Source organism: Stigmatopora argus, chromosome 1 (assembly GCF_051989625.1).
Source record: "Stigmatopora argus isolate UIUO_Sarg chromosome 1, RoL_Sarg_1.0, whole genome shotgun sequence".
NCBI lineage: Eukaryota > Metazoa > Chordata > Actinopteri > Syngnathiformes > Syngnathidae > Stigmatopora > Stigmatopora argus.
Genome location: NC_135387.1, coordinates 7591818 through 7735996, shown reverse-complemented (window position 1 = coordinate 7735996; position 144179 = coordinate 7591818). Strand labels below are relative to the sequence as shown.

The 144179-nt window shown below is 39.9% G+C and overlaps 5 protein-coding genes across 17 annotated transcripts in view; 4 read left to right on the top strand and 1 right to left on the bottom strand.

Annotated features, from left to right (window-relative positions):
- Positions 1–1618: 1618 nt before the first annotated feature.
- LOC144072869 (Ig-like V-type domain-containing protein FAM187A) lies at positions 1619–9897 on the top strand. Of its 3 annotated transcripts, none has more exons than XM_077598253.1 (8): positions 1619–1896; positions 2426–2618; positions 4027–4304; positions 4603–4947; positions 5790–6031; positions 6562–6793; positions 7081–7148; positions 7243–9896. In XM_077598253.1, the coding sequence occupies exons 2-6, from the start codon at positions 2445–2447 to the stop codon at positions 6780–6782; spliced, it is 1260 nt and encodes a 419-aa protein (XP_077454379.1). In that variant the 5' UTR covers positions 1619–1896; positions 2426–2444; the 3' UTR covers positions 6783–6793; positions 7081–7148; positions 7243–9896. The 3 variants fall into 3 exon arrangements, with proteins under 3 accessions (XP_077454379.1, XP_077454370.1, XP_077454363.1); XM_077598244.1 differs by having other exon boundaries at positions 2423–2618; XM_077598237.1 differs by lacking the exon at positions 1619–1896 and adding an exon at positions 2034–2141 and having other exon boundaries at positions 2423–2618; positions 7243–9897.
- Positions 9898–23360: 13463 nt separating this feature from the next.
- Positions 23361–45101, top strand: rgs19 (regulator of G protein signaling 19). 7 transcript variants are annotated; one of them, XR_013299836.1, is made up of 6 exons: positions 23361–23586; positions 39840–39997; positions 40857–40952; positions 42229–42463; positions 44129–44367; positions 44440–45101. XR_013299836.1 is itself a non-coding variant. In XM_077597698.1 (6 exons), exons 2-6 carry the CDS (start codon positions 32334–32336, stop codon positions 44315–44317), a joined length of 693 nt encoding a protein of 230 aa, XP_077453824.1. In that variant the 5' UTR covers positions 23361–23586; positions 32249–32333; the 3' UTR covers positions 44318–45101. The 7 variants fall into 7 exon arrangements, 6 of the variants coding, with proteins under 6 accessions (XP_077453824.1, XP_077453833.1, XP_077453816.1 ...); XM_077597698.1 differs by adding an exon at positions 32249–32348 and having other exon boundaries at positions 44129–45101; XM_077597707.1 differs by adding an exon at positions 32246–32348 and having other exon boundaries at positions 40869–40952; positions 44129–45101.
- Positions 45102–51777: 6676 nt separating this feature from the next.
- Positions 51778–98007, bottom strand: LOC144077252 (transcription elongation factor A protein 2-like). 5 transcript variants are annotated; one of them, XM_077604854.1, is made up of 12 exons: positions 97877–98007; positions 86524–86645; positions 84077–84190; positions 58033–58095; positions 57655–57760; positions 56695–56779; positions 56415–56542; positions 54962–55018; positions 54222–54382; positions 53984–54130; positions 53831–53902; positions 51778–52094 (listed from the first exon to the last, which is right to left on the bottom strand). In XM_077604854.1, exons 4-12 carry the CDS (start codon positions 58051–58053, stop codon positions 52086–52088), a joined length of 786 nt encoding a protein of 261 aa, XP_077460980.1. In that variant the 5' UTR covers positions 58054–58095; positions 84077–84190; positions 86524–86645; positions 97877–98007; the 3' UTR covers positions 51778–52085. The 5 variants fall into 5 exon arrangements, with proteins under 5 accessions (XP_077460980.1, XP_077460960.1, XP_077460970.1 ...); XM_077604834.1 differs by lacking the exons at positions 84077–84190; positions 86524–86645; positions 97877–98007 and adding an exon at positions 60442–60628; XM_077604844.1 differs by lacking the exons at positions 84077–84190; positions 86524–86645; positions 97877–98007 and adding an exon at positions 60442–60628 and having other exon boundaries at positions 54222–54378; positions 54964–55018.
- sox18 (SRY-box transcription factor 18) lies at positions 89714–98350 on the top strand. The gene is made up of 2 exons (XM_077604820.1): positions 89714–90089; positions 93254–98350. The coding sequence occupies exons 1-2, from the start codon at positions 89714–89716 to the stop codon at positions 94426–94428; spliced, it is 1551 nt and encodes a 516-aa protein (XP_077460946.1). The 3' UTR covers positions 94429–98350.
- Positions 98351–125705: 27355 nt separating this feature from the next.
- LOC144078423 (XK-related protein 7-like) overlaps positions 125706–144179 on the top strand; it is a 32410-nt gene continuing 13936 nt past the window's right edge. Inside the window, exon 1 of the mRNA XM_077606473.1 lies at positions 125706–126512. Within this exon, the coding sequence (XP_077462599.1) occupies positions 125878–126512 (635 nt within the window). The 5' untranslated portion in view covers positions 125706–125877. The remainder of the gene's footprint in view (positions 126513–144179) is intronic.

The window sequence follows — 144179 nt, the reverse complement described above, 5'->3', positions numbered from 1 at the left end:
GGATTCCTCCGAAAATAGATGACCATTTCCTTTGTCTTACTGGTGTTGATGTAGAGGTGGTTTTGCCTACACCAGTCAACAAAGGCTGTGATGACGCCCCTGTACTCTAGGTCGTTCCCGTCGGTCACTCATCCAACAATAGTGGTGTCGTCAGAGAACTTCTGGAGGTGGCAGGTGTCTGTATTGTTTGAAGTCTGATGTGTAGAGGGAGAAGAGGAGTGGGGAGAGCACTGCGCCTTGTGGGGCCCCCGTGCTGCAAGCTACCACATCAGACGTACAGTCCTGGAGTCTCACATATTGTGGTCTCTCAGTGAGGAAGTCGATGATCCATGCGACTAGGTGGTTCCTTACTCCAGCCTTTTCCAGTTTCCCTCTCAGTAGGACCGGCTGAATGGTGTTGAACGCACTGGAGAGGTCAAAAGACATCATTCTCACCGTGTTTCCCGTGTTCTCCAGGTGTGAAAGAGACCTGTGCATCAGGTAGGTAGTAGCATCTTCCACACCAATGCCTGGACGATAGGCGAACTGCAGAGGGTCCAGCTCTGCATTCATCAGGGGGCTGAGGTGATTGAGGATGATTCTCTCCAATGTCTTAATCAGGTGAGAGGTTAATGCTACCGGCCTGAAGTGGTTTGGCTCCCTGGGGTTTGCAGTCTTTGGAACTGGGACCACACAGGAAGTTTTCCACAAGGTGGGGACCTTCTGCAGACTGAGGCTGAGGTTGAAAATATGCAGAATCATTTTGATCATTTTGCCAAGCTGATCCACACAGTCTCTCAGTAGTCTGGAGCTGAGGCCGTCTGGACCGGTAGCCTTCCTTGCCTCGATCTTCTTTAGGTGTTTTATCACCTGATCGACAGTAATGCAGAGACCGGTGGAAGAGGGGGAGGAAGGAGAGGAGGAGAAAGAGGGGGGGGGAGTTGCTTCTGGTCTGGGGGGGTCACATACACCTTGTGTAAACGTAACAAGACATATGACAAGTGTCTACCTTTTTATGACCAAAGATAGATGAACTTGTTCTGCTCATTAAAATCAATGCTGCCCTAGAAGGTCACCACTGTTTCCTGCAAACCCAATTTAGAAGCCATTTGTGTGCTGGGCATGTGAGAGGAGCCACATACCACGTGGGAAGACTAACAACAATGCAATTATACAAAATGCTTTGGCCACATTTACCCTCAGATGTTCAATGATGTTATCATTGAGGCTGTTCATTTGCATTCACAACAACACACTGGTTCATTCTAATGAGGGGAGGATGGCAAGGATTTTATGTGATGCTCAGAAAAGAAAAAAATCCAATACAATTTAGTGTCTTCAATTCATCTGACATCCATGTATTGGCAAAATCAGGGTAGGAAATATATCCTGTCGGAGAAAATACACATTCTCACTCCTATTTTGCTTTGTACTTATTATATCAAACATTGAATGCCATTGAATGCAAGGCTTAATATTTATTAAGTCGTTTAAATTCAAATCGGAGTGGCTTCAGAGTGGAAGTTTGGGGATTTTCCAAAACAAAATATAACACAAAAAAGCCTCTTATTTGTCTAATAACATAGAAAGAAAGAAAATTCAGCTGTTCAAATGTTGTGCACGTCGTGAAATGTGACGTCACAACGCATTCCATACTGACGTCATGACAACAACAAAGTGGGACGTGTAAACTAATTTAGTTGGACTTATCCAATATTGCTGAATTTTGTGTGTCTATCTGACGATGTCAATCAAAAAAGAGAAAAAAGAGGCGAGATTAGAATTTTACTTTTGAACAAATTAGGACATAGTGATTTCGTCATTGCGTCATGTTACTGAAAGATTCTTTCTTCAATGGGATGTTACCGCCATGAATTCAAGGAAGCACAGCACATAAAGTATATGGACAGGTTGAAGGTATGTTCTAACCTTTTCTAAAAACGGAGAAGTGTTTTCTTTGCGCCACAAAATAGGGACGTATCGCGCGGATCGTGCAGATCCAATTCATTTGTATGGACCATTAGTATGCTGCGTTCAAGTAAAATCAGAAATATGCCACTTTAACCTGACGAGCTCGAAACGTGAGCTATTACACAGTGGACTCTACTGCAGTCTACACAACAAGTATGGTTGTGTTCATGGATTTTTTTGATAATGAAAGGGTATGGGAAAAAGTCATGAAATAAATTTAAAGCTACCAAGCTCACAAGTCATGCTGCACTGTTTTCCTAGTACCGCTGAGAAATTTCCATCTAATTTCTACGACCAACAAAATATTTGAATTTTGTTCAACTGGATAATATGAGTTGAAATATTTTGCACAATTTGAAGCTAAAGGGTTTCAACAAGTAGTGCAGAGGTTGTGTCACTAATAATAATCTTGTTGGTGAACGTTGTTATATTTGAGATAAAAATCTCACTGTAAGGTATGTTCTTTCCAAAGAAGCCTCTGCCTGTACCCATGCATGATTCCCCTCTTCATCTTCCTCCTCTTCACCGAGGCTTGGAGCCACGAGGCTCCCAGGGAAAAGGAAAATGTTTTTTCAACAAAACCCTGCCCAGCTTTCCTAATTTTCTTCAACACAGCCTACCAAGCGGGAGCCACTGTGGAGTTGCCTTGCCGCTGCAAACCTGAAAAAGTGAGGCCTTTTCAACTGACCACACCATTAGCATTAATTATTATTCCCTACTCATGAAAATGTTGGTAACATCAATGTTGAATACTGTTTTGGATGTGTAGAGCTGACAATTACCTACTCATGATTGCTGGCCTGCTTTATTAGGGAGACAGCTGCTTCTCCAATGGCTTTTAAATTGAAAGATTTATTTTTAGTGGAGCCTGCAATGCATTTAAAAAAATCTGTTTTAATTTGGCTTTGCTTCTACTCATTCTTTTGTGTGTATGTGTCCACCTCACATACATTAAGAGACACTTTAAATTTCTATTTTGTTGTCATTTTGGCAGTGGCGGTCCGTGCAGTTTCTAGCGACGCCTTCAGCAAATCAATCCAACCCTCAAAAACTATTTATGGTTATAAAACCTTTACTGCAGCTACAGCTTGCGACACATAAAACATACAATTGAAATATATTTAGGAATGTAGCCATATTTTACTCACCAAAAATCCTTTTCAACTGTACACAATATCCATCCTCCTTTCTTTCTTCCTTCTTTTCTATCGCCATTGAAGCTAATGCTGAAAGTCGAGCCTGTCCTGTCGTCGTATTTCTGGCATACGTTTTTATTCGATGTTCGTTCCCGGTTGTGACAGATTTGCTTGCTTTGGAGTTGTCCGACCTTTCTTAATGATGTCCAGCTTTTTTTTCTTGAAAAGTCCGTCTTGAAAATGGCTTTAAATCAACACAACAATATATTTGCTTGTGCAGCTCGCTCCAGATACAGTTTGGTAGCTCTGGCTAATCCACTCTATCACTAGCCAATCATAGTTGGTGAAAGCGATGACGTATCCCTACGCCTGCGAGAAGGCAATGATGTATCCCTACGCCTGCAACAAGGCATTGTGGTGTTGCCAACTCGAAATCTGATTGGTTAAAGCAACAGTCTTATCAATGTTTGTTTAATGCAGCAGAGCCTGCAAAACTGATTGTGAAGGCCTTGAGGCAGATTTTTGACCCTGGCCACAAATAATGGCTGAAATGTGATTGGTTAAATGCTTTAATATGAAAACACACATCTGGAAGCAGTGCAACCAAGGGGAAAAGCAATGAAAGGAAGGTAACAGACAATTTGGAATTATTTAATATGTATTGATGGACAAAATATAATATATGATTCAGATATGTATTAGGCCAGCAGAGAAGGCCTTGAAGGCCCTGACGGCCCGCCACTGCATTTTGAGGAACATAAAAATACATTCAACTTCTTTATTTTGGTCAATTATGTTTGATTCATCATAACACTATGGAATTAAAAGAACCTATTTCATGATCAACTATCTTCAGAAAACCTTTGACAATTATGTTTGCAATGGTTGATATAACGTTTAACATAATTGTCATACAATTACCCTATTGCTTACATTTCAGATCCAGTCCGTGGTTTGGTTTTACAGGGAGCACACGTCTTTCTCCGAAGCCACCAGAGCCCTGACTGATGACAATGGAAACAAGCTGCTGGACTCCAGCCAAATTCCCCATGACGCTGACTTGCGCAGTCGTTTCTCAATTCGTCTCTTTAGCCTGATTATCTTTCAAACGTCTGTGGAAGACTCGGGTGTCTACATCTGCGGGTCGACTCAGGGCGACTACTTCTACGCCTATGATCTGGACATCCAGGAGGTGCAGGAGCTTAGCTTCACATCAAGGTTAAGGGTCATGCTGGAGATTGTCATTATCGGGCTAGTGGTGGAGTCAGTTCTTTTGCTGTTATAGTCCCTCGAAAATAGAACAATTTATACTTTATTGACCGTGAGTGAAAAAAAATAGTTTTGATAATGATGAAAATGCTCATCTCAGAACATTTTAACCAATAAGATGTCCATCTAGTCCACATTGCCTTCACATTTGTAGCTACGTTTCCATACCTATTAAGACCAGTGAGTTTTCTGTTCCAAGAATGTCAGTAGGTCAGCCTCAGTGACACTTGTTTCTTGTTTCTACCAGGCCTGCTCCTGAAAGTCAGGACAAGACTATCAAAGATGTGGAGGGACAAATATCTGGCCAGCTCTACCAAGTCTTCACCACATTCCGTCCGTGGTCACGGTGCGATCGCTGCGGCATTCTGGGCGAGCAAATCCGAGTGGGGCTCTGCTACGTCCGCTCTCGCTACCTACATGTGCGCTACAAGTGGGTCCACAAGAACGTGGTGTCCTGTGGCTCAGGGGCAGTGCCCGAGTCTTTCAGCCACCTGAAACAAAAAGGAACTGGAGCCAGGATGGAAATCAGAAACTGTAATGTAACTTGTTCAACGAAGGTGCTGGCCGCTTCGAAACCGGATAATAAACAGGGGTAAGCGCATCAGAGTATTTGAACAAATCCTCATTGTAGTGTTTCTTGAGAGCATTTTGTGTATTAGCTTCTCAGAGATTCTACAGATATAATATGTCATAATGGCAGTCGTCGTCTTATGACTGCAAAAGTTGTGAAGTATGATTCAACAGAGTGTAGCGCCAGTGTTGCGTATGACAGATGTTTGCGCTGCCGGCAGCACCAGCATCTTAAAAAGCCAATCAGGAGATGATGCAGCTTCACGTTCTAACTGCTTTCTAATGGCCCCGGTGGAGTGCTGCACTTCAGGGTTGCCAGATCACAAACCAATTGGACTCCAAACCAATCACACTGGATATATAACTCAATCAGTTCGGCGGGAGGTTCGCCCAATCTGTCAACACTGCTACACCTAGTCAAATGCTTTTCATACGACGAATAAGTGTTGCACCTCAAAACAACAAAATAACAACTTATTATTTTACATATTTTTACATTTATTTTCCATTAGCTGAGGCGTGCACAAAATCCCATTTCTGACAAGACTGCTCTTTTCTCCCTTTTAAAAAAAAAAAACAAGAGGTGCGTTTCAGATCAATTTGGAGATCACAGTCTTGCAAACAATAACCTCAATTGCAATGCAGAAATACAAATGTAAAGTACAGTATTCACAACATGGATCGACACATGACCAGATCAATTTGCGACCAATTTGTCAGTCCCGAATGTGGTTCCAAGTTGACGACTGCCTGTATTCAGTCTGGGGGAATTCTTTATAGATGGTTCATGAATTAGCAGTTTTAATTTGTGTTTGACTGCAATTTTCAATGCACACAAAATCTTCCTCTTTCTGTGTTTTTCAGTTCTGAATCCATAACAATGCAGGACATGCAAGTTTCCTACGTGAACCACCCAGCCGGGCAAATTCTTACCCTCAACTGTCCAGAGGCTCGGCCCTATATTGCGGTGGCGTGGGACAGAGGATCCAAACCTATTTATCGATCGCATATTTCTGTTGATCAAAATTCAACTTTCACATCTCCGAGGATTCATATTGATGTTGGGCATCATCTCGTCTTCACTCCTGCACAAATTCAGGACTCAGGTAGAGAAATCTTTTCACGTTTATTTTATTGTTTTACTTTCGTTTGGTCTATGGGTTGGCATAACTGCCTCAATATATCTGGAATTCAGTTTGTGAATCTTGACCTATGCCTCCATGTGTTGAGTTTACATTTATGCCCCATACAAGGCGTGTGCTTACTCTGGGTATTCTCATGCAAAATATACATGCATGGTAGGTTAACCGAAGATTCTAAATCAGGGGTCTCAAACTGGTCCTCAAAGGGTCGAAGTGGGTGCAGGTTTGCAAGAGGACACCTTTTGCAAGTGTAATCAGTTGTTTGCAGTCAGATGCTACTTATTTTAGAAGACACCTCATTGGTTGAACTATCGGCACTGGATCGGCTGGAACATAGACCAGGACCCACTGTGGCCCTTCAGTTTGAGACCCCTGTTCTAAATGATAAAGAGGTGTGAGTTTGTATGTTCGTAATGATTGGTTGCTTGTTTATATCATATGCCCGAAGATTGGCTGGCAACTAGAAGCTTTTACTTGTGTTTTTTACTTTTCAGATGTGTACTATTGCTGGCTAAAGGGGAAACGTGTAGCTGAGATACACCTGCTCGTCTACCCCCATTTTGGTCGTGGCATGCCCCCCACATCACATCCAGACTTTTCATTGGCCATAGAGATAGTTTTTAAATCATATGCTGCCATGACGGGACTGTTCTGCGTATACATCGTCGTTCGAGTTTGCATTAGACACCGGAGGAGGGGTGCCCATTTGGACTGACCCTAATGAAGGTGAAACCTTTTTTGTTTACATATTATTTGCACTAAATAAATGACTCATGTTTTGAAAGTCATTATGTAATAGTCCTGGGGGTTCAAATGGATTGGACGTCTATATAATGACAAAATGGTTCCACATTCACAGCAGGCTGATAAAAAGAGCCTTATGCTTACTCTAGAACCTCAATTTATTGGTGTCTTCTATATGGGCATGCACAGATTTAAATTCTATTTGTATACATATTGAACCTTTTCTCCTAAAAAATATACCTGGCTTATCTACCCATTCTGAACATCAGATATTTGCAGACCCCTGCCTTCAACATGGAGGTGATTAGTTCGACTGAAGAAGCAGGTGTGCAATATGGTGAGTGTTTGGGCTCCTGCCACAAGAAGTATCTTTTCAGCAACTCAATCTGACAGCCATTAGCACTCCTAAAGGACTCGTGTTGTCGATTTAGAGGCGGCAAGATGGAGAGCCTGGGGTGAAGAGAGGACCAGCTGTGGAGGAACAAGTATCGTACTCATGCTTTTTCTCTGGGTGCTCTGACATCTTAATGAGAACACATAAGAAGCTTAAATGTGTTTTTGGTCTCAAATGGAGTATTGATCTTTGCTGATGTTATTCCTCAATAGCACCTACATTTTCAAGCATTTGTAAAACAGCAAAGCGCTACACCTTTTTTTTAATTTAGATTTTTTTTATTTGACCTTTTTTTTCTACATAACTACACGTTTACTACTAAAGGCAAGTGGTCATAAGACCAAAGCTTAATATTGAACAATATATTTTCAGGTGATAATTGGCACATTAGTGAGCATGTTGAAAATCACACATCTCCCCGTGTGTAGCTTTATCTAAGAATAAAAAGAATAAACAAAGGACCAAATGTAAGCACAGTGACCAAATGGAACAACGACCCTCCCAACTTGGCCTAAGAACTCAATTAAAGAAGTTTCCCTGTGGAGCCTTCAGAGAGAATTAAGAAAATCTGCAGGGCATCTTTCTAAATGTGACCTTTTACATGCCTAATTTCACCAAGAATTCAGTTCAGGTCACTGACTTATTAATCACATTCATAAACTAAGTGTTCTAGCACCTCAGAAGCAATGACATTTGAGGGCTAGTTGGCTATCTGTACTATAAGTTATTTTACTGGTGGTTGAGTAGTATTTCCATACTAAATTTGATCACAGAGGACATTTTTATTTCCATCCTGCCTGCAGATAATTGGCTTGTTTTTGTGCATGATTCAAAACTAACATTTTCTTTGAGAAAAACAAAGCAATTTGTGTAAACATCTTTCATCACTTGTGTTGCTACCAGGGTAATGTAGTGTCTTGCATGACTGTCTTTGTACTTTGTGACAATGTGCTTGGAATTTCAGTCCTGCAATGAGTAGAGGAGTGTGTTCATTAGTAGAGGATGCTTCTGCTCTTTGAAGTAAATTTGAGTTCAATTGGCTTTTCACAAAAGCTCCAGCGCACTTCGATACTGTTGCGACTCCATCAAGCTTTGTGACTCCGACGGCACAATCTATGGCAGGGAAGAGTGTACTGGACTACTATGTTAGTGATTAGCTTTGTTTGTTTGGAGCAATGCCAAAACTAATAAAATATCATCAAATTTGAGGCAGAAGGGTATGCAGTAGGAAGTGAAGGGTTACATTCACAATATGAACACACAAAAGGCAAGTTAAATTTGAGAAACCAGATGACCTCTATTTTAGATGTTATTACCAGAGCACCAAAGGTTGCCAACTGTCCCTTGAAAGGCTGAGTCATCCTGTATTCACAAACATACTTGCATGTCCCGTGTTGAACGAATCCCCTCGACAAGCTTTAACAGAACAGATTTTACAGGCACATCTTTCTTTGATACCTTTAAATACTTCCAAACCGCAAACAGCCAATGAGGCAGGTATGTTTGCAAGACAGGATCAGCCTTGATGTCTTTCTCGCCGTGTTTTGAATACATCATCAAGAGGTTCTTCACACTATTCTTTTGGGCTTTCAACCGAAAACCGTTCCTGCATATAACATATAGCTAATTTCAGCCAAACGTGTTGGCGCCAAATTTTCAATCGCATCCGTATTTTTTGTTTTTGTTTTTGCATTATTATGGAGGAAGACAAAGGCTAGTGTGAATAACTTGTTCAACAAGTATAGTAGTAATTGATTTGTTAATGCTGTGAAAATGCACTGTGTGTGATGAAATGTCTCCCTTTTATCTGCATTACCAAACGAATGAGTCAATTTAGCAGAGTATTGATTGGACAAATGCTCTGAAACATTGTAGAACACTGTCAAGCCTCTTGAACGTGGACACACACAGAATCACAAGCAACGTGTTGGGCTTTTCAAAATAGGTCCTGATGGGCCATTGTGATTTTCCAGGAATTGCGTATATGTTACAATATGAAATGTAGACTTAATTTTAGTGTTACATAATTTAAAAAAAGTGTTTCATATTGGGATTTGCTGTTTCCTATTTATTGAGAAGTTCTCAAGTAAGTTAGCAAGCCTTATATCTTATTCGAATATCAAACAGTTTCAATGCTGCTTCATCTACTTGCCATCAACTCATCACTGCTCTCCGACATGTTGAGCTGGTGAGTGATGTCATTGGTGCAGACACTCAAACATGTCTGGCCAATGGGGAACTGCAATGTTTATGACATAAGGATTTAATCCAAATGAAAGGCTTTTTTCACTTATAAACAATAAATTTCACAATAAAAAAAATCCCTTCAAATGAAAACCAAAAAATATAATGCAATAAAAAGACATTTTTCCAAGGGAAGGTGGGGTCAATATTATATTGCGTTTTCGTTTTTTCTTTGATTGAAAAGTTTATTTTATTACCATCAACACTGTAATATTTTTCATTTTGATTTAAGCAACTTTTTCATTTATAATAATGGCAAGTCTACCGAGTTGCTTGTGTACCTATAATATTGCAAAGTTAAATGAAAAGATGTTTTACAGAAAGATCTCCAGTTATTCTTGTTCCCATCCATCTGCACTTGCAAATTCAGTGCTACCTCTACTTGTGAATGCATAAACATACAAATTATTCTAATTCTGAATTATAAGAGAAAAGCCCTGATGGGGAAAAGATACGAAAAAAATCCCAATTACGAAACATAAAACGAAAACAAACATAAAACGAAAACAAACATCCTAGGTGTTAGGGTTATTAGTCTCACATTATTATATATTTGCTTGCAATGAAGAACGCTTTGCTTCACTTAGGATTATATATTTGCTCGCTTATTAACATTAGAAAAGTCATTCTAGTACATCTGCTTGCAACCGTGTAAATGCTTGCTCCTGAGTTAGCCTAAACAACGGGAAGGTAACTCCTCTCTCCAGCTGGACTTCGCACAAGATTCTTCACACCGCTCCCTTGGAAAGATCCGGAGGACTCAATTGTTTTGACTTATGTGATGCCTGTTGTAAAATCTTATGTAATAAATAAGCAAGAGAGGCATCCATCGCGAGAATGATTCTTGGACGAAGCCGCGTCAGGATCGGTTCTCTCTTGCAAGACACCAGTTATGAGTCAGATGTCTGTTTTATTTGTGTGTGCATTTGAGAATGCCTATTGGTGAACCTATCACCAGGAAACATGAATGCAGTTCCTGTATCTGGTGTTTTTTAAATTTAAATTGTTGTGGTACAGTTGCTTTTCTATTTCCTATTCCTATCCTCCAACACCTCTCCGCTCTCCAATTGGATCAAAGAAAACGGCATCTCTGTGATGCTGGAACTGAGTTTATAGTGCCATGGGCAGATTAGAGCTAGCTTATACAAGGTAGCGGCCATCAGGTTCAACAATTCGCTGTACAGTGCTGCCATAAATAATTGCACAAGTAACCATTATTCATAGTAATAAAGAATTGTCATTTCCAAATATACATTAAGCAACTGTCCTGTAGCACATCTGACAATATCTTTAATCACAATAATTGGAAATCACTGATTTGAAAAGACCTAAATCCAATAGCATACTATTTTCAATCATTAGAAGAAATGCAAGGTTTTTACTGTTGAATGTGTCATAGCGTTTTATTACACATCTTACACTATATTGGATATGTATCCACTATTTTCCTTTACTCATGTTTAATACTTATTTATTTACTTTTTTTTAATTCACATTTAATTTTGGTCATGATTTCCTGTACTGTTTATATTGCACATACTGACTGTTAGAAAACATTTGTACTTTTATCACAATGTTTTGAATGGGCTTGTTCTTTCCGTCATAACGGACCTTAAATTCATCCATTGTTGCGTCTGAATGCTGCTGATCTTTTATCAGACAAGGTGCCCTGTTCATTATTCCCCAGAACGGACTAACTCACCTTACATAGGATATGCACACACTGACAGCGATCATCAGTGTTTATGACCAAATCCAGTGGTGTGCCGTCAGGGCCTTCAAGGCCTTCTCTGCTGGCCTAAGAAAAATCTGAATCACAGACTGATGTGAATTATATTTTGTTCATGAAATACTTATTAAATAATTCAAAATTGTCTGTTAGCTTCCTTTCATTGCTTTCCCCCCTGGTTGCACTGCTTCCAGATGTGTGTTTTCATATTGAAGCATCTAACCAATCACATTTCAGCCGTTATTTGTTGCCAAGGTCAGAAATCTGCCTCAAGGCCTTCACAATCAGTTCTGCAGGCTCTGCTGCATTAAACAAGCGTCGATAAGACTGTTGCTTTAACCAATCAGATTTCAAGTTGGCAACACCACAATGCCTTCTCGCAGGCGTAGGGATACGTCATCGCTTTTACCAACTATGATTGGCTAGTGATAGAGTGGACTAGCCAGAGCTAACAAACTATCTGGAGCGAGCTGCACAACCAAATATATTGTTGTGTTGATTTAAAGCCATTTTCAAGACAGACTATGCCAGAAATACGACAGGACAGGCTCGACTTTCAGCATTAGCTTCGATGGCGATAGAAAAGAAGGAAGAAAGAAAGGAGGATGGATATTGTGTACAGTTAAAAAGGATTTTTGGTGAGTAAAATATGGCTTTATTCCTAAATAATATTTCAATTGTGGGCCTGGTTCTCATATCTGAAAAGCTCCAGTGTTTGTATTTAATCACTAAATGCTGCTAGGATGTGGATTTTATCCCAGTTTAATTTTTGCCATTTCGCCATTGACGTCCATCGCTGTCTTTTCCCGAGGAAATCACCCCCCTGGCCTGGTTGTAATGTCTCCAAAGCTCCAGTATTTGTATTCATAAATGCTGCTTGGAAGTGGATTTGACCTAATTTTAGTGCATTTTTTGTCATTTCACGTATGGACGTATCAACGTTCATCGCTGTCTTTTTACCGGGTAAATGATACTCCGGGCCCGGTTCTGATGTCTAAAAAGCTCCAGTAATTGTATTTAATCAATAAATGCTGTTTTCGGCTGGATTTTACCCCATTTTCGGGCAATGTTTGCCCGTACGCCATTGACGTTTATCGCTGTCTTTTCACGGGAAAATCGCCCCCTGGCCTGGTTTTAATGTGTGAAAAGCTCCAGTATTTGTATTTAATCATGAAATGCTGCTAGGAAGTGGATGTTACCCCATTTTTGTGCATTGATTTATTGATTATTTTTTATGTGTCGCAGCTCTAGCTGCAGTAGAGGTTTTATAGCCATAAAATAGTTTTTGAGGGTTGGATTGATACGTTGAAGGCGCTACGAGGTTATATTCCTAAATAAAATTTCAATTGTATGAAATTCCCGGGGAAAGTCGTCCTTCGGGCCCGGTTCTGATATCTGAAAAGCTCCAGTGTTTGTATTTAAGCTCCAGTGTTTGTATTTAATCACTAAATGCTGCTAGGAAGTGGATTTTACCCCATTTTAGTGCAATGTTTGCCGGTACGCCATTGACGTTCATCGCTGTCTTTTCCCGGGGAAATCACCCCCCTGGCCCGGTTGTAATGTCTGAAAAGCTCCATTATTTGTATTTAATCAATAAATGCTGCTAGGAAGTGGATTTTACCCCATTTTTGTGCATTTATTGATTTATTATTTTTTATGTATCGCAGCTGTAGCTGCAGTAGAGGTTTTATAGCCATGAAATAGTTTTTGCTGAAGGCGTCACTAGGAAATGCACGGACCGCCACTGACCAAATCGTACAAAATTAATGAGAGGCGACTAATGTGTGTCTGGCGAGCCGAAGTCACATCCTTGGTGTTGTGGTTAAGCGTGTTGCGGTGGCAGCGTGCCAATGTCACGGTCATGTTTAAATTCAGCCCTCGTCTTGCTGCAGCAAGGTCATTTGTGCTAAGGTAGCCAGACACCACGTCTCATTTTTTAACAAAGAGCAAATAGGAATCTATAAATCTAAATGCTGCAACCTAGAGACCACTTTGTGAGGTTTACACTGTATTTATTATAGTATTGTAATGTATGTATAATAATGCTCAGTTTGGACTGTCACCAAGAGATTAGTTGATTGAAAATACAGAATGTTGACATCTCAGGTGTTCACTAACCCGATGATGTTAATTTTGTTTACAACATGAAAAAAATAAAGGAGAAAATGCTCCAAAAATGAGAAACAATACATTGGAATCAAATCAGCTAATCATCAAATCATTCTGCTTATCTGAATGTCTTAACGAGAAAAAGGCCTGCTAATCACCAGAGAAGAAGACACATTGACATTCGGGACAGCATCAATGGCAAGATGAGTGCCATGCTGACACAGCCTGACTCTAGCCATGTGCTCAGCCGGCAACCTATGATATCCCCCACTTAGGCCCTGCAAGTGGTCACCAGCAATTTTGTGTCCCCACACCCGCTGGTTTGTCCATGTAGTATGTTGGGTATCTGTAAGCACATGATTCCTCTTTGCCATCGGTGGTGGCTTGCTGCAAAGAGATTTTTTTTTAATTTTTAAAGGCAAACAAAACCACATCACACTTTTGGAGTGAATTTTTTCGAATACAATGGGGGTCAAATGTTTATAATTATTGTCCTTGCAAATGTAGTTATGGAGTCCCTGAGCAGGTCATTAGGACTGTGAAACCTATTGAAAGTGTCAAATTGCCTCATCGTTTCTTACATAGAGACAAATTGAACAATCAGGTTTGAAATTAGAAGTCGAGGAAAATAATACTATTAAACGAAAATGGTTAGGAAAGCAGAAAATGTTCAATTTTGACGTGGATTTCACCAAGAAACAGTAGGTGTTACGATCGGTGATGGAGGACCCCAAAGCAGGCAAGGGCAGCAAGTCTGGTACTTGAATCTTTATTAAAATCGTCCAAGAGATGGGCAAAGGCACAAAAGGGAGTAGCGTAGGCGAGTAGTTAGTCGTGGAAGCATACCTGTCAACCTCTGCCGATAACTGCCCTTATAAATGATTATGATTCCCCCTTACAAACCCCCCAAAAACCTTACAAACACCGTACGAGTCGTACGGTGTTTGTAAGGTTTTTACGAGTCGTACGGTGTTTGTAAGGTTTTTGGGGGGTTTGTAAGGGGGAATCATAATCATTTATAAGGGCAGTTATCGGCAGAGGTTGACAGGTATGTCAGGAAGGGAGGTCGGTAACCGTGAAGTATGTCGTGGAGTCCAGAGTGGAGGGTACAATAAGTGAGAGCGAAGTCGTTGTCCGTGGTCCGTAGTCGTGGTCGTGGGGGTGAGCGTGGTCGTGGTCGTGGGGGTGAGCGTGGTCGGAACCCTTGGAGCAAAAACAAGAGGTCATAGATTGGTCGAGGCAGGCAAGGAGACAATACAAGAGGGTACTTAACAGTGAACTGATTAAGACGATCTAGCAGCGTGGTCATGGTCTTCTTGGCTTTAAATGTTCCCCACTGGCTGATGAATCACACCTGGAAGCGTTTCAGTGATTAGGGGCTGGGCCTGTGATTTGGTGGCAGGCACAACCAGCCACCAATCTGGTCTGGGGCCTGACAGTAGGTATATGTACATCAATTTGTTTTGGTGAGTTACATTAAATGCTGGGTGTGGCAATCAACACAATTATGAATATTGCCAATGCCACAAAAATACTCTATTCCATTTCAATACAAAATGGTGGAAAATACATCAAAGGCAAGGTGACCCGGCGGATCGAGTGGTTAGCACGACGGCCTCACAGCACTGGGGTCCTGGGTTCAAATCCAGGTCGGTCCACCTATGTGGAGTTTGCATGTTCTCCCCGGGCCTGCTTGGGTTTTCTCCAGGTACTCCGGCTTCCTCCCATATTCCAAAAACATGCATGGTAGGCTGATTGGACACTCTAAATTGCCCCTAGGTATGGGTGTGAGAGTGAATGGTTGTCCATCTACTCATGTGATCCGCTGGCCACCGATTCATGGTGTCCCCTGCCCCTGGAGTGAAGTCAGCTGGGATGGGCTCCAGCACCCCCCGTGACCCTAGTGAGGATAAAGCAGTTCAGAAAATGAATGAAAAAAATCTAAGGCCAAAACTGAACAGACATAAAGTTAAACTGCCATTTAAGGCCATTTTTTCTCTCCCAGAACCTGAATTCAACTGAAGTTAATTGAATGTTTTTATTGTCATTATAGTACAATGACAATTAAAGCTTCACCATGAAGTGCACAAATAACAAACAAACAGAAAGACAAATATATTATCAATAAATGATAACACTAAATAAATAATCAATAAATAAATAAGTAGTGAACATAGTGATTGCAAGATGGCGGCGCGCACTGACGCTGCGGCTCTAAGCTCTCCAGTTCGGTGTCGTTCGTTATCTTACAGTCGCCAGGATTTACTCACTATCCGAAGGATATGCGATACATCCGATTTCTTAACACACTCTCCGGGATCTCCGTGGCTAGCCAGCCCACCAAAATCACGTCGCAGGCGGCGAAGGGATAGGAAACAGAAGCGAGGATGCCGGGGGGGGCTTGCTGCTAAGCTGAAACAACATCCACACCGAGCTCCGCTTCCAAGTATCCTTTTGACCAACGCCCGATCCATCACCCACAAAATGGATGAGTTGGAACTTCGTATTGCTACCAACAGCTTTGTTAGGAACTGTAATATTATTATCATCTCCGAAACGTGGCTACACCCGCATATCCCCGACGCGGCGGTATCGCTAGCTAGCCGAACGCTTTTTCGCAACGACCGTTCTAAAGTATTAACAGGCAAAAGCAAGGGCGGTGGACTGTGCATGTATGTACATAATGAATGGTGTTGCGACAGTAAAATTATTGACACTCACTGTTCCCCGGATTTAGAGTTATTAGCAATACGATGTAGGCCCTATTATCTTCCAAGAGAGCTTACCGTCGTCATAGCAACGGCTATCTATATACCTCCGAATGCTAACGTTAACACGGCACTCAACCTCCTGCTAGCGGCTGTTAACAAACAACAGCTTGCTCACCCCGATGGAGTTTTTATTGTCGCTGGTGATTTCAACAAGGCGTGCTTAAAGACTGTTTTACCTAAGTTTATTCAATACGTAAATTGTAAGACTAGAGGAGACAAAACTCTTGACCATGTCTATTCTAACATCAAACATGCTTATAAAGCCACTTCCCTACCCCACCTAGCTGGATCAGATCACCTCTGCCTATCTCTCACCCCCGCTTACACTCCACTCCGGAGGCAAACAACGCCACAAATAAAGACAATAAAAACTTGGCCCGACAACGCACTCTCTCAGCTGCAGGACTGCTTTTCCCGCACCAACTGGGAACTTTTTGTACACGACAACCTCCAGGACTACACGGACTCTGTTCTTTCTTACATAAAAAACTGCATCGACAACGTCACTATAGATAAACGAATACGGGTTTTTCCTAACCAAAAACCCTGGATGACCAATGAGACACAGGCACTCATCAAATGCCGTAATTCCGCCTTTAGATCAGGGGACAAGATAAAATATAGCGCTGCCAGAGCTGAGCTGAAAAGAGGCATTAAAAAGGCCAAGGCAGCATATACCAAAAAAATTGAGGAGCACTTCACAGAAAATAACCCAAAGAAGATGTGGCAAGGAATACGACATATTACCAACTACAACAACAATACTATATCTGTTAATGCAGATGCCTCACTAGCGGAGAATTTGAACCGTTTCTTTGCCCGCTTTGAGACAGGCCCGGTCTCAACACCCCCACCACCACCCTGCAGCAATACACTGACGTTCCGGGAACAGGAAGTGAGACTGGTAATGCGGTCTGTGAACACCAGGAAGGCTGCGGGCCCTGACGGAGTACCTGGGAAGGTGCTCAAAGCCTGTGCTGACCAGCTGGCTGGAGTCTTCACAAATATTTTCAATTGTTCCCTGCAACTATCCATCATTCCATCTTGTCTGAAATCTGCCACCATCATCCCTGTCCCCAAAAAGCCAACCATTGGCAGCATGAATGATTATAGGCCTGTTGCCCTCACGCCTGTGATCATGAAGTGCTTTGAAAAGTTGGTAGCCCGCCATATCAGGAATACAATCTCTCCCTCAATTGACCCTCACCAGTTTGCTTATAGGGCAAACAGGTCCACTGATGATGCTATTGCCATTGCTCTTCATACAGCACTGAGCCATCTGGAACACCCTGGGAACTACGTGAGGATGCTCTTCATTGACTACAGCTCAGCCTTCAATACCATAAAACCGGACATTCTGACTGACAAACTCTCCCACCTTGGACTATCCTCTTCAATCTGCTGCTGGATAAAGGACTTCTTGACCAACCGCCCACAGACTGTTAGACTTGGTCCCCACCTCTCTTCCTCCATTACACTAAGCACTGGCTCCCCTCAAGGCTGTGTACTGAGTCCTCTTCTGTACTCCCTGTACACCTACGACTGTGCACCCACCCACCAGTCTAACGCCATCATCAAATTCGCTGACGACACCACTGTGGTCGGACTCATCTCAGGAGGGGATGAGTCGGCTTACAGAGATGAGGTCAACAATTTGTCTTCGTGGTGCTCGGTGAACAATCTCACACTGAACACCACGAAAACTAAAGAAATAATCTTGGACTTTCGCAAACACGGCACAGATCTGGCCCCACTCCTCATAAATGGAGTATGTGTAGACAGGGTCCAGTCCTTTAAATTCCTGGGGGTCCACGTCACGGACAAGCTCTCATGGTCTACAAACACCACGGCAGTGGTGAAGAAGGCTCAGACACGACTCCATTTCCTCAGGGTGCTCAGGAAGAACAACTTGGGCTCCAATCTTCTGAGAACCTTCTATAGAACCACTGTAGAGAGCATCCTGGCGTACGGCATCACAGTGTGGTACGCTGGAAGCACGGCGGCAGACAAAAAGGCCATGCAGAAAGTGATTAACACTGCCCAGAGGATTGTCGGCTGCTCTCTGCCCTCACTTGAAGACATTGCCAGCCCGCGTTACCTCAGCAGAGCCAAGCACATCATAGGGGACCCTTACCACCCTGGTCACAATCTGTTCCAGCTGCTGCCCTCTGGCAGACGCTATAGGTCCCACAAAGCTCGGACAAATAGGCTTAAGGACAGTTTTTTCCCCACATCCATCAGACATCTAAACTCGCGCTAACATACACACATTCCCTTCTGCGGCATATGAATAGATGGTTGGTGATCTGCCTCCTACTAGCTGACTTGTAGGAAGGTAAGTGGCAGACAGTGTGCGGTAATCGAGAGGTAAGCGACCTGTATCCACAACAGCGGAATGTCAAATTACAAGTCCGTAACTTACACTTATTTAGGTCTTTTGCCGATTAAACGTAGCTTATGGAGAAGCACCATCAATTTCGTCACACGCAGTTTCTGCGTGTGATGACAAGTAGGCTTTTTGTGTTGTGGTAATGACGACATGGCCTATGTCCGATTATTATTATTATTATTATTATTATAATATGTAGTCAACAACATAAATAAAGTACGGATCTACACAAATAATAACAAAAAACTAATGAACAGATAATTCATAAATAATAATAAATAAATAATCAATAAATTAGTAATAAATGAATAAGTAGTCAACATAATAAATTAGTAGTCAACATAATAAATAAGTAGTCAACATAGATAAGTAGTAGTCAACATGTAGGTACAACAAATAGACTAAAGTGGCTAACAGGCTATGGAGTTTTAATGCAAGTACAAGATAAGTCTTGATTTAATTTTTTAATGTCCAAAAGAAAAAAAGAAAGGCATGAAGTGCTCATTTTCAGGTTATACAATGTGCTATTTGTATTGGTGTTTTTTTTTAATCTTGGCCATTGATTTAAAATTAAATTCTTGGAATTGTATTGAATTCTATGGCCTCCTTTTAATATTTTGTATAAAATAATCATGTCAGTTTGCTGTAAGGCCTTTTTGCATCAGCTTGGAGCCCGCCACTCTCCCTTCTCCGCATCACTGACCGGTAAATACGTGGCTTAAACTGCAGCCGTCTCATTTGGTGTCTTGGCATAACCTCCATTCAAAACGGATTTGCGTCTGCAGGGGCCTTCTGGTCATTTCATTTCCCCAACCGTGAAGTTAATCCTTTCGGGATCAGTGATTTCTACTTTCAGCTCCTGCAAGACTCTTCAGCTCCAAATGCCTCCTGTGTGCACATAAACCCAGGATGTCGACGTGGAAAAGATGTACAATCAAGAGGGAGAGATACACTGTTAGTTTTGTCAATAGGTTTTAAAGTACCTAACCATATAGGATCCTGAATGGCAATGACCTTAGTGAGGATACGCAGGATAGAAAGTTTATGGATGGTTTTGAAAAAGCAATTTGTGGCAAGTGTCTTTTGGTCGCAGAATGTAATAATCTTGGAAGTTATTTCAAGTATTAAAATTGACACAGCATGGTACTGAATGCTGAATGAATTGTTTGCACGCCAAATAATTGATGCCCAGGCATGCCAGCCCATTTATGAAGTAAAAAATTCAACAAGCAAGACAATATTTTCCCCAATAGGTCTGCACAGGAACCCTGGAATAAGCTAAATTGATCTGAAAATTGGGAATATTTTGGGATGATTACAATTAAGCAGTTTGTGTGATGCAATTACAACATATAAAGTCATTGCAATTCAAATATATAGGCTGTGTTCTGTATCATAACCCTAATAAAATGATAGGATAGAGATGTCCCTGATTGCTAAAGGGGTCCCATCGTCTAATTTTTAGAGGATTACAACCAGGTAAAAAAAAAGATAGGGTTTTAAAATATACGTATGCATTTTTCATTATTAACTCATTGTTACCGTTGGAGGCAAGATACATCCAATCCAGTTTGACTTGGTGGGCTGGTCATTTGATTGCTGCCAGACCAGCAGTCAAACTGGATTGGACATCTATCGCCGTCATTGACAGTGAAACATGATCACCCAATGCCAGCCTTCCCAGTTAAAATCAATTTGGAATTTATAACCGACAATGGCAATGAAAGAGTTGAGTGCTACAAACAAACAACTAAGTAATTCTGAGGCATATTGGAAAACATGGATATACGTATATACGCTTTATACTATATATTTATATTTGCACTAGTGAAACAAATGTTGGTAAAGACAGTCAAGAAAATCACAATCAAGATAGTTCAATATATGTCACATTGCATAATATGTAAATAAAATCATTGAGACCTATACTGCGGAAAATACAATTACAGGACATTTTATAGGATGTGTCCAGTGGTACCTTTACTTACGGAATTAAATGGTTAGAGAACTTGTTTCATAACTTGACTTTTTCACAAATAGAGCAGCATTTTACATTAAAAAAAATCTACCATCTAAATCCTTTGAAAATGATCAAGGTCTTCCAATGTGAATTTGAATGATGTGAGAGACACAAAACTGAGAGAAAATGATATAAAAAATATGTTTTAATGTATTAAAATGAATAACAAGCATATTATATTATAATGAATAGAACCAAAATTTTATAACATAACTTGTTTGCAACCGGCCCGGTGGAGAATGGTAAGCTCGTCGGCCCCACAGTTCTCCAGCACCCCATGTGACCCTTGTGAGGACGGTATGAAAATAAATTAATAAATGAATGATTATTTGTTTTGCAGTCGTATTTTATGTAGCACAACTAATCTGCTCCCAAAATACATTCGGTAATAACCCTTTTATATGGCTTTAATGTTGGACGGTGACTCAACTCACATGCAAAGATACAATCAGGCCATCCTCATGATAGACAATACCTAATATAAACGGTTGCATTTCTTAGATCTTTGATGACGGAGAAAACATCAAAACATAACACCGTTTACCAGTGCAGCCATTCTTTGATGACCTTGATGTCTGTCACGCCACACGCACACGGCAAATTCTGAAAAAGTAGCCAAGAAAATAAGCATACATTCTTCACGGTGAATGTACCTGTTCAATAAGTCGCAGTCTTTCTCCATTCAATTCTAGAGGAAGACACAAAGCCCGCTTCACTTCTATTCAAGCTTGTTTCCTCCACAGATGCGAGGGCAGCCAATGTGTAGTGAATAGACATGACGATCTGCAATACTTGGAATTTACTGGCTAAAATAGTAGATGTTTTTTTTCTAAAATGTCTGATGTCTATTTCGCTATTGCTGTGAAATATTGGCTTTTATTTACGTTTTGCAACAATCCCACATTTGGAAAATATTTGTTTTATTCTTAGAATAAAGAAATTTCTTTTTGCTGGGTTGCACATATTAGCGGTGATGTCTATTCGTATAATATCAATGGAATTACAAAGTTCAAATCCTTACATGTTCAGAAATGAAAGCTCACTTGATGTGGTTCTCTTGTTTTATTGATCAAACAGACAACATTTAGTTGATCAAAATGTTATTAGGGGCAATAAAAATTAAATTCATATTGCACTTCATTTCTAGACTGGTTGAGCACTATAAATTCCCTTTGGGTACGAGTGCGAACAGCTGTCCGTCTCCTCGTTCCCTGCAATTGGCAGGCCACCAATTCAGGGTCTCCTCGCCTGGTGCCCGAAGTCAGCTGGGATAGGCTCCAGCACCCCCCCACAACAGTGGTGAGGATAAGCAGTTCAGCAAAAAGAATGGACTTCATTTCTTATGAGTTTTTTCTTTGCATGTTTTTCTCTCAACACAGTTTATGCCTACTGGTATCTCATCTCACTTTCTGAACCACTTTATACTCATTAGGGTCGCGGGGGTGCTGGAGCCACTCCCAGCTGTCTCCGGGCGAGAGGCAGGAAACACCCTGAATGGGTGGCCAGCCAATCGCAGGGCACAAGGAGACAAACAACCATTCATGCTCACACTCATACCTAGGGGTATTTAGAGTGTCCAATCAGCCTACCATGCATGTTTTTGGAATGTGGGAGGAAAACGGAGTACCCGGAGGACACCCACGCAGGCCCAGGGAGAACATGCAAACTCCACACAGGTGGACTGACCTGGACTTGAACCCACGACCCCAGAGCTGTGAGATCGACGCGCTAACAACTCGAGACACCAGGCCGGCCGTCTACTGGTATATCTGCTACAATTCCAAACCAGTACTTGTTATACCAGCATTTTTATTGCTCTATTATGGCACTTACCCCAAAAGAAGCTCAATAGTGAACTCATAATTCAGGAGAGATTTGAGCCATCATGATAATTGTATTCTTTTCTCTGGTGATGTGGCTAACATTCTTAACACAAACACATAAACAATAAATCTACACGTTCATTTACATCTGATATTACAAACAACCAAGCTTCCATAAGAGCTAGTGGATTTTTTAGTTAAAAAAACTCAAATCCTTTTCAAATCTAATGATTGATCTCCACTGTGCAAATGTGATTCATCAACCTTGTGTGTCGCTTGTGCCCTCGCGTGGCGTCAAGTGGAATTGCAAATCCCATTCAACAGGTGCCTGCCTGTAAAAACAATAAAAGTGTGACGCATGTTCTTGATCTTGGCTATGATTGACGCTTGTGATCGTTTCCCCAGCCTATCGGTGATAAAACACGCATCACCCAACATGCCAAGTCACAGGATATTATTCATTCAGAACAATCGTCAAGGCATAATTAGGTTTTTGCTGCCCTTCTTCAAATCCGGCTTGATTGCAATATTTCGGTTATCAAAATGAGTCATGAAATGACGTGATGGCGCTTTCATCACACAACGAATCACTAACTCCCGTCTTTGACAGAATTGATATTTTTAAAGGATTAAGACTTGGGTGTCTACTTGTGTCCAGTGTAGTGACCACTATCCCTGAAATGCGCACCCAAACTCTTGATAAATGTAAACTCTTCACTTAAACCAATAAGAATATTTTTCTGAATGAAAACAGAAAATCCCCAGAATCTAAAATCGCAGGACTGTGACGTGCTGAGCTTTTTGTTGCATAAGAGCTCATTTGTCCAACAGGGGGTGCCAGAGTGCAATGCAGAAAGAAAACATGCGTTCGGGGGAAGTAATGTGATTAATAGGAAGTTTGCTTTCAACAATAATAACCGCAATAATAACGCGACAGTATTATTACACATGAAAGACATCATTTTAAGCATAGCACGTATAAGAAGTTGTGCAGCCTGTAGGAACATTTGCGCATGCGCAAAAATCTCTCTCCTCTCTCTCGCTCTATATTTCTCCCTCTCTCTCCCTCGGTTGGGGAAAAACCCGAGCAGGAGGAGAACCCTGTGGCGAGGAAGAGGAGAACTCCTTTCTCTTCTTCCCCCACAAAAAGGTACCGGAGACGTTTACGGAAAGATACCAAGGAAAAGGGAACGGAATTAAAGTCCACTCGTGTCACGGAAGAGAAGAAAAAGAAGGCGGATGTGCCTCCGAACGCGCCGCGGATGCCGCCCTCCGGACCTCCTCAATGCCAAGATTGTAAGTAGCCAATGTGGTCGGCTGGGAGGAGATCGAGCTGGGGGTCTCCCATCCGGGGAGGTGGGCGGCGGTTTTGTCTGAGGCACGTGGACGAAAAGAAAAGGTCGCGTCCAAATGATTCCACGCCCACTTTGGCTTCCTTGTTTCCTTCCGAGGAGAAGGGGAACCCACCTGAACTCTTTGTGTCCAGGTGTTGTCGTGTTGCGTTCACGTTACCTGCTTAGGCAGCGGAAACAATGAATGGCTCGTTAAAAGTTGTCTCGCGATAAAGTGACGGATTGGGTCACGTTTAGGCAAATGTTCCGCTCAAACTCACGTGGACGATTTTGCCTTGGGCCAAACTTTATTTGCAATCGGTGACGCTTTTGCTCTTCATCGTTGGGACGCCTTGACACGACAAGGAAGTGTACTGGACAGGTATTGCCAGTATACAAGTGAAGCATTTCTCCAAAGTTTTCAACAACTTCCACGTGAACAAAAGTACTGTTGCGCCGTTTTCAACAACGTTAAAATAAAGGAGCGGGGTAGTCCTAAATTTTAACTCACAGGATGGTATTGACATCCAATCCATTTTGTCTCTTCTAATGGACTGGACATCTGTCTCTGTCAATGACACCGAAACATGATCAATCACTGACAGCATCCCCACTTCAAATGGTTCTTCAGATGTGATATGCAAATTAATGGAAATTAAAATTCATTCATTTTCTGAACCACTCTATCCTCACTAGGGTCACGGGGGTGCTGGAGCCTATCCCAGCTAACTTCGGGACACCCTGAATTGGTGGCCAGCCAATCGCAGGGCACGAGGAGACATACAACCATTCACACTCACACATGCATAGGGGCCATTTAGAGTGTCTTACTAGCCTACCATGCATGTTCTTGGAATGTGGGAGGAAACCAGAGAAAATCCACACAGGCCCGGGAAGAACATGCACACTCCACAAAGGTGGACCAACCTAGATTCAAACCCAGGATCCCAGAACTGTGAGGCCAACGCGCTAACCACTCATCCGCTACCCCATCTAATTAAAATGGATGTTGATTTTGTTTTCCTGTAAAAGAAACATGTATTAAATATTGTGGTAAGCCAGTATAACAATGTTCAAAGTTTGGACATTAAAGGTCCAGCCACTTTGATGATTTTCTTTTAAATACATGACATCTGTTTGAAAATAAGTGGTGAAAACATGGCCACCAGCTGAGAACAAGCGAAAGATAAATCTCTTAGTTACAGGCAGAAACTCAGATTTTTGCCAGTTTTTGTGTTTAAAACACGCATTGTTGTCGTTAGCCAAAGCCCAGTGTTGTCACTGGTTTCTAGCCTACCCTTACCACTATATAAATCAGTGGGTTTTCCCTTTTAGCAAAGACCGATACCACATTTTCTTGATCCAAAAATGCACTAAATGACACAGTGACTTTATTTAAACTACTAAAAATTTAGGATATAAAAATATGACTTCATTAAAGTGCCACCAAATGGAGACCTATTTTATGCAAGAAAAAAAATAGTGCGGTATGAATCCCACTAAAGCCGTGTCCATTTTACAAAGGATAATTTTGTAGACTTCAAGTTATTTCATCTACCTCGTATCCATTACCTCATCAGTGGGTGTAAGCTGACATTTGTTTCTTTATAAAAATGGAATGTGCAGACAGACTAATGCATATTGATCATTTTTAAATGAATAAAATACTGTACCATTATGCTGAAGATTGAGAGAAACATCATGTCTTCTTCAGAATTCTATTGTGGCTCAGATGGTTCAAATATGCTCAATTGTGTTGACAGAGGAAACAGGGTAAGTGTATTAGCGTCAACGCTAGCAAGTGCCGATTGAAAGTCAGCACGGACACGCCTACAGAATCCTAGCAGTGACAGAGCAAGCCGTTTTAACGCCCTATTACATGTACTCGTTTTTTATTCATTCATTCATTCATCTTCCATACCGCCCATCTTCGAAAGGGTTGCGGGGGTTGCTGGAGCCTAACCCAACTGTCTTCAGGCGAAAGGCAGACTACTCCCTAGACTGGTCGCCAGACAGTCGTAGGCACACAGACAGATAGACAACCACTCACACTGCCACCGACTGTGAATCGAACCCAGATTGCCTCCACCAAAGTCAGGTGGAAGAACCACTGCACCATCGGGTGGCCGCTCATTTTTTTAATTCATTCAAATTCATCAGGTTTTTACTTTTGCCCAATCCAACAATGTATTATTTCTCACTTTGAGTTTACAGCACCTCTAACCCTTTTATGGTTAGGAGTTAGGTTTCAGACAGCTATACAAAGTTGACACTTAAATGCCTTTAACCCTCTATAGGGAAAGTAACTACTTTTCTTCTATGAATAAATAATTTTAAAAACTTTGATGACCTATTCTTATTATAATAAGACACTAATTTAAATGGCTACTCCTCCCTAATATCTGAGCAGATTTCAATGAAATTTCGGTAAATCAAATCAGTCAGAAAATCAAATATTTAAGGGTGCTTATTATGTCTGGTATGATGAAACGTTTCGGGATTGTCATACGTGAACATGTTTAAAACATTCATTCATTTATCTTCCATACCACCTAACCCAACAAGGGTTTTGTGGGGTGCTTGAGGCTATCCCAGCACTTGGTGCGGTACATCCCAAACTTGTTGCCGTCCAATCCCAGAGCACAATGAAATAGACAACCACTCATGCTCACAATCACACCGCCACCAATCAAACCCAGAATTCCTGCACCAAAGTCATGTGGAAGAACCACTGCACCAAATGTGAAATGTTACCGCCTGCATTGTATTTGAGCTTCTGGTTACCAATGTATTGTTACTGATAAGTTTTGAGATTACTTCAGTATTCCACTGAGACCATCAGATTTTATGCTGCATCCATAGAAACTATTACATTTTTAAAATAGAACATCCTGGCAAAAAACATTTTATTGATTTATTTTCTTCAGCAATTACTTAGTAATCTATGTACATCAAATATCTGAAATGGGATTGTGACAAATTCACCACATTACAACACATTTCTGGTGACACGTGGTCATGTAAAAACAAATAAATACATGCGCATTGACACTTTTGTCAATGGATACAACATTTCAGTATTGGCACTTAGATTTTTTTAAAATAAATTTGACGACCCTGCTCCTAATTCATCGTTAAACACATTTTTCCTAATGGCTTTAAAAAACTTTGAACTGTGCGTTCAGTCCAGTCTGGCGTACTCAACCTGTTGAAGCTATAAAATTTAGCTGTAAAGTCACAGGACTGCATCTGGTCAGATGGGGACAGTGAGAACAAACATCAAGCAGACAAGCAAAAGACAAGGAAAAAAATAACACTCGGACTGTATCTGTTTTCAGACGGAGTGGCAGACAAAAGAAAGAGGGATCAAAACAAACATTAACAAAAGACAACATTAGCGACCCAAACATCTCTTAGCCTTTGATTTAGAAGTAACAATAGAACATCTGAATGTTGAGTAGCCACCGATTCTCCTAGCAACGTATACACAGTAGTTTAGCAGCATAAATGTCAATTTAAAAAAAAACCTAAGCCTTAAAAAGATGAAGGTGAAGATTGTTGTATAACAATAATAAACGTGTTGACCTGCTTATTTCTATCCAACAGTTGTTGCTTTATTTATTTATTGTTTACATTTGACTTTTTCCATTATCTACACTGAAATTTGAGGATCATTCCTGTCTAAAAATAGCACGCCGGCCGTCTTACTTTAAAAAGAAAAACATCTTAACTAGTTAATCTGAGCTATTTTCGAAGGCTTTGAATTGGTACCTCGTGAGACAGCCTGACCACCCTCACATCAGCATTTTGAAACAAGCGAGGCTTTCTCTTTTGGGTTTAAAAGTGGTGGCAGAGATCAGAACACGGCACATTGTGAATCATCGCAAATCAAGCTGACTAACCTTGTAATAGAGCTTCACATTCTGTTTAATCAGTTTGGCCTTGCAGCTGACTATTAATATAGCAACACAATAATCATCTCTCATTGTATTCCAGTAGAATTATTTGTCTTAGCTAACTCAACTTCACATATTACGTGAACATAGGAAGCAAATGAAATACATCTTAGTCATATTTTCATAGTTGAAAACTTAAAAGAGATTGCTTCGTAGTTATGTCCTGAGTTAACAATGGAAAGCTTGTTGTAAAAATAGAAGAGCCAATGTCTGAATTTGTTGTCTCCTAATTTTGGAAAACTCAGATGCACAGACACCCCAACTCAAAGTTTATATGATGGTACTTTTCATATATTTATGTAATCGAAGCATTTCGCACAGACCAAATACTTCAGTTTACAGTACCTATTTGCAAAGTAACAAACAAAAAACTAGATAGTATAATTGTAGTTTTTGACATTATAGTAACCTTGCTGTTGGTTGATGACATGTTTATGTATAAACTTACACTAAAGTTGACAGTTTTTACCATTTCCTTTTTGGAGTAAAACAACTGCACCATAGCCTTTGTTATGGTGCACATTAGGGCAAGATACCTAAGATATTTAAATCATAGTAAGTTACAATATGCCAGTTTTAAATTTGGTAAATAGAAAAGTTTAATGTCAATGTATAAACTTAAAGCAAAACAAACTGCCTGGCCTGCTTGCTAGATAATTCCATTAAGCCCACCACAGACTCCACTTTTAAAAATATATTTATTCATTCATTCATTTTCTGTCCGCAATGGCCGTGGGGGGTGCTGGAGCCTATTCCACCTAACTATGGGCAGCAGACGGGGGTGACCCTGAATGGGTGGCCAGGCAATCGCAGAGCACAAGGTGACGGACCATTCATGCTCACACTTTTACCTAGGCAGCAATTCAGAGTGTTCAACCAGCCTACCATACATGTTTTTGGGATATGGGAGGAAACTGGAATACCTGTAAAAAACTCACACAAGCGGGAGAACATGCAAACGCTACGCAGGAAGGTCAGGACCCACTGGATATTAAACCCTGGACCTCAGAACTCTGAGGCGAACGTGCTAACCACCTGACTGCCTGTATTTATTTAGATTTTAAAAAAGAAAACTCTGCTGATTTCACTTGCCCTTAGTCTGAGCAGATATTTCAATATGAGACGTTCAGTGGCCCACTTTTAAAGGAAATGAGAGGGACAGCTGGGATTGGCGGTGAATGGATTAGCCGCCCTCTATTAGATGCACCGGCCTGCGCGTGACTGCAAAAGTAAACACCTGGTCTAGCCCTATCAGCCTAGATTCATGTTGAACTTGAAAATAGAGCTCCATGTGTTCTTCAGTCCACCAGTTTGTTTTGCTTCCCTGCTTCCTGTTGGTACACACTTCCCCTTCCTGCATCTTTCTTCATTGTACCTGCCACTCACTGCTTCCTCTTTTTTCTCAAGTTGTCCCCGTCCCTTCCTTCCCACTGTTGCTACATCTGTCTGTCTTTTTTCCACTTCACTTTTGTATTCCTTGTCTGTCCCTCCCATTCTTTTTGTGTGGTCATTTTTGCATGTGTTCGGCAGCTGTGAATAATATTTAGCAAGTTGAGGGTGGATTAACAACAGCCTTCCATTTGTGAAAAATCCTTGGTGACATTTGTAAAATTATTTTGGGGGAAGATATCATTATTTGACTCATCAAAATGTCTCCATATAGACTTGGTAAGACATTTGGAGTATAATTCTCTTTTTTGGCATAAAATCAAAACTTCAAAGTTTTGGTGATCACTACTTTTCCGTTTTTTTAATCCCATTGTGATAATTTGGGTTTGGAGCTATTAAAGTCCTATGATTTCACTCCCCAACCTTTTTATAACAAATTGTCTGACTGCAACATCCGTAATAGCGTCTGTGTGAATGAGTACTACAAATTCCCCATTGTCACAACCTTTCTGAAAAAAATTGGTTATTGGATTGGTTATTGGATAACTTTATTAATCCCGTATTCGGGAAATTTCGTTGTCACAGTAGCAAGAGGGTGAGGATGCAGGAATAGGAAAGGCATTTTAGACATAAATAGATAGGTAATAAGTAAAATGGATACATAGATGAATGAATAGCTCTATGAAACACAAGTCACATAGTCACCATGAAAATTTAGCTGAAAGATTCAATTTTGCAGTCTTCTTAGATGCACACCCAGTGCATTAATAAGTCTCTAGATGTTTTCTTCATTTCAGTAGCTGAATCTTTTTACCCAATACAGGAACAAAATTATGTCTTTGGTGTTAGTCCAAAAGACTACTTTTAACCAAAAACGCCCCAAACACACATTACGTGGTGACATAAGCAAAACCACAAACTCTGTTCAACCACTTTATTTCTTTTTTCTTAAACCTAAATGTTTACCAAGATTTGAATTTATCAGAAGGATTGGCTTAAAATGTTTTTTAGATTCCTTACGGGAAACATATAATCTATTGGGATACAAAGTATCGCAATAAAACGCCATGTCAATATTTTGTCACACCAAAACCCAAAGTGGTGGCCCTGTTTCTACCGGACTGCTTTATAAAGGTCCCCTGGGATGACAATGCCATCTATGACTGACATTTTCCTAGTGTTCCCAAATATTTCCAGTAGACATTAAAAAGGTTTTACATTTAGACCACAGGTGTCAAAGTGGTGGTCCGGGGGCCAAATCTGGCCCGCCGCATCAGTAAATCATGAATGCCGACTTTCTGTTTTAGGATCAAATTAAAATGAAGAGTATAGATGTATATTAAATTTCCTGATTTGCCCCTTTTAAATCAATAATTGTAATTTTTTAATCATTTTTTCTGTGTTTTTAGTTAAAAAAATATTTTGTAAAATCTAAAAATATATATAAAAAAAGATAAAATAAACATTGTTTTAGATCTATAAAAAACTGAATATTCAGGGCTTTTAATCCAGTTCTTTTAATCCATTTATAAAGAAAAATCTAACTATTACATCTAAAATGGTCTGGCCCAGATGAAATGGCATTGATGTTAATGCGGCCCGCGAACCAACCCGATTTTGACACCCCTGATTTAGACTGAAGAGGGACAAATTGTACCCCTAATTTCACTTCTCTTTATTTTAATTTTAAAAACATATGTATGCATGCGTTTAAAAACAAATTAGTATATGTGCATATCCATCATTTGTGTAGACATTTGGCATTTATTCTGCTTTCACTTCTGTTTCAACAGGTAAAGCAATTTGAGCTGCATTTCCTATGCATGAAATAGGCTATAGGGTTAGGGTTAAAGAAGGGTTCAAGATATAGTCATCAATGTGATTGAAAAATGCCAACCTGGGTGCTTGCTCATAATAAGCTTTGTATCCCAATACATTATAGATATGCTCCCATAATAATCCTTTGGCTACATTGTTAATCAAAAAATAATTACGTCAATAACCAAGGTGTTAAAAAAATAGCCACGGTCTCCCAATTTATGTTTCTTAATTGGGGCCAAGAATTTTTATTTCGGCGCAACCATATTTAATGCAACTTTTTTTTTATTAGTCATTCTCGATTTAATTTCACAACACTTCCCATGAATAGAGTAATTACTAGTTAACTAGATATACAGGGAAATTAGTTAACCACAAAAGTATAAAATTTAATGCCAGAGAGAAAGATGAAAAGCAAGTTAGAGATTAATATACACTGTCTCTATAATACCGGTAAGGAAAAGTTGAGTGAAATTGACAGTACTGTCCTTCCCTTATGCAAGCTAAGAAGAATTTTTTTCAAGCCCCTTGACCCCATGACATATTTTTCCAACAAAGGTTAAGGAAACAGCATAAAGGTTAAGAAAGTGGATAATCCGAAAAGGGCCATTGGCTGGTAGATGTGTAAACATCATAAAGGGGATGAATATTGAAAGCACTTTGAAGTTATTCAACACCTCTCAACAGACACTGCTGCTGGTTTTGGCGCACACTAATTATTTGTTCAAGTCGGTAAATTGTTTAACCAATTTTGGCGGCATCCTGCTCACTAACAAATACACAACCAAACAAACAAAAGCTTACCTGCTTGGCTAATACTTGACAGTACAGTAATCCCTCGAATAGCACGGTTAATGTAGACCAGACATGGCCGAAATAATCGAAAAATCGCAAAGTACGATCACCCCTATTATACCTACCTTTTTTTTCTTTTCTTCAGTGCTGAGTCCTGGTAGCAAGCGGAAGACAGGGGAGTGACTTCCGCTAGCCAGTTTCAGCGTGGATTTTCACATTTTTATGAACTTAATTTTTTTTAAAAATAATTATTAGCAGAAAAAAATCACAAAGGAGTTAATTCACGAAAAGTGCAGTCACAATAATCAAAACTGTGAGGACTGGCCATGAATGTTCATCTTCCAAAATCCAGTCAATATGGAGCGGATGTCTAGTGCTGTCAATGTCAGCGATTGAGTTAAAAGAGTACCATGTAAGGGTAGACATACAATACAGTATGAATTATACAGCATATAATGTACAGTTGGTGGATGATTATATTAACATTTGCTAAGCCCTTTTCTCTCTCTCTCTCTCTGTTTGTTGTGCATGTGTTTTGGATGAATGCCATGACCATCTTATATTCTTCTAACTTTTTTGTGTATAATTTCAAAATTCCATTTGTACTAATGCATACATATACGTACTAACATTTTTGTGTGTGCACATGGATTTGAATTCATAAAGAAGAGGTCCGAGCTCATAGGGGGGATGACATGCATGTGCCTGGGCTGCTAACATCGTTGACGTCTTGCACGCTGGCCTCCCTCTCGACATGACGGACATGCTGGTAAATATTTTTCTCTTTTAAATTGTTTGATCTTAAATTCTTACCTTTTTCCCCCCCACTTTGATGTGTCTTCTGGGTGACTACGTTGTGTTTTTAAATGGTTTTGGATTTGCCGAGTCAAAATCCAGGTTGAAATGTTGTGGCATTATGTTATGGCAATGTTGCTCATATAAAACATTTTTAAAAGGAATAATGGGCTAGAAAACACTTGATTTGTCTTGCAGTTGGTCTAAAAATGTTCTAGGTTGTGTGGCCAAATAGTCTTTCAGACCGAGCCAGGTAGCTTTGATTGTTATTTTACCCCGATATGATCAAATTCCTTGACATACGACTGCCCCGACATACGAGGAATTTGAGATACAAGTAAAATTGTGTGCAAATATTTACCTTGAGATACGGGATACATTTTGAGATACGAGCATTCGAGACAGCCGCGCCGGCTTATGATTTCAGCGCACTGTCTTTCTTGCATCTCCCTCTCTACGAGCACTGGGCGGAGTGTTGCATTTTCTCCGTGTTTTTTTGCGTTAATCAGTGCAGAATTAAGGGAGACGCAACGCTCCAGCACCCCATGCGACCCTAATGAGGATAAAGCGGTTCAGAAAAAGATGAGAGAGAGACTGTTGGAATACAATTTAAGTTATAAAAGATGTTCAGTGGTCCTGATCATGTTTAGTTCAGAAGAGAACACTCGCCACAAGGGGACCCCAGTGATCTAAGACAAGAAAAAGAAAATTGCAAACAAGAGCCCAAACGAAGAAGAAATCTCCCATTTTAGGTGAATGACTAGTTTGACAAGCGGCCTGGTGGTTAGTGTGTTGGCCTCCGTGACCGGACGTTTCGTTGAAAGACGTTTGGTCCCCGGACGGGCCGTCGATCGGATGTTTGGTCGCCGGGTTCGCTCACTGTCAAATTACGAGAGAGAGAGAGAGACAGAGAGTTTACTGTTGAAAGCGAGCAACCAGGTAATCTCTTGCTCTCAAAATTATAATCATGAGAGAGAGAGAGAGAGAGAGAGAGAGTCCTTTCTACCAAACGTCCGGTCGACGCCCCGTCCGGTCGACGCCCCGTCCGTTCGACCAAACGTCCGTTCGACCAAACGTCCGTTCGACCAAACGTCCGTTCGACCAAACGTCCGTTCGACCAAACGTCCGTTCGACCAAACGTCCGGTCGACCAAACATCCGGTCGACCAAACGTCCGGTCCACCAAACGTCCGGTCCACCAAACGTCCGGTCGACCAAACGTCCGGTCGACCAAACGTCCGGTCGACCAAACGTCCGGTCGACCAAACGTCCGGTCGACCAAACGTCCGGTCGACCAAACGTCCGGTCGACCAAACGTCCGGTCGACCAAACGTCCGGTCGACCAAACGTCCGGGGACCAAGCGTCCGGGGACCAAGCGTCCGGGGACCAAACGACTTTTGACGAAACGTCTGAGTGCCGTTGGCCTCACAGTCCTGGGATCTTGGGTTCAAGGTTGGTCTTCACTGTGTGGAGTTTGGATGTTTCCACCGGCCTTGCGTGGGTTTTCTCCGGGTACTCCGGTTTCCTCCCACATCCCAAAAATTTGCAGAGTAGGCTGGTTGAACACTCTAAATTGCCACTAGTTATGAGTCTGAGTGTGGATGGTTGTCTGTTGCCTTGTGCTCTGCAATTGGCTGGCCACCAATTCAGTGTCCCCCAACTGGTACCTATAGTGAGCTGGTATAAGCTCCAGCCCCTTCCTGTGACCCTCTGTGCCACTGCCGTGATGTAACTATTAACTCTATAATATTTTGAACAATCTTAATTCTGGGTTTACACTTTCATTTCACTAACTGTTTTTTTTCTTCTTATTCTGGAAAAAGAAAAACTGGTACGGAGGCTTTTTCTAAAATCATTTTGCTTTTCCATGTCCCCCCTCTGGTAATGACTTCCTTTGCAATCCAGCAGACGATCCTTTCGATTTATACAGTATGATTTTACTTAAGATTTTCTCTTCAAAGTACTCCCTATTAAAACTATGAATATGGAGGTGAAAATTGAGAATCAGGGGGCTGCTTATACGCAAGAAATTGTAAAATTCAGCGATTTTAAGGCAATTTTAAAGGGTGGCTTATACGTGGGGCGCCTTATATGCGAGAAAATACGCAAATAGTCTCACTTTCGGTTTGCTGAAATCAGATTAAAATAAAGAATGGACGAAATGTAAACCCACTCACTCCTTGTCTGTTCATCTATGCTTTTTGGCTCTAAATTGAAGTACAAGGCAGATTCCTTTTTATGACGGACAAGAATATTATTGATTGACATTTCCATGAAAACTGTTGGTTTCCTTTTTTGTTAGCATTTTACCAACAATGGTGAAATGGGTGGCTGAAGGCACAAGTTATGCTTTCTGGTTACACAGCTGCATAAATTAATTCCAGAATCAACTCATGTAAAAGTTTGAGATGCATACACACACTAGAACACAAATCATTGACTTTGTTAAAAAAAAAAGTAACATGTAGAGGCCAGACTTGCTTCAAATGATTTATTTTCTTATGCTCTCTTTTGGGGGCTCACAAGTATGGCACATTATGTCACTAGACAATAACCACAACATCATCAAGAATGCTCTATGATATGATTTGACATAGGCGGGGCTTATGAGTGCTTGTAATGACCACAAATAATTGGGTAAGGATGTGGTTAGAGACCATCAAGTAGTTTCTGTGGAAAATGCCTTAGGCGACAGATGGGCTTTTCCATGTTTTTTTTCCACTAATAGCTACATACATAATACATAGCTAAATATTGCATTCGTTCATTCACCGTTCATACTGCTTATCCTTTAAAGCAGGGGTGTTCCAACTTTTTTGCTCCATGAACTACTTTTCAAGGAGTTAACCTTCCACGATCTATGTTTTTTTTTTACAGGCCACCGACAAACCTTAGCAATTATTTATGTCGCATTAGACTCTGTCAACATGGGAGCGGTAGGAACAAAAGGTGAAAATCCACTCACAATTCATGCTTACTGCGGACATGTAAAAGTCATAAGAACCTAGCTAAGCAAACTGACAGAGGGGAGGGATCAAAATGTTATTGTCGTGCTTTCTACCCATAGTACCTTGGCGATCTACAGATAGTTCCTTGGCGATCTACATGCTTTAGAGAGGTTGTGGGGGTTGCTGGAGCTTCGGAAACCACTGGGGATTGAACCCTCTCAGAACTGTGAGGCAGATGTGCTAACCCTCCCTTCAAATTGTACACTATACCCCCCGAGGAAAAAAACCGACAACTTAACAATGACTTTTTTTAAAGTGTAAGACTTTTCTCAATGAAATATAAGGTATCTTCAACAAAATTTAAAAAATAAATGCGGTTTCCAATGAGATACTTTAAATGAGCGGAAAACAAGTCGAGACTTGCATGATTTCTAGACTGAGAGTACCGGCTTGGGCTGTCAAGATGCAGATATCTGATTCATCAAGTTTCACAGCAAAGTGTCACAATCAACGCCATCTTCCGCACACCTCCCACCACCCAGAATCTGTTTCCTGTCTGGCAACTCAATACGTCTTTGATTACATCCCTTCCTTCGTCGCTCAATGAAGAAATGTTGACTGTTGAAGTCTTGAAAGTTTGGCGACAACTGCGAGGAAGATATTTGTTTTTTTGGTTCCATCAGCCAACTTGAGTTATCTTCTCTTTGGTGAGCTCTTGTTCAGTGCTTGTATAGATTTTAGGCTTTAAGTTCTGACATGTCTGGAAGAGATTCATTCCTACTCTGGTTGATGGTTTACTTTTTGTATCAGTACGCATAGTGGCATAGTTCCTCTGAAAACAGGTGCACCGTCATAAATGGAAATGGACATTAGAGATTTAAAGGATGTCACTTGCTTGAATATTTTAATACAATTCAATTAGTATATTTGATGATATTTTTCCATGTTTTTTTTTTCAGAAGATGCCTTTTTGCATGTTTCTTTCTTAAACATATTCATTCATAAGGAATAATAACGAAGCAGAAACATTTCTTGTGCCAGTGCTCGGCACGCTAGGATTTTAGGTGCTATGCCTCACACTATCACGACATGTACATAAAGACATCATGGCTGCTTAAATACACATTTAAAAACCGGTTTCAAGAACACAAATACTGTATGCAAACTATATGCAGAGTCACGTTGTAGTTTTGTTTGCGTCGCTAATTGCTGGCATATATACATTAAAAGAAAATCACCATTGCAATTATTGTGTGGAAGGGAATAGTTTGGAGTCTTTTGACAGAGAAAACATTCATGACAAGCTCTTCTCAAGTGAATGTACTTTACGTCTACAATAATGGTAGTGGTTTTAGTTTTGTTTTCATTTGTGACCTAGAACATGGTATTGCTAGTAGTAAATAGTATTATTGTATATTTTTATTGAGTAAATACCACTTTGTTTTTTTAGCGTACATGTGTGTGTGTGTTCATAAGATTTTTAAAGAGAGGAATTGGGTTTTAACTGCCGATAATACAAATCTAAAACTGGGTGCAACATGTTAGGGCATGTTTTTGCACAAGTTCTTCCATCACACCTGCAGCCTGGAGGCACCAATGAAGGTTTTGTATATGGGCCAAGAAAAAAAAATGTGTACAAATAACTCAACACCAAATAATTATTTGAATTAACGTTTAAAGTGTAAAACTGGTTGTAACAGTTTTAACCATTTGTGGGACATTGCCGAATCTTGGCCCAGTGATGCATTTGAGTTTTGGCAGACTTTTCACCCCAAAACCATCCCCATTTGACAGTTTACTCACAATTAGATTTTCTTCCACTGTACCTGCCAAAGCGGGTAAACAGATCAAACAGATCACGAAAGGAGCCATCTGTGCAAGTTACTTTTCTTTGACTTTTCTGTGTAGTTTGGAGAAGCACATTACCTTGTTGTGAGCTTTGTTTTTAGCATAAGCTTTACAAGACAAAAACTGCAAAAGTGACTACTTCAAAGTCATGCCCTTTCTTGAGTGTTTACTAAACATTATATTGTACGAAACACTGTTTACGTAGTACAATATAATGTAAGCACTTGTCAGGATTGCTGCGGCAGTTTGAACAAGTGTCATTGAAATCCGTAATTCTAAAATTGTGCGGTCAAACAGAAATGACATCCCGAGTGTTGAACTGTATTTCGCCATCACCTATTGATGAACATTGTTTTTTTCATTTTCGCTAGAAATGATCACCTACGTACATTGACTTATTCAATCACAATGCAATACAAGTTTTTCAACACTATTTCCTTCCTATTTTGTCTTGATTTGGCAACAAGACAATCCCTTTCCCTCCTGTTCACTGAAACTGACACACTTGTGCACAGAACCTTGTTAACGGTGAAGTGGCAACGTTATCCACTGCTAATATATAGTATTACTTAGTTGAGTTATGAATAATTACTTAAGACCTCCCTGGATTGTTTGTATATGTTTGTGTGTTTGAGTGAATGTGTGTGTACTGCCATACATTTTTGTATAAAACTGTGAGGATGAGCTTATAAGAAATATAGGAAAAGGTGATCGACACAAACAAGCAATGAATGTTCTGTTCAAGGATATTGGTTCACTTCATCGTTTTTTTTTTAAATGAGAGCAAATAATGGAAATGTATCCATCAACCAAATTGAGTTGTGACATTAACAATACAATACAATGATTTCAAAAATATTTTAATGTACATGTTTTCAATTGAATGCACTACAAACATAAGATATTTAATGTTCAAACATAGAAACTTAATTGTTTTTTGCAAATGCCGATTCCCTATGTATTGCAGTGTTTATTTCTAACAACACTTACTAAAAAGGATTAAATAAATGCTGAAACCTTGTAGGCGGAATTCTTTCCTAATCTTGCTTGTTGATGATTAGTGTTGCATCCAGTGGCGTCATTAGGCCTATTTTAGGGTGTCTTCATCCCCCCCTAAAATATTCTCCATCAGCCCCTGATTTAAAAAAAAATGTTTTTTGGTTTTTTTTACAAAACATCCCCATAACATTTCATCTAATGGAACTATATTATTAGTCAATAATACATATTCAAATTAATTGGTAACAACTTTTAATTGCTGCGATTGGCTGGCCACCAACTCAAGGTATCCCCCACTTAGTGCCCATAGTTGGCTGGGATAGGCTCCAGCACCACCTGCATTAGGCGGTAAAGAAACAGATCCCGAGATACATCAAATTCAAGGGCTACCCTCAAGTGCACAGAAGTGCGCATTTCAGCACAGCTAGTTCAAAAAGCACAACTGATTGGAATATTCATTTAACCAGAATGCAGCTTTCTGCTTTCTATGTAGGGTGAGGCGCAAGAATGTTAAACATGATAGTTTAACATTCAAGTAGTGGTTGCATGGACTGGAAAAGGGCTTTAATTATCTTTGGCAAACATGAGAATAATTGCCCACCTCTGGGTTAAAAACAAAATCTCGAATAGTACGGAGAACAGCACGCACCAGTCATTGTAAGCATTGTAAACATAAACCTCACATAAAGTCAATGGAATTGAAACTACACCTGTGAAACCACACGGGCCGTGTCTCAAGACACAATATTAGGAAATTGTTGGGAAAAATAGGTCAGAGTCCCGATGACTCTTGCTAGAAAGGGCCCCCTTGTCTAAAAAAGCAGTCTGGAGACAATAAAATAATTTGTAATACTTAATAGAAACAAGGAAATATCAATGTCGCTATTTGTTTATGATGCTCCTAGATGCGATAGGAACTTATGTCAAGGTGTAGCTAAATAGTCTCCAACAGGTTCTGTCGGTTAGTGTGTTTAAGCAACATTGACAATGATAGAGTTGATCTGGCAAACTGTCTGCTTCAACTTTTGTGATTAGCAAGTATTTCTAATGTCATCACGCATTCAGTTTCACCACAAAACGAGAACACAGAAAAATAATCAGCGCTTTCTTCTTGGGGCAGTTGTGGTCATTTTTAAAGTTGGAAATTCAATTGTATAAACTCCACTCTAATCAAACATAAAAAATAAAAAATAACCTTGAACATTTGTGTGTCTGTGCGTGTGTTCGTTTAGTGCGATCACAGCTCAATCACATGATACATCACACTGTCTTTTTCTCACTTCCTCTTCTCAACATGTCTCTCTCTTCCTCATAATTTCCTCTCGTCTTCTGCTACTACTATATCTTTATACTTGGTCCTTCATGTTATTCATTTTTATGAGAGAATAGGCCACGATTTCAGGATTTACCTGTATGTATGTTTAAATATTGTTTTCATCCCAATATGAAGAACGGAGTTGAAAACTAATCTATCATTTTGAAATAGATTGTTCCTGCATATTTTTTGGGTGCAGCCCTACCAGTTCAAATAGATTGGATGTCGACGTGTGACAAACTCATTTAAATTCACAGCAGAAGGCTAAAAAGAGACACAAGATTGGACGTCTATCTTTGTCAATGGCATTAACAGTGTTAAAAGTCTGTGCATGACAACGTCTCTGTTTCTACAGTACACAGGTCCAATCCCGGCCGAGCGAGAGGGTGAACTGGCCATGGTGGTGGGTCTCAGCGAAACCTCGCCGCTGGGTCAAGGCCATAATACAACCCAGAATTCCCAGCGGCCGAGCGCCTGCTGTTTCTGCTGGTGTTGCTGTTGCAGCTGCTCATGGTAAGCCCCAAATTTTCTTTACATAATTGATATATTTTGGGGGTTCCGAATTAAAGCTTGAAGCCTACAGGAATGTAAGATTTTTTGAAATTCCTTATTAAAAAAATATATACAGTATTTTTATTTTAACAAATTGAGTTTGTTTTAATTTAAAAATATATTTAAAATGGAAAGTTAAATAATTTTAACTTTTTTAAATAAAAAATGAAAGCTAAATAGAAATCAAAACACAATATTTAACCCCCCCTTTCTTTTTTATTAAAAAGTAAACATTTTGTAAAGACTATTTGCTATTCGGATCTTGAATTGATTTGGACAATATTCAGGTCAGCATTGTCCTCCAAACAAATATATTGCATTTACCATAAATTATATATATTTGCCTATATAATATTCGAGACTTGATTTAAAAATAATGATATGTCAACTTTTATGTGCAATGCAAGGCGGCCTGGTGTGGGAGTTTGTTAGCATGTCCGCTTCGCAGTTCTGAGATCGAGGGTTCAATTCCCGGTGGGTTCCGACAGTGTATGGCTGTCTGTCTCCGCATGCCCTGCAATTGGCTTGTTGGCAACCAGCCCCTAGCCTGTTGTCCATATGATTGGTTTTATTCAATTTCAATTATTTCAAGCATTTAAATGAGGCCCCCTGATAAACCTTTTCTGGATGTGGTAGTTGTAAGACATTTTAGAAGTACTTACTTTGACTTTTGTCTTATTTTTACTGCAAACCTTCTGTTAACACAATCTGTGCTCTCAGTGTGTCAGTTTATGGTGTGGTAACATCCGTGTGTGGTCGTGTGTGAGTTTAGCATGGGTGTGTGTGTGTTTCTTGTCTGGAAGGCATCTTATAATGTCAGTCTTACCATCAGGAATGAAGATGAGAGGCGGAGGCGTCGAAGGAAGAGGATATCACAGGACAACACGATGAAACCAATCCCAAACTGTGAAGCTTGGTGAGTTCACATTCAACACGCTAATGTGGCATAGCAATATCAAAAGTCATTTTGTAATGGGTTAAGCATGGATCAGAGGATACGTTTTTCATTTTACGGCTGAAGATGGATAAAACGATGCATAAAATTGCTCAATTTAACTATTTGACTCACTATTAATGAAAGCATCCCACATTCTCTGAACTCTGAAGTGGTCTAGTCATAGAAAAAGTGTGTTGATTTAGAAAAGTTTTCTCTCAGAATAATTGCAAAGGCTGATGGTGGAGAAGCCCACCCACCCATGGCCTACCATATTTGTGGGGATAATACATTGATGAAGAAAAATGAAAAGTTGACAACAGTGTTGAAATTATGAGTTATGTGTTACTTGAATCAATTTATTAAATATATGTAAAAGGCACAGATTTAAAATATAGTTTAAAAAAATAAAATAGTACAATGCAATTCAGCATAATTGCAGAAAGCTGGGACAGGTTTATTGACATATCGACCATCGGTGTTGCCATTGCGCTTTCAACCATATCAGTAGACTTAGTTAAAATGTGGTTAAAATATGTATACTTTCTTGTGGGACTGTTTTAGCCAAGTTTAAAGCCTTGGGGAAGCCCTGTATTAAATATCATTGCTTGCTTAGCATACTGACAGTAAAGTTTGCCCCAATGTTGGAGGTTCCATATACCGATATTTTCAAATCTCTACAGAGATGTTCAATAGGTTTTTTTTTTGCTAGAGTGGCTTTTTGAAAATGAGGGTCTCCATCGATGCCCTAATCCAAATGCAACCCAGGGAAATAGTAGAGTTGTCAGGGTACCAAAATTCTGGCTTCGGTTATCTTTGTATACATACCTGTGTCAAAATTTTAACGCAAACCGTAGGAAAAAATCTAAACTAAAACGGTTTGACATTTTTAACGCAAAACACTGCACATTCTTAATGCTAATCAGTCATTTTCAATTGAGGGATGATTACCTCTAAATCAGGCGAATGCTGTCTCTACAGGTATGTTTAGATTCTTCTACAGTAAACAATACATTTACGTCATCATTTTCAAGCAAAGTGCATGGTTTAATTGCTAATGATTCATCAAAACTGCAAAGCCCAGATCTCTGCCCTCAGTTAATACCAGTAATTTTTAATTGTCCTGTCAAATAAAGCTACAGGAGAACAAGATGGACTTGAAAGGGAGTCTGATAAGACTCGCGTGTTATTTTTTGAATCTTACATTTGCCAAAATAAGTACATAACAAAGTCATGTTCTATGCTTTTTTATGGCTAGTGCCAAACCATCTGTGGAGGAAATGCAGCTCTGGTCTCAGTCTTTTGACAAGCTGATGAGGAACCCGGCGGGACGCAATGTTTTTCGGGAGTTTTTGCGCACAGAGTACAGTGAAGAGAACATGCTGTTCTGGCTGGCCTGTGAAGATCTCAAACAACAAATTAGCAAGAACAACATTGAGGAGAAGGTGCGCTCCATCTATGAGGAATACGTTTCGATACTGTCGCCAAAAGAGGTAGGCAGTAGTACCTACAAAAACATTTGCAAACTTCTAAATCTGAGTGTGTGCTTGTTTGTGTGTGCATCTTTTACAGGACTGGAATCAGTTAATAATTGCTTTCATGGCCCTCTGGCATTACAGTCTTTTTATAAACACATTCATGCACAAGGCTTATTTACATAAATGGCTGCCTGTTTTGCTCTCTACACATCTGACCTTTCTGACACGGCTGTAACTATTTGTGTTGTGCCTAAAGGTGCAAAGAAAAAACTTACGAACAGCATAAGATTGTTCTATAAACATCTCCTGACTAGAAAAGGGGGATTTCTTGCAGTACGTAAATGGTAAATGGATGCAATCAAGCACCTACAGTATTGTTAATGACATTGGCTGTCGTTGACGGTGATAGACTCCAATCTATTTGAACTGCTCAGATGTGTTTTCAATTATGACACCTGTTGATTTTCAATGCCATTTGCCCAAAGTGAGCAAGTCGTGATGTGTCGTCTTATCTGGAAATGCTATCAACAACTAATTGATAGTGAAATTAATCAGCAACTACTATTTTGATATTTTGTATTCATTTTCTAGAGACAATGTGTACCTAAAAATTGTCTCAATCCTAATTCTTGACTCTCAAGGTAACACATTTCCTCCATTTTATTTATCTATTGATATTTGAACTTTTTTAGAGAAACTTTCTACTAGAGCAGCCTTGAGCCCAAGCAGCCAAATTCCACCTTTAACACTAGAATGCGCCACAACCGCTTATGAACTCTTTGCCCTCATGCCTCAAAATGTCATTGCGCTCTCTCTTATCATCATATAACGTATGCTGCAAATTTGAGGTAAATAGTTGAATAATTGTCAAGTTATTGTGAAAATATTTCGAAATCTGTGACCTTTGACTTCATTACCCAAAATTTAGTTACCTTTTACATTTCATATTACAAATATGTCCTGCTGTTTTGATGTGTATCCCTTCATTTGTTCTTGAGTTATCTTGAACGCAAAGAAACAGACAGACAAACACACATAACATATTACATATTTTAAAACGGGGAAAAATACTAAATATTCAACTTAAAGAAAACAATAATACAAAATAGTAAACAATACATTTTCTTTATCTTTTAAATAAAGCTTTTCATTAATTGATTTACTTTGATTAAACAGTCAACTGGAATAGAGTAAATATTTTCTTTTTATAGTTGTCAAATATATGGAGCTATAGTGATAAAATCTTATCAAAGAGTATTAAAAATATTCTATCAAGACTAAAACAAATCCACAACTACTAAAACTGACCAAAATAAGCATTTATGTAACATTGTGCTTTGGCGTGCTTAAAAACCGATGACGTAACAGGAGCACAGGATCCAGCAGAAAGTTTATGGCTCAATGGAAAATAAGTATACTCGTTTGGCTTATCATGTTGGAAAACCAAATTGACTGCTCGTAACAGCGAATCTATTTTTGGTCCATTTTTTTGGTTTATTTAACAAAGAAAAGGACTAAATGTTGTGGCTCAGTTAAGTCCACTCTATTGAATTGACTAAAGTACCCCCTAAAGTGACTTGAAGATGAATGTATATACTAGATGTGACTAATTTCTAGAAGTGTTCTTCCTTAGCTCCGCAAATAAAATGTATTCTATTTTATTGCTGGTTTTCCTCCCAGGTGAGCCTGGACGCTCGCGTAAGGGAAGTGATCAATAGAAAAATGCAGGACCCGACGCCTCACACTTTTGAGGACGCCCAGTTGCAGATCTACACACTGATGCACAGGGACTCCTATCCACGATTCCTCTCCTCCAACATCTACAAGTCACTCCTTCACGGCAACTCGTGCGGCTCCCTCGAGCCCTAGTCCAGCATTGCCCTTCATGTCTCCCTTCACACCATTTCAAATCCCTACAGGTGATACCGCCTTCACCCGAAATCTATGCCATGTACTGCCGAAACTCGGCAATGGCTCTTTCTATTTTTCAGCATCCCAGCTTCCTTTCAAATCCAAATGAGACTTTTGGGCTGAAAGTTGGAGTGCACCCTGAACTGTTTCCCAACCTCAGAAAAAAGTATTTATATGGAATATTATAAACAGTATATTTGAATTTTAAATGGTATTCTTCAATATGGGTAGAGCACGTCTACCTCATAGTTGTGATGTTTGGGATTCCAATCTCCTATGTGGAGTTTATGTGTTCTTTCACGCTTGTGTGGGTTCCCTACTGACACATTCGGTGGCCGGGTAGTGTCAGGAAATTTGCGAATTCTAAATGCTTTGCAATAGAAAGAACACAAGTGCAAATATCTGCAGTACCAACGCAAATAGCCTCAACATGACTTGATGCAAGTAGACTTACAAGTTACAACGGTAAATACATTTTGGTAGATATCGCTTTGTGATCATTTCTGCCTCGGGCTTTTCATAAGTAGTATTCCTGTAGAGATAGTCGTAGGACTTTAGTCACTAACATTTTTGTACCCAGTAGAGATTAATATACCGTATTTTCACGACTATATGGCGCATCGCATTTAAAGGGGCAGTGTCAGTAACGAGTGCCATTTCTGTATTTGACACACACACAGGACACACCGTTTTTAAAGACGCAGCCAGGCATGGAAAAACATACACCAGCTTAAACAGACGGACAAACACGTTTTTAAAAAGGCAACGGAAGCAAAACTGAGTTCGGTTGTACTTTATTTAGCCATTTTACAATTTACATACGTCATCATCACCCACAAATCCATCAAAGTCCTCATTTTCTGTGTCCGAATTGAACAATTGTCCAAATGAATGTCCGCAAGCCTTACCCCACCACCTTCTCCGCCTTCTCTCTATATAAGAAGCGTGTCGGCAAGAAGTGCTCAGTCAGGCTTTGGAGCATACACAGCTGAAATCATGCTCCAATCTCAACTGAATGATAATGTTAGCAACTAACATTACCAGTTAACAACATAATAGAATATATACTGAAATACTGTTAATGGAAAGCTTAAAGTAGGAATGGACACAATATGATTATATCTATATATCCTTTTAATTGCTGTGAGTCTACTTCCGTTGTGGTTATTTTTCCTTGGTTTTACATTTTTTGGCTTTTTTTATTGCAAAGCATTTGGATTTTGCCTGACAATTGTATCAATAAGCGGCCGCATGCAATCATGGCCAAAAGTTTTGAGGATAACACACATTACATTTTAACAACGCCTGTTCCTTCAGGGTTTTTAGGTGTTTGCCAGATGTTTCTATGGTATAATGACATACAATTAGAAGTATTTCACAAGTGGTACTGTTGGCATGAGACAAGACCAATGGTAGCGCTCATCTTCTCCGAACAAACCTTCTTCCAGATGCCCTAAACAATCGGAAACTCTCTAGATCTTAATCCCATTGAGAATTTGTGGTCAATCCTCAAAAACCCACAAATTCTGACAAACTACAAGCATTGATTATGCAAGAATGGACGGCCATCAGTCAGGATTTGGTTCAGAAGTTGATCGACAGCATTCCAGGGAGAATTGCAGAGGTCTTGAAAAAGAAAGGTAATCACTGCAAATATTGACCTGTCGCATGTAATTCTCAAAACAAACTTTTGATACTTGTGAAATGCTACTAATTTTATGTAATTATACCATAGAAACATCTGGCAAGCACCTAAAAACTCTGAAGGGACAGCCTTTGTGAAAATGTAATATTTGTGTCACTCAAAACTTTTGGCCATGACTCTAGTTAGTGCATTGGTCTCACATTTCTGGGCTCAAGGGTTTGATCCCATGTCATTCCTCACTGTGTGGAGTTTGCATGTTCGCTCTGGGCTTGTGTGGGTTTTTTCCAGGTGCTCTGGTTTCTTCCCACATCCCAAAAACCTGCATGGTAGGCTGGTTGAACACTTAAAATTGCCCTTAGGTGTAAGTGTGAGTATGAATGGTTGTCCGTCTGCTTGTGCCCTGTGATTGGCTGGCCACCAACTCAGGGTGTCCCCTGCCTTCTGACCATAGTTAGCTGGGATAGGCTCCAGCACCCCCCGCCATCCTTGTGAGGATAAGCGGTTCGCAAAATGAATGAATGAATTGTATCAATATGGTTGTTTCCTCCAACATTCCAAAAAGTTTAGGATCATTGAAGACTTGAAATTATCCAAAGCATGGATATGAATGTGAATGACTTTTTCTATATGTGGACCTATGATTAATTGACGTTACCTATTTATAATGGCTCCAGCACATCCAGGACCCAAAGAAGGTTAAAAGTAACAAAAAATTGATTGAATGACCAGAATTTTATTTCAAGAAAGGAGCATGGAAATCATTATGACTGGCCCTTTTGGATATTTTTCCATCCCCCGTCACTTCTTCCATGTCGCCTGTGTCCCCAGCCACCTCAATTTTCAGGCAGGATGTCGAATGCAGAAGTTCAAATCTGTGAGCTAGTTGACCAGCCAATCGCTTTTACGAGCCAATGGAAGGAGGGTATCCTTGACTCTGCCCACCTTCATGCCTTCTTTGCCTTCTTCAGGAGTTATCTTTCTTTCCCTTTTGCCAACTGGAAAGCACAGGACAGTTCATCTAACCTGTTTCTTCTCACTGCTGTGATGGACTACTGATTTACAAACTCAAACAAGAGTTTTTTTGTTTTTTTCCCTTAAAATCAATGGCTTTTGAACCATTGGAAATTCACATGATTTTTTTTCCTGGTGTGTTACATTTTTCATAGTCTTTTTTTTTAATGCAAGAAGACAAATATCATTTGTGGGCTGAACTTATCCAACACACTGCAATAAAATCTCTAGTCTGTACACAAACAGTATTTATATCACCATACTTAGGAGGGTATAGTGAAAGCTGAGCTGATTTTTCACACAGGCAAAATGTTAACTGCTAATGTTAAAATAAGAATAATGAAATTATATATATATATATATTTTTTTTTGGGGGGGGGGGGGGGGGTGATGTCGATAAATGTATGTACAGAGATGCCAAGTGGTCTGATGTGTCCCTATTAATTTTATGGATATGTCAAACATTGTCTGGAGACAAATGACTGAGAAGTAAGTATCATAACTTGTGATTGGCTTACAACATTATCTTAAATGCTGTCAGGTTTGTTGATTTGATCATAACTCACCTAATAACTAACTAACCCTGTTTTCAAATATATCTGATATGTGCTCACAGCTGGCTAATTAGTATGGCTTACATTCCTCTTACTACCATGTATAATACTTAGTCAAAAGTAATGGAAAAAGGAACAGTCTTGAAATATCTATTTAACAAAAATAAAAATACAAGGCAATTGAGTTCAATTGCTATGAGGTGGGACAACTTTGCTCACGTCAACCATAAAATGTTGCCATTGTGCGTTCAGCTGTTTTATCAGACAAAGTTAAATTATGCATTTTTTTTCCTTTTGTTTTAGCCAGGCAGACCACCAGGCTTATAAAGCACTGCGGGAAACCCTGAATATACTAACCTCATATTTACTAAACCTGATACCTAACTTCAAAACTGCATTATTGTAGATAAGAGTGCAAATATAGTGGCAAGAGATTGCATTAAATTCGAAAAAAAAAAGTGTTATTATTTTGGACTCAATATTCAAAATGAATATATAGTCTATTTACAGTATAAAGAACATAGTTGTGTCTAGGGTAATATGTTAGTTTTGGCTCACATGCAAACAAAAATTCATAATGTTCCCGAGTGGTAGAGGTTGGCATCTCTGTGCATATAATTCTATCGCTAGGGGATTCCATTTATTTATTTGTGAAAACACTGGAACCTCTCAGGTCATAAACTTTCTGGTCAGGGATGGCGGTAACCACCAATTTAAAGTTCCAAACAATGGTTTCCTCACGAAACCTCAAGTAACATTTGAACCCTTTCACTGGTCATTTAACTGATAGAATATTGTAAACACTGCTAGAATCATGACAGATGAATGATGAAGACACCTCAAAGATTCACATTTTCTACATTCACCATCACTGATGTCATTGGGGGGAAAGTGATCAATAAATAAATGTAAAGTCATTTCATCTGCCTTAATATGTGAAATCATGTTCGACTTGTTTTGATAGATTTTTTTTATTTCAGACATTTCAATGTTACAATTTGTATCTGAATTTTCATTTATGTCTCGCTATTACATATTGGGCAGCGTCTTAATACGCCGATGTTAATCATCATCTATGAACTTGACTAGGTGCTTTGATGCTTATTTTGTAGGTATTTGACTTCAGAGGTTTCAATGTTACAATTTCTATATGAAGTCCATTAATGTCTCGCTAATACATATTTGGGAGGGTTCTAATACGACATAGATGATTAGAAAAGGCAACGTTGTTTGGCTTTATACATTTTAGGTATAGTGATCCAAATACATAAGTACACACCAGGGTGGAATATACCTAGGTGCAGCTACTTCTGATCCCCGCCTCTGTGGCCTCTCACCTTTGACCTCGCCACTGTTTGCCGCCGGCCCCTGACTGGCTGTCTCAGAGTTAGTGAGTGGGATTGTTCGATTAAGGAAGGTGGGGGCAGGTGCAAAACTAAACATATCCAGTAAAGCTACAGTATTGTGAATATTTGCATATGTGATCACCATTGAAAAGGCTGTGTCAAATTTGAGTTGATAATATTAGACCATTGTCATATTACTGGGGCTAGCTTGGTAATGATTTGTGGAAAACCAAGTCTATGGAGGCAAAAAAGGAAAAGCTTTGTTTTCAAGAAAAAAATGCCCACTAAACACATTTATCTTTGTATTTTTCATGTTATTTATTTCATATTTTTTGGAAAAACTGTGATTTTAAGTGTGTATAAACTAGCCCTGAATATCCAACAGCAACATGCCTTTGAGTGTGTGGATGTTTTTTGATGAATATGATTTTTTTCATCCATAGAAAAAAAATACCCTATATTTGGGACTATAAATCCCACTGGCCAAAAAATACTCAATGAACGATGAAGGTATAAGTTATATCATCATTATATGTTAAAGTAAAGTATTATATATTCCTATCAGCATTACATGCACTGTCCAGAAACGTAATACCTACAATGACTTTAATAGTCAATCTAAGACCTTAATTACTGTATTTTCCAGACTATCGTTTAAATCGCACTTTTTCATAGCATGGCCTGGCCTGCGACTAATGCTCAAATTCTTTTTTTTTATTCATTCATCACTGGCAGCCTGTTATGTTGCTTTTTTAGGCTACATTTATCTGAAAAACGATTATGTTGGCAAATGCCTATTCAGTCTGTTCTCAGTTTTACTATTTTGATCTTACAATAGGATTTTCTTGGTTTCCCAAAAATGCAATACATCAGTGCGACCAATGTTCCCTCTAATTTTTTGTTTGTCTGGGCAGAAAGACAACCTCCCTGAGCACACTGAGTACCGGTGTGAGCAACATCATCATTGCTCGCTATGGGCACACACCAGTATCACACCTGCCATAAGCAGGTGCATGTCTACTACACATAAATGATTTAGTAATAATAAAATGTAATGATTAATATCTATGAATGGGCGGCCCGGCGGATGAGTGGTTCGCGCGTCGGCCTCAGAGCTAAAAAAATAAATAAATAAAAATTGGGATTTTATTTTGTGCGCTCCATATGATTTGCTGTGCGCAGAGAAGACGAGAGTAGTGCGCAATTGCGCACGCGCGCAGCTTAGAGGGAACATTGAGTGCGACATATATTTTTTTGTTATTTTTTCGTCTTCATTGTGCATTCCTTGGTCAGTGCGACTTATAGCCCGAAAAATGTGCGATGTGGCTTTTAATTCAATAGGTTTTAAGGCTTTTTAAGTAATGCAAGTAACACATCATTACATATAGTGTTTACAGAAGGGATGTCTCCGCCATCACGCTTTTATGTTAACTTTAAGGATTATATAACATTTTTAAACTGATCACCTTCACTTGCAGTATTAGTTGTTCTATGCCCTTGTGAACCTCTTTGTTCACATCTGTTTGTTTTGTCGAACAATGGTAATGTAATCACTGGATGAGGTATAACAGGGGTGGTGAACATGGGGCTCTCGAACCACGTGCGGCTCTTTTCTTATATTTTGTATATACTGTGGCTCTTTGCCTCATTTCATGTTTCTCCTATTTTTATTCTCTTAAAGCATACTCAAATTCATCAGGGCCCATTAAAAACAAATAATACATTATATTTTAAAAGTAATTTGGCAGATTGGCTTTTTTATGCTGCTTCTGATGTAAGGTGTGGCTTTTTGACCCTCAGTTTAAAGTTTTGGCTCTTTGTGTCTAAATTGTTCACCACCCTTGGCGTATAATTTTCGTTTGTTCACATAATTGCATTCATACTGCAGAGAATCTCGCAGATTTCCATTTTCTATCCACATACAAATGAAGCTAGAAAAAAAAGAAAAGCCATTACATGATTGAATGTATTGTAAATATTCCCATTATGAATATTTTTTGTTTTGTCAAACTCTCCTTGCAGTTTACGGCAAAAGTGAACATGACTTGAGGAAACGTTCACTTGTTGACAAAACAGTCACACACTAAACTTACTAAACGCGAAGTCAAAGAGTCAATCGGTAGTTTAGCCACGTTTTTTTCCTCCCACTTCACTGTCACCTGATCTTTGTTTGGGAATCACCTTCCGTGTAACACAAGCACACAATAAACATGAACTTATGTGCAATCACATACAAGTTCACCTACAAGATTCTCTTCTAGATGAAAAAAAGGACTAAGACAGAACTATCCACAGGTGAACAGGTTAATTGAAACACGGTTTCATTTGTCAGTTAATTGGCTATAAAACGAGGACCCATAGAAGGCTTCATTGTTCACAAACACAGATAGGGCGGGGTGCACCACTTGTTTAATTTACAAAAAAAACAAGTTGATTATTCTTAATTTATAGTTTCAGGTAAGCTAGAGCAGGTAAGTATAGTCATTTTCATAATTTTCTTTTTGTCTTTCCGAAAGCGCATGTCTATCATTTGAACATTACATTCATTTTAACACTTCACATTCTGACTTCTACCTCAAAGTGCCACCCCCCAACCATACCCCCCATTCCTCCCAACCAGCTGGCCCGGTTGTGTCAGAGGCAATTGACCTCGCTGTTTTTCTTATTCCTGACACCGTATAAGACTCCTGTACCCGCCTCTTCCCCATGCTCATGTATGGAAAGAAGGCTCAGCCATGTTTCCATAACAAACATGGACAAAGAAATGTCCCTCAGTCTCACCCTGTAGTCATCGACAAGACTTTCAAAGCTTCTAGTCTGGCACCTGGCCATTTTATTTCCATTAAATCAAACACCAGACGATTGCAGGAATCAAGGAGCAATTTTATTGGGCATTTGTCAACAATAGACAAGAACACTTCTTGCAAGTCCTCAAAGCCTTAATATCTTAACAACTGGAGGAAATCTTACATGCAACAAACAACTCCATGCAAAATAATGTTTAAAAAAAACAATTGCAGTTGTTTTTCCTCCACATAGCCCAATGTTTCTTTCTTAAATATCATACATATTTGTATACATTATTAGGAGAATGTTACAAAGTAAGGCGACTCTTCAAATCAAAATTTGGCCGATTGTTTTGCATCATGGTGGCACAATTAAACAGGACTTCAGCAGAACTGGAAGATAGAAAAAAAAACAATTTTGAAACAATCCACTTTAGGTTTTTAAAACTTACACAATGTCACCAATTTTCATTCATAGAAAGTCATTACGTATTGTATAGTTCTTATTTATCTGACTTAGTGGAGTTGATATGGAGACACGTAAACACTATAATTGTGCTTATCGCCCATTTTTTTAAGCAGCCTACAAAATTGACAACTGTCTGCCTCACTGCACTAATTAATTTTTACACTCGGTGACAAGGCAGGAAAAAAGAATTCCATCCTCATCCTTGCTACAACATCCCGTAATATAACTGGACTACTAAAAAAAAATATAATTCAACATCCTCCGTACCGCTCGCTTGATGAACTAACTAAAACTAGAATAGAAACATAATTACTGCATCACAAAGTAGAATTACTTTTAGTTCTTTATTCCACATCAAGATCAGCTTATTTGAAATCTTTTAGTCAACTTCATGAATTATTTGAATTCAAATCTTTCAATTTATGCTTAATCTTTAAGAGGATATTTTGTTATTAATAACAAATAACATGTTACCTATTCAGTATAAATGTATACATATCTTTGCCTACAGTGATAGACAAGATATACAATAAATAGTTTGATCTCTGAAAGGGTTGGCCTCTGCCGCCACCTATTGGACAAAATGCCGTTGCATTATCAATGACTTGGAAAAAAATACATAACAAAGAAAATTGAAAATGGCTGTTTTTAGAAATATTCAATCACATGCAAATGCATGTTAGTTGGCATCAGTTAAAGTACTTATGATTCATATAAAATTAAGTTCATTCATTCTGGCATTGTTTTTATTTTTCCACATAGCGTATTAACGTGTTCAAACACCTTAATTTTGATCCTTTTTATTTGAATCATTAAACTTTTAGAATTTAAGTTGGGGCAACTATTTCAATTATGTGCCTTTTTTGAAGACTACTTTTGCAACCTTAACATTAATAAGTGGCTTATGAGAACAGAATTGTGATAATTTCAAAATGTCTAGCAATTTAACATTTTTATTATATAAGAAAGATGTGAGGAACGACACAAAAATGAGAGAAAATTATAAGGAAATGATTTTTTATTTGTCTTAAAATAAATAAAGCATGAGAAAATGTGCCCTGCACCGCTGAAATAGTAGTTCCATCCGTGGCCATTAATATGGGAGACTTAATACCCGTTTGTCCTTCAGATAGCGGGAAGAGCCCGTTCTACCAGGGCCGAAAGCCGTCCACTTTGTAGTACTACATTTTAGACTTTTACATGTGCCCTGTGTGTGTGCGCGTGTGCGAAAATATGTGCCGCGTTGAATTTGTATGGTTAGCTGAGGTGGACAGGTATGTAAGACAGAATCTTGAAACATGTATAGTGGTTGTTGGGAGACAGCCAATTGAATTGAATGCTTTTATTGTCATTATATGAGATATAATGAGAGTGAAGAAGAGATATAATGAGAGTGATGAAATGAGCGCCCAATAGAGGGTAGCGATGTTCTAAAGTGACTATCAATGCATCTGCGACAATATTTTCAAAATAAAATAACGGATAAGGAAATGCATTTACTTTTGGGGGGATTTCGTAACTTGGATCTTTTTCGTATCTCGAGTCACTCATTTGCATATAAAAAAAATGTAACCTGAACATTTTGTACCTAGTGGCATTCGGAAGTAGAGGTATGACTGTACCGAGTAAAATGCATACAAAAATAATAGGATGCATTTACCTTCCATCGTTTGCCACAGTCATTACACACCACAAAGGTGGTCATAGGCTCGTCCGCACTGCGAGTTTGCACCTAATAACGAAGAAGCACTCACAATAGTTCAACTGTCATATAGAATCTGCCAATATACAGTGTGTTTATTTTTAATAGTACCTGCGTGTAAGTGCAGTTCTTCCCCCGACAGTTTTTGCACACAAACATGTCCGTTTTGCTACCGCCCACTTTGGAAAGCTGATGCTCCCGGATGGACTCCTGGGTCAGAGTCTCTCTGATCTTCTTCAGTTCTTCACTCGCCATTTCCTGCTCGAGCAAAAAATAAATAAAAATGACAAGTGAAAAGAAAAAAATAACTGACAGCTGTGCCAGAACAGCGGCTGCGAGGCAAGCAGACCTCAGACGTCATAGAAGCAATGCGCTGAGTGGAGATGTTCCCACTCAGGACATTCCGCCGCAGATCTGGGTTTTTCTGGTCCTTTAGGTTGGAGATTCGACTGCGTAGACGTGCTTTGTATTTGATGTCTGTTGACTTGAAATCCTCAAAAATCTGTGAGCATGACCAACTGTCAAGGACATCAAATTCCTCATACAAGGGCTTCTGGGCTTTTGATAACATGGAAATATTGGCAGTTGCAAACAGCACACAAACTAGTGTCCAGTAGTGAACATATAATGGTACACTGCTACTGCATACTTTCCCTTGTATTAATTGTATATTTGATAATAAAAGCCACCAACAAGACTGGGTTGAAACGCTGCTCAATGTACTTTGCTTGTTAACTGATTAGCTACTATGTTAATGTGCCTTGTTCTACTTTATGTTTTCTGCAAGGGCCTGAAATATAGTAAACATGACCTGTTCCTTTTGAGGTAAAATTTATTATAGGAGTTATTGTATGTCATTGAACTGGTCAGTTTTTAGATCATCACGTTATGTAGTGTAGCTTTTTTGCAGCTTCTATTTTTGTCATTTACTAACAAGTCATTAAATTGAGGCCACATAACGCTACTAAAAAAATTGCCGTTGCAGCTACTCGTTTCACTTGTGGGGTAAAGAAAAATGAATAACATCACTGCTGTCAACGGCAGAGTTTGTTTTGTCTATAACCAAGTTGATGGATTTAAAAAGGATATGTTCCTCAATTTGTGCCGCTAGGAGGCTACAGTCAGCTCCGAAGGTCTTGTAGTCATCTGGAACGTAGACCAGGAATAGTTGCAAACTAGATATCCATATTTGTTTGTATTTTGTGTTTTACCGTTTTCATTTCGTTATGGATATAGAGAATATTTCTCTTTTGCCTTTTTATTAGATTTTATCAGATATTAATACTTTTTAACAAAGAGGATTTTTTTAAACTCAAACACTAAATAAAACAATATATTTCCTGTTTTACACTTTCGTTTTTTTATGCAAATAAAAATTCAAATATACTTCTTAGTTTAAAAGATACTAAAAAACACCTGAAATGAAATGTTTTACGTTTAACAAATTTAAATTTAAAACACAGGATCACTTTTTATAAATCTACAAGTTTGAAAAATATATTAAACTAAATGTTTGCTCTTTTTTGTTTTGTGTTTTCAATTTAAATATTTTTTTAAATGTATATTTACATATATTTTTTTAATTTAAGAAGATAAAAAGAAATTTGATTTTTGCCCCTTCTTACTAGAAGAAAATATCTAATCTCATGTCATTTTCTGAACCGCTTTATCTTCACTAGGGTCATGGGGTTTGCTGGAGCCTATCTCAGACTTTGGGCCAGAGGCAGGGGACCGTGACCGGACGTTTGGTTGCGGGACTTTTGGTCACCGGACGTTTAGTCGCCGGACGTTTGGTTGGGTGACCAAAACGTCCGGCGACCAAACAAGGTAAAACAACACGGTCTATGCATCATTCAAAGCCAACAATGGTCCTGAGCAGTTTCACTGAGCGGACGTGTGAGTGTATAAGAGTGTGTATGTACATCGGTTGTCCCCTTAGGAAGGGACGTCAGTCAGGGTCTTAACAAGTTCTCCAACAAAACACAATAAAAGTACAGGAAATTTGGAGCTTTTCTTTAGCCTAATAATAAATAGGGCATTAAGTATGACAAAATAATAATTCACAGTGTGTATTTAGGGAATTTGAGCAATAATTTCGGGCGACCAAACGTCCAGCGACCAAAAGTCCGGCGACCAAACGTCCGAGTACCGCAGGGGACATCCTGAATTGCTGGCCAGCCAATCGCAAGTCAAGAAAATATATCATATAAAAATAAATACATGACAATATTTCCTATTAAGAGGGTCACAGGGAATTTGGACAAATCTTAGTCTATAAATGATCTATCGATTATCAAAAAAGCTGTCAGTTCATCGATTAATTAATTTTGGGAGCCTAGTTGGCAGAAACAGCCATGGAATAAAACCCTGAATACAATGTGGCCCATCACAAAAATGATTTTGACACCCCTGCAGTAGAATTTCATAGCACATTTGACTTAGTCCTCCAGTTTCCTGGCATATTGCACCTTGATCAAAACCAAATAAAATTCCAGCAATATTATCTATGACTGCCATATTTGCAATTTACATTGGTCCTCACCAGCAGTTTGCAGGGCCCTCACCAGCAACTCACGACATTTATTCCTAACATGGTCTGTGGTGAGAGGAATGACTGGTAAGGACAAGACCAGAGAAGGCACGACATCAAGGCACTTCGCTGTGGTCGAGCTGTTGTTGACAAATTTAGAGAAAACGTCACAAGCAAGCAGCAAACGCTTTATCACACATTTCCAGACGCTGTCACAAAAAATGTGTCATCGTGACTTGATTTCCTCTGTATAACCAAGTTAATTTCTTTGCACAGTAAGTTTGTGACACACCTTTCCTCACTACTGCCCGAGTCCTTGGAAGTCTTCCTCAGAGGGGAACTGTCTTTTTTCTCCGACTTGGACTTGCCGGCTCCATCTAACTCAACCACATAAAACATTACAATACATATAAAACGTCACTTTCTTATGAATATGGAAAATGCCGTTGATGGCGCTAGACGTCTAATCTAGGGGTGTCCAAACTATTCCACAAAGGGCCACATTGGGTGCTGGATTTTGTTCCAACTGATCCAGCACAGATAGTTTAACCAATGAGGTTTCTTCTGAAACCAGCAGCTCCTGACGGCAATCAATTGATTACAATTTTAAGACAGGTGAAAATGCATCCTCCTCCTACATTGGAAAGAAAACCTGCACCCACCTTGGCCCTTGAGGGCAGGTTTGGACACCCACAGTCTAAACCATTTTGAGGTGCACGAATGATCAGACCTCTAGAACTTCGGACATGGCATCGAACCCTCACTCTCTGAAATGTGAGGCCAACGTGCTATCCACTCGGTGACCGGGCCTGTTTGTATTCCTATTCATTTAAAAAACTTCATTTTTAATTAACAATGAATTCATTTATAAATGTATTTATAGTAAAATACACTCATGACTAATAATTAACAAATATATTAGAATAATTCCTGAAATTACATTTTTTCTTGAGGGTTGACTGTCTTAAGTGTGAACTTTTGAAAAGCCATCCACTGTAGTGACAAGTTTCTATTTAAGTGTTAAAAAATGATGCACGTTTATGGAAAAATGAATAGCTATAGTAGTAGTAAAAGTATTTTGTTTTTGTTTTTTTATCTTTGGCATAAGTAATGTCATTATTTAAGGAGTAAAATTAAAAATATATGTTTCATGATTTGCAATGTTTCAATTAATAAACTTTTTTTTAATAGGACATTTATAAAGAGTCACAGAAAGAATTAATTTCTAGTTGGATTAACTAAAAATACAAACCAATTAATTTTTTCCAGGACTTGATGAGCGTTTTGGCCAAAGTCTGTACTTCCTGGTCGGAACTTTGTTTCCGCACAGCATTCACCGACATACCGACTCTGGTAGACTAGACAAAGGAGAATCCATAAATTCATAATTTCTCTTCACATTTTAGCTATTGATCCAAACACAAAAATCTGTTGGATTTTGACTAAGAGCTATTCATTTGGGAGTATTGTAACCCAGTCAAAATTTCCCTTAATTCAGTTTTGCCCTCACATGCATGGTAGGTCAAAATTATGTCACTCTAAATGATCTGCCAGTGTGAATATAATTGAATATCAGTTTATATGTGGTTAGAAACTGGCAAAAAGGAGCCAAGACTCATTAGGAATCGACCTGAAGCGTTTCCAAAGACATTGTGATGGTCTTCAACTCCCTTAGCAAATCCAACGCTCCATCCTGCAACACAACATTTTGGACATTAAAATTAAGAAGACACTTACATGTATAGCATTTTGGAAATACAATGTCTGATGCGCAAGTGTAGCCACAATAATCTGCAATCTAGTGAATGCTTGATAAATTCGGTACCCGGACATTTCGTCGACGAACACTTGATCGCCGGATGGTTCGTCCCCGGACGGTCCATCGAACGGACGCTTCATCGCCGGACAGTTCATCGACCGGACACTTCATCGCCTGAAACTTCGTCGCCAGACAGTTCGCCTAACCTTAAGCACTATTAAAGAAGACAAAGGAAATTCAAATATTCTTTATTAAAGAAAATAAAACAGCAAAAACTCGCTCGACAACACAAACACATTAACATTTGGGCGTGTGCAAGTACTAAATGTGCTCGTCTCTAAACACACAGTTCCTACGTTGAGCGCTCGACGTTTGGAAAGACCCCAAAAAGAATCAACGTGACATCGGAGTTGTTATGTCACGTTGATTCTTTTTGGGGTCTTTCCAAACGTGGAGCGCTCAACGTAGGAACCATTTCGTGCGTAGTGTGTTTAGAGACGAGCACATTTAGCACTTGCACATGCCCAAAGGTTAATGCGTTTGTGCTGTCGATCGAGTTTTTGCCGTTTTATTTTCTTTAATAAAGAATATGTGAATTTCCTTTGTCTTCTTTTTAATAAAATAATTGTATTTATTGCCTTTTATTTTAAAAACAATCGTTCGAGAGTCCGGCAACGAATTGTCCGTCGCCGAAATGTCCGCCGACGATATGTCTGTTCGACGAACTGCCTTCATAGAAATGAACTAAAACAAATTAATTCGTTCCAACCCTCTGAAAAAACACCAAAAACAGGGTATTGGATTGGAAAAACATTTTTATTTGTTCTAATTTGCCATCTATTAACAAAGTAACAAATAACTAGTGGTTTAATATTACTAAAATGTGTTTAATATTACTAAAATTATACGGATTTCGCAGGGGGCGGAGAGAGAGACGGACAGAGAGAGAGGGGGGACTTTTTGCACGGCAACGTGCTCGTAACATAACATAAACAAATTTAAATGAACTTGGATTACGATGCAGACACCCTCAAAAATAAATTTAATCTAACCTTACACTAAACTTAATTCTAATTTTGTTTTAAATTTTGATATCTTTCTTCTCCCAGCTTGGCTTCATTTGCCCCGCCTCCACCCTGACTGCATGGCAACGCGCTCGTAACATAACATAAACAAATTTAAATGAACTTGGATTACGATGCAGACACACTCAAAAATAAATTTAATCTAACCTTACACTAAACTTAATTCTAATTTTGTTTTAAATGTTGATACCTTTCTTCTCCCGGCTCTATTTGCCCCGCCTCCACTCTGACTTTCACATGCAACCTAGATGTTTGCTTTTGTATTCCCTTCAAAATATTCCCAAAATGATGCACACAAATGTCCCCACAATAGGATAACGCACGACCACTTGCCAACGAGAAATATTATATACGCCATTCGCACGGACTAAAAGGGGAAAAAAAACACTGAAAAAATGCAGCGCTCTGCCCAGTGCTCGCAGAGACATTACACGAGGGAGTTGCGACCAGAGAGACATTACACAAGGGAGTTGCGGGGAGAGAGACAGTGCCCATGATGTACTTATGAGCAGCCTCTCGCGTCCGCTGTCTGCTCGTATATCAAAATTTGTCTCGTATCTCCAGATAAATATTTTCCCAAAATTTTACTCATATATCAAATTGATCGTATGTCGAGGTACCACTGTACCATTAAAGTTCTATAATTATCACTGGCAGGCAATGAATTAAGAAAAAGTGTATCTGTTGTGTGTGGGTGTGCGTGGGTGCGTGTTGTTTTTCCCTCATTTAAATTATATTTATATTTGCATTAATATTAAAACATACAAAAAAATATGTCTGAACAAAAAAGGATTAGCGATACCGAGAATGGATTGATATATAGTTAAATTGCCTCTAGGATCAAATTGATTTATGATCGAATTGATTTAAAAAAAGTAAAAAAATACACACGCGCACAGAAAAACAAAACACGCACTATGTATTTTGGGCATAAACGTGCCTCTTTTAACCGCTTTTTAAAAGTCTTGTTTTACATAGCTGTATATTAAATAAAACAAACATGATTTGATTCTCTTGTGGGTGTATAACTTGATCCAGGTGCAAGTGATTCACGTGTTAGGGATTCTGCCCAATCACAGCATTGATTTGGCTCCCTTTGTGACGAGTGTTTTTGCGTCCCTAAGCAGATGCTGATGCAAGCTTTGAATTTGGATGGCAGGGAGGTTGGGTGGGGGGCAGTGGGATACTGACTCACCGTGTTGTTCTTTTGGACCATCTTGTCAAGTTTTCGACCGATACGCTCCACGTGTTGGTTCTCGGTCATGTTGACAGGACTATGAACCCCAGAGGTTTCATGTGAACGTTGAAAACATGTGTCCAGTGCGTCTCCTCTTTTAGCTGAGCGAGTGCCTCCTCGCCTCCAGCTGCGATTTTGTCGTATAAGCACCAGTGGCATGCTGGGAGTTGTAGTTTATTTTCGGCTTAAGAACAGCGCCTCGTAGTGTTTTCTTTTTGACGTCTGCTGGGTTCGAAGGTTAATTTATGACATTTCCAAAACTCCCTGTAGTAATTCTATTAATGTCACTATTTTTTCTTCTAAATCTGATTGATACGAGTAACATTTCTTTGACGTTATTGTGTCGAGCACGTTTGGGATGCGCACTTACTCGCGTTGTCCGCTGAGTGGCAGTGTTTCCATCTTTATGAGGTATAGATCACTGACTTTATCAGAAAGTACAGTGTTGTTTATTTCATGAGATCAGTTTTGAGATCGAGGGTTCAATCCCTGCTGCTTTCCTGTGTGGAGTTTGCAAGTTCTCCCCGGGCTTGTGTGGGTTCTCCGGGTACTCCGATTTCCTCCTGCATCCCAAAAACATGCATGGTAGGCTGGTTGATCAATCTAAATGGTCTCTAGGTATGAGTGTAAGCATGACTGGTTGTCCTTCTCCTTATGACCTGCGATTGGCTGGCCACCAATTCCTGGTGTCCCCCACCTACTACCCACAGTTGACTTGGATAGGCTCCAGCACCCCCGCCACCCTTGTGAGGTTATGCTCTAGACTGCAGGGGTGTCAAAACCGGTCCTCAAAGGGCCGCAGTGGGTGCAGGTTTTCATTCCAACTCAACAAGAGGATACCTTTTGCAAGCGTAATCAGTTAATTAAAGTCAGGTGCTGCTTATTTTAGAAGACACCTGATTGGTTAAAATGTCGGCACTGGATCGGTTGGAACAAAGACCAGGACCCACTGTGGCCCTCGGCGGAATCGGTTTGACACGTGCTCTAGAGCAAATGAATAAATAAATGAAATGTATAAGAAAGTTTATCAAAAATGAGGAATTGACATTACTACATTATTTGGAAGTCTTTCAGTGCCTTTGAGAGTGATAAATCAACTGGAAGAGACTGCCCTCACAGTAAAAAAAAAAAGATTGGACAACAAGCGCTGTCAATGGGTTAGGTGCTGATAAGCAGACTTTCCCCCCATTTAATCAAAGGGTACGTTCTTGAACATCTTTTTCATTTTAACTGGAACACCGGAGAACAATGTGTCAGCACTTTGGACCCACCTGCAACAGGAAGTGTTTGTTCTAGTTATCAGTGGCACAATTCAGGAAGCGGGCTTTCCTAGTGATCTATAGAGTGATTAAAAGTAACCTCTGACGCCAGGAAGTGCTTCTCTACTTCAACTAGATCTATGTAGAGCAGGGGTCTCAAACTTGCGGCCCGCGGGCCAACTGCGGCCCGCGGGACGATAATTTGCGGCCCTCGTCTTAATATGAAAGATCGATTTTTTTTTTTGGATTTTTTTTTTTTTTTTTTTTTTTTTTTTTACCCCTTTCCCCATGATGGCGCCGTTTAAGTGGCAGCCAGTGGCAGTAGCTCTGCCCACTCATGTTTTTCTTGTTTTACAGCATGTTTTACATTAAAAATTAGAGGGAACATTGACATGCACCTGCTTGTGGCAGGTGTGATACTGGTGTGCCGATAGCGAGCAATGATGATGTCGTGACCGGATGATTCGCCTAAAGACGTTTCGCCGACGGACGTTTGACAGACGGACAGGTCGTACTAGTATTTGTTAGTTTAATGATTAAATACAAATACTAGTATTTGTATTTAATCATTAAACGCTGTTTTCAGCTGGATTTGACCGAATTTGAGAGCATTTTGAGCCGTTTGGCGAATGGACGTCTATAGACGTTTTTTTGCCTCCATCGCGATATCATCCAGTATTTGTATTTAATCATTAAATGCTGTTTTAGGATGGATTTGACCCGATTGCTGTCATTTTACGGCTCGGTTCTGCTACATCTGCCTGCCCAAGAGTGCTTATTCCCGGACTGCCATTGAAGGTAGACGAACATTGATTTTTACTATAATTTGGACAACACCGGCGGCGGGCCGGATTAAAAATCCTAACGGGCCGTATATGGCCTGCGGGCCGAGGTTGAAAAACTTGTACACACACGATCCGGCGGGGCGAGCGTTCGAATCCCGTTTCGGCGAAACCTCCGTTCGGCCGAATGAACGTTCGGTGGAACGTCCATTCGGCGACCTGCCCGTCTGTCAAACGTCCGTCGGCGAAACGTCTTTAGGCGAATCATCCGAGTACCGATGATGTCGCTCACACTGGTACTCAGTGCGCTCAGGGAGGTTGTCTTTCTGCTCAGACCAACAAAAAATTAGAGGGAACTTTGGTTCGGAGCTGAATGAACCAATCACGGTGAGGTATACGGCTCTGGGGGGCGGGACATCGGCCGGGCTGTCCAGTGCCTCGCTCACTCACTCATTCATTCCTCCAATCAGCTGGGCGGAGGAGAAGCCGTGAGGCCGATCACTCCGCTCGGCGCGCACACTCCTCCGCTGCTCTCAGCATAGAACTGAATGAGGCGCTATGATCCGTGATCCAGCCTGTGTCAGTGTCTGTAGCCATCTCCGCGATTGAAACGGAGAGCGAAAGTGCACATGCGCCACAAACCCGCGCGACTGAATGTGAAAGATCAACCCGAGACTCATTCCAAGTGGAAAAACATATTACAGAGCCCCAGAGATGTCTCTTTCAAAGCCTGCCGTGAAGAGAAAGGTCGGTGATGAGCACAGACAGTTTCAAGAAAAGTGGGGAGTGCAATATTTCTTTGTTGAACACAGGGGCACCCCGACGTGTCTCATTTACACTGAAAAAGTTGCGGTGCACAAGGAATACAATTTGAAACGTAATTGTACTACGAGACATGCTGTGGAGTACGAAAAATACCAGGGAGATGAGAGAGCCAACCAGGTTGCCAGTCTTAAAACACGTCTTCTGAGGCAACAGGATCTCTTCAAGAAGGCTACCAAAGACAGTAATGCAGCAGTCAAAGCTAGCTACGCCGTTTGTGAGTTGATTGATCCTGTGCTAAGTGATCCCAAATGGCTCATGGACTTGGCTTTTCTTGTTGATATCACACATGAGCTTAATGTACTGAACAAGAAGCTACAAGGCCAGGGGCAACTTGTCAGTGCTGCCTATGACAACGTGAGAGCATTCTGCACTAAACTTGTGTTATGGAAAGCCCAGCTCTCTCAGACAAACCTTTGCCATTTCCCAGCATGCAAGGCTCTCGTGGATGCAGGCACACCATTCAGTGGTGAGAAGTATGTTGAGGCCATTTCGAAGCTACAGGAGGAATTTGATCACAGATTTGCAGACTTCAAGACACACAAAGCCACATTTCAAATTTTTGCGGACCCCTTCTCCTTTGATGTGCAAGATGCCCCTCCTGAGCTTCAAATGGAGCTCATTGACCTGCAGTGCAACTCTGCACTCAAAGCCAAGTTCAGGGAGGTGAGTGGAGAAGCAGACAAGCTTGGGCAATTTTTGAGAGAGTTGACCCCCAGCTTCCCTAAACTTTCCCGAAGGTTCAAGCGGACCATGTGCCTTTTTGGGAGCACATACTTGTGTGAGAAGCTCTTCTCCACCTTGAACTTCAATAAGTCCAAGTACAGGTCCAGACTTACTGATGAGCATCTTCAAGCTCTACTGAGGGTCTCCACTGCTTCCTCCCTCAAGCCAAATGTGACTGTGAGAAGAAGCGCTGCCAGGTCTCTAGCAGCAAGGAGTAGGCAAGAGAAGCCGTGTTCAGAATATTTCATGTTCAATGTTCCATTCAAGTTCAGAAAGTTAAAGGTTAAAGAGCTGTTAATACAGACATTTGAAACGGAATAAAAATAATTCATTTTCTCTACTTAGCCAGCCAGTGTATATCTACTGTATGCTCATTAGTATTATTTGGTTTTGTATTACTGATTGATTTATTTTTTATTCATCTTCAAGTTAATTTATTTAATTCATTATTTTTTGTTAAAAAATAAAGATATTTGATAACGTTGGAATGTTTTATCAGTGCTTTTCTTGTGGAAATCCGGATGCGGCCCAGTCTCACCCAGACTCGGCCTCTAGCGGCCCCCAGGTAAATTGAGTTCGAGACCCCTGATGTAGAGTCTGCTATGGCAGGAAGTGTCTGCTGTCCTTAGTGTGCCGCCACCAGAGCAGAACCTGGGCACCAGGAATTGTCCCACACCCAAACCCCACCTCAGCCAGTCCATTCAGCGACTTGTGCATATGATGTCAGACAGGAAGTGTCCTCTCTGGAGGATGGATGGAGCCATTCTAACTATTGTGGCCTGCATTCTTCTTCTCTGATGGTAAATGAGTCTAGCAGGAGCAGTCTGGAAGTCACGTGACCCAATTTTTAACAAAACAAAGCATAAATGCCTCCAAAACACATCCTGATTTGTCTAATCTGTTCTACAAAAGACACAACTGAAATGCTTCATAATTGGAAAACTGGATATTTGGTGGCTTTGCAACGATTTTTGCAAACTATTGTGCATGAGTTAATGCTCCATAATACAACATGGACAGTTTCGGCTTATGTCCAAACAAATATCATTTTTACATCAAATTTTGCAGGTGTTGATCATAGTGTAGTAATTCCGATTTTTTTTCAAATATGTATTCAGGTTACAAGTCCGAGCTCTAAGTATGGAAAAAAAAAGATTGACCAGTATCCCCAAACGTTTCCACTATACATTGGGCATGCAGCAGAGCAGGCGATTCATTGTCACTTTCAATCAGCTTTGTCTTCAAGAAACAGCCTTTGTCCATTTTCAGCATGTCTGCCCTCATTATAGTGCATGAGTGTGTGTTGGCAAGCAAAGTTTCATATAGGTCAAATGAGGGTGTGGGCTTTGTGGGACTAAGAGTGATGAAAAGCTGCTCCAAATTCGTGTATATGTAGTTGGAAAAAAAACTGCACATAAACACCTGCAATTCACACTGCTTGTGCTTTCAATGTACCAGCAGCACAATTCCCAGAAACTGCCTTTCATCCGCACAACGTGTGCACACACTCTCTATAGATTTGTATTAACTGTGGGCGAATACTGCTTGTTTTACATGTGTTGACTAGTAAGTGTATTTACACTGTACAAACAAAGTAGGGCAAGGACAATGGTGGGATGCAGAAAATGACTCCCGCTGTCACTCAAACACACACTTAAGGATTTGTGTGTGTGTTGGGGGGGGGCAGGTTGTAATGTAGTCAGCTGGTTTCTTAAATAGATTTTTTTAAATTAATATTATTATTACCACATCTATCCACCCAACCAACTCTCATTTGTGAGTAACACCTCATAAAAGTAACATAACTAAAATGTAATGGCTTTGCCATAAATTATGTTGAGTAGTATACCTTATCCTTATAATTTTACTTTTGCTGTTTCGCTACTGTTTTATCCTTTAAACCAGTGGTCGGGAACCTTTTTGACGGAGAGAGCCATAAACAATTAATATTTTCAAATGTTATTCCTTGAGAGCCATACTCAAAATTTAAAAGGAAAAATACACTAAAATGTGTGCTATTTGTAGTAATGTCACCACTTTTAAAGTACAAACGTTCTCTGAGATCTTTTGACAACATTGTCGCGCTGTTGCTAATCAATGATAATCAATGGGAGTATGCATGCATAAGAATCTAATGGAAAGAATGTTTAAAGCCGCACTAGAAGTAGTGTCAGCGCCACAATGATCACATAACACTCCTACTGATGCATTCAGGACTGAGCTCTCAACAGCGGTTACCATATTTTACTTCACAGTTTAGCGGAGAGCCGTATGCACCTATCAAAAGAGCCACATATGGCTCCCGAGCCATAGGTTACCTGCCCCTGCTTTAAACCTTCAAAGCGAAAGTGACTTTTTATAAACTACCAGCAATTATTATTAGTAGTAGTAATAGTAGTAGTATACTATTTTTTATTTAAAATATTATTGTATTGTCTTAATTATTTATTATAATTGTGAACAAATGTATATGTTAATGCATGAGTAAGAACTAAATTAACAAATACACACTGGTTGTAGCCCCAAGTAACACTAAAGGCGTGAGACGTCCAATCCATTCTGGCTGGGAAGGTCGGATTAATGAACCATCATTGGTAGCCAATGAATTAATTATTGAAAAATATAAATGAATAAGGCCTGCATTTGATGTGTATTTTTTATGACAGTAAGTAGTCTTTAACTTACTATACAAAAATAAATTGATTTCAAGGGTTGTTGTTTTTTTTGTAGAGCTTATCCATGTGATCAATATCCTGATTAGCACATTTTGTGGATGATTTCTATCTGAATCTACAACATAAAGTCTTAATTGGTTTTTCTAAAACTGGGGTTCTCATTACGTTGATCACGATCGATCAGTCGATTTCCAAAGTAATATTGGTGGATCGCCTGAGAGTTGGTCCATTCTTTTAGTTTCCTTCCGGGCTGAACAATGCTCCGTTTGTACCAAGACATCACAATGTGCCCACCACAATACTTACACTTGTTTTAACATGCACATCTGACTCATTTAACAATCATTAGGCTCTCATCAGGATCTTAAGTGTGGTGCCGACAGCCTCGGCTCTGGCATATGGCAGTGCAATCCCATTTTGGGAGTCTAGTCTGTCTCTTATTTAGTAGTATATAGTTATAGTCTATTATTGTATACCAATGAACATTTTTTCTACATGTTTAACTCACAGACAGACATGTAGTAGATACAAAACCACCAACATCAACATGAACATTATAAACTCAGTGTGGGGTCACATAGTACATGGGCACTTGCATGCGAGCTTACCGACCTCACACACTCACTCACAGATATACACACACACAATCATTGACATTGTCAGCATACTTGCAGCAACCACAAGAAAACGTGTGTGCCAAGTGTGTGGTGACTCAAGTGGAGCCTTTGAGTTCGCTGTCACTTGCTTGTTGTCCTCAGTCAACTCAGTTTTCAACAATGACTGGGAAGTCATGCTCAAATATTCAGATGTGTTGCCTGTTGGTTTTAATAATACAAGTTGACTAAAAGCGACTGACTAACGTGTCTAGTCCACAGTGTTCCTCACCACTTACTTACTTAGTAAACTATAGGATAAACTTTCAGTGCTGGCTACCTATTTCTATAGCCATATAGATCAGGGGTGGGCAAACCAATCCTCAAGGGTCACTTTGGTTGCATGTTTTGTTCCAACTGATCTAGCACAGACACTAACCAATGTGGTTTCTATGGAAACAAGAAGCACCTGATTGCAATGCACTGATTGCACTTGTAGGACACCAGATTGGTGAAAGGTGTCCTCTTTATGGGTTGGAATGAAAACCTGCAACCACTGCGGCCTTTTGTGGAAGAGTTTGCCGAGCCCTGTTGTAGATAGTGTAGTGCATCTGTTTGTGTGTGTTTTTTTTACCATCTATACGTTGGGTTTGGGTTTCTACACAATTGAAGCCAAAGATAATCTGACAAGCGTAGTTTTGTACAAACATTTTGATTTATTTGGCATTGCCATAGCCACTTGAATCCCAATTCATGTCTCATCTCATTTTCTGAACCGCTTTATCCTCATTAGGGTCGTGGGGGGGGTGCTGGAGCCTATCCCAGCTGACTCCGGGCCAGAGGCGGGGGACACCCTGAATCGGTGGCCAGCCGATCGCAGGGCACAAGGAGACGAACAACCATGCACACTCACACCCATTCCTAGGGGCAATTTAGAGTGTCCAATCAGCCTATCATGCATATTTTTTGGAATGTGGGAGGAAACCAGAGTACCCAGGGGAAACCCACGCAGGCCTGGGGAGAACATGCTGTGGAGTATGGAATGTATTCTTATGCTTTTTATTAGTCAATAGGTTTATTTAGTTTAGTCACTAGAATAGAATTTTGCATGACCTAGCGGAAATTTCCGTCCGTGACACCTATGAGTTGGGGGCGCGTCATCTACCATGACACTCCCATTTCTTTGTTCAGTTTCCCGCCTAAAGTCTGTACCTATGTCACATGACCTTTGTCAATAAAACTAGTCGACCTGCTGGGGGGATTCAGGGAGTTCAAACTAGTCAGGCTGGAGGATAGACGCGCTCCTGCCGCTGGCTGCTCTGACCCCCTCCTTCAGCTGAAGCTAGATAAAACTCATCATGGCCGACTCTGTGTGCTTCCTCTAATTCGAAGTTATTGAATGTTTATCGATTAGATCCAACATTTTCTGGTGCCTTAGAAACCCGGGAGATTCATTTCTGAATTTTCGGACCGCGGTGGACTGAAGGCCAAGAATTACTGACGTCAGCTACTCTTACTTTGAAAGAGAGAGGCATTTCGGTCGATCGCGGCCCGTTTGAAGAACGAACCCCCATCGGAAAAGAGGAGGCACAAGAGACGGTAAGGGGCTGTTTAAAATTAATATTTAGGACAAGGCTGGTGGGAATCCCGTTTTTCCAATCGTGAGAAAGTCGAAGAAAAACGCCTCATAAATCGGGGATAAATGCATATCGTTGGGGAGTATGTATGTCAAAAAAGAAGGTAATACACAAGGTATGCGGCGGACGTACACTTCGGCCATAAGTGACGTTCGTAAGGCAAGCTGGTGACGCGGCTTTAACCTAGGGGGTGAAATAGTCCCTCGGTAAAGGATTTCTGGAGATTGTCAAAAATAAAGCTTCCAAAAATACTGCACCCGATGAGTAAGAAAGCGCTAGATTAAAAAGTATAGTACTACTATTATATAAACCAGAAGCGTTTGTTAAGAACCGGAAGTAGGCCGTGACGCGCTTTAGGACGCGCTTGGTACGCGCTTGGTATGCGCTCATGAATCGAGAGGATTGAAGAGAATAACGGTTAAAAAGACGGCGTAGACGGATAAATAGGATAATAAAAGATAAGTATTAAAGAGATAATAAATTAGATGCGACGTCCCTAGAGAATCGCCGTAAAATATCGCCTTAAATGTATTAATAGCATAACATGTGACCATTGTTTAAAAAAAAAAAAACGTTCAAACAAAGGGACGTGAAGTAAGAAGATGTGGAATTCATGCTGAGAGATTTTCCTGATCATTGAAGAATGAAACAAAAACATGGTTAACATGCTTGTGAAGATTCTGGACAGAAAGGATGAGGAGCTGCTTTAGGTGGTTGTCTTTCCTCAAGAAACTTTCTATCTTCATGGAGAACAATAATTATATGTTTTTCACAAGTTCAGGTAATAGTCACACATTTCAAAATTGGGGCCCTCCCTATGAAGATCATTGAACATGAGCTCAAGAGGTACGGCCTTTGGCAAGATGAGCTACAAAGGGAGAGAGAAGGGGGAATGAGCACATGTAAGACAGAACAAAGGACGAAAATGGCCGAATAATGTGGAGCCAGGCAAGAAGCCCACTTTACGGCCAGGCCCCCTTCACAGAAGCGGACACCCCTCACCCGACAAGCCAAGCACACCCGGTGCAAACAAAAAGAGGGGGGGGGCTCGCCCATAGCTCTTACTGCCCATTTCACACCTGGACCCAGGAGAGAGCCCACACCAGCCCAGCCCAAGGCCCCCTCCCCCTGCACAAAGAGAGAGAGGAACCACAGCACGCAAATGCCACTGCAGGTTTGAACCTAAATCACTTGAGTCCGATTGTCTCCCCACGGAGGGGGAGGGAAAGAGAGAGAGACAGAGAGATGAGTGTTGTAATATATTAGTGACAAATTATGGGTCCTTTATTAAACACTGAAGTTTATATTAGGAAATGCATAGTGAAAGGTTATTTTCCCTAAATTGTAATTGAGGTAACAGTGAGCACAGAAAATGGCTCTTATTTTAAATAAAACCGCCTTCTTAGAGCGGATAGGAATTCAGCCAGAGCTTTAACTATTGGGTTTTAGAAATATGAGAGTGATTTGCGATTTAGACTTAAGTATTAAGAATCATCCAAATTATTAATGATATCAAACATGAAAACAACGCAGAAATGGCATTTATCCAAATTATTAGGTAAATTTAGATAAAATAATTGATTTAGGATAGGCATGATTTCCCTGGGACGGAAGAGGCATGGAATGTTTTTAAGTGCACAAAAAGCATTCCTTGTTTTGCCCGGAACAAGTGAAATATGCTTTGGCGTGGTTCATTTTAATGACTATTAGAATATTAATGATATACGAATTGCATTAGCATCAAACAGTTGATGTCAACCAAATGACGTTAACCTATTTCTTTTGAGAATGATTAGGCTGATAAGACAGCAAAATGGAGGTAAGCTGCCAAAAAGCCCAGACGTGGGATGGCGCTCTTCACCAGTAATGAAAAATTGCAGACCACTGATTTCTGAAAATGAGTAAGCGTGAATGATTGTTTGTTTGTCTTTTTGTGTTTCTAATTGGCCGACCATCAAGATATAATCAATTAGGTATCAAGGTGGAAAATGATTTAGCAAATTGGAATCGATTTCGGAATTTGCCAATAAGCCGTTTCACGGATGGCAACGCCAAATTATGGAAAAATATTTCGTCCAAGGAAATTTTTTAATGGAAAAAGCAGCAGTACTCCAAATGTGAAAATTGAAGTGGAGAAACAAATCTGCTATGCAAAATTTAGGAGCACTGAAAAGACAGTGCTTGATACCAAATTCCAAAGTACTATTGATTTATTGTGATAATGGCATCCAAATTGTGTTAACAGAATAATTGACTGAATTGACAAAAGTTTCCATATTTCGTTCCGGAAAAATATGGAAATCCAATTTAGTGGAATGTACCAAACGCCATTATTAACTACACGATTGGAATTGGAGGATGAGGCTAATCATATGTCTGCATAAAAGAAAAAACTTTAAAGAAACGCATTAATTTTGGGGTTGGCAGAGGGAGATTGCATTTCTCAACAGGAAACATGATGAGCAACCCAGGATGAGAGTGCAAATGTTCCTGACCAAACCAGCAGACATGAAAATAGCGGATCCATTTTGTGCTCTGTAAGAAGGTTCTCTCAGTTGAAACAAATTAGAGGAGACAGGTAAGATAAACTTTTTGACGTAATCAGACGAAATGGCAAGCACTCAAATATTGATTGGAAAGATTATTGCTCGGGGAGCAATGCTGTAAGCCATGAGGAACTTTTTATATTGGTTTTATTGTCTCCATAAAAAAAGTGAAAGCGTTTCAATTGAGACCAAACCTTCTTACAGATAGTTAAAGTAAACAATTGAGACTAGATCTTCTTACAGATATTTAAAGTAAACAATTAGAGAGAAAAGAGAAACTACAATGGATAGAAATGTAACTAGATTTTAATTTTATGCCTGACTATTGAGAAATATTGATTAAGAAAGTTTTATAGGAGCTGATTGACAAACTCCAATGGAATGTTACATTTGATAAAAAGACTACTAGTTTGGGATATTTTGAATTTCAAAAAACTGAGTTCATATGCAACGCGATACACATTGTTAATTGAATTGGGACTTGATTGGTATGCATTTTAAAAGTAATGGGCTTTAATTGCTCTAAAAGACACAGTTATGCTAAAAATGTTGACCCTGACAAACAAGGGGTGGTTACATTTTAGTGGGTTCAATTCTATTTAGAATTATAAATGTGTGCATTTTGTTTCTGGATAATAATTGATGTGAATCTAAACTGTTACAGAGAACGGGAAAGCTGTTTTCCTGAGGAGAAAGCAGCCTGGTTTGCTTTTTGTATTTTTCCTATTCTTAGTATGATTAGTTAATTTGTGTAATTGTAGGAAAGAGGAAAAAACAAATATGGGTTTTGATCTTAACAAGGAAGCAGTGTTCAAAATAGAATATCAACTAGCATGTTTAATTTTGACTGATAAGGTATTTTAAATTTTCACAAACATAATGATGAATGTTAAGCACGTGTTAAAGACAACGACAGAACACAGCAGCATACACAACAACAAAACTGAGCCGATCTCAAGAACAGTCTGCAGACGAACTGTACAAAGCTAAAGGCCTACCGTACCTACCAAAAATGTATTCCATAATTGAGCCATAAATGTCTCAACAAGGGGGAGGTATGGTGAAGAGGTATAAATACCTATTTTAAAATTTTTGTAGGAACTGTTTAATTTGTTATTTTATTGATCTGTAAAGAACATGGGATCTCCAGAATCATCTGGAGTGACAATGGAGCTCATTTTTCAAACAGCATAGTGCAAAACATGGCAAAACAACTGGTAGAACTAGCTCGAGATTAACACTTTTTGAGATAGTTATTGGAAGACCATTCCAACTTCCTTTATGGGAAGATAAAGGAGAGAAACTATCCAAAGAACATGTAAGGTGCCGTGATCTTTTTGTCTATCTTGCAGGAGGTGGTGTAGCCAGGTGACTGGATCCTGATCCGAGTCATAAAAGTGAAGTCCTGGTTCTCTCCACGATGGGAAGACCCATTCGTGGCCCAACTCACCAACCTCCACAGCAGCAAAGATCGCTGAAAAGTCAAAGTCGATTCAGGTCAAGAATTCGAGACAGGTGACTCTGAGTGGACTAAGTCGGACGGTGTCAAAACCCTTGTCCGTGAAGAAACTCATCTGACGTCTACTCACCAGCCACGAGCACCCCTCACTTAACCCTGACCTCCCATAGACTTTTCACCTCTATACAGAAGCCACAGTGAAAGCTGTTGCCATCCACATCACAGTGACTGGACGGTCAGTGACAGCCTGGGCGTATCTGAACGCCCCGCCCACAGAGACTCGAGTTGGAAAACAAGTGCAGGAAACGTCCTGCCTCATCACTGGAAAGGCAGAGCCAAGCGGTCCGCTCTTGGATGGGGTCAGGGGACCCAATCTACATCAACATCGGGGTTCCCTGCGGCGTACCAGATGAGTATAAACTCGCTGACCAAATTGCACGACTCCAGAACAGGACGGAGGAAGGGTTTGCAGCCATCCATGAACAGTTGTCGGTGACCTCTTGATGGCCTTCCAGAACAGAATTGCTGTTGACATGCTCCTGGCAAAGGAAGGTGGCGTGTGCTCCATCTTTGGCGACCAATGCTGCACGTTCATCCCTAACAACACAGCAGCTGACGGGAGTTTAACCAAGGCCCTGGAGGGTCTTCGATCCCTCAACAGCAAGATGAAAGAACAATCTGGAGAACTACTATGGAGAAGATGTATCCTGACAACCTGAATTCACTGGGTCTAGACGCCACACTTAAATCTGCAGTGGTGCAGATGAGATGCATTCCTTTTAAGGGGAGTGAACATAACAGTAAGAGATAAGAGATCAAAATCAGTGCAAAATCAGTGCAATTCAAACCACGTGATGCAATCTGGGGTAGTGATGTTCCTGGTGACCATAAGTTGTGGTCCGCCCCCCAGAAAAGCATACGGTTGCTACTTTCCCAACTTGGGGTGGATAAAGTTATGCTTCGTGTAAATACATTGAACTGTTACATGAGTGTTCATTAACCAAACTGTCATAGCCCTTAGGGATGTTGCGGGACGGAGGATGGAGGTGTGTGTGCCATGATGGGAGAACACTGCTGCACCTTCATCCCAGACGAAACCAGTCAATGCTGTTTAAATTTGCAACTCCCTCATTTGCGATTTTGTTTCTGTTCTGTATTTTTTCTGTGTGTGTAATCCCCTGTATCAAAGTTATGATTTGAAACATTATCCAGCACACGCTGGTAGCTTACAGTGACATACAGTATCACCGCATGGCAAACCATACTGGAGATTATTGCGCTTTCGAAGTGTGACGGGTCCCACGATGTCGAGCCGTCCGGGTAATTTACTTGTCTTGACTTAAAAAATTGTGTTCGCTCATTAAGAGGGACGCAGAGGAATTTTTCTCGAATGACGCTAAATACCTCGAGTTTTTCGCCTCTGCCTTGACAAGTGATTTTATTATTTTCCATACCCTGTTGAAAGTAACTGTTGATGATATTTGTATTCTAGAACCTGGATGGGAGGGATATAAATTGATGTCTAATGAAAATTCTTTCATAGTAACTACAGGGGGGAAATGTGGAGTATGGAATGTATTCTTATGCTTTTTATTAGTCAATAGGTTTATTTAGTTTAGTCACTAGAATAGAATTTTGCATGACCTAGCGGAAATTTCCGTCCGTGACACCTATGAGTTGGGGGCGCGTCATCTACCATGACACTCCCATTTCTTTGTTCAGTTTCCCGCCTAAAGTCTGTACCTATGTCACATGACCTTTGTCAATAAAACTAGTCGACCTGCTGGGGGGATTCAGGGAGTTCAAACTAGTCAGGCTGGAGGATAGACGCGCTCCTGCCGCTGGCTGCTCTGACCCCCTCCTTCAGCTGAAGCTAGATAAAACTCATCATGGCCGACTCTGTGTGCTTCCTCTAATTCGAAGTTATTGAATGTTTATCGATTAGATCCAACACATGCAAACTCCTCACAGATGGACGTGACCTGAATTTGAACCCAGGACCTCAGAGCTCTGAGGCCGACGCGCTAACCACTCGCCCCACCGGGCCCCAATTTATGTCTTACCAATGAATACAGTGATCAGGCTGGTCAGCAATTAAAACTTTAATCACAATTAACCCTACCAGGGACAATCCTCACTTTAGTGGACATCTACTGAAAATTTACCATCAGCCTAATTCATTCAGTGCTAGCTCAGGTCAAAGAATATGTCTTGTGCTAGTTAGGAAAGGAAGGAAATTCACTTTGAAAACACCTCTTGATAATAATAGACATCCAATCCATTTCAACAAAGGGGCACAGAAAGGAATCTTTTTTTCACTTATTCAGATGTAACCCTTTTATTTGCCTCTTTTGTGCTATCACCCGTCGACTGAGAACTCCGTTCTACTCATCAGGGGGCCAAACTCAAAATGCAAATGCTGCCTTTACTTATTTTTGTCCGCCACTGGTAAGAGTTGACCATGCATATTTTTTGCAGCTTTTTGGCACTTACTTGCTGTATGTTAGGGATACACAAAACTGTTATTAGCTGTTCAAAGGGCTACAAGAAGAAAGAAGATCTAAAGTTGGGAACCAAATATCTGAAAAAAATAAGGGACAGATAACTGATAGTTATGTTTTGGTCATCCATGATGCCTTGCTATCTTCCGTTATCAGACAAATTAGACCACCTCGACCAGTGAGATGAGCAGGATTTCAGATTTCAAAGGATTTCAAACTTGTAAACTCATTGAACACTCATCATCACAAAGCACAAGAGGCGGGGAAATGCATTTATTGGATAACTTTATTGGATAACTTTATCTATTATCTATTTATTTGCCTGCATATTGTTAAAAAGCACCCTACCAGTATTTTTTCTTTCTACATACCGGTTACTTCATGATATTAGGAGAGAAAAAGCACATCCACTGTAAGCTCAATACGGGACACGTATACTTTTTTTCTGAATTTGAGACGATTCCGTTTTTCAAACGACGGTTGGAAACTGAAAGTGAATGTCGTGAGTGCTCTTCCTCTAAGTTCTAATCATTTCTTTTTGCCAAAGCAATTTTAGTTTTTTGGTATACTGTAATTCATGATATTAGGAGAAAAAAAGCACATCCACTGTAAGCTCAATACGGGACACGTATACTTTTTTTTCTGAATTTGATTGAGACGATTCCGTTTTTAAAACGACGGTTGGCAACTGAAAGTGAATGTAGTGAGTGCTCTTCCTCTAAGCTCTAATAATTTCTTTTTGCCAAAGCAATTTTAGTTTTTTGGTATACTGTAATTTTGGTGAAAAAAAGTCTTTAAGACCGAATAAGACACCACATTTTTAGTCATATCTTGGCCACTGAATTGTGGATAAGGTAGATAAGATACATAAGCTCTCATTTTTTGTTACAACTCGACCAGCACAAAAAAATTATGTTTCACAAAAAAAATAAGTCTGCTAAATACTATGTGCAGAGGAGGAGGCAAGCATATCATACATAGATCATAATTAAACTTCAAATGTTACTTACAGTCCTTCTTCATTAAGTTTCATTTGATAAACCGATGTAATTTTTTGGAAGTCCTCATGCTCCTGTCGTTATGTTGAGATATGTTGACAACATCGGCAGCATTTGGAGAGCTGACGCATTTTGTCTTTTAGTCCAAATGTCTCAAGAAATTTGAGTTTGGAGAAAAAATCTTTGGTATGTTTTGATGAACATCCCTCCATCTGGCATGTAAAAGCAGTGTTATTTATTGCCTTAACAGAAATCATACATTAAGTGTGACCAAAACATGGATTATTCTAAGTGAATGTTACCGCAGGATGCCTTTAAAGGAGGAAACTGAAGAAAAAAACAAGGTTTAGCTTTTGGGAAGTGGTGGGCCAAAAGTCCTAACACATATCATTCATGTCGAATTAGCCACAACATGTAAAGAGCCCACAGGAACGTCTTGCGAGACCACCTAGCATGTTGCGACATGATGGAACGATTAAAGACAGATTCCCAGAATTCTTTCTGTCTCGCCTTTTTGCATTGAGAGACTATCAAAGCCACTAAAACACTAAATCTTGACACCCACGCTCAGTCATCTGGTGCACAAGTTTAGGTTGTAGCGGGACGACAATCCAATGAATTGTGGATTGATTTAAGCTCTGAATGCTGCATTTGTATAGAACTGTCTGCCTCTTTTACTCACAGTAGGGAGCTAGACCCGTCCAAGCGGTAAAAATTGATTGAACGATGGGTGCACAGACACAATAATCAAACGCAATATTAACAATGGATTGACAAAGACTGAACAAAAATGGGTGCTTAAATACACGCACAGATATAACGCGACCAGTATATAAGTAGTGTGAGTCACCACAAGCCAAATTATGAAAAAAGTGCATATATATATATATATATATATATATATATATATATATATATATATATATATATATATATATATATATATATATATACCGTAATTACTCGAATATAACACGCATATCTTTGCTATATAATTAATTCCAATAGTTGGGGGTGCGTGTTATAATCAATAACTAATTTTTTTTTTTTTTTTTTTTTGTCTTGTTACATGGCCCTTAGCCTGGTGCTTTTTCTTGCCAAATAAATTGAATTGAAATTGAATTGAATAAAATAAATTACAAATTTTCGATCGAAAAAAGCATTGTCAAACTCACTTTGACGCACGGATTTTACGTCATCTCGTAGAGCCGACGCACGGATTTTACGTCATCTCGTGAAGCCGACGCACGGATTTTACGTCATCTCGTAAAGCCGAGACCACCACTGCCCCCCTCTAGCCTCGTACCCGTCTCAGTTCACCCTCTCTCAGTTCAGTGTTATAATCAATAACTAAAATAAATTACAAATTTTCGATCGAAAAAAGCATTGTCAAACTCACTTTGACGCACGGATTTTACGTCATCTCGTAAAGCCAATCGGATGATGTGTTGTGGGAGGAAGTGGATGAAGGAAGCGTGGACGTTGATAGGATTCTCAACGAAGAGATGTATGAGAGGACAGACAAAGAGAGAGAGGAACTCTTCATTTGAAGGATTCTAATGAATAAATTTGTTTGAACAAAACAATCGTGAAACGAAGAAAAAAAGGTAAGATTTCTGATTTTCGTCAGCGTGAAATTTTAGGTGCGCACTATATTCGAGTACTGCGTTTTTCCAGATTTTTTTGGCCCAAAATTACCTGCGTGTTATTTTCGAGTGCGCGTTATATTCGAGTAATTACGGTATATATATATATATATATATATATATATATATATATATATATATATATATATATATATATATATCAGTGGCGGGCGGTGCATTTTCTGGTAGCGCCTTCAACGTATCAATCAAACCCTCAAAAACTATTTTATGGCTATAAAACCTCTACTGCAGCTACAGCTGCGACACATAAAAAATAATCAATAAATTAATGCACAAAAATGGGGTAAAATCCACTTCCTAGCAGCATTTCATGATTAAATACAAATACTGGAGCTTTTCAGACATTAAAACCAGGCCAGGGGGTGATTTTCCTGGGAAAAGACAGCGATGAACGTCAATGGCGTACGGGCAAACATTGCCCAAAAATGGGGTAAAATCCAGCCAAAAACAGCATTTATTGATTAAATACAAATACTGGAGCTTTTTAGACATCAGAACCGGGCCCGGAGTATCATTTCCCTGGTAAAAAGTCAGCGATGAACGTCGATACGTCCATACGTGAAATGACAAAAAATGCACTAAAATTAAGTAAAATCCACTTCCTAGCATCATTTATTGATTGAATACAAATACTGGAGCTTTTGAGACATTACAACCAGGCCAGGGGGGTGATTTTTCCCAGGAAAAGACAGCGATAGACGTCAATGGTGAAATGCCAAAAATTAAACTGGGGTAAAATCCACTTCCTAGCAGCATTTTGTGATTAAATACAAAAACTGGAGCTTAAATACAAACACTGGAGCTTTTCAGATATCAGAACTTGGCCCACAATTGAAATATTATTTAGGAATATAGCCATATTTTACTCACCAAAAATCCTTTTTACACAATATCCATCCTCCTTTCTTTCTTCCTTCTTTCCTATCGCCATCGAAGCTAATGATGAAAGTCGAGCCTCTCCTGTCATATTTCCGGCATAGTCCGTTTTGAAAATAGCATTAAATCAACACAACAATATACTATTTGCTTGTGGAGCTAAGTTAGCACGCTGAAAGTGCCCCACACACCATTTTCCCGGCTGTAACAGGCTTGCTAGCTTTGGAGTTGACCGCCTTTCTTAATGATTTCCATTTTTTTCTGGAAAAGTCAGTCTGAAAATAGCTTTGTGAGCAAACAGAATCTATTTGTTTTTGCTTCTGTCGGCCATAGTGGGTGGAGTTTTTGATCTCGGCTGCCTCGGGTACTGCTTTGGCCCGCCTACTAGCCAATCAGTTTGTGAAAGCAATGACATGTCCCAGCCAGCAAAATGCTAACACCTATGAAAAATCATTGTGGGGTTGCCAACTCGAAATCTGATTGGTTAAAAGCAACAGTCTAGTTTAATGCAGCAGAGCCCGCAAGAACTGATTGTGAAGGCTTTGAGGCAGATCTTATCTTGCAACAAATAATGGGTGAAATGTGATTGGTTAAATGCTTCAATATGAAAACACACATCTGGAAGCAGTGCAACCAGGGGGAAAAACAATGAAAGGAAGCTAACAGACCATTTGGAATAATAAGTATTGATGGAAAAAATATAATATGATTCAGGACAGCAGAGAAGGCCTTGAAGGCCCTGACTGCCCGCCACTGATATATATATATATATATATATATATATATATATATATATATATATATATATATATATATATATATATACGTATATATATATATATATATTTGACCAGTTTAAATGACTAGCGTTCATATTTGAACTTTGAGCTTCTCTCATAAAGCATTAAAGTATGACGTGCAAGAAATGTTTTGGTTGTTGCTTCAGGTTGATATTTATCATCCATTCATTTTCAACACCACAAATCCTCGTCAGGGTCGTGAAGTGATAGAGCCTATCCCAGCTGACCTCAGGCAAAAGGTGGTCTATACCAGGGGTAGGGAACCTATGGCTCGGGAGCCATATGTGGCTCTTTCCATGGGTGCATATGGCTCTTCACTAACCTGTTAGGTAAAATATGAAAATCAATGGTGAGGGAGCTGAGTCCCGAACATACTAATAGGAGCATCTTTGTGGCGTTGACACTACCTCTACCACCACTTTAATCATAATTTTGTTTTTTATTACACTTCTGCATGCATGATATCATTGATACTGATTTATTAGCAACGTCATAAAAATGTTGTCAAAAGAATTCCGAGACTTTTTATACTTAAAAGTGGTGAAAGGACAAAAAGATCACTCATTTTCATGTAATTTTACTCATCAATTCTGAGAATGGCTCTCAAGAAATAACATTAGAAAATATGAATTGTTTATGGCTCTCTCCGTCAAAAAGGTTCCCGACCCCTGGTCTATACCATAAACTGGTCACCAGTCAGTCGTAGGCCGCACAGAGTGACAATCATTCCAACTCGCAGTCAGACCGTGTACAAGTGGAAATTGATCCCACGCTGCCTGAACTGAAGTCAGACGAATGAACAACTACACCACCAGTTTCAGATTGACATCAAGATTAATTTCCTTGGGCACAGTTACTGGTGTCCACTACACACAACCACCACTGTTTAAGTGTTTCTCAGCCTGATGGCATTGACGTGAAGAATCACTCCATTTCATTCAGCAGTTCCCAGCGGCGGGCCACAAAAGAAAAAAATAGACTTGACTGGCACACCACAAAGAGAGAAAAAAACATTTCACCTCCCAGCCTGCTTCTGTCATGGCACTGAACAATCCAAAGTCTCCCACCCCCTCCTCCTCATTACTCTCATCCCACTTTCTCCTCTCTTTCGGAAACGCTTGCTCGATGGGCCACAGATATTTGCGTGGCGGCGGAAACCATGAGAAATGGAGGGAGTTTACAGAAAGTCTAGTCGAGAGCAGAAAGTTGGTGAAATAAACGATAAGTGGGCATGTTCAGACTAAACAAGCAGCAGTTTTTCTGAGAAACAAAGAGAAAATACGTGAAATTTTACACGTCCGCCACCGTCATTTTGCTGTGTACGTGAGCAACTCGATATACATGACGTTTAACTGTTTAATACAAAAGAGCCAATACGCATTTCCTCACAGAAGTTTAACAAAGATAAGACATTTATACAATGTGACATTTGCCAATACATAGAGTTGCGATGTATTAAAACACCATTTTAAAGCAGCGGTCTCCTAGCATCAGATTGCGGACTCACGAGGTGTCCGTTTCTCGTGTTCAATGCTAATTAATATCACGGTTAGCTTTGTGTTGCTCATTGCCTCAAATCTCATTTATGAAACTAAACACCAACCAGTGCAGAGCTCTAACTACAGTGGTACCTCGTCATACGACCGTTCGTCATACAAAATGCTCGTCTTACGGGGGAAATTTCGATCGAATAATTCGCCCGTGATGCGGTCAAAATTTCGTGATGCGACCAAGCCAGGTAGCCATGGCATTTTTTTTTGGCATATCTTTCGTGTATAACAATATTTACGAGCACCGGATGAGCTATTCAGACCAGGAAACGCACAACGCGCATGCGCGGTGAAAAGAGGGCTTTCTGGGTAATGAAGTATACTCGTGCTCGCAAAAGCATCCCCGGTAGCAACTCTATCATAGGCGCCGTTCGAGGGGATGCGAACACAGATGCTACAAGCTAAAAGGAGCCGCTAGCCAGCGCCCCCGAAGCTCCCATAAGCAACGGGGCGATCGCTGATAAAAGACTCTGCTCGTTGGCTGCTCATAAGAACATCGGGGGCACTGGCTCGCTACAGCATCCCCGGTAGCAACTCTATCATAGGCGCCGTTCGAGGGGATGCGAACACAGATGCTACAAGCTAAAAGGGAGCCGCTACCCAGCGCCCCCGAAGCTCCCATGAGCAGCGGGGCGATCGCTGATAAGACTGCTGCTCGTTGGCAAGTGGTCGTGCGTTCTCCGATTGTGAGGACATTTGTGTGCATCATTTTCGGAATATTTTGAAGGGAACAGTACGACAGCAAACAGCCAATGCATAGCGAACGTGAGGGTGGAGTGTTTGTTCTGTTTACGAGTGCGTCGTGTGGAAAACAAACCGAAGCCCCCCGCCCCTTTTGTGCGTCTCTCTCTCCCCTCGGCGAAATCCGCCCAATTTTAGTTAGATTAAACACTTTATTTCTATTAAACCACTCGTTATTTATTACTTTGTCAATATATGGCGAATTATAAGAAATAAAACATTTTTTTCAATCCAATATCCTGTTTTTGGTGTTTTTTTCAGAGAGTTGGAATGAATTAATTTGTTTCCCATTCATTTCAATGGGAAACTTTACCTCGAGTTACAAGTATCTTGTCATACGAGCTCAGTCCCGGAACGGATTAAGCTCGTATCTCGAGGTACCACTGTATATCCTAGTGCTCAACAGGAGTTCTGTAAATATTTGATTAGCACATCCACACTGCAAACATAAGCGTTTGCCAACCATGCAATGGAAATGTAAGAAAACAAAATTACCTGGGGGATGGATTCATTACAACATTAATGTCACATTGGACAAATGACCAATATTGAACACTCAAATCCCAAGGACTCGTTTAGGTGTTATGTAATATGTGACTTGTATAGATACATTTTGGCAAACAATGATTTAAAGAAAAAATCTTCTTAAAATAGACCCACTACATTTAGGCACAATACATTGACAATGCCTGGCTTCTTTGTATGACATGAGCAATTGAGACAATTCAAATTAAATAACATAAACAACAATAACCTGTAAATTCCAAAATGGCGCCGTTCACGCGGGAGCCAGTGGCAGTAGCTCTGTACACTCTTATGGTTTTCGTGTTTTACAGCCCTTCTATCTTTTTTTAATTGCTTTTGCTTTGTTGTTCTGCGGCCTTTGCGACTGTACTGTCTAACTTATAACTATGCCTTTTCTTGCTACTGTCACAATGAAATTTCCCGAATACGGGATGAATAAAGTTATCCAATCCAATCCAATAACATTAAGATTAAAAGTAAAAAGTAAATGACAAATTGGAAAATAACCCGAAATCTAGGGTATAAGTGAGTAACTGATTTTCTATTTGACAACAAAAATTATTGAATATCAGAAGGAGAATTGGAGGCGGCTCGATGAACAAGAGATTAGCACGATAGCCTCACAGTTCTGAGACCAACGTTTGAATCCCTGCTTCCTGTGTGGAGTTTGCATGTTTACCTGCGTAGATATTCTCCGGGTACTTTGGTTGCCTCTCACATCCCAAAAACATGCATGGTAGGCTGATTGGACACTCTAAAATTGTCCCTAGGTATGGGTGTGAGTGTGCATGGTTGTCCGTCTCCTTGTGCCTTGCGATCGGCTGGCCACCGATTCAGGGTGTCCCCCGCCTCTGGCCCGGAGTCAGCTGGGAAAGTCTCCAGCACCCCCCCCCGACCCCCCCCCCCCCCCCCCCCCAACCCCAATGAGGATAAAGCGGTTCAGAAAATGAGATGAGATAAGCAGAACTGAAAATAAATGAATGAAAGCATGTGAATGGTGCGTACAACAAACCACATGTAAAACAGGCAACAGTCGCTCCAAAATGGCAGTATTTCATGATGAAATTCGAATTTCTTCCAATTCCACTTGCTTTATTTTTTATTTATTTTCATTACAGAGCGGTTAACTTGGTTTTTCACTTCTATGGCAAAGTAGGAGGTTCAACTGAAGAACAATGTGCATGTGTCAGTGGATGATAGTGTTAGGGGATTCCCGTTGCGACCTGTGTGTGCATGAGTAGGGGTGTGTATTTGTATGTGTGGGTCCATCCATCATCACACACACTTCCCTCTCTCAGTGCATTCAAAAATAGAAGTGTGTGTGAACATGACCTCTCCCACACATAAACGCGTTCACACTCACACAAGTAAACACGCCTGTGCTTGGCAATGCCATTGTGTCCCTCCTGTGTATGTGTGTGCGTGTGTTGTATTACCACATGTCGGCTTTTTGTTTCGTCCTCCCTCCTTGATTCTGTCTTCTCCCTCGCCAGCGAGTCTACAGTCCTTGCCAAATTTCCTCGATTGAAAGGTGTGGTTGCATCTTACACCTACATGCACGCACATACACAAACATTTTTTGTGTCGTTCCAAGAAGTGATAAAATTTGTTTTCTCCTAATATAAGAAACAGACCATGTTTGGATCACGGCATTTGTTGTGGGCAACAGGTATGTATTTGTTATGGTTTCTTGCGATTACTATTATGATTGTAACTTTATAAATGCCTTATCCCAATATAATCCTGAAAAAAAAAACAATCATAGACAACTAATATTGAACATGGCTTCATCTATTTTTCATTGTTTTTAAAGGTTTGATAATAATTCTTACAAAATTTCAAAGTTGCCAAAACTAAAGCCAATTAAAATTTTGGTACAATAGACATGATGTTCCATGATTAAATTTTTTGGACCACATAAAATGAATATTCATGCCAGATCATCTAATCTATTGGCCTTGTGTTCAATACAAAAAATACTTTACTGTTAGTTGAAAAGTTCTGTTTATGTTTTCGGGATATGAGAGTGTGGATTTATAGGGAAAAGACTAAAAAATGGCTATATGAAATATTAAGCAGGACAGAGAGTTCACGCAAAGATGTCTTTTCTTCACTCTGACACACACACAGGACACTGGCAGCAAGGAGGGGTACTTCCTGGTGGTCAAGCAGGAGGCTACTAGACGCCATCGTAGCACCCCCTGGAGCCGTGTGTGTAAGCGTGTGCGTGCGTACATGCCTGCTTGTGCCATTTCATTGTGGTGAAGGGTTGGGGAATGTCCATGACAAGTATACAAACATATCCTGTCATATTCAACTTGAGTGGTCCACCACGCGACAACAATCTACTTTACTTCTTGAGAGGCAAGTAGCAATAACTGTGAGGAGCAGACAGTTGTAGGCCACACATAGAGACAGACAACCATTCACATCTCCAACGAGTGGGAATCAAACCCATGCAGCCTGCACCGAAGTCAGGCGTAAGAACCACTGTATCCAACTACTGTGCCCAATAAATATTCATTTAGGTGTGGTTGTGCCGTCTGTTCTTTGTTTTTATTTCTTTCCTCCTCTAAACTCAGTTTTGTGCAGTGGCATTTCCTAAATAAGCGGGAAAAAATGGGTGGTAATGGAAATAAATAATTTATTATCATTATTCATTGTACATCTCATCTCATTTTCTGAACCCCGTTATCCTCATTGAGGTTGCGGGGGGTGCTGGAGCCTATCCCAGCTGACTCTGGGCCCTTTATCAGTGGCCAGCCAATCGCAGGGCACAAGGAGACGGACAACACTGCACACTCACTCCCACACCTAGGGGAAATTTAGAGTGTCCAATCAGCCTACCATGCATGTTTTTGGAATGTGGGAGGAAACCGAAGTACCTGGAGGAAATCCACGCAAAACCGGGGAGAACATGCAAACTCTACACAGGTGGACATGATCTGGATTTGAACCCAGGACCCCAGAGCTGTGAGGCCAACCCCCTAACCCCCAGAGAGATGAGACATAGAATTACAGGTGGCCCGCCGGATGAATGGTTAGGGTGTCGGCGTCACAGTTCTGCGGTCGAGGGTTTGATCCCAGCTCGGTCCTCCTGTGTGGTGTTGGCATGGGTTTTCTCCAGGTTCTCCCATTTCCTCCCACATCCCAACAACACAAAGGGTTGGCTGCTTGAACACTCTGCGACCCTTGTGAGGATGAGTGGTTCAGAAAATGAATGAATGAATGAATGAATATAGAATTACATTTTCGGTATTTGAGGAATTTGTGTCCCACTGCTTACTATCACTGTTCTGCAAATTATGTACGTGAGAGCAGTATCATGTGAAGGCCCAAAGGTAAGCAGGGCTGCATCATTGGCTCATATTCACCCTAGTTTGCGATGGGGTGTATTTTTAGAGATTCTAATTTGGCTAAAATATGACACATCTGAGCTTTCAAGTAATCTGTGGTGCATTCATTTCATAAAATATCAAATTACATTTGAACAAATCGAAAGTTGACCTGCGTCCTGGTTGGATTGTGTAAAACATTTCTGAACCTTAACCACTAACCCACGTATGTCATAAGTTGAGAATGAAAGTACAAATGATGTCCAACTAACTAAAAGCAACTGAGGGGAAGAAATAGTGGAATAAATAGTCCCAAAATATCAGTTTTATTTTTTCAATAATGTTCATAATCTTTGCTAAAAAAGTGAAACTGACTCCTCTGTCCTGGCCCGGTTTAAAAATTTATATGTCCAAAATATTTGACACATCTGACGATTCATGTCCTGGTGACCTGAATCCGGGTGGCTTTCATTTAATCTATTTGGCCACGGAAGACTCACGTCTAAAATTTCGTCTTGTTTATGGTTGCAGAACAGGTGGTTTGATACCTTTATCTCTTTGGATTTGTAACAGTGAAGCCTTCCTTGGCCTCCACTGTTGGTCTGCCACACACTTGGCCCCCAATGAATTCTGAGGAACCTTTGTCACAGCGGGAGTGTCGCCAGGGACCCTGAAATGGAGACATTGTGCATTTTTACTTACAGGCATTGTAAATAGACTTATGAGAAGCTGTCATCATCGGTGCATTACAACAAGTGATAATGCCATCTACAGATGGCAACAAGCTATTCTTGTTATACTCAAGCTTTCAACACTAATCACCGTAGTCAGAACACACACTGTGTCAGCTCGTGCAAGTATATATGAAGGATTGTCATACACAATCCATTACAGGGGCAAAGTCTGAATTGTTTGGATTTAATAAAACAAGAAATTAAATCTGCTCTGGGGCCGAGGTACCATAAAAAATTATTGATTAGTGAGTGTGCTTTTACAGTATTGTTGCCCTAGGATTTAATCTGAGCTATGACCTTTCTATGCCGTTTCCATTTCTCCCTATACGTGTCTATATTTTCTGTAAGTAACGTAGCTTCCTTCCACATTCCAGACATAGAATACACTTAAGAATTTAAATTTGTGAACGTGTGTGTGCATTGTTGTCTGGCATGGGTCCACACTGCAGGGTATGATTTTTGTTGTTGTTGTTGTTGATTCGTTCATGTGCACCCTAACGCGTCTCAGTGTTAGGAAAGTAAATATACGGCCCCTCTGAGCAGGTCTTTTTTTCAGCTATTGCGGCAATTTTTAGAATATATTTTGCTACCGGAGCCAGCATTTTCTTAACCTGATATTTCAATATGATCTGAAGAAGGAACAGGTATTTTCTGCACCTTTGTACACCATTGCTTGCTGGCGTATTGTTTGTTTTGGTGAGCGGTGATGATATTTTCCACCTGTTCATGTGCTTACAGATCACGTTCATACTCCAGAAGTATCGGATACATATCCGATTTATATCCATCCATTTATGTAAATATACATCCAAAAATAGGATTGGTACTCTTTAAACTGCTTGAACAAAAATCAGTATGTCGCATATGGGAAAAGAAATCATATTTGACCTGCTTTATGTAATTTTAGGCTATGTTCCCACGACCGGTGTGTGTGATATCCAATTTGGATTTTTTTTGTTTTTTATAAAACAGTGGTGATGTATTTCACTTATGTACACCAACGACCAACTTTAACAGAGTACAGTGATATACAATACACTGACTAGAAACGTTATCTTTAAAAACAACCCACTTCTGGAGTCATTCTCAGAGATGGGGCTCTTCAGTTGGTAAGCGTCCTCCCACCAGCTCACCACCTGAGCGAGGGGCCATTCATATAAGGTACCGACAAACTGATTTTTTTTAAATCAATAAAATCCATGGGGGCAGACATTTTATTAAAGGCAGTACTATTTTAGCCAATTAACTGTCGAGTATCCCAAATTGCCAATCCTTCCTAGTTATGTTATGTTAATACCTACAAACCCATGCACCTTGTGCACAGCAAAAAACAAAACAAAAAGATTTGCACACTTAAATACTTTGGGGAACCATCTATCACATAAAGATTATTAATATTTGTTTTTGTTGTTGTCTTCCACTTTAAAATGCTGCTTTAGATATCTGACCGTGGATAAAATAAATAAATAAATGATGATAAAAATTCTAACCACACACTTCAGAAAAGAAACACTTTGCTTTGAATTCCATTACTAAAGAACTTTTAATACCAGAAAATGCATTGAAGGCTTAAGTACAAGCAAATATCAGACACTTTAAGGCATTTTCTCAAATAATACTATACACAAGGTAATTTTAAACCTTAACTCTATTTTACACTGCAGTAACTTTTTGGCTGTGGTTGACGTCAAATCTGTTTTGAATCTGATCACTACCAGTCTTTCCCAATCAAAACAGATTGGACATCAATTGCCATCAATGAGTATTTTTAATCTAAATTTTGTTAACCACTACAACACATACTTTGTGAGTACCAAAAAATGTTGCTATCATAAAATCTTCATTAACTCATTCACTGCTAGTTCACAAGAGTATTTGTTGTGGTACTTGAAGAAAATGTGTTAGCTTTGAGTGAACAACCTTCATTTATTCCACCTATTGCCGTCAATGGCTGCCAATTAGTTAATACAAGGGAAAACTTTTTAAACAGCATCTGCCCCATGTGGCTGCTATCACACTTGGGAACATATGGCATAACTTGTACTCTTTGCGATGCTAAAATGAATAAAAATTAAAATTTACAGTTGGTACAAGCAGAAAACAGTAAGCACTGATAAAAGTTTCACATTGGGAATGCTTGATGTTCTAGCTTTTATTTTTTAAATACAATTTTTCAATGCCGTAAGTATTGGTGGATTTTTTAAATAGTTTAAATGGTATTAGACAGGTTGCACAGTACATCCGTGTGTTCGTATACATGTGTGTGTGTGTACATTTACATGTGTCTTAAATGTGTGTATTGAAGTGCGTGAGAGAATTCTTGGTTGGGCAGAAACAATGGAACCTCTCTGATTACATCTCCACTCTACAACGGGCAATGTGTGTGTGCGTGTGTAAGGGATGGAGAAAAGCAGGGCGTGGGGCAGTGGGGTGCTTGGAAGAGAGGAGGTACTGGTGGTCCTAAAAACTTTGCCTCCCCCTCTTTCCTCCTCTGTGACCGCCGCCGTTTCCTCGCACACACACACACACACATCTCCTCCCAAAACAGTTGACTGGAATCTCATTGGTTAATTTCACATCTGTGAGTGCGTGTCATTGGACTTGGGAGTGCATGTGTGTCTGCGTATCTCTGTATATATATATAAATATGCGTGGGTCAGCGAACTCCAGCCACAAGTTCTTAAAGTTCCTAGCGGGAAGGACAAACGCAAGCCACTGAGTCAGACGGATGACGACCAGCGAACCAAAAGAAAGGAAGCGAAGAAAAGCAGAGACTTTGTGGAATATCTTCTGAGGAATATTTTGTTTTTTTCCCATTGTCACGCCCCGATCGGATCTCCATGTTTGTACTCGGGATTTGTGGTCCAAATCCATCACAGTCTTGCCTTCATTTGAAAGAACTTGTGTTCATCTTCAAAACTTTTCAATCCAACAAACTAAGAGAGACGTTTGCAGAATTCCACTTGGACTAAGATCAGGAGCCAAGACTAAGGCCAATTCTGGAATGAATTTAACTGAACCCAGTTTGTCCCAGGGGGCTCTGCTTCATGCTGCCCAGGTGCCACTTGTGAGCACGCCGTGGGCCTCGAGGACCCCAAGTCCTGCTTCTGATCTTGAAATGGGTTTCGAGCAGAAGTTATCACGAGACTGCAGCTCGCCTAGTGATAATGGCACCAGAAGAGCAATGCCTAGGTGCCTTCCCACAGAAGGTGGCCAGTGTCCTGATCAGGTGGGATGCCCCGGTAATGGAAAAGGTTTGGGGGGCGAGCAGAGGATCCGAAGGCCCATGAATGCCTTCATGGTGTGGGCCAAAGATGAGAGGAAACGACTCGCCTTGCAAAACCCAGACCTTCACAATGCCGTGCTCAGTAAGATGCTTGGTAAGAATACTCTCACCCTTGTAATGTTTCAATTAAATGAGTGCTGGGCAGTTAATAGTTTTTTATGAAATAATTATTTTAATGCAAAAGATTGCAGAAATAATTTTTTGGCGTTTTTTTTTTTCTTCAAACAGTTATTCAATGATTTAACAAATTGGAAAAGGAGGTATAGCAGTTATTTTGGCGTGGTAAAATTGCAAACGCAAGGATCTCTTGGTCCTAGTATTTCTATTAAATTTCATTTAGTAAAAAGTGCATTTAAGAATTATTATAAAAAACATCAAAAGGGACAGTATACCTGCATGCATGAAAAATGCCAATACTGTAGATACAAAGCACGAAAAGCAACACCAAAAACAAATCTTTAAAACTACACACACGGATGTACATTTACAGTTGTGTTCGAATTATTTAGTATAGTGTTGTAATCTGACATTCATTCCTAATCAAATTAAATAAACACTTGTATAATTGATGATAGAATTTGTAATATTACAATTAAGTCCTTATTTGATGCGTCTCAGAGAGTTGCTACCAGCATATTTGAACAAATCTGTATATTATACGTATTGTACAGATGGTGCATAGGATTCATTATCAAAAAAGTGCATTTTCACTTTACTCGTGTTTTCTAATTCTATTATATATATATATATATATATATATATATATATATATATATATATATATATATATATATTCCAATAAATCTATGCAATTGTTTAAAAAAAAGGTTATGTAAGACCACATGGGCAATTCTGCTATTACTACAGTCTATTTGCTGGATAGAATAACAGAGGAAAATAATATTCTAAAAATACAGTTTTATTAGGAATGTAATGTAATAATATTGCTATCATATGTGTATTACATTGTATCATAAAAACACATACAGACAGCATGGAAGGTACAGTATATAGTACATATATGAAATGGGGGGATGTGACAAAAATGTATACACATAATCAATCATCTATCATTATAAATATTTTTTGGGAAGGTTCTCCATATCGCAATAAGTCTAACACGCTGCAGTAGAGCCTCAATTAACTTTGTGCAGCATCTATGTGCTCATTATGTCATAAATGTCAGAGTTTAGTTAAGGGCTTGATCCAAAGTGACCGCGAAACTGCCGCAAATTGGAACTCCCCTGGCATCAGGATGACTTATGAAATATGATGCACTGTTGGGTCTCACTTTTGTGATATAATGCCATTTTCGAGACGAAATGTTTTTTTTTTGTTTTTAACCCTTTATTGAACTCATTGCCATCCAATTTATTTTGACTGGGAAAGGTGTGTAGGGATAATTTGTCGCTTGCTTCTAATTCCGATACAAAAATACTTTTATTACCTAAAAATTAGTTTTCAAACTTAAAAGTACAAGCAAATATCAGACACATTTAGACATTTATTCAACTAATTCTTCTCACAAGGTGACTCAAAATTCTAACATCGTTGTATTCATTCATTTTCTGAGACGCGTATCCTCACTAAGGTCGCGGGGGTGCTGGAGCCTATCCCAACTAACTGTCCAACTGTGGGCACAAGGCAGGGACATCCTGAATTGGTGGCCAACAAATTGCAGGGCACAATAGGACGGACAAACATTGACACTCACACTCATACTCATACCTAGAGGCAATTTAGAGTGTTCAACCAGCCAACCCTACATGATCTGCATGGAAGGAAGCCAGAGTACCAAACCAGAGTATCATTTACAAAACTGACGCAAGCCCGGGGAGAACATGCAAACTCCCCACAGTACGGACCAACCTGGAATCAAGCCCACAACACCAGAACGGTGTTATATATTATATATTTGATGTGGCGCCAATAGACATCCAATGTGTGTATGTGATGTCGGCGATCTCCATTTTTATTTTGAATTTGCCCCCAAAAATTTTTTGCCTTACAATAAGTTAAGGTTAAAATATCAATGAATGATAACGCGAGTTAAAGCTTGCAACACTGTATTCGTTGTTTATTTGAAAAAACAAAACAAAAAAATTAACTAATTCTGGATTTTTCTCATATGGTCCTGGGTTCAAATCCAGTTCGGTTCTCCTGTGTTGAATTTGCATGTTCTCTCTGGGCCTGCGTGGGTTTTCTCTGGGTACTCCAGTTTCCTCCCACATTCCAAAAACATGCATGGTTGGCTGGTTGGACACTCTAAATTGCCCCTAGTTTTGAGTGTAAATGGTTGTACGTCTCTTCGTGCCCTCCAAATGGCTGACTCTCTGCCTGCCCTATGGTTAAGGAGTAGTCTGCCTTTCGCTCAGAGTCCGCTGGGGTAGGCTCCAGCAACCCCTGTAACCCCAGCGAAGATGTGCGGTTCAGATGATTAATGAATGAATAAATGTTGCCTTTGATAATGTGTGCAGCCAAATGTTATCATGAACACAACAAAGAATGACAATAAAAGCCATTCTGTTCTGCTGTAAAAACTTAAAATGAAATTTAAGAATAGGGAATCCAATATACTTTATGGGATTAATGTTTCATCCTTATGACTATTTTTACACTCCCTTTATGTAAAGGGAGCATAAACATACAATCAATGCCCCATCTTTTTGTGAATACTGCAAAAAATCTTTTCACACAACAATATGCTTTATTTGAATTTATTTCATAAGATAAAATCAACCAAAACAAAAAATCTGAAACATCATGTGAATGAACCCAACAAGATCATTTCATGAAGTTTGAATTTTAGATATTGTTCTCACATGGGGAGTGGTGCAACATGGCAGAATATTCACGCACAGTTTAGCTATCTTAGGCGTTAAGATATTTAATAAAAATTGTGAACTAACTTGTTAGTGCCCTGTGAGTCCGTGATGGTGTTAGAGCGGGTCTCTGAGCATTGCAAAGAGGAAATCATATGAAATATAGCTTGATGGCAAGAGGGCGGATGAGCAGGTCAACAAAAACAGCTGATTTTGCCAAAGGGATCACAGTTCAATCAGCACTCCCTACTGAGATCCACAGTTTTCTACCCTGCTTCACATTTCTCTTTGCCAGAGTGCATTTTCACAACAGCCAAACCACCATCTTTCCCAAAACTTTAAACAGTGTTCTTTTATTTCAACTTAACCAAATACTTGTCACTTTGCATATCAATCACACCACCGCTTTTAACCCTGTTCTTTCCATGTGCATTAGGTCAGGCGTGGAAGGCGTTAAATTCAACAGAAAAGCGTCCTTTTGTTGAGGAAGCAGAGCGCCTGCGCCTTCAGCACCTTCAAGATCACCCAAACTACAAGTACCGCCCTCGCCGCAAAAAGACCACAAAGAAACTCAAGCGCGTGGAGCCTGGGCTTTTGCTTCACAGTCTAGCCCAAAGCCATGGCCTGTGTCCTGCCATCGTCCCACTGAGTGGAGAAAACGGCCCTGTAAACGTTCCTTATGGACATGCACCTCACCACCACCACTCCCACAACTTGCTGCCTTCTCTGGGCCACTTTAGAGACCTCCAGGCACCGGCACACCACGATCTGGAAAGCTACGGCCTGCCCACGCCTGAGATGTCTCCTCTGGATGTTCTGGAAAATGGCCATGGGGAATCAGTTTTCTTTCCCCAGCATGCACAGGAAGATGCAGGAATAGGCGGCTGGAACTCCTATCACCACCCTCACCACCATAACCCACATTACAGCCATCCCTATGGAAACCACCACAACCCTATGCATAGTGTCCCTCAGAGCCAAAGTCCTGGAGTGAACATTTTGGGTGCAGGGCGGAATCCGAGAATGGCTCCGGTTGAATCGAACATAGCTTCGAGCAGTTCTCGGGTGAATACAGCACACACAGCAGGCCGCCATATCGCCTTGAGGAGTCCTATGAAATGCCCCCCAATGCCACATGACTCAGTGTCCTATCCCCAGTCCTCAATCAGCCTGCATGAGACAGTCAAACCCCACCAAGGCTCCCTTAAGGTCAGCTACTATGGTCAAATGTACAGCAATGCAGCCCCCAACTTCACTACAACTCACCTGGGCCAACTTTCGCCTCCCCCTGAGACCTCGTCCAGTTCTTGCTCATCCTTCATCCCCCATGTGCATATAGCAGAACCATCCAATTCGGACTCAGTGGGTCATTTGGGGTCTTCTACCGCTGAATTCTGGTCTGAGGTGGACAGGCATGAAATGGACCAGTATGTTAATACCACAAGAAACCGAGAAGAGGTCTACGGACAAGGTGGGGTCGGGTCCAAAGTCCTGGTCTGGCGTGGTAACGCTGATAGAGATGGAAGCAGTGAAGAAGGAGTCAGTCCTCTTATATCTGCGCTTTCTGATGCTAGCAGTGCTGTCTATTATAGTGCCTGTATCACTGGTTAACACCTGAATTTTTGGATGGATCTGAGAATGGTTTGTGTTTATTAGAACTGTTTTGGATTTCATCTGAATTGTTGTTGAATTCACATGTGGCTTCAAGTTGTGATTTGATCACGATTACACACTTGCGCAAAGTTAATAGCAATTTGTGGAGGAACAGAGAAGTAACTTGAAATCGAATAACAATTTAATGAAAATTGCTCAACCAAAATCAATCATTGCTTTGAATTTTGGTTCAACAAAGGTATTTGAAATCATAAGAAATTGAGACTGGAATTTGATAAACTGCCTGTTGACAAGTCACAAAGCCTGTCAGAATGTTTTATTTGAAGAAAAAAACCTGTCACTTTATTAAGTTTAGGGGTTTTGTTTGTTTGAAGGTTTTATTAAACAAATATATTCAGTGTTAGGAACCTTCCGTTAAATTCACAGTAGCAATAAATAGCACACTGTTCCAAACTCTCACATTTTAGGGGTTATTTGCTACAACATGCAGTCACCGTTTTATATATTTCCTGAGTAAACTGAAATTGCGAGAGCATTAAGATAGATAAAATTTTGCTATTTGTATGTAGTTGGGGGTGGTTGAACTTAACCCTTTCCAGGACAGTGTATGATGGAAAGCTATTCAACAGTTGTATTCTATTCTATATAGAAAAAAAATCCAGATTTGTTTTTTATTCTTTGTTTGTTTTGTTTTTATAAAAAGGTTAAAACAGGATAATACACAACTATAAACACCATGAACTGATTAAGAGCATTGCATTATTCTAAAGTGGGTTTCTATGACACTCATTGTTTTAAATACATATACATTTATTATTTAAGGTCTTGCAAATTCTTCCTGTGACTACTTTTACCAACACTTTTGAGTATGTGTATAATTTAAAATAATGTTTTTAAAATGTGAATGTTAAAATAAATCTTTCTGATCTGTAAATACTTAAAAATGGAAAGCATTTCTTACCTAAAATTATCTTTTTAGTCAACAAAACCATGGCCTTGTAAAGCCCAATATCAGCACTTTGAGTCTAAAAACGAAATGTAATTGTACTCTCTCAATAAGGGGTTACAAACAACAGCTAATTTTACCATGTAAAAAATAAATTGCAGGTCTTCCTTGCATGGTTCCTGAAAATCATTCATGATCCTATTTTTTATACATTTACAATCTATGCCAAAACCATGCAAGATTGGCAAGTATTTTTTTCTTTTTTAACTCAAGTGTAGATAATGTTTCGATATTTGATAAGAAAAAAAAGCAGGCCACCTGATGGTGTAATGTTTCACTCGCCTGACTTCGGTGCGGGCAGGCGTTGGCTCGATTCCCGCTGGTGGCGGTCTGATTGTGAGTGCGAATGGTTGTTTGTCTTTCTGTGTGCCCTGTGGCTGACTGGCGACCAGTCTAGGGTGTAGTCTGCCTTTTGCCCAAAGTCAGCTGGGATAGGCTCCAGCAACCCCCGCAAACCTAACGAGGATACGTGCTATGGAAGATGAATGAATAACTGAAAGAAAAGCTTATTTTTGTTTTCTTTCATCACTGAGGTTCTCCCACCCTATGTGGGTTTACTAATCAAAATATATGTATCGGTGCTGCAACTCCAAAAGTGAAAAAACTGCAATAAAGTGTTACTAATTAACTGGAAGACTTAAAACTGGAGGACATTGAACAAGGTCAAAGTGAAATACCTTTTGGTTTAGATGAATTGAAGGCCCTTATTTGATGGCCGCACGAAGGCCAAACTCAGGCGAAAAAGAGGCTAATGGGAGAACTCGATCCAACCTCCATGTGCGTGTTTCTGGGAAAGCCTCAGCCACAAAGCCGGGGCGGACCGCTGAGGTCTCCCACAAACTATTCAGATCTTTTACAAGACGGCTTTAGGTTTGCTCTTGAGCGTTATTGTGATATATTCTTTATTTCCTCTCTTGGCAAATGTGACCCTTGTGTGGATTAGGAAGTCTTTCCTTTTAATCAGTGGATGTCTCAAACATGTGTCTTGTTTATCTTTATGTAAGAAAAAAAGATAGAGCTTTAGGCTTCACTCTGTAGATCATGGAAACTGGAAATTCCAAGATCATAATCAGCTCTGGGATTATTTTTTTTCTTTTTTTTTAAGCCTGAATTGGCCACAATGTGAAAGTAGTAGAACAAAAACATGGAAGTACAGCTAATACAAGGCCAGTGATTATTACCACGTTTTCATGGTCTGTAAACCACACTGTTCACATTGGCCACTGGTGCTCATGCTAATACATAATGTAAGATCAGTAAGCAGTGTATGCAACATGATCTCCCAGCATGAGCCACATCCATTTTAATGTCTGGCTATACATCCCATAATACAAGAGAAAATGTGATGGTTAAATCATTCTTGGAAAATTGGAATATGGGCTATTTGAAACTGTAAATTTGATGATAATATCAGCTGTGTACAGTATATAGATTAGATTTCATGCGTAAGTCTGTGAAGGGGAAATTGAAGTATGAAATGTTCTCTTTGCACTGGGTTTAAAGTCTTTGCTGTATAGAATTTAAAAATGGCAATGTTCTAAGTTTTACATGGATGTACAAATAGGACGGTGTTTTTTATTCATTTCTGTTTTAAATAAAGAGTTGAGGATTTATTTGCCTTATTTGCCTCGGCCAAACTAAGCCTGTTAGCTGTGATGCTAGAAGTTAAGCTATGCGTCAGCCTGTCCTTAATGGATGACTATTCCCGAAAGTGCATTCTTAATCATTAGTTTGAAAAATGTTACATTATTTGAAACATGAATATATGAATTACTGCACATCCTTGGAATGCAAAATGAAATAAGCTTGATGTATTTATTTAGTCCAATCATGGGGTGTAAAAAATGCTTGCTGCAGCCAGTAAGATAAAAATTTGCCAACAGTTTTGGGAAAACCTGTATAATATTGCCAAGATGTAACTCAGGATGTAATGAAATCCACTGCCTATGGACTTACAGCATGTTTAGGAAACCCCCTCAAATGTTTATTTGCTTAGGTGTATGATCGACAAATGTAAAATGAATAACTTGCCGTCAAAAGGATCTTGTTGCCCTTGCACATGTTGTAGCAAATTAATTTCATTTGACTCTGACAATATTCTAAGCTAATAAGATAATGTGTTTATAATGAACATGATTCTAATTGAAGATGACCGCAGCAAATCTGCAACAAGTTCTTCTTTACTCAATGCTATAAAAGCTTCCCTTCGAGCCAGATAAGCCATTTTACTGTGGGGCGTAGAGGGAATTTTTTTTTCCCGTGCTGGGAAAAATGACAAATCAACCTTTTTTTGTAGATGTTTATATAATATGTAGTTTTGTTGCAAGCGGGATCTTGAATGTGATCGTTCCCTACATCTGTTGTGCATTATAGCTACACACAATACATTTTTCTCCATAACAGAGTCAAAGAATATCAAGTATGTTGTACAATATTTACCACACTGTTCCTTGTGGCCGAATTCATTTTCCCAACTCCTCGGAGGGTTGAAGTTCACTTGGAGAAGCAACATTATGAAAAAGTTCTTCTTCTTGTTCTTTTTCTCCTTTGCCAGCATTTTGTTCCCACTTTGATTAGCTGTGACACACAAAGAACATCAGAGGGGCATTTCTTTGGAATCATGCAATAACTCTGAGGCTTTTGGTTATAATCATGTGCAGTGGGGTTGGGGTGGTGGGACCAAAAAGACCCATAACATTTGAGGACTAATACAAAGGACATTTTCTCAAGCAGCATAGATAAATTATGATCTGTATTTTCTCCACTGATTCACAATCTGTTTGGCAAGGACGTTTTGTAGATGTAGGGTTTTTTTTTCTATTGTGTTTTCTTTCTAGGATATTTGGGTGGTCTGTATATGTTTCTGTAATATTTCATGGTGGGATTTAACAAAATAAACACTTAAAAACACAACAGCCTTGTTTCTATCAAATAAAGGTGTCAAACTCAAGGCCCAGAGACCAGACCCGAACCACTCTCCCAGTTTGTGTTGCCCGCGAAAGTAAATCATGTGCATTGAATTAGTGTATTTCGCAACAGCAATATGACAATATTTCCCCGTAGTTTTTTCCCACCATCTTTTTAAAATTAAGAATAAATAAATAACCGAAAAAATAACAATAACAGGACGAGTGGTTAGCATGTCGGCCTCACAGTTAAGTGATCGAGGGTTTGATCCCGGTTGGGTCCTCACTGTGTAGCGTTTGCACGCTCTCCCCATGCGTAGGTTTTCTCCGTGCACTCCAGTTTCTTCCCACATTCCAAAAACATGCAGGATAGGCTGGTTGAACACTCTAAATTGCCCCTAGGTGTGAGTGTGAGCGTAAATGCTTGTTCGTCTCCTTGTCTCCTGTGATTGACTGCTACTGAGTCAGGGTGTCCCCTGCCTGGTGCCCATAGTTGGCTGGGATAGGCTCCAGCACCCCCCACGACCTTTGTGAGTATACGTGGCAGGGAAATGAAATAACAATCACAATAAAAAGAAAAGTTACACATTTTCTGCACATATAGGCGTTTTTTTTTTGTCAGGAGACAAGCTTTCGCTTTCTAGTTCTCAAATGCTGAATATAAATATTCTTTCTGTTTACTTAAATAAAAGGTAATAAAAAGACGAAAAACTAGGCAAGGAAGCTGACTTTTTCTGGTGGACAAGCTTAGAAAAGTGTCTCTCTGCCGACTAGATGATGAACAGAAGCCAGGCGGGGCCAAAGACAGAAACTGGTCGTGTGTATTGTACTAAACAACAACAAGTGCACATGTATACATTCAAAATTCTGTATTGCATTATTATATAAAACCTCAAGATGGCTTTTCTCAGTGGTTAACACTCCCGGTATATATCGGCATCGAAAAAGAATGAAGACAGCCACTCGCATAATCTGGAAAAGGTATGATGTCACACCATGACCAATATTTTTAGACTTTACTAGCACATGCTCATTTCCAACTATTGTGTAAAAAAGTTTGTAATAATTAAGAATTAATTCAGGACCTCTTTAAAAATGCAATTTCTCAGTTTTTCTTTTTTTTTTTTTGTAATATAAGACAATGAATAAATATTATTAGATTTTCTTTTTGTTAAAAAAATATATACATATTATAAAAACCAATTACTGACTTAAAAAAAGAATATTCATGTGAGTTTCCTTGATTGAGATGCTCAATTTTTGGTCATTTTCCTGTTTGTTTAAACTTACATGGTACGACATCAGCGAGTCAACATTAGAATTTCTAAATCCTTTTAATTCCTGTGGAACTTTCTCAATTGATACCAGATTTCAGCCACATATCCTAGCTCATATGACTCACAGATGAGTAAACAAATTAATTCTGTTATCAGACTTATAAAAAAAGTGTTGATGAGAACAAGGGTTGCAGGGTTTGCAGGAGTCTATCCCAGCCGACTGAACACTCGCGTGGTTGCCAGTCAGCTGTAGGGCACACTGAGAGAGTGTGGAGTTTGCATATTCTCCCTAGGGCTGCGTGGGTTTTCTCTGGGTACTTCGGTTTCCTCCCACATTCCAAAGACATGCATGGTAGGCTGATTGGACACTCTAAATTGCCCTTAGGTATGGATGTGAGTGTGAATGTTTGTCTCCTTGTGCCCTGCGATTAGCTGGCCACCAATTCAGGGTGTCCCCCACCTCGGGCCCATAGTGAGCTGGGATAGGCTCCAGCACCCCTCACAACCCTAGTGAGGATAAAGCGGTTCAAAAAATGAGATGAGATGAGAATCAAAACACATTTTTGTTTTGCAGAACACCATTTTAAGATACTTGGCTCAAATACTTTTAGGGATTTGCCGTTATATCACCCCCAAATTACAAATCAGCCAACGTGAAACAAACAAACATAAACATTTTGCTTGAGCTTTCAAGATGATCTGCAGGTGCAGAGAAAAGATCACAGAGTATGAGCCACACAAGCTTGTCAAATGATAGTAAGAGCCACTTAGCAGAGCTTTCACGTCCAATCCTGTGGTGTCAGATTATGGACAGCCTCGAAGAAGCTGAGTTGCAAAACCACAAGTTCTCAGAGGAAACCACATCAAAGCACCAAGTGTCAGGGGAACTGTGGTCCTGGAGAGAAAAGATCCAAATCCTGAATCCAAAAGATTTGAGGTTTTTCACGAATACACAAATTTCATCATTCCCTTGATGTTTCATTGCAATTCCTTCAATAAACCGCATGGAATTTTTAAAGTACAAATTCACACCTTGTTCTGTTGGATGAACAACACAACCAAAGAATTCTGTCCAGCCATTGGTTCAGTTTGTTTGGCTAATTCTTTCACCTGTTATAATCCTTCCATGCATGATTCCCAGTTTAATCAGAATATACATAGAAAAAGTTGAATTCGTTTGGGGTGAAAAATACTTTTGAGTGTTACATGAGGCTGTAACTTCAGCATTCTCATTCATTCATTGTTTTTAATAACATTGGTCAGTCATTCATTCATTTTCTGTCCTGCTTATCCTCACTAGGGTTGTGGGGGTGCTGTCTCAGACAATTGTGGGCCATCCTGAATTGTCTTACAGCCAACCGTAGGGGGCACACTGAGATGAACAACCATTCACGCTATCACCCATAACTCAGGACAGTTTCAACCAGCCTACCATGCATATTGTTTGGGATGTGGGAGGAAACCGGAGTACCTGGAGAAAACCCTTGCAGGCACGGGGAGAGAGAGTGATGCTAAAATATACCTGCTATATTTCATTTTCTTCCATCCACTACGAACTGAGAAGTCAATTTAGTTTGTCCTCACTAGGAAGAAGGACAAATCAAGTGAGCTCTGGAACCGTCTTCCTAGGCGGTCTAAAAAAACTTACATGTATTTTTTATACAGTCTGTAAACATCTGGTTTAAGCTGTATAAAAATGTCACTGCTTTGACTCCATTTGAAGGACTGAGAGATATTTTTTCAATCCCCTTGGGAATCACTTTTGAGCAGCACTATTTGATTTTGCTTTTAAAATGATTTTTATCATTCACTCATGGTCTAGTGGTAAAATTGGCTAAATTAGGAGCAGGCAATGCGGCTTCAGTTCCCACTCAGCGCTGGAGTCGCAGTTGTCGCAAAATGCTCCCTGCAACTGAGGGTGCACTCGAGGTCAGATGAAATTGGTTCCACCAACAAGTGGGTATAAGTATAGAAAGTATTGATTAATTGATTGATTTGATAAGGGACAGCACAAATTAATGAACGTATTTTCAATTCAATTCAATTTTATTGGCGAAAGAAAAGCACAAAGGCTAAGGGCCATGTAAAGAAGATAAAAGAGTGTGTAACAAACACGGTGTTGTCACTGGTTCACGGCCAACATGTCATTCAGAGCTCTCTTGAACTGAGCGACCGTCGGCTTCTCGACCACACTCTGCGGAAGCCGGTTCCAAGGTCCGGCGATGCGCACCGAAAAAGCAGCCTTCCGCCGATTTAACCGGAACGTGCGAGGATACACCTTCCATGGATGACCCCTCAGACCTCGATCAGGTGCGGGCGTAAAGAAGAGATCGCGGGGCATGTTGTAGTTACCGTGGAGGATGTTGTAGGCCAGTATCAGGTCCCCTCGCAAACGCCTAGCCTCAAGGGTCGGAAGATTGAGTCGCTGGCATCTTTCCTTGTAGGACATTGTGCTGAGGCCGCGGACCATCCTCGTTGCAAGTCTCTGGACCCGCTCCAGATGCTGGATGTCCCTGGCGAGGTACGGTGATGCAGCTTGGACACCATACTCGAGAATGGGCCGTATTTATATTCATGTTATATGTAAATATGTAAGATTGTAGCCGTGGGCTAATTTCCATCTTTAGTTCCTTGTGTAGGTACAAGATAAACAATGACATACACTAGACACATACATACACACACGTAGCACAATTTTAGACAGCGTCATGATCGCAATTTTGTTCGTCTAACAGCCAGGCTGTAAGATGATTGGCGAAGAGATTCAGAGACGGGAGTTCACGTATGTTAATTGGTATTGAATTCCAGGTATGTGAGGGAGGGACAGAGAAGGTGCTTTGGCTGAATGCGCTCTATTTGAAGGGAACTACACAGTCACCTCTAGAGCCAGCCCTTGTTGATGTGTTAGAATTTTTTAGTACAAAATCTTGCAGTGGAGGAGGGGCTTTGGGTTGGAAGATTTTGTAGACTACAGTGAAATCTGCACATTTAACAGTATTGTTCCAGTTCAGGTGTTTGTGTTTTTATATATATATATATATATATATATATATATATATCTTACAGTGGTGGTGCGTTTTTGGCTTTCTGTCCAATACTTTCAAAGCTTGCTTATAAATTATAAAATACATAAATGAATGGATGCTCATGCTTTTTACTTACAGCTGTCAACCATAAAGATTGCAAGCAGATGCTGTACAATGTTGTGTGTTTGTTTAAAAAGCAAAGCATCTCATTAATACATTCAATGAGTGTGACATACATTTGAAAACTGCGAGGGTCATAAGAAATGGCAAACAATACATTTCAGAATTTTGGGGAGAAAGGCTGGATGGAGTTTGGATACCCATGTGGTTGAAAGAGGGTTGGGGTGGCTTATGGCCAATGGACAATAGAAGAGAGTTGGAGGGATTTTCCCATGTTTTCTATTTGTACAAATTGTCATATGCTGCACATGTGTGTGGTGTGGCAGCTAATGCTGTCAAGGAGGTGGGGATTTGCAAAGTACTTGATCTAATGATGTGGGATTTCGCACTTTAGTGGTCATTAACTTTGGTGCAAAGCTTAGATTAATCTCATCCTGTGCTCATGCGACATTGATAATTGGCACATTTTCAATAGGTAAAAACAATAAATTTAGTTGAATTAAGTTTTTGAGGGAGCTGCTGTGTAGACCCATTGGCTTGAATCAATGGAAGAATAATGAATCTTATTCTGCAGCAGAGGATGTAAATAGACAAACTTCCTAGTTTGCAAAAGGGAATTGATCTTGAAACTTAAAGGAATTGTCAAAAGAACTCAATTTCTCTAAGGTTACTGGTTTTAAATAGGATGGGTTTGCCTAATTCTTATTGCTTCAGCCAGAAATGTGAACTCTGCCTAGGCTAGATGTTGTCACGAGGGTGTTCCACTCGGCTTTTCGCTTATCCCAACCCTCACCACTTCCTCTTTCCTGTCCCAGCAGGAAGTAACCCTGCACTCAGTTCCTGTCCGTAGAAGGTGTTTACAGGACCATTTGAGTAAATTTGAGGAGAACGATGAGGTCATTGCAAACAATAAAAAAATCACAATTATCTCAGACACAAAAGAAAATCTTAGCATGCTCATCACATGGACTTATTGAAATATTCCAATGTGATGGGAATTGGGCAGTATTACCTGGTGAATGTTAAAAAGTTTAAAGTTTAAAGCAGTAGGTACTAGCTACAAAATACTTTCTGGTTCACCAAGTTCAAACACTTGTAAAATGGACAGAAAATACCTAAAATAACAATTGGCCATTTTGTGAAAGGCTGCACCTTAAATAAATTATGTATAAAAAATATATGTGCATACTAAAAGTATATATATATATATATATATATATATATATATATATATATATATATATATATATATATATATATATATATATATAACCAGACTGCACAAGGAACTAAAGATGGAAATTACCCCTCGGCTACAATCTTACATATTTACATGTATGTTCATTAACATTAATATGAATATTTTCATTAATATGTGCTTTGCCTTTATTAAATAACTCAACTCAAACTCAAAATGATTCCCAAGTCTCTACTTCTCTTCCTCCTCTCTCATTGCCTGTTCCCATTTTGCACTGTGAGCCAAGGTGTGGGTGTCAAACCTCAAACCTCTGAGCTTGCCTGGTTTGGTGGCCTTGGCTCCCAGGGTTTCGTGGGCTGCGGGTTGAGACCTCGGGCCCAAAGAAGCCACTGACTAGTGGAGACCTTCTATCACCGTGGTAACAGCCAGCCAAGCAGCCGGCCAAAATCTCAGTCAGCATAAAGTTTATTTCTGGTCTTGTAGAACAAGTAGAGTCAAGGGTGCATTTTATTCCTTCAACGGATGCTTGGCAAAATACATTAGATTGTATATCATTTGAGAACTTTTGAATATAAACTATTTTGGGCTCTTGACATTGCATTTCTTGCTTTTTCTTTTATTTTCACTTTGTTTTACCTCACTCTGAAACTGTTAGACTGAATAGAGGAGTTGTTTCTTTTATGAATTTTCCTTATTTAGTTCAATTAAATAGTCATCTCTAATCTCAAAAGCAATATGTTCTTCAACAATAGAAATATAAAAGGAATGTCATTTTTCAGGCTGAGATTCACAGTGATACGTTTTCACATTCAAATCGACAGTCAAGTAATGCAATAAATATTATATATTATATACTTATACTACTTATAATACTAATACTGTGAAAGATGTATAGAAGTAGTCTCAAACTCAATTTCTCCGGAGACCACTAGAGATACGGTCTGGGTGAGTCTAGGCCACATCAAGTTTTCCCATAAAAGACTTTTAATTCTTCGTAGTCTTTTTGAGTAACAGCTGAGAACGTGAACCGTTCTTTCGAACAGTGTGCGCCATTTTTTCGCATTGAACAAATCTCCCAAAGGCTCTGTGTGACCTACAGCTGACTGGCGACCAGTCTAGGGTGTAGTCTGCCTTTCACACAAAGTCAGCTGGGTTAGGCTCCAGCAACCCCCACAACCCGTTCGAGGATGCGTGGTATGGAAGATGAATGAATGAATGAAATATCACAAAGGCCCACCACCATCTTAAAATGTATAACTCATTAAATTAACAATGCGAAGTCATTCTCATCAAAGTTTCATCAACAGGATTCAAAAACACACCAGTAAAAAATATTTACATTTTTAACATCTTCACACCGGCCAGAGGTCACCAAAAGTTGAACTCGGCAGACCCCGAGCAACTTTCGATTTACTTAATGTAAAAATAAGTAATATAAAAATTTTAATCTCAGATTTTTTCTTTTTTTCCCCAATTATCAAATTTCCTAATATTGTACAAGAAAGTAGATTTTTCCTCAGACAGTTGCCAAAAGTTGAAGCCCATGAAACCAAACAACTTCCAGTTCATGTAACGTGAAGCTAAGAAACTAAATGACTTCTTGCCATATAAATTCCACACTAGTGTATACTAAGCGATACATTGCTTGTGAAGATGAATATGAAAATTGTTGTTTTACATATTTATTCCTCAGAAAAACTAGTTGAGCAAGGACCTCTTACATTGAGTTCAGAATAATCCTAAATGCAATTAAAACATATTCTGTCTCCGATTTATTCAGGAATGGCTCCATTAGCCCCAAAATCTTTCTTTATGGTAGGTCTGACTGTCAGACATATATTTTCTATCCACCTGGTGACACTTGGCAATTGAGTTTAAAGGAAGTGACTATTGCTAATTCACTTTGGCCAACTTCTTGACAATTGCCGTTGATGATGAACCTGAGCTATGCTAGTTTGTACTGTAAGTGATTAAAAAACAAAAAGACAAAAACAGGGCAATAGCCTGTGTGGCCACACTAACTTTTAAAGCAATAGGCAAGCCGCAGAATATTATATTTTAATCCACTATAGAACATTGGGGGGTATTGCATTCATTAGATACACATTATTAAGGTGTTGTGTATCCTTTTAAATTTGATCTCAGTAATGGCTCCTCAAAATATTATATGTCGGGCCACAATTGGTCTCCTGGCCTATTTGATGAAAATTTAAAAATATCATCTCATCTCATCTTGTTTTCTTAACCGCTCTATCCTCATTAGGGTCGCGGGGGTTGCTGGAGCCTATCCCAGCTGACTCCGGGCCAGAGGCGGTAGCCAGCCGATTGCAGGGCACAAGGAGACGGACAACCATGCACTCTCACACGCATACCTGGTACTCGGTCGTTTGGTCGCCGGTCTTTTGGTCGCCGGTCTTTTGGTCGCCGGTCTTTTGGTTGCCGGTCTTTTGGTCGCCGGTCTTTTGGTTGCCGGTCTTTTGGTCGCCGGTCTTTTGGTCGAGGGTCTTTTGCTCGCCCATTGTTTGGGTCCGAGCGACCAAAAGACCGCGACCAAAAGACCGCGACCAAAAGACCGCGACCAAAAGACGGCGACCAAAAGACCGGCGACCAAACAACCGCACACGGCCATACCTAGGAGCAATTTAGAGTGTCCAATCAGCCTACCATGCATGTCTTTGGAATGTGGGAGGAAACCGAAGTACCCAGAGAAAACCCAGCAGGCCCATGCGCAAAAATTTCACTCCATTCACATCATAACACTGCATGTGAAATATCTGCAGTACAACATCAGTCAATAAAATCAAAATCACAGCATTTTTTTTAAAAATCCTTTCATGAAACTGCGGCCTAGTGAAGGAGTGGTTAGCGCATTGGCCTCTCATTTCTGGAGTCCTGGGTTTGATCCCTGCTCGGGCCTCCTGTGTGGAGTTTGCATGTTCTCCCTGGACTTTTCTCCAGGTACTCCAGTTTTCACTCTCTAAATTGCTCCTAGGTATGAGTGTGAGTGTGGTAGTCCATCTCCTAGTGCCCTGCGATTGGCTGGCCACCAATTCAGGCGGTCCCCCGCCTGGTGCCCAAAGTCTGCTGGGATAGTCTCCAACACCTCCCGCGACCTTTATGAGGCTAAGCCATTCAGAAAAGGAATGAGTAGTCTGTTGGGATTGGCTCCAGCACCTCCTGCAACCCTTGTGAGGGTGAGCCGTTCATAAAATGAATGAATGAATTTTCATGAAACTTCTAAAACATGAACTCCTGAGTTGCCTTACTTTTTCTTCGGCTCCTCCGTGGGTTGGTGTGTTTGTGCTTCAAAGTGCTACTAACCAGACCGGCTATACAGTGGGAATTGGAAGTTACTGAAACATCGCATTTTTTTTTTCTGCTGAGAAAACGAGATATAAAATGGATTGAGTAGTTTCTCCACAGACAGAAACATACACTGCTCAAATATCTCTCCAATGTATTTGAATTACAACAATTTGGAATAGTTGTCTTAAAATTTGCTGTTCGTCTAGGATTGATTAACTATTTTCATTGCATACAATTACAAGTTCCACTTTAATTACTTACCTTACTGATTAGTGTGACTGGAGATTCCAAAAATGTGTCTTTACTCTGTTCAAGGCTAAAATTGTAAATGCTTCTGTATTGTTTTGTATATATATCTTTCCTTCTGTGTAGTTTATATTTTACTCTAATTTATATTGAAATGTCCAAAGATGTGGCAAAAGGAAGATAAAAGTGAGAAATGACCGACTGTGGTGCATCTCTAGGAATAAAAGCTCTTTGTAATAACCAGAATCTATTTGTAAACCCTTAACTTAAATCTCGTTGCTATTTGCGTGTCCAAACTTTCTGTTATAGGTCAGAATATTTATCTTTCTGGCTGGCTTGGTTTCCCTGAATCGACATGCGTGGGTTTCTAAACACTGGCTTTGCGAGGACAGCAACGATGTGGAAATCTGACTAAAATTAAATGGAATTTCAGCCCGTTGTTCTATATTTGTGCCTCGTTGGTTTTGTCACTATAAGAGGCCCTGACGCCACGTGGGAGGGTGAGCAGCGTGGCGACCCAGCATGACGCCGCGGTGAGTGTGCACGCCTGCCAGCAGACGCAAAGAGAAAGTGTGGGAAACTGAAAAAGGAACAGAAGAGGAAAAATATCTCAAAGAGGATTCATGCTAAAAATAAGCTTGTCATTTTATGTGTTTGTACTTATTTGTATATACTCCATGTCTGTCTGCAAACGTTGAAAAAATGAACCACATATGAAAAACTACTTGTTGCAAGATTTAGAGGTCAAAATATAGAAAACAGGTTAACCACTGTTAATGGTAAATTAGATATAAAATGATCAAATGAAACAGAACAGCATTATTTTTCTAGCTACGGACAAAATCGTACTGATTGAATCATGACTTATATACATCTCGTTAGTTTTAATATACTTTTTTTTTCTTTTTTTCTTCTCTTAAGAGTACTTATTGGTCCGAGAAGTTAACTCTTTCAGGGCCAGTGGTAACTAATTAAAAAAAAGGAAATTAATATTGAATGTTATTTAAAAGAAAACAAGATAATTATAATTATTTTATTTTTATTATGAATGATGATTGTATTTTCATATTAATGTTCTAATAGTAAAGCACGTATAAATGAATGAAAACATGTGTTTATATTCATCATCATCCTCTGTATGGCGCATCCTCGCAAGGATTGCTGGAGCCAAACCTAGGTGACTTCAGGTGAAAGGCAGACTACACTGGTCGAAAGTTAGCCGTAGGGCACACAGAGAGACAGACAACCATTCAGACTCACATCCATACCGCCACCAAAGTCAGGCGAGTAAACCACTGCACAATCAGGTGGATGTTAATAACAATTCAACCAATGAAATACATCATTCTTATGGCTCTATGTAACATTATTAAGTTGCTTTTCTTCACAGTATTTAACTCATTGCACATCAATGACAACAATAGACATCCAATACATTTAGATTGGGAGGACTAGCTGTAAATTATCTTGTTTCCGTGCCATTGATGGCACTAGATGTCCAATCCACTTTAACTGGGAGAGGCGAGCTCCTCCCAATCAAAACGGACGTCTAGGGCCATCTGTCAATGGCAGCCAATGAGTTAAATTAGTGCGCAGTGAGGGTTTTTTTCTTCTTCTTTAAATCACATTGTGCATGAAATGGTTAATAAAGTAATCTTCACATTTAAAATGTTTCATCTGCAGAATCAAAATGTATTTGTCTGTTCATTGTTTAAACCCTTGCAATGCAAATGTCTTGGTTGTTTTTGTTTGTCTCCTGTCTTTCTTTTCCATTCTGAGGTTTCCCCCCACGAGTTATTCCCAACATATCGCCAGCGGCAATGTGTGTAAAAAGTGTGTATTTGTATGTGTGTCTGGAGCCATGGGATGGAGTGTGTGGTTAGCCACTGGTTTGTTCAGGGACTGAGGGGCACCTCTCTTTCTCTCCCTCTTAGTTTGCCGTTGGCTCGCCCACTCTGTCATTTGGCTGCATGTGAAGGTCATGTGACCACCATGTGTAACGGATTTAGTCCACCACAATTCGTACACGGACGCTTCATATTTAACCAGATTATTCCCATCACGTACTAATAGAAGTGCTGAAGTGTAATTGTATATTTGGAATTTAAGCAACTTTTTCTTGAAAAATTGAGAAAAAAATAGAACTGCTGTCAAGTCAAATTGATATACTACAAGAGCCCGGGGGTACACGGTCGATTGGTCGCCGGTCTTTTGGTCGCCGATCTTTTGGTCGCCCGGAAGGTTATTGATAATTACCATTTAAATTGTTGCTCAAATTCCCTAAATACAAACTGTGAATTACTATTTAGTCATACTTAATGCCCTAGTAATTATTAGACTAAAGAAAAGCTCCAAATTTCCCGGACTTTTATTGTTTTTTGTTGGAGAACTTGTTAAGACCCTGACTGACGTAGCTTCTTAAAGGGACAACGCATGTACATACAAACTCTTATACGCTCACACGTCGGCTCAGTGAAACTGCTCATGGCCATTGTTGGCTTTGATTGATGCGTAGACCGTGTTGTTTTACCTTGTTTTGGCGCCGGTCTTTTGGTCGTCGGTCTTTTAGTCGCCAGTTTTTGGGTCGCCCGTTGTCGCGGTCCGGGCGAGCAAAAGATCGCGACCAAAAGACCAGCGACCAAAAGACCGGCGACCAAAAGACCGGCGACCAAAAGACCGGCGACCAAAAGACGGCGACCAATCGACCGCACACGGAGCCCGGCTGACCTCATAGTTGCCTATAGCAGGTTTAAATGCCAAAATCATAGAATGACAGGCACAGTTTCTTATGTTTCTTTCAACATGCTAAGCTTCCATTTCAAGTAAAGTGTGAAAAGAATACTGGGATACTTAAGTCTGGGGTCAGACATGATTTACATAGGATGAGGGGGAAGAAGGTGTAGGGATGATGGGAGAGTGAGAGAAGGAAGAGTCACAGGAAATGGAGGAAATCCCAACAGTAAACATCCTGTTAGAGAAAACCCCTCTGATACCACGGCAGGTGTTTTGTTCACTTTGTTTTTCACAATAAAGACAATGAAGGAAACACATAAACGCCACAACTTAACTTCAAGTGAATCACATAGCAGGGAGGAAACAGCAGCTGTGAAGCATGTCACCGCTGTTGCGCATTTGGGCGGACATGTAATAGTGAAATATCATTAACAAAATCAGGGTTTTGCAGAGGGGAAAACACACCATTTCTCTATTGTCATCATTCTTTAAGGTCTTAACAAATGGTGGCCATGTAAAAAAAATTTTAAAAAAGTTTAACATAGAGGTAGAAAATGACATTTCCACTCAAATCTTATAGTTTGATAGTTATTCCGTCCAAAATAATACATCAGGGAACATCTACTTTTATTGTGATATCACAACCACAATTGGTGCTCATGCCTGGCTTTCTAGCACTGTGCTATCTATCTAGTAAATGTGGACAGAATGGCAGACCAGAGATTTTTTTTTGTACATGGTACAAATGTAGCTGAAAAACTAAGAGTACTTAGGATCTACCATCATTACCAAGTTATTTTCCTAATGGAGCTGTGTCAAAAACATGGACTGCCTTCATTATAAAGTCACTTGATGTTGTATTTCATAGCAGGTCTAATATTAGATTAGCTGAATTGAAAATTTGTTTTTTTTTGCTTAATGCGCAGGGCAACACCTAAGTATTAATTATACATTCTTATCAGTGTTGCTAATAGAAAAATTGAAACAGCGTACTTAGAGGTAGTGAGTGATAATACAAACAAGAATAATAATCAATGTAAAGGTTAAAGCACATGAGTGCATAACAGAACACAGACGTTTGTGATGTTAGCTGTGTGCAGACACATACACCCTGAAAGCTTCAAGCACTATTGCATATGATCATGGGAATTAATGACAAAACAATGAAGGCAGGGCAATTTAGGATGCTCATTAATTCATTTTCAACACAGCTGAGTTTTGGTCAAAAGGCAGATTATACCCAAGACTGGTCGCTCAGCAAACATAGAGACTGACAACCATTCACACTCACAATCACGCCACCAACAAGTGGGAATCGACCCCACGCTTGCCCGCGGCGAAATCAGACGAGTTTACCACGACACCTTAAAATAATATTGGCATAGATCAAATGTCTGCAATCATGTCAGCCGCACGTTTTCTATAAAAAAAATTTTTTTAAAGAACTGTTTTTATTACCATTTTTCTCCACTATTACACACCAGAAAAGTGCTTTTTTATTAAACAATATTATTTCCAAGAATATGATAAAGGTTTTGTGTTGGGTTTATTCTGGGATGTTACTATATGTTCATTAAGCATTTAATAGGTAATGAAGTTATAATTTAATTTGTGAGGACACTTTCCCCCCACAGCTGCTTTCGAAGCCAGTTAATTGTTTTCAGGACTATTGACCGAACAGGACACCATGTTCCAGGCCGAGACTGTTGATCTGAGTTGACAATGAAGATCTACGAGGGACTCTTAAATTGCTTTGACTTGGATTCCGGCAGATGGCGATAATCGAATCATTTTCCGAAAATACTCGCATTATTGTTTAAAATACGGTCGCTCTGTTTACCTTATAAAGAATTTATTATGCTTATTTGTGCAAATTCTTACGCAGTTGTTTTGGTTCCGATCTAATATGAGATTGTTGTGGCAGTTGTTTTTTGACCTTAATGGTGGTATTCAGTTAGCTTATGCAATTGTTTGAATCAGATTACCTTAAATGTTTTGATTATGCGCTGACTAAATTGACAGAGAAAGATGCCGTTTCTTTAGAATCATCCTGGACGAGGGCAAGTTGGGAGTGATTTTCCTTGCAAGTTGTAGCCAGTGTATGTTAATGATGTCTCCCTGTTTTGATTAAAGTGTATTAATAATAAATCTATCATTTTGTATTTCCCTTTAAAGCAAACTTCACTCAAACTGAATAAAAAAAAAAAAAAAGTGGTTTTACTTGATGAAAAATGTATGTCACGTGACCATATGATGTCATACCAAGTTGATACTGGATCATATTCAGATGTGATGTATTTGTTTTAAATGTTTACATTTAACTTTAACAACTTTACAGATTGATTGACCCTAGGAGGCCAAAATTAAGCAAGGGCAGAAGACGACGAGGATGAATAAAAAAATAATTAAGAAGAAAGAAAATAAGCACTATACGGCAGGTGAAAACTAAAAAATATTTGGTAAGAAATGTTTGTCTTTTAACAGGACGGCACTGTTTGTTCATTCTGGAAGGGGGTTTCCTCCATCTGTGCTCCTTTCTTGGGCTTTCTCTTTTGTTTTCTTTTTTCATTTTAGTGTGTTTCTACCCAAGCAATCATTGCCATATAAATCACCAGGAAATACTGTAATTGTGCCAGATTTTATTTCAGCAATAAAACTTCAAATCATTGTTCCGCAAAAGGACAAAAAAAATGTGCTGACCCATTTAGCACATTAGCTCCCAGTTGGCTACAAAAGAACATGACACATAATAAAAGATTATTTGTACCAAACTTTGTTTTCAGGGGTCATGATTTTCATAGGATGAGGTAGTATGTGTAGGGCCTCCAAGATAGCACATATTCCGTGACCAGGTTTGTTTTGCCTGCCAGCATTCATACAGACCTTTTGACTACGCTTGGGAAAATTCATAAATGTTGGAGTGTCCTCCGAATGATAGTTTTCCATTATTCCATTCCATTATTATATAAACCTGGGAAGAACATGCAAACTCCACACAGTCTTGATCCACCTGGGGTTGAACTCTCAACCCCAGAACTGTGAGGCCAACACCCTACCCACTCGTTCACTGAGCAGCCTGCAATTTTATATTAAGGAATTTGTAATAGAGCCGCCTCGTGGTGTAGAGGTTCATGCGCCTGACTTCGGTGCGGGCAGGCGCGGGCTCGATTCCCGCTGCTGGTGGTGGTATAATGGGGAGTGTGGATGGTTGTTTGTCTCTCTGTGTGCCCTACGACTGACTGGTGACCAGTCTAGGGTGCCTTTCGCCCGACGACAGCTGGGTTAGGCTCCAGCAACCCCCGCAACTCTTTAGAAGATGGGTGGTATGGAATAAGTAGCAGTGGGAGGCGGCCTGGTGGCGCGATTGGTTAGCGCGTCAGCCTCACAGCTCTGGGGTCCTGGGTTCAAGTCCTGGTCGGTCCACCTTTGTGGAGAATGCATGTTCTAACCGGGCAGTGATTGACTGATGTTGTAATGCAGATATTTCACACCCAGTGTTAAAATGTGAATGGAGTGATATTTTCGGCCCTGCGTGGATTTCCTCCGGGTACTTCGGTTTCCTCCCACGTTCCAAAAACATGCATGGTAGACTGATTGCACACTCTATATTGCCCCTAGGTATGGGTGAGAGTGTGCATGGTTGTCAGTCTCCTTGTGCCCTGCGATCGGCTAGCCACCGATTCAGTGTGTCCCCCCTCTGGCCCGAAGACAGCTGGAATTGGCTCCAGCACCCCTCGCAAGCCTAATGAGGATAAAGCGGTTCAGAAAATGATTTGAGATGAGAAGTAGCGGTGGAAAATTACATCTGTAATTCCTGTGGAAACTAGTAAATAATTTTAAAACGACCCGAGATTTCATTTCAATGAGTAATCTGCTCAGAGTTTGCGCACATGCAAGATTTGAGCGACAGATGGCAGCAGCTCACAGTAGAGTGCCACTTTATAACCCAGTACATTTTCCACTCACTACACTTCTTAACTCCAGGTTGATGAAATTCTGGTCTGGTCAACATTATAGTTGACAACGGTTTTCTGGGTTTATTTGTAGATGTGACCGACCAATTTAAAGTAATCGTTTGGATTAATCTGGCAAAATTACGTCAAGTCATTCACTTGAGGAAAACACATCGTCAAAGATTATTTTTTTGTCATTGGTAATTTATATAAAAGCAAATGTATTTTTATTCCAATGGTTGTAATTTTCAGAGTTTATAATGAAAAAATTGGAATGGATGAAAATCTCCAATTGAGTAAAAAAAAGGGTCATTATAACTGAATACTTTAGTGTGTGAGCAAGAGGAGAAATAGCCCACCATAGTCATCCATCTTCTCCCACTGTCGTTGGGGGTTCATTAATATCATAATTAGATGGGAACCATTTTTGGACAAGAGTAATGCATCCTCACTACAGTACTAAATAATTAAAACCATGGTGACATTTCAGAATAAAGTCCAGAGATGTTTGGACAGCATAACGTATGTTTAGAAAACAGACCTGACTGTCAATAACAAAATCATACATTAAATCATTGTTGTCCAAGTACAAGTCCAATTTAGGATGAATTTTAATATTTCTATTTGGTGTGCCATGCTGCACTGTTTACATTTTAGCGCCATAGCATCCACAACAACAAAAGTAAAATGGAGAGATACTTATTCTTTCCATGGGGAAGATTCATCACTTCTGGCAATAAATCTGTTTTATAGCAGTGGTGTGTTTTATGAAGTATTATACTTTGTTGTAAAATCATTTTTATTCCTCCTTTGAAAACTTTGAAATGCCATATTTACAAACATCATATGTCATTGATTGTTTTGCATTGATTGTTAGAACACTCTGCCTGTCTGAGATGTCTTTTATACTTGTAATACTCTGACTCATATTTTCTGTTTCTGGGTTAACCCACAATTTGGAGGACATTCGAAGCTCCAGATTCTAAAAAAAACAACTTTAATCTAACCATTTTTTTCTATTCAACACTAATAGGTAATATCTCATCTTACAAAAAATTGGTTCAAATTTCATCACATTATTCATTTGAAATTTAAAATATCAAGGGTTGCAAGATTACAAATCCGTACTGTTTGCTTTTTCTCAGGCAGAGAAGCGGCACCTCCACACAAAGCGCCTTCTCCATTGCAAGATTTTGCAAAAAAACAATTCCAACACATCAACAAGGGCTGCCTCCACAGGTGACTGTGTAGTTCCCTTCAAAAGATTGCATTCAGCCAAAGCACTTTCTTTGTCCGTGCCGCACATAGCAATTAACATACGTGAACACCCATCTCTGAACCTCTTCGCCAATCATCTTCAAGCCTGGCTATTAGACGTACAAAATTGCGATCACAACGCTGTCTAAAACTGTGCTATGTGTGTGCGGGTGTGCACGTGTGCGTGTGCGTGTGTGTGTCTAGTATCTGTCATCGTTGATCTTCACCTCACACAAGGGACTAAAGATAGAAGTTAGCCCTCGGCTACAATCTTACATATTTACAAATATACTATGTTAATTAACATGAATACATATAAATATGTTCATTAATATGTGCTGTCCCTTATTAAATAGATCCAAATCAAATCAACTCGAACTCAACTGTTTAGCTACCTGTTAATACTGATCAAAAGCACAAACCTACTGAGGTAATTAAGTTAAAAACAATTCTTCTTTAATTGTGGGTAATAAGTGGGTTGAGCGAGTTACAGTGATAAATTCAATAAAGGAAGATTATGTTATAAAATACAAAAACAAGAAGCAAGGATGCTCAGCCTATTCCCTAGTGATGATGTCGTTTCCAGCTAATCATATGTTTGACAGTTTACGTTTTGTACTCTGATAAAAAAAAAGGTTATGGTAACGGATTATCTTTTTTTTCTAGATGCCACAAATAATATTTGAATTACTGTGATTACTAAAATAAGAATGCAAAGAAAACATGACATTTGGATTTTAAGAGTGTCATGGTGCATGAGCCTGTCCTCCCTCACAGTTCTTAGATAAAGGGTTCAAATCCAGGCTCTTCCTGTGTGGAATTTGCATGTTCTCCTCGAGCCTGCGTGGGGGTTTCACCGGGAACGTCAACTTCCTCCCATTGTTATGTATGCGGATTGCGGAGCATGCTAGGACCCAAAGCAGGCGGACCCGGGGAGTGACGGTGCACTAACATAACTTTAATAACTTCGGAAAGTTCTCAAAATAACAAGGACTTAACAACCAAAGAAAAAGGACAAACCTGATGGGGAAAACCCAGGGTAACGAGGAGAACCAGACATAGGTAGAACACATGTGAACAATAGTTTACACAAGACGTTCCGACAAGGACTGACAAATACACAGGGTTAAAATGGACCAGATGTGGAAAACACGTGGCTCTCGAGCCCCACGCGGCTCCTGGCCAAAATGAATGTGGCTCTTTGCTTCTTATCATATTTTGTATATAGTGTGGCTCCTTGCCTCATTTCATGTTTCTCTTATTTTTATTCTCTCTTCAAACACACTCAAATTCAGCAGGGCCCATTAAACACATATAATAAAATATATTTAAAAAATAATTTGGCAGATTGGATTTTTTTATGCTGCTTCTGATGTAAGGTGAGGTGCCTGTTTAACTCCCACAGTTTAAAATGTTGGCTTTTTGTGCTTTTTGTGTCAAACTTGTTCGCCACCTCTGAAATAGACGGACATGGGTTGACGAGACAATCAGAAACACTTGGGTCAGACGAAAGGCAGCAAGCAGGAGATATGCCAGGGGTGGTAAACCGACCGAAGAACTCAATGGCCAATCACGAGGACAGGTCACACAGGGGAAAAAACCCAACAAACCGTGACTGGACTAATACCTAACATCGATACCCGAAAACAGAGGTAGGGAACCTATGGCTCGGGAGCCATATGTGGCTCTTTTTATGTGTGCATATGGCTCTCCGCTAACTTGTGAGTTAAAATATGGAAAACGTTGGTGAGACACCTGAGACCCAAACGCACCAATAGGAGCATCACATCGACACTCTCTGCCGCCGACGCTTTAAACATATTTTATTTTCATTAGACTCTTCTGCATGCATACTCCCATTGATACTCATTGATTAGCAACTGTGCGACAATGTTGTCAGTCTTTTTGTAATTTAAAAGTGGTGAAAGTTCTAAAGAGGGCACACATTTTTATATAATTTTACTTTTAAATTCTGTGTATGGCTCTCAAAAAATAAAATTGGAATATATGAATTGTAGGCGGCCCAGTGGAGCGAGTGGTTAGCGTGCCGGCCTCGCAGCTCTGGGGTACTGGGTTCAAATCCAGGTCAGGTCCATCTGTGTGGAGTTTGCATGTTCTCCCCGGGCCTGCATGGGTTTCCTCCGGGTACTCCGGTTTCCTCCCACATTCAAAAAACATGCATGGTAAGGTGATTGGACACTCTAAATTGCCCCTAGGAATGGGTGTGAGTGTACATGCTCGTCCGTTTCCTTGTGCCCTGCGATCGGCTGGCCACCGATTCAGGGTGTCCCCCGCCTCTTGCCCGGAGACAGCTGGGGTTGTCTCCAGCACCCCCCGCAACCTTAGTGAGGATAAAGCAGTTCAGAAAATGAGATGAGATGAGAATATGAATTGTTTATGGCGCTCTCTGTCACAAAGGTTCTCGACCTCTGCCCTTAAAAGCTCCATACGTGGGTTTGAGTATGTGAAAGGCTTATCTGTGTGTGCCTTGCGATTGGCTAGCAACCAATCCAGGGTGTACCCTGTCCATAGTTAACTGGGATAGGCTCCAGTGCCCCCAGGATCTTCAGGAGAATAAGCTGTACGGAAAATTAATTAATGTAAGCTCGAACAAGATAAAAATGGCGTTTTAGGGGGTACTCCAGACTTATTTGGTAGCACTAAAACTCTAGAGAAGGGGTCTCAAACTCGCGGCCCGCGGGCCAACTGCGGCCCTCGGGACGATAATTTGCGGCCCCCGTCTTAGTATGCAAGGCTCTCGTGGATGCAGGCACACCATTCAGTGGTGAGAAGTATGTTGAGGCCATTTCGAAGCTACAGGAGGAATTTGATCACAAATTTGCAGACTTCAAGACACACAAAGCCACATTTCAAATTTTTGCGGACCCCTTCTCCTTTGATGTGAAAGATGCCCCTCCTGATCTTCAAATGGAGCTCATTGACCTGCAGTGCAACTCTGCACTCAAAGCCAAGTTCAGGGAGGTGAGTGGAGAAGCAGACAAGCTTGGGCAATTTTTGAGAGAGTTGACCCCCAGCTTCCCTGAACTTTCCCAAATGTTCAAGCAGACCATGTGCCTTTTTGGGAGCACATACTTGTGTGAGAAGCTCTTCTCCACCTTGAACTTCAATATGTCCAAGTACAGGTCCAGACTTACTGATGAGCATATTCAAGCTCTACTGAGGGTCTCCACTGCTTCCTCCCTCAAGCCAAATGTGACTCAGCTATGTGAGAAGAAGCGCTGCCAGGTCTCTAGCAGCAAGAAGTAGGCAAGAGAAGCTGTGTTCAGAATATTTCATGTTCAATGTTCCATTCAAGTTCAGAAAGTTAAAGGTTAAAGAGCTGTTAATACAGACATTTGAAACGGAATAAAAATAATTCATTTTCTCTACTTAGCCAGCCAGTGTATATCTACTGTATGCTCATTATTATTGTTTTGTATTACTGATTGATTTATTTTTTATTCATCTTTAAGTTAATTTATTTAATTCATTATTTTTTTTCAAAAAATAAAAATATTTGATAACGTTGGAATGTTTTATCAGCGCTTTTCTTGTGGAAATCCTGATGCGGCCCAGTCTCACCCAGACTTGGCCTCTAGCGGCCCCCAGGTAAATCGAGTTTGAGACCCCTGCTCTAGAGGCTGCATACCACTTTAGTTACTTTTTGTAACTGACTACTTATTTATATGACTATTTATGTATGGGACTACGTATTTATGCGACTACTTATCTATGCGACTACCTACTTATTTATGGGGCTTGCACTTCTTTATGTGGACTACTTATGTTGACTACCTATTTATGTCGACTACTTATGTTGACTACCTATTTATGTGGACTACTTATGTTGACAGCTATTTATGTGGACTACTTATGTTGACTACCTATTTATGTGGAATACTTATGTTGACTACCTATTTATGTTGACTACCTATTTATGTTGACAACCTATTTATGTTGACTACCTATTCATGTTGACTACCTATTTATGTTGACTACCTATTTATGTTGACTAATTATTATATGCACACTTTATGGTATGTGTGTGAAGCGTTAAATTTAATTGTACTTGTATGTAATGACAATAAAGGCATTTAATTCAATTCAATTTTAAAAAATCTCCCCTTTGTCTTCATTATTAGACATAAATTGACTCAAAAACTGCAATAAGTTTGAAGGGTAGGATGTAAACTGTCCTCAAATTCTGGAATGACCCAAATATTAAAATAGAAGTGAATTGAAAATGATTGGCGGGATTGATTAAAAAAAATCCTCAAGAGTAGATAGTCACCCCTGCATGACCAGACTGCAAATGATGGAGATTGCATGTAATTTCATACTTGATGTGGGCCACTGGGAAAGCAGATCAACTACCTTTTAATGACATGTATACATGTCCAAAATAAAACACATGGTTGTCACCCAGACAACTACTGCCACTACAACCATGTGGATTTTTAGTTTTCCATCAGTTTCAAAAGACTCTTTTACAACACATTTGCAGCCATCTCATTTCCACATCAAGTTGTTAATAAATAACAAGAAGTATTTTTTTTACAGTGCGCAATAAGGTAAAGAATAAGTGTCTACTTTATTATGGGATCGGTGCCATCAGTCTGCAGTGGCTCTCAATCAACAGTACCCCCGGAGGCAACATCAATCAGACCTTAGACTCTGAGTGATGGATTTACTTGACACTTGAGGTAGTGTGTAGTTGCTAGAATTGAATATATTGAGAGCTGCAATGGTAGAACCAAATAAAAAGAACAAAAGTAACAACATCAACACAGTTGAATCTAGGTAAATAAAATAGAGGCAAACTAACAGCCACACGGGAATGCGCACAACAGATGTTCTTTAGTCTAATCAGGCAGTAATCACTTGATTACGCACACACATAATATATTTTTTTTTACTTTTTACTTTTACTTTGGTCCTCAAGAAGAAAAATACCAATATTTACAATGTTCACTTAACACAGTGGTGGCAACAATGCTGAAAAATTTAACATTTTTTATCATATCTATTAATTCACAATTAGCGTGGTTGATACTATACAGCTACAATCAAAGATGTTAAAAACTGGTGTGTATAAAAATAAGGCATTTAAAGGTTTGCATGTTCTCCTCGGGCTTATGTGGGTTTTCTGCAGGTACTCCGATTTCTTCCCACATGCCAAAATTATGCGTGATAGGCTGCTTGAACACTCTAAATTGCGCTCAAAATTGCCCTAAATAAGCCTCCGCATTCTGCTTATACTGTATGCTGTTGAAATATTTTTAATCTCTGAATCATGACATACAGTAGTGGTACCTCTGCTTATGAATCCTTCTACTTAGGTAATATACAGCAAAGCCTTGATGTGAAACCTTTGTTTCAAAAATCTAAGTTACAAAACGTCAAACAAAGTCAAACATTCGCCAAAACGTAAATACACTTTCTCTATCCATTTTTTTATCCTGCTGGAGTTGTTTTCCCATTGGCTGTCTCCCAACACCTTGTTGGTCTCCCATTGACTATGTAAAATGAACCAGCCTTTCCATAATGCCATAACGAAGGTTAACTCACAAAAAGAGGGCTTAAGATACAGGCTGTGACGGGGTAGTGGTTGTTTATTCAGCTGCTTCTCACAATTTCATCCCATTGGAAAATATCTTTGCATTTATTATTCATTTTAATGACATAAAAAATAAAATTCTCATCTTTTTTTTACTCTTTGTGTGCCTCCTTACATACATTTGCATACATATTTCATATAAAATTGCTATACGTTTATCATTTCTGGAGTTCAGGGGGTAGTATTAAAGATCTTGAAACGAATTAAACAAATTCATTGTAAAATATGTCCCGATTTATGAAAATCCGTGTTACAAAACCATTTCTGCAACAACTTAATTTGGTAAGTAGTGCTACCACTGTAACTCTAATGATAATCAGCCTTTCTGCATTGGTCTAGCAACAAGGATGTTTCATTTACACCAGGATGGATTAAATAATTAAACAACGGATGCAGGGAAGGCCACGCTTTCTTTTGATACCAGAATGTGATTTTCCGTTTAGCAAGATTGCTTCCATTGATTTTTTTGTTGTTGTTTGACGACTTTTATCCGGGGGATTTATCTGCACCTGTCTTAATGAAAACATTTTCCAAAGCCATTCAGGTAGGAGAATCACATCAATTTCAAATGGGAAGTGGTCTTTATATAATTACACTGTTGGAATCTAAAAATCAATAATTTTCACATAGTCAGTGCTTCATGGGGTTTAGTTAAAAACACGACTGTTAACTTTATTATTGATTTTGTGACAAAGGTCTTATGTGGTGCTGCATTTTGACACAGGATGATAATCATGTCCAGACACATGAAGGAAGAACAACTCGAAATATATTGATGATTTCCACTAACTTAATTGCTAAGTGGCTGCAGTGGGTTGTCAACTCAGCCACATTAGCCTAGGCTGCATTTCAACCTCATAAATCCATGTTCTTTATCGTCTTGATTTTACGCAGCTTTTACTGAATTAGTTGGCTCAAACAACTTAACATATAATCTATGATACCTGGATAAAACCTAAGGAGCAGAAGCAAAGTGAAAATATTTTAGGGTTGCTTTTAAGGCATTATGCCTTTGGTTACCTTTATGAAACTGATTAAAGGAAGAAAACTTGTCAAAATTTGCAAATATATAAGGTGTGTTTTTGAATGTGTTTTCTGCTTTTGTTTAGATCCTATAGTGGCCACTTTTCACTTTCTGCCATGAAAAAAGGAACCTATTGACATGTTAGAGAACAGTCACTTGTTTAAAGTTTAAAATGAATACATTGGTACAATATATAAAAATTCACCCAGAGAAGATGAGCAGTGCTGAAAAGATAGATATATGGAATAGATGGTTTGATAGACGGACCAATGAAAAATGCTTCTTTCCCCTTTAAATCTGACAGCGCTAACATTGACGTTTAATGATAGTGTTGTTTCATTTGGCCAAAAAGAATAAATTGAAGACGTCTCAGAAAGATTGTTTGATGTGAGGAAACTGATCACAATCAAAAATAATAATAATTTTAAAAAAAATCTGAAAGGTGCAAATAGTGACACAAATTCTGTCAAAATGATAATTAGCCAAAACAAGAGGAACAAAAGGCGTATTTAGTGAAATATGGATTCTGGACTCCATGGAAAATGTTTTCTTTTGACAAACTCACAGATTCCATGTAAATGAAGTCAATCGCATCTTTTCAAAGTACAAACACAACACGAAGTCAAAACACAGAGGAAACTGTGAGTGTAAATCTTTCATTCCAAAAAAAATGAACAGATTCTGTCTCTGTTATAAGGCCAGTCCAACAATACATAGCAGCTGTGCAGATGCTTACCAGCTGTACTCTGATCCCAATGAGCTGAATTCTCTGCAGGAGACAATATGCTATAATCCATAACACCCAAAACAGTGTGTCAACATTGTAGTTAAGCAAAACATGTACAATATATACGCTGTTTTTCACAGTTTCAGGCTTTCTTGTGTTTATTTTACCATTTAACTTTTTTCCCCAGAATAAAGTAGTATGCATCCGCAGACATAAAATTGATATTTAAAGTAGTGATGGAGCAGTATCCATGCATTTCAAATCAAGTGTGTTGCTGTGTATTCATACACATATATGATTGTGCACTTATCTGAGACCTCTTAATGAGCTTCCTGCACTCCAGTCTCATTTATTAGCAAGCGTGCAGCTTGGAGGTAAAGAACTGAGTCCTGTGATGAAAAAAGAGGAAGAACATGAGTAGTAATAGAATGATTTCACACACTCCAAACACTGACGTGCTACTACAGGCTGAGGGCTGTGATGACGACCGTGCATGCTCTCTAGTCATACATCCTGAGAATATAGCTTTTTTATGTAGCTTTATTGTAAATGTATTATGTATATTTTTAAAACAAATAACCATTATTATTATTAGCATGTATTTATTAGGAATATTAAAAATAAATAAATATTCACTGTTGTCTATTTATCATTGCATATAGCTTTCATTGTAATCTGTACTAGAAAAATGGAGGAATACATTTTTAAAAATGTTTACACATCCCACATTCCATGGGAAGAAAACAAAAACTTGTGTGAATGAACTAGTTGGAGAAGCTCTTTTTCTATGTTAACTCGTTAAATTCATTATTGAACATTTGGAGAAAAAAATGTTCCCAATTTGTTGCTGTGACCTGTGTGACTTTGCAATTTGTCTTAAATGTATGATTCTCTGACTTGTTTGCCCAAAGAAACACAAAACCTTTCAAACTTTAAAAGTTGTAGGTCATTAAGGATTTTAACCTAAAAGTAGGAGTGGGTGTTTTAAGGAATGTTTGTTGTTGGATTAAAATTACTTTAAAAATGCAGCTTTTACATCAAGTTTATAAATCAGTTTCATGGTAGTATATACTTGTTACAATAAGGCATGTGAGAAGAACAGCCAGAGTAAATAAAAGAGATTACCTCTTACTTATTGCATCACAAGCACAACATATGCACTAAATGCCACAAAAAACAGTGTTAATGAAGGACCATACTGAAGTTGAAAGTTTGGAGACAGTTTCCATTTACTGCAATCGGGGAGAAAATGGAGGTGGGTGGGTGTCTACGTTAATTGGGTCTGGTGAGCTGAATATAAATGAATTGTCTCGCTTTCACACAATCTAGTGGTAACTTCCACTTTTAAATATCATTGTTTGACACATTGGTTTCAAAACGGCACACAAGAATATATTTAGACGAGTCTCTTGTGTGAAATTGTGAAACATTTAGTGAAATGAAACTGTGTGAATTTTAAGATTTAGGACAGTGTTTCAAACAATGAAAGTGTTTTCCGTTTTTTTATTCCTGCGTAAACATGCAACTTTAAAATGGGATATGGAAAAATCAGTGGCTGCAGTCATCTATTTAATTAGGTCATGTTAGACACATGATTAGAATATTTTTAGGCTGAGTCAATATTGACTGGAAACATCTGACTGGCATAAAAAGGCATTTTGTTTAATTTTTCTAGTGTAACTTATGTGCGAGCCTAACTACTGATCTATCTTGTCAAGGAGGCAGCATCGACCATGTTGAAATATTTCATGATGTTGAATTTACGGTAATGAAAGTTCAAGAATGTTTTTGTTGTTTGATTTGTGGTTTCCTAATGAATAACCCTTTATAGAGCACTCACTTAACTCATTGCATGGCTTCGACGGCTGTAGACATTTAATCCATATTAAATGGATACCAATGATCGCTGTCAGCCCTCCCAGTAAAAATTGATTGGGCATCCATCGCTGTCAGTGGCAGCGAAAAATGATCATTTGCAGTTTAGCGACGATGTGTGTTCATCAAAAATGAAATAATGATTGTGTTTGTTTGTATTGGAAATTCTTTATTTGTCATTGTCACACTTTTCTTTCATTATCCGTACCACGTATCCTAGCAAGGTCAAAGGGGCAGAATACACCCTACACTGGTCAGCCGTAGGGCATTCATGGTAACACGTACAACTAAATTAAACTGTAAACAGTGTGAAAATTTTGCCTAGTGACTAGTTTTGGGCCTAGTGGTCATGGTCTAAAACAGAAGTAATTTTATAGTGAGAAAATAATCTGAGAGATGGGTCTTTTAAGCATTTAAAAGATGCAGACTGCAGGGGGCTCAATATTTATTGGTGTGTGCCATTGCGTATTATTAATTCATTTATTTTCTGAACCTCTGTATCCTCATTAGGGTCGTGGGGGGTGCTGGAGCCTATCCCAGCTAACTTCGGGCCAGAGGCAGGGACACCCTGAATCGGTGGCCAGCCGTTCGCAGGGAACGAGGAGACAGACAACCACTCACACGTTCAAACCTACGGGCAATTTAGAGTGTTTAATCAGCCTACCAATCATGTTTTTGGAATGTGGGAGGAAGCCGGAGACAACCCACACAGGCCCAGGGAGAACATGCAAACTCCACACAGGTGGACCGACCTGGATTTGAACCCAGGGCCCCAGAACTGTGAGGCCGACACACTAAGCACTCATCCGCTGAGCCACCCCACCTTATTTTTATTTAATATAAAACAAATAAAAAAGACACTTGCCCTGTAAAAGGTTGAGATGCACACCGCTTGCCAGCGTTTCCTGCAGTATTCTTCACAATGGGTAAAAAAAACAATCTGTTTCCCTATGCATGTGCGTTGGAGTGTATTTTTGGGAGGCAAAAATCAACCATCAGCGGCTGCTGCGATGCAAGCTTTTCCAATGCTCCTTGGCCCTTAATTGGCTGATGATGAGGCTATTTATGACGTCACCCTTTCTCTCTCCTCCTCCTCCTCCTCCTCATCCTCCTCATCCTCCCCCTCCTTCCCACCTCCATCACCTCCTCTGTATTTTTCTCCTACCCCAACCAACATGGCCGCTAAGTCTGATGGAGCAGCGGTGGCTGTGGAAGATGACAATCCGCCCAGGATTCTCTCGGAGCCAGGCCAAGCCACCCCCGCCACCGACGCCGCCGACGCCGCCTCCACCGCGGCGGTCTCCGGTGCCGCCGTCTCCCGGCCACGGCGCGGCCCGGCGGGCGGAAAGGCTTACACGCTGCTGGACTGCTGCTGGGTCTTGTGCGCCCTTCTCGTCTTCTTTTCCGACGGCGCCACCGACCTGTGGCTGGCCGCCGACTACTACCTGCGAGACGACTACTGGTGGTTCGGCCTGACGCTCGTCTTCGTGGTGGTGCCGTCCGCCGTCGTGCAGGTTCTCAGTTTCAGGTGGTTCGTGTACGACTACACGGAGTTAAGCGCCGCGGACGGGGCCACGCGAGCGGGGGGCGAAGAGACGGGCGACGCCGCTCTAGGTACCAAGGACAGCGACCCGCGAGGTGCGGCCGCGGTGGCGGCAGCGGCGAACGCGGTCAATTCGACCGCCGTTTCCGCGTCCTCTTGTCCGTCCGCGGCGGCCCAAAGAGGCAGGAGACCTCGGAAATGCTGCACCGTGTGCATGTGGGTCTTTCAGACGGTTCTCCATGCCTTACAGCTGGGACAAGTGTGGAGGTAGGACACGTTTGTCTGAATTTGTCTTTTTGTTGTGTACTCGCAATTTTGGTCGTCTCACAGACACGTGTCTGTGGTCTGGCACCGTGTGTGTTTCTGTCATGACTTTGGTTGTTTCTTCTTGAAACGTGTCGCTAAATGTATTTCTAATCAATATTCCAATTAAGGCAAGGCACATGTATTTGTGTAGCAGAATTCTACACAAGATAATACAACGTGCTTTAACATCACATAAAAATGAACAAGATGAACACTTTGGAAATAAAAATCACAAGTGGAATGACTGATAAAAAGTCCCCCTTAATCAGTTAAGAGAGTTATAAACAATTAAAAGTAAAACAATTAGAAGTAAAAACAAATCATTTTTCTATTTGAAAAAAATCAGCACTTGTCAGCGTTGCACGGTAAAGAGTGGTTAGCACGTCCGCCTCAAAGTCCTGAGAGTGAGGGTTCAATCCCCACTGCCTTCCGACCTTCCCATGTGGATTTTGCAAGTTGTCCGCGTGTCGGCGTGGGTACTCCGGTTTCCTCCCACATCCCAAAATCATGCATGGTTATGCAAATGTTAAAAAGTAAGAGTCTAATCCTCTTTTGGTCAAAAATATGTTTTAAATCAAGAAACATAAAACAAACAACTAGTATTGATGCATAACTGTTGCAGTCCTAGCTGTATGCGATGGCTCACAGCTCTGGGGTCCTGAGTTCAAATCCAGGTCGGTCCACCTGTGTGGAGTTTGCATGGTCTCCCCGGGTCTTTGTGGGTTTCTTGAGTGAGGGTTCAATCCCCACTAGCTTCCGACCTTCCCATGTGGATTTTGCAAGTTGTCCGCGTGTCTGCGTGGATACTCCGGTTTCCTTCAACATTCCAAAAACATGCATGGTAGGCTGATTGGACACTCTAAATTGCCCATTGGTATGGGTGTGAGTGTGCATGGTTGTCGGTCTCCTTGTGCCCTCCAATTGGCCGGCCACTAATTCAGGGTGTCCCCCGCCTCTGGCTCGGAGACACCTGGGATTGGCTCCAGCACCCCCGCGACCCTAATTAAGATAAAGCGGTTCAGAAAATGAGAAGAGATTAATCTATTTGTGCTTTCATGATTTTTTTTCTTTCTTGGAAACAAGATGATCTGCAACTAGGGGCTTCTCTTTAAAATGTATGTTAAATCTCAAAGTCAGAAAAAAACAAAAAAAAACAATGCATGACCATATAGAAGTCAATTCAATATATTATTTTCATACTGTGCCTGATACCATTCTCAACAAAGATTTTTTTGTCCTACCACATGAGTGATGAGTGTCCACATCACAGTATTAAACATTGCAATTCACCATACGCCAGCTAATTTCAAAAGAGAGCAAGTGGGATTTTCCATAATTACATGCAGAGGCTGTAATAAAGTGCATTAATAATCAACAATAACATGATGAGAGATGCATGTGAAGAACAAACTGGCTAATGAGAATATTGTGATTAAATGACATGTTATGCCTGACAAAATATGAAAAAGCTTGCTGGTAATGTAGCTCTGGCTATGCTCAAAATTGAGTGTAAAATAAGATACCTTTCAACTATGTATATTACCTATGGTTAATTGCATGAATCCATGGATGAGTGATGTCATGCATGTTCTCCCCGGGCTTGCGAGGGTTTTCTCCGGGTACTGCGGTTTCCTCCCACATCCCCAAAATGTGCATGGCAGGCTTGTTGAACACTATAAATTGCCCTTGGGTATGAGTTTGAGCATGCAGGGTTGTCTGTCTCTTTGTGCCCTGTGATTGGCTGGCCAACAATTGAGGGTGTCCCCTACCTGGTTTCCATGGTTGGCTGGGAGAGGTTCTAGGCACCCGCCGCAACTCTTGTGAGGATAAGTGCTCCGGAAAATGAAATGAAATGAAAAAAATGGGCAAAGTTTAATGATTATGGGAATTTTCAAACATTTATTTTCTTCCAATTTTCATGCAGGATGCTGTGGTCTTATTATTGAACTGCATAAATATGGTCCTTTGAATTACACTGTGGTTATTGCTTCCAATGTGGCAGTATAAAATTAACACAATTTTCACTTGCCATTGTTCAATTGTGGGTTATCTCAGATAATATGATGGTTGTTGCTCGTGGTTGTGGCATTTGCTCTTTGTCCTTTAGTTTTGTGTTTGTTTGCGTGTAGATGACCTGGCAGCCATTTACTTAACTTTTGCGTCATTCGTCAACTGGGCTTTATTATGGCAATGATATCCTTGGGAGACGTCGAGGCGAGGTAGGAGGGATTAGGACCCAATCGCGGGGAAGCAGGTGAGGACGAGGCAAATTGTGCTAAAAACCAAAACTTTAATAACTTAGGAGGGACCTTACAAAATAACAAAGATTTATGAAACGAAACATGGAATGGAATCGAGGAGCAAGGTAGCGTGGATGCATGGTAAGGGAATTTAGGCAGACGATCCGACAATGACATTAAACTCAGTGGGGTTTAAATAGACAAATCAGAGACTAATTTCAAATCACGCGCAGCTGCGCGAACACAACGGCAAGGCAGGAGGGACAAACGAGAGTCGGAAAAAACAATAGCAGGCTGCTCCTAACAATCCTGGTGTATTAAGCTGTCATTCATTGTTTGGTTGCCAGTGGTTATAATAATTTCCATTAAGTATCACCAATTGTATTATGGCAGGGTGCCCTGGCTTATCAATGCTGAACAGAATAGCTTCTTTTCCTGTATATTTGTTTTTCAATATCTCTATTTGCGATTTGGCTGCTCAATTTTAAAGTTTACACTCAGGTTTGGATCCTACTCAGTATGAAAAGCCAATATAGAATTCTCTGCAGTTCAAGGTCCTTTAAGGTAAAATTATAATGAATACATTGTTTGGCGAATGTAAAGGCTGTTGTTAACAACCCTGACATATTTGAATGAATTTAGAAATAATGAGTACACAAACTAAAGCATTTGAAAAAGAGCTTGTCCTGTCGGGGCTAGCATTCTGTGGGCGTGTCCCTGTCCTGTCTGTCAATCACACTCCCGCTTACGAGCATTGAGGCTAATGCATTTAGCATGATTTGTTTGTCAACCCAATCATGCAAGTTAGAATTCTGGGCCAGAATACAAATGTGATAGAGTAGAAGGCGTGTTTCTAAGTGTTTCCCCGAATCTGCACCCAAATGGTAGTGTTTTATCGTTTTAAAATGATAAATATGCATTATTGTCGGCACATCCTGTGTCACGTCTTTTAAACTGTGATTTCCCATCAGTAGTATAAGAAATAGCCCTACGATTGGCTAGCCACCAATTCAGGGCATCCACCGCCTGGTGCCCGAAGTCAGCTGGCATAGGCTCCAGCATTCCCCAGAACCCTTGTGAGGATAAGCGGTACAGAAAATGAATGAATATTGTAATAAATAAAAGGGTGATTGAAATTAACACATTGCAACGGATTGGGACACCTAAATATTTTTATAAAAGCACAAACGTCAATTTACACTCATTGTTGTGAAGATCTCATGGCTGACTGAGGAGCTAATGAAGTGCAAAAATGCAACCGATGAAGACGAGGTGGCATCATGGCGAGATAGACTGGGGATACACTACCATTAATCGGCGCCTTGTTGCTTCTGGTTGAAGTTTAGAAAACTATTTATTCATTCATTTTCTGAACCGCTTTATTCTCATTTGTGTCGCGTGGGGTGCTGGAGCCTATCCCAGCTGATTCCGGGGCAGGGGCGGGGGACACCCTGAATCGGTGGCCAGCCAATCGCAGGGCACAACTGATTACACTTTTAAGATAGCAAATTGATGAAAATGTGTCATCTTGATTGGTTATGGCCAAGGCACGGAAGGTAACGTCGCTTGCGTTGAATTCATTTTCTATGGCACTACCGCAACATGGCGAAAATCCCCTCTCTATTGCAGCACAGCGACCTGCACCAAGTATGAGTATTTTTTTACAAAGCAATGTTTAAAACAGTATCTCCGTTATTTACCACAAAACTTTTTGCCTCGGAGTAGTGTTCTAATTCATAACCAATCATAGACAAGCTATGGTGCACAGGCAGATCGCGGGATGTGTGGTTGTAGCTTGCCTTGCAGTCACGTCACCCCCATGTGTTGGATTTCAGCTCAATGCCAATGACATTCGCATTTCGCCATCGCACATCGCCTCTTGTATGTTTTGCCCATTAGAATGAAAACCTCCAGCCACAGCGGCCCTTTGTGGAATAGTTTGTAGAAGATAGTTTTGCATTTCCGTCTTGTTGCCCTCAGTCTCATGGTCCCACTGGTATGAGTTTTTTAGTACTAGTGTCAAATGTGAAATAACCAACATTATAATGGTTTTAAAAGTCAACCCTAAATAAGGCCTATTGGAAGAGAGAATTCAAAAAAATATGTGATGAGTAGTTACTCGGCTTTAAGTTTTAGACATCGATGTGGAGTAGTTAGGTTGCCTGGTTTACTATTATCTTCAACCCCTTGGTCCCACTGCAGTTAGCTGACATCTCTTGTACCAACTTGGCCTTCTGGAATTTGTTGTTGGCCTTTTCAATGTTGATATATTCCTGCAATGGATCCTCGGAAGCTCCTCTAACTGAAAGAGTAGTGAATTGCCACTCGTCCCCCATTAGAGTTGATACATGTCTCCCTAGCAATGGCATCGTGTGAAGCAAGAGTGTGTCTTTAAAAGGTGTTTCTGTTTAAGCGTGTAACGGCCATGGCGTGCAAATGGAGAGGCTCATGAAAATTCAATAGAGTTATTGATTATGAATAAAAATATGCCCGCGGGAAAAGTGTTGATGATCCACAGCCACCCGCCTGTCTTATCCGCCGACTGATGTTTGTCTGTCAGCCTCTTCTGAATAATTCACCGCAGCCCTCTGGGGAGCTGTCAATCAAATGTCCGCTTGTGTTTGTGTGCGTATATCTGATTTAAACATTCTCAGTGAGGTCTCACTGCTTTTGGGTTTCCTAGTCTAAAGGTGTGTGTGGGCCAGCTTGGTTAATCTTTCAGGAGGAGTTGTCAGGCATTTTTCACACTTAAAATGTTATCGTACCTTCATAACAAACGAAAGAAGATTGAGAGTTATAGAACACTTTAAACGCCCTTTATTGTCTTGTAATCAGGCTGTTTGTCTCTAGTGCCAACCTTCATCCCTTGCATCTGTCATGTGTAACAATGATCTGAATATTACTGGGGAGCCCTAAGCCTGGGTGCTTGACTCTACTTTTGGAGCAAAGCCCAGAGTATGGCTAAAAAGCCTGTCAAATTCATCTTTGTCATGTAGTTATAGTTTCTTTTGGATCTATTGTCTGCCAACTAGGGCTTGCGATAACAAATCTCCTAATTGATAACTTTATTTAATTACTTATTCGGTTTAAAACATATTTTTATTTGACTTTTTTTCACAAAATACAAAATGGAAAAAATTGGAAAGAGTAACTTTTCTTCCATTTTCAAAACCACTTATCCTACTCAGGGTCACAGGTTGCTGAAGCCTATCTCAGGTGACTTCAGGTGAAAGGCAGAAGACACCCTAAACTGGTCGCCAGTCAGTCACACACAAAGACACACATCCATATGCACTCCCAATCACATTGGCATTGAACGGTAATTGATCCCACGCTGCCTGCACCGAAGTCAGGCCGGCGTACAACTACACCTTAAGAGTAACTTCCTATTTTTTTCTTTTATGTTTTGTTGTTCATTCATTCATGCATCTTTTGTACCGCACATCCTCGGAAGTTTTGCGGGGGCTGGTGGAGCCTGTCCCAGCTGACCTCGGGCGAAAGGCAGACTACACCATAGATTGGTCGCCATTCACCTATAGGGCACACAGAGAGACAGACAACCATTCGCACTCACAATCATACGACGACCAGCGGAATCGATCTCGCGCCTGCCTGCACCAAAGTCAGGCGAGTGAACCCCTACACCATGAGGTGGCTTCATTTAGTTAATCAAAAAAGGGAAAAAAACAGTAAATACATTCAGATTATTTTTTTCATTTTCCATTTTTTTTATAAAGCAAGAAGCATCAAAAGAAATCAAAGATCATGATTGACATTTGCAGGCCACAAAAAAATATATGTTGGTCCGTTTCTGGCCCCCAGGCTTTGAACTTGAGACATGTGTACTACACTGTGTATATAGGGCCCATGCATAAACCACCAATTTAGGGCTCGGATTAAAAGATCAACTATCTATAACAATTGTTCCCTAAAATCAAAGCACTAGCAGCCCGCAGCATTGCGAAAGGCAGAAGCGAGGAATCCATGTAGGCTGACGTAGAGGCTGCCAGGAAGTGAAGAGCAGGGGACTTCAGCAAGCCTCTTCATTTTTTTGTCCACTAATGTTCCACAGGAGCACGCATCAAGATATCATTGTGCTTAGCAAGGAGAGGTGTGGGAGGCATTTGTGTCCCAGAGCTCGTATAACTGGTTGATGGACATTTGTTAAGGTTTCCTTGGCCATGACTTGTATTACTCCGTCAGCCTGCTAGCAAGCATATCAGTACAGCTGCTCCTTTGCTAATGGATGTTTTGTTCACATCAGCGCATCAATGCTGTGAAAATACAAATATCCATTTTCGTCCCCAACCCTCGGCAAAAATTCATTCGAGACTACTTGCGGCACCATCCAAAACGGCCACTAATGCTCACTTTCGTGAAGAACCCCTCTCCCACATACTCAAGGAATAAGCTGCCGCGCACTCTTTAACACTGGGCTGCAGCTAGTGTGTTTGCGTTTCTCCAAAATCCACTATACTTCCGAGTCACAGTGAGTTTTTATGAGCTCACCCTTAGAAAGCGCAATGTTACCCTTGTTGGAACCTTTTTCACGCTGATATTGTTCTTTCTTTTTTCCCGTTAAAGATCGTGACGAGTAACATCTTCACGAGTGCCGCAATGAGTTGCCAGCCATGGCTCAGGGAACAGCAAAATTTGTCCCGTTTTATGGCCTTTTGCTCCAAATGAAGCACTCTGTTAGAATTGCTCAATGTTAGCATTCAAATTAAATCTGAAGCAGCTGATGCATCTGAAAGGCGAACCGTGCTTATACAAGTTTTCCATTGAATAGGTTCTAATGGTTTTTGAAGCCCATTAAGTGCAGACTGAAGGAAAATCAGCCGTAATTCTCTGCAGCTTTTAGAAGATGAAGCGCTCATGGCTTACACAGGCCTAAATGCTTCTTGATTCCTCATCCGTCACATTCCAAACTTCAAAACTCTATTGACATATAAAAAAGGGGGTAATACAACTAAACTGTAAAGTTTAACATGGTATTGATCTATCAAACGAAGATGCAGTGGGAAAAACAAAAATTACTGAATGGCCTAAACAGACTGAACTATTGCAGTTTATACAAAGTTCGGCTTCTAGTAGTTTATATTCAATCACAGATTTGAAGAAAATGACAATTACACAAACTGCGAGCTATTTGGTGTCGGTCCTCCAGGGAAATAAAGATTAACATTTTAGCACCCACTTACACGAGGCAACATGGACGCTCAAGCATTGAGATCATGAGCTTTCACCGAGTTTTCAGATCACAAAGATTCTAAACCAGGGGTGGCCAAGTCCGGTCCTCGAGGGCCCCTATCCTGTCTGTTTTCCATATCTCCCTCCACCAACACACCTGAATCAAATAATCTGGATCGGTATCAAACATCTGGACAGCTTGCTGATGATTTGATCATTTGATTCAGGTGTGGTAGAGGAGGGAGATATGGAAAACAGACTGGATAGGGGCTCTCGAGGAACGGACTTGGCCACCCCTGCTCTAAACCAATCATACCTTAAATATAACTCACCCAGTCCAGCGGGAAGTTCGCTCAATCTATTATGCTATATTTCCAGATATTCAATGCATATGTTGGTCGGGCCCTTATATATATATATATATATATATATATATATATATATATATATATATATATATATATATATATATATATATATATATATATATATATAGGGCCCGACTGACATACGCATTGAATATGTTTCTTTGCTGTAAGATGCGGTGACTCAAACCAGGAGGAGGACCAGCTGAGTCGGGAGGATGCAGAGCAGAGACATGTCTACATCTGGAAATATAGCATAATAGCTTGAACAATGTCCCCCAAAACACATCATGCCGGTCTGTGAGAAAATAGGAAGAGCTTTGAGAAAAGGTTTGGGGACCGCTGATGTACACAGACATCAGTCAAGAAAGACAATGGTATTAGAAAACATAAGACAAAAACACAAGGTTGGTAATCAAGCAGTTAGCCATGAGTCAGGGGGAAGGGCAATAAATACTGGAATGTGGTGACAAGGTAGCTCACACTGAACTGGTGACAAGACAGAGTTGACAGAGGTGTAAGTAAAGCATTAGGAACAGAGAAACTAGTGGAAGGAGACACACACGGACTCATTGCAGGCATTAAGAAGTCACAATTCATCGTCATTGCTAAGGCCAAATTTGGTCTCTCACAATACATTATGTCAGAGTACTGCCATAAAGTGTCTGGTGACTTACGATGTCACTGTAAATTGTCAGTTATTTTTTTGAGTTTTGAGGAGACCAGAAAATGTGTCAGTGTGTATTGCAATGTCAAGTACAAATCTATCAACAATACCAACAAATCAAATTTGTTGGTATTGTTGATAGATTTGTACTTGACATAAAACAAATGTACCCACTGTTTTGACTTTAACCAATAAACAATACAGTAAAGTAGGTTCAATCTCTGAAATGTGCAGCTTCATAGTTTTCCTAAAAAATCGGAATTCCACCTTCGCACTAGTGTTTAACATTAACAATTTTACTCTATTAATTTAAATAAGTGCACACTTCCCATTGATTTTGAACAACGTCCTATAGGGACAGAGATTTCTTTTGTTACCCCCATGTAACCTTGATCTAGCATGTGCAAAACGAGCAAATGTGCTGAGAACGGTGCAAATTGTAACACACGGGTACACAGCCTTAAACGTGCACTACATTTCAGCAGTATAAACCCATGCTTTCATATTCTGGCTGTGCAAATGTGCTTATTAATAATGTAGTGGTTTTGGTGGAATATTCACTCATACTGGTGTAAATGCATACAAACATTAAATATACAGCAGCAATGTTAACGCAATAGGCACATGAAATGTAAATGTTGTTTAAATAATTATTCATGTACCATAATTCAAACCTTGAACATACATGCAGTAATAATTTAGCAGAAGTAGCATTTCACCTATCCTGCAGTTACACAAAAACAATAGTAGTAATTAGTAATGCTAAATTTTGACTGGCATATTATGTCTATTATTATAGATTGTTTTCAAAAATTTACAACAGCTTCTTACTAAACTGTGTTATGAGATTTCACAATTTTTATGTTTCAATGTTTGAATAAGGAAAGTGTCAAGTGAAAAACTGTTATGTGGTAAAACCTGGTTGAAAGGCAGACCAAATGCTGGCTGTAATAGATTTACAATAGGAAAGTTAAATACAATAAACGTGATACAAATGGACAAATAGGTAACACAGCTATAAATGAAATACCTTCCTTAACCTCTACTACAAATTTTTAATTAGTTTAGCACAACACTGAGTGGTTCATTTAGTCAGTAATGATTTTAAATTAGATTTTTATTCCTCTGGTATGTAACTAACAAGACAAGGATCACTTGAGCCTGATTTTTCTGTTGCCTAGATTACTGGAATTGGCATGTTATTTTAACGATGAAATGTAGGTTATGACTTGCCTGTAGGATCCCAGTTAGCCAGTTTAAGGCATGCGCAGACAGCTTTTATCCTCTTAGTATGTTGGAGTGCACTTGTGTTTGTTCTCTTAAATGCCTATGAACGCCTCATGAGACGTAATGTCTTCTGAAAGTCACTATTAAAATACCATCCCACTGCTAGTATAGATTGGTCTAGTTACCTTAAACAGGTTACTTTCTCGTCTAAGAAAAAAAATGCTGATGAATGTCTACAAATGAGCCATATTTGATTAAATTGGTGGGACTGTACTATTTTCAATTAGGATAGAGCCTAGTAAGGAGTGAGACAGGGTGGGATTTAGTGAGTCTCCTTCCTAGTTTTATTCTGATAAAGAAATGAGATGACATTGACCAAATACCAGTGGCGTGTCGTCAGAGCCTTCAAGGCCTTCTCTGCTGGCCTAAGAAATATCTGAATCATATATTATATTTTGTCCATCAATACTTATTAAATAATTCCAAATTGTCTGTTAGCTTTGTTTCATTGCTTTTCCCCCCTGGTTGCACTGCTTCCAGATGTGTTTTCATATTGAAGCATTTAACCAATCACATTTCAGCCACTATTTGTTGCCAGGGTCAGAAATCTGCCTCAAGGCCTTCACAATCAGTTCTGCAGGCTCTGATGCATTAAACAAGTATCGATAAGACTGTTGCTTTAACTAATCAGATTTCAAGTTGGCAACACCACAATGTATTGTCGCAGGCATAGGGATACGTCATTGCCTTCTCGCAGGCGTAGGGATACGTCATCACCTTCACCAACTATGATTGGCTAGTGATTAGCCAGAGCTACCAAACTGTATCTGTAGCAAGCTGCACAAGCAAATATATTGTTGTGTTGATTTAAAGCCATTTCCAAGACGGACTATGCCAGAAATACGACAGGACAGGCTCGACTTTCAGCATTAGCTTCGATGGCGATAGAAAAGAAGGAAGAAAGAAAGGAGGATGGATATTGTGTACAGTTAAAAAGGATTTTTGGTGAGTAAAATATGGCTATATTCCTAAATAATATTTCAATTGTGGGCCCGGTTCTGATATCTGAAAAGCTCCAGTGTTTGTATTTAAGCTCCAGTGTTTGTATTCAAGCTCCAGTGTTTGTATTCAAGCTCCAGTGTTTGTATTTAATCATTAAATGCTGCTAGGAAGTGGATTTACACCATTTTAGTGCAATTTTTGCCGTTTCGCCATTGACGTCCATCGCTGTCTTTTCCCGGGAAAATCACCCCCCGGCCCGGTTGTAATGTCTGAAAAGCTCCAGTATTTGTTTGTATTTAATCATTAAATGCTGCTAGGAAGTGGATTTTACCCGTTGAAGGCGTTATGAGAAAATGCACCACTGCCAAATACACGTTTTTGGTTCATCAGTAATTAGTTATTTGTTTTGAGCAGATGGAAACACCTTATATTAGGTCTGCTGTGTGTATTGACCGTATTAAATGTCATAGGCCTAATAATGCTGCCAAAATCAAACTGCACAGGTTACCAATTCAAACACTGAAGATGTTGTTTGTGTATATATTTATTACATCCATTTTATCGGTTTTATTTGACGAATGTTGCATTTGGATTGGGCCCACCCGCTACCCAGTGATAGATGAAATTCTCCGACAGCACCAGCCCTGGACAATCAATCACAAATCTGTTTGAGTTTCTGCTCTCATTCAGCTATTTGCCTCAAGATAAACTTTTAAAGGGCAGAGATGAAGCACTTTTTATACATCACTGAATCATTGAATTCTTATGTTTTCACAAGATATGGCTCACTCTTAGACATTCATCAACAAATTATTTTCAGTGGCTAGACAGTAAGGTAGCCTTTCCCCAATTTAGAGGCTGTGGGTTTGATTCCCGGCCTTGATTCCCACTTGTGCACATTGTGGTTGTGCCCTTGGGCAAAACACTTCACTCCAGTTGCTCTTAGTAGGTCTTATCATAACCAGGGTTCCAATATGACTCATATAGTAGGAACGATATCTAGAGTAGATACATTTCTTTGAACGTTTGAATGAAATTGGTCACTCTCGCATTAGTCATTGAGTTGTGCAATATAAGACCATATATTGTAGTATAATACAAAAATGTAATTTGAATTTGTGATTCAAAACTGTATAGAGGAAAGTCCAAAGCAGTTTTTAGTGAGCGCACTTTCACATCACCCGTAAGACAATCGTGTATGGCACTGCTAGGCAAATAAGGATGTTAACATTACATTGCACACGGGGGCCCAGTGGGGCGAGTGGTTAGTGCTATGGAGTCCTGGGTTCAAATCCAGGTCATGTCCAACCATTCACACTCATACCTAGGGGCAATTTAGAGTGTGCAATCAGCCTACCATGCATGTCTTTGGAATATGGGAGGAAACCGGAGTACCTGGAGAAAACCCACGCAGGTCCAGGGAGAACATGCCATACAATGTCTAACCATACTGGAGCAATATCTTAAGAGTTTTGCAAATTTTGTCATAAAATGTTAGCATTTAGCTTGACAGGCTTTGTTATAAAACTTCATAAGGCCTTGTCTATCATCATCAAGCAACGTGTAGAGGAATGTGTTTCTGCATAGTATATGAAAGCAATGGGAGTCTCTAAGCAATGTTTCTTTTACATTCTTTCAGCAAACGCTCAAACGTCAATCAAAGAGAAACAAAGAACTTTATTGTTGTCTTTTCTGCTCGTCACAATGAGAACGAGTGGTGACGATAGTTGCAGCAGGCGGCTCAGGCCACGCCATTTTCTGCAACACAGCGCAATTAAGATAGCAAGGCGAGGATAGACTTAGTGAGGGGGAGGAGAAGGTGTGGGAGCTGGGTGAATCCAGGAGAACAAGAGCGTCAAAGTAGAAATGAAAAAAAAATTAAGATGAGTCTTTTCAAATTCAGCATGAAGAAGGGAAGTCAAATAAAAGAGGGATGGAGGGACGATGAAGAATTAAGGGCGAGAAAGTTGGACCGATAAGGTGACTGAAGCAGAAATATCAGATTTCCCATAATTCAGCATAAAAAGCACAAAAAGCAAGACAGTGAGTCTCAAAGAGTGTCTGTTGTATTTGAAGAGTCCGTCACCTGCAATTGAAATTTATAGGTTAAGATCTCCAGTTGCACTGAACGCTTAGGAAAAAATAGTTCTGCTGTAATGACAAAGTAATTTTAAAAATTATTAGATTAATAATTTTAAGGATTATAACTTTTTTGCCCGTGAGGCCCGGTAGCGCGAGTGGTTAGCGCGCCGGCTTCACAGCTCTAGGGTCCTGGGTTCAAGTCCAGGTCAGTTCATCTGTATGGAGTTTGAATGTTCTCCCCGGGCCTGTGTAGATTTCCTCCAGGTACTCTGGTTTCCTCCCACATTCCAAAAAAGGCATGGTAGGCTGATTGGATACTCTAAATTGGCTCTAGGTATGGGTGTGAGTGTGCATGGTTTTTTGTCTCCTTGTGCCCTGCGATCGACTGGCCACTGATTCAGAGTGTCCCCCGCCTCTGGCCCGGAGACAGCTGGGGTTGGATCCAGCAACCCCCCGCGACCCTGATGAGGATAAATTGGTTCAGAAAATGACATGAGATGAGAACATCTTTCCCCCTCACTTTATTTTGCCTTTAAAATAAACAAACCTGTCACAAATGTGCAATGTATAACGTAGGAGTGTTACGGTTCCCGTGAATGTATTAAACCGTTTCCGTTTTTCACGATTTATGCATTGGTTCCTCATAATATTATTTTATAGTATTTCAGACTATAAATATCTCTGGAGTATAAATCCAACAACCCTAAAAAAGACCTAATAAAGAAGGAAAAAACACAAGTTGCACTGGAGCATAAGTCACATTTTTATGGGGAAAATGTATTCAATAGACTACAAGTACGAAGACTTCATCCTGGAAGGCAATTTAAAATAAGATAAGATATGGCAATTGACATGGGGAATTATTCTTATTTACTTTCACTGGGTCCTCTTGCCCATCATACACCGCAGGAACTCCAAGAAACTATATATATATCAAATATAACACACAGGATATCAGACATTAGTAGTAAAAGTGCTAGAAGAAAATAGGCTATCTTGGTGTTTAGTATCCTAACAACACTAATTATTAGCGCAGGCAAAACTTTTCGTAGGAAATGGAAGTTCAGAGGGAGGGGAGCTGAGACACAGGTCTTATTACCAACAAAGGGCAGCAAATTGAAGCATAATGGTGGCAATTCTCCTCATCTGTTCAACGTCAAAGGAACGACCTAACAAGGAGCTATGATAGGTTGTTTATGTTAAGCGAGGTTGCCGTCATCACACTTAACATCCTGACGATTGTTCAATTTGTTCAAAAATCTATGATCTATGTCAACAGAAACGCCACAGTAGCATATATAGTTTTGCACACCAGTAAAGATGCATAATTATCTACTACTGTTGTATTGTATTGTGAGTATTTTTACTTTAAATATTACTTAAAATTATGCATCTAATTAATTAACTCTATTTTGTTAAACAATACATATTTCAGTTGTTTTGAACGTGACACTTACCACACAAGTTGGGGAGGAGGAGTAACAGAAAGGGGAGGAAAAAGTGTTTTTCCTCAAAAATTGATGCCAGAATTCTCAGCATACCTTGAGGTAGCCTTTTGGCTATTGAATGTTTGGCTGCCATTGATGGTGATAAACGTCCAGTCCATTTTCACTGGGATGGCTGGCAGCACTCATTTAATCGCGGCCAGCCCCACAGTTTAATGCCAATCCGTGACCGTACGTTTCGTCGAAAGACGTTTGGTCCCCGGACGTTTGGTCCCCGGACGTTTGGTCGACCGGACGTTTGGTAGAACGGACGTTTGGTAAAAGGGACGTTTGGTAGAACAGGTTCGCGAGTCCCGAGGTTTGAGTCACGAGACTTTCATTTGTTTAACCCTAACCCTATTCACTCAATGTTAAATAATAGTCATTAAATCCCTATTCACCCAATGTTAAAATCTATCAATTGCATGCGAACCCGTTCTACCAAACATCCGTTCTAACAAACGTCCGGTCGACCAAACGTCCGGGGACCAAACGTCTTTCGAGGAAACGTCCGAGTACCAATGTCAATCACTGTCAATGGCAGTAAATACATGAATATTTAGTTATTTTTTTCTTGCTTTCATTATTGGATTATCCTGTGGATAATTCTCAATATAGTAGTAGTCGCTATGTGTGTTTCCCCAATTTATGATTTATTCATTTTCATTAACCCTTTTATTTGTGCACCATAGGGTTTGTTCGGTTTGTTCGTATGGTTGTTTTTTATTTATTTATTTTTTTACCCAGAAATATTTGTCCTAACTATGCCCATTAAGCGGTCCACAGCCAGACTGAAATGAGGGATTTGAAGCACTTTTTGTCAATAGAAGTCAAATTTTAAGACAGGTTATACAAACACGTGTGAATGTACGGCACATGTTCCATACATATTTTGGTTGAATATGTATGATCTTTTGGAATGAAGAAGCCAAGAGAGTCGCCAAGGGAAAGTCTTTTGATCTAGATCTGAGGCTCTGTGGTTGCCCCAATTGTTCACTGTACAGACCGTGTCTCCCCTGCAGGAAGACCAGCTGACATTTATATCATCTAACCACCATGGTTGGTATTTGTGGCTGGGTGGTAGGTTTCCTCCACACTCGTGACCATAGAGCAGGGGTGGCGAATAAGTGGCTCTCGAGCTGCATCCGGCTCCAGGCCAAAATGAATGCGGCTCTCTGCTTCTTATTATATTTTGTATATACTGTTGCTCTTTGCCTCATTTCATGTTTCTTTTATTTTTATTCTCTCCTAAAACGTGTTAAAATTCTGCAGGGCCCATTAAAAACAAATACCTAATAAATCATATTTAAAAAATACTTTGGCAGATTGGATTTTTTTATGCTGCTTCTGATGTAAGGGACCGCCAATCATCTCCTTTGGTTTTGGCAGGTCGATGCGTGTGTGTGGCTCTTTGACTCTCACAGTTTAAATTTTTTTATCTTTGTGTCTTGTTTGCCACACCTGCCATAGAGGATTTGTATCCAGGTTTCACATTTTTGGGGAAATCACTTGGAAAACGATAAAGAAATCAATTAGGTGCATGTTATTTTGTGCATTCTAATCCATTTATGTGACTGTATTCCCTGAATATATGTCAAACCTTACACCCCCAAATTGTAGACTTACTATGATTTGACCACTTAAAGTGAGGGTGGAAAATATGTGCCTCTTCCCCATGGGATTGTGGGCCTACCTGCCAAGCTGAAGCCTCCTCTGCATCATTCTTTTCTGCTCTTTCCTGTCTTTGCATCATACGATGATATCAGAGTGTGCGGCCTGTTTCTGGAATGTCGTCATCCAGGTGCAAGTTTTTCCCAATGTGGCTATAGATTTATGATTATTTTGAATGCTATGGCATACAGTATAATTATTGATTAAAAATAGATTTCTGTAATTAATGATAATTTTAATTAGCACAATTTTTTTTAATAAATCAGATGAGAATACTTTTGCTCCCCGTCATTCAACAAATAATACAAAAATACATTATATGTATGTATATATATATATATATATATATATATATATATATATATATATATATATATATATATATATATATATATATATATATATATATATATATATATATCAACAGTCAAATTAATGTAGAAATATAGATTTATTATAGTTGTGTTTACGGTTGCAGCTTTTGATTAAGTAATCCATTTGGAAAGATGTTATACCCAACAGACGCATGAACGTTTCTATTACAATTTATGTGCAACGTGCAATGTGTGCATGTTAAATGAATTTGGTTTACAATCCATTACACGGCGGCCCAGTGGCACGATTGGTTTGCTCGTCGGCTTCACAACTCTGGGGTCCTGGGTTCAAATCCAGGTCATGTCTATCTGTGTGGAGTTTGCATGTTCTTCCCAGGCCTGCGTGGGTTTCCACCAGGTACTCCGGTTTACTCCCACATTCCACAAAAAAGCATGCATGGTAGCCTGATTGGACACTCTAAATTGCCCCTAGGTATGGGTGTGAGTGTGCATGGTTGTCCATCTCCTTCTGCCCTGCTATCGGCTGGCCACTGATTCAGGGTGTCCCCTGCCTCTGGCCCAGAGTCAGCTGGGATAGGCTCCACCCCCCGCGACCCTAATGAGGATAAAGCAGTTCAGAAAATGAGATGAGATGACTTGACTGTTTGTACTGTACAGATCTTTGTGATAATATGGTCAACATACATTTGGAATATAAATAGGACATGCAGGTCAACTGAGTGGTGCAAAAATAGCATCTTTAATTGTGTACATAATATTTTGTTAAGTAAAATGGATGGAGGAATAAAATTGTTTTTTGGATGATATGGATGAATTACCAAATGAAATAAAACATTGTCACTGTGCTGATGTGTTTTTGAGATAAGCAGTGCCTCTTTTTATTTTTGTTTTTGGTATTTTTGCATTGGCATGTTAACGTAATATGATTCTCCATTGCAAATCTGGCAACCCAAACGGGACCGTATGTTGTGCGCATCAATATTTTCATCCTGGTTGCAGTAGCATTTTTTGCCGCCAGTACATGTTGCCAAGATCTTTAGCACTGTGCCTTAATATCTGCTGACGTTATGTTAATCGTGTGTAGAAGGTGGAGTAGGAATGAGCGAACCGGTGCACTTTATTGAAACTGTTTAATGGACCAGCTTGGATTGTAAAGCTTAAGATAAACTTTAATGGTTAATGAATGATCGAGACCTTTCTATCAGTAATTAATTGGAAGATTATTTCCCAAATGTATCATGAGCTTTCTATACAGTTAATTGCACCACATTATGTCTTCTCTCGTTCCGTTTTCATCTACTTGAGTCAACTTTGGGTAATATACTCTATAATTTGCAAAAACTCACATGTACTGGTATTTTCATC

What these genes read in the sequence shown, in the direction of transcription:
- LOC144072869 (XM_077598237.1), top strand. An exon ending in GAGCTTAGCTTCACATCAAG is followed by an intron (nt 4,305 to 4,602) that starts GTTAAGGGTCAT and finishes TGTTTCTACCAG; the next exon opens with GCCTGCTCCTGAAAGTCAGG. An exon ending in AAACCGGATAATAAACAGGG is followed by an intron (nt 4,948 to 5,789) that starts GTAAGCGCATCA and finishes TGTGTTTTTCAG; the next exon opens with TTCTGAATCCATAACAATGC.
- rgs19 (XM_077597667.1), top strand. Translation starts at nt 23,530, where the DNA reads ATGTGCCTCCGAACGCGCCGCGGATGCCGCCCTCCGGACCTCCTCAAT. An exon ending in ACCTCCTCAATGCCAAGATT is followed by an intron (nt 23,587 to 39,839) that starts GTAAGTAGCCAA and finishes CTGTTTCTACAG; the next exon opens with TACACAGGTCCAATCCCGGC. An exon ending in TGCTGTTGCAGCTGCTCATG is followed by an intron (nt 39,998 to 40,856) that starts GTAAGCCCCAAA and finishes TTATAATGTCAG; the next exon opens with TCTTACCATCAGGAATGAAG.
- LOC144077252 (XM_077604834.1), bottom strand. Translation starts at nt 60,510, where the DNA reads ATGACCGAGAACCAACACGTGGAGCGTATCGGTCGAAAACTTGACAAG. An exon ending in TGGTCCAAAAGAACAACACG is followed by an intron (nt 58,096 to 60,441) that starts GTGAGTCAGTAT and finishes GTTGTGTTGCAG; the next exon opens with GATGGAGCGTTGGATTTGCT. An exon ending in TTGCTTCTATGACGTCTGAG is followed by an intron (nt 54,131 to 54,221) that starts GTCTGCTTGCCT and finishes TTGCTCGAGCAG; the next exon opens with GAAATGGCGAGTGAAGAACT.
- sox18 (XM_077604820.1), top strand. Translation starts at nt 89,714, where the DNA reads ATGAATTTAACTGAACCCAGTTTGTCCCAGGGGGCTCTGCTTCATGCT. An exon ending in CGTGCTCAGTAAGATGCTTG is followed by an intron (nt 90,090 to 93,253) that starts GTAAGAATACTC and finishes CATGTGCATTAG; the next exon opens with GTCAGGCGTGGAAGGCGTTA.